Source organism: Homalodisca vitripennis, chromosome X (assembly GCF_021130785.1).
Source record: "Homalodisca vitripennis isolate AUS2020 chromosome X, UT_GWSS_2.1, whole genome shotgun sequence".
NCBI classification, from domain to species: domain Eukaryota; kingdom Metazoa; phylum Arthropoda; class Insecta; order Hemiptera; family Cicadellidae; genus Homalodisca; species Homalodisca vitripennis.
The window spans coordinates 96,451,788-96,575,595 of NC_060215.1; the positions used below are offsets into that span (position 1 = coordinate 96,451,788).

At 33.0% G+C, this 123,808-nt stretch overlaps 1 protein-coding gene across 5 annotated transcripts; it reads left to right on the forward strand.

Annotated features, from left to right (window-relative positions):
- The first annotated feature begins 2,495 nt into the window (after positions 1-2,495).
- On the forward strand, positions 2,496-100,739 carry LOC124369728 (battenin). 5 transcript variants are annotated; one of them, XM_046827792.1, is made up of 10 exons: positions 2,496-2,514; positions 19,084-19,146; positions 70,056-70,279; positions 71,614-71,747; positions 75,835-75,996; positions 76,443-76,586; positions 81,960-82,170; positions 92,145-92,294; positions 93,585-93,725; positions 94,448-100,739. In XM_046827792.1, exons 3-10 carry the CDS (start codon positions 70,076-70,078, stop codon positions 94,574-94,576), a joined length of 1,275 nt encoding a protein of 424 aa, XP_046683748.1. In that variant the 5' UTR covers positions 2,496-2,514; positions 19,084-19,146; positions 70,056-70,075; the 3' UTR covers positions 94,577-100,739. The 5 variants fall into 5 exon arrangements, with proteins under 5 accessions (XP_046683748.1, XP_046683746.1, XP_046683747.1 ...); XM_046827790.1 differs by lacking the exon at positions 2,496-2,514 and adding an exon at positions 3,692-3,839; XM_046827791.1 differs by lacking the exon at positions 2,496-2,514 and adding an exon at positions 16,577-16,689.
- Positions 100,740-123,808: the final 23,069 nt, after the last annotated feature.

A 123,808-nucleotide genomic window follows, 5' to 3' on the forward strand; every position in this document is an offset into this window, starting at 1 on the left:
TAAAACATATTTCTTGAAATTGAAATCTTAAAAATAAAACAAACGCTTTTAAGAACCTTTAACATGTTTATTTCAATAAAACTAAATAGTTAATATAGTTTTAAACTTTCAATATAAAAAATTTAATATTAAGTGGTCATTTATATTTTTATTTTAATAAAAATTAATATTTTTAGGACTTCATTTTTCTTGCAATAAATAATGAATACAAGAAATTAATTATTTTACTGATATTCCTGTATTATAAATACCTATTTATAATAGGTATTTTAAAATATTTATGATAAAAGTATATTTAACAAACAACTGTTCTATAATTTTTAAACAGATATTTTAAGAACTTGGTATTTGTATTTAATTACAAATTAAAAGTATATAGGATCTTTCATTTTTTTAACACAAACAAATAATAAGTGGACATTTTAAATTTTCATTTAGTGAAAATAATGTTTTAAAAGAAATGTTATATCCTTAATATTAAGTACAAGATATTAAGTGTCAAAAAATACTTTACAACTTTGAAAATTCATACAAATTTAGTAAAAAAGGTACAGTACTGGCGGACAAAGGAGATACACACACCATATCCTTGACGAAGGCCCAGAAGAAAAAGCCTAGCTGTGTCATTTCTGTGAACGCGGGGGCTATGCAAGTGCCGCAGCACGGCCAATCCATTAACCTTAAAAGCGGTCATTGACAAATTCCTGGGCGTTAGCCAGATATTGTGGTGGTGCGGCGTCTCGCAAGTAGGAAACATTTCATTCTCGGTCATCCTCATCGATCTGTGGTATAAACAATTGTTGCAACATATCCAGGTACACTATCCCGTTGATGGTTCTCTCTTGGAAAAAGGGGCTGTACATTTTCTTTCTGCTCTACGCACAAAACACGTTCAACTTAGGGGCTATCACGAGCATGTTGCAATGTTTCATCTGGATTTTCACTTCCCCAAATCCTACAGTTATGTGTGTTAACCTTGCCACTTGAGCGAAAAGTTTACTCGTCAGAAAAGATTATGTTCAAGAAATTTTTATCGTCCGTTATCAGTGTCTTTAAATATTTGTAAAAGCGACAACCTATATGATTTCAAATGCAAACGTTTTCTCAACACACGCCAAAGCGTCGTATGTAGGAGTTGCAGCTCCCGAAATGCACGCCGGGTAGATTCTGTAGGGCTATTGACAAAACTTTGTCTGGCTTCCTCAACAACTTCGTCAGATGTGCTTGGGCGACCTGAAGATTTCTTATGTTTTACTGAGCACCTGTTTATGCCACTGATAAATTGCAGGCCACAAGACAATCTTTAGCGTACTTCACACGAAAATTACGCTGAATTTTTGTCGCCGACTTTGATTCTTCAAATCAAAACACAGTTGGCATGCTCCGGTCTATTAAAGGCAGCTGTCTTTGCGTAACTGCCGCTAACGCTTGTTGCTATGCGATTCTGCATTAGCGAACTCCGCGAGTCAAAGTTAATGTATTCCCCCTTACAATAACAATAAAACCAGCACTTTAAAAAAAATAAACTTATCTGAACTTTCAAAGTTATAATGTCCTTTTTTGAAATACATTTTTGTACCTTTATATACTAGGAGGATTTTAAAATGTTTTAATAATAAATAAATACGTAGTTGTATTTAGAATATTTGTTTTGTTACAAAGTTTTAAACGGAATATTAATTTATTATACGAGAAAAAATTAAATACATTATAAAATATGTATAGTAATTAAATGTATTGAAGATTCATTATAAGAACTTCAAGGACATTTTGTTTAAATCAAACCAAATACGTATTGAAATGTAACCTGTTTAATGTTTAATCTTTTTAATGCAACAAATGAATATTAATTGGATATTTAATTAGTAAATTTAATATAAGTAGAAATAAATATAAAACACTTTCTTCGATAAAGATTAAATAATAAACGCAATTCATGAAGTATTTGAATAAATAAAATAATTGTGCCATTAAATACTTTTAAAATAGAATTAACATTATAACTTCTGAATTTATATTTCAATAAAATTACACATTTATTGAAATATATTTTTACGATACTAAATTATTATTGAATGGCAGTTTAAAACTATCGTTTAGTAAACATTAAGATTTAGGAAACTTTAGTTTCCTTTCATGTAGGAAGAATTACAAAAGGTTCACTAGGAATTTACTATTCATATGTATTTAATTTATCATTATAATAAACATTTACTGTAATTTCAAATTTTGGATTATTTACTTAACGACGATATAAATATTTAGTAGTATTCAAAATTAACTGTGTGACGAAATTTGATAAGCCCCAGGTCATTCAAACAAATCTGTGACAATTATAGTATGAACAAGACATCAGCGACCACTGAGATAAACTGCGTTGGAGAGATAGTTGGTCATGCATTTAAAAACTTTTGATTGTGATTTATTGCAATATGCGTCATACAAAGGGTGTACTGCGGTTCAGAACTCTTCGACTTTGACTAGAATAGTAAAATACCACTATGATACCGCAATGTGAGTGCTAAGTATAAAGGTTATTTATAAAAACTATTTTTAATTTAGTTTTAGCTGTAACAAAAGTTTTTAGAGCAAACTACAAGAAAAAATTATTGCAGATATAAAAACACTTTTTGGTGGGCTGCAGCCCCTGATAATGTACCTAATGAGCAATCTGAGCTATTTTGTAACAAAAGTTTATTTTTTAATGTATTTAGTGGAACTTATAATATTTTAGTTTTTTTTTCTCTACAGTGACAATTGTAATTGCAAGGACAACACTAATTATTATTCATCTCAAATAACAGTTATAAAGCACTTACTTCAACAGTTCGTTAACATTGAGTTCTTTTTTTAAAGTAATTTGTTTAAGGAAAATCCTTTATAAATACAGACAAATACAAAAGGAAAAGAAAGGAAAAGAGTTAAAAAAATAAATCAACGAATTGCTAACAGCTAGTAAATACGAAAATGACAACAGTACAATATGATAATATTAATAATTATGACTAAAAACTGACAAAACCAACATTTTTACTTTGTGTTTACACTTATGTTACACAAACCAATAACCTTAGTTGTGTTATTTTATATGTTCCGCTCTATATTGTTGTTCATTGGCTAAGATTATCGCTAGTCACCTTGATAGATCCATTCGTCCAATATTATTGATATTATAATTTATTACTATTCAAAACTCTAACAATTTTGAATTTCTATTTTCGGTCTTCTGGTGTTTTTAGTAACTTTGCCGATCTCTCTCCATGTAGAGCACTGCATTGGTATTGTAAACATTTGCACGGATTAAGTAGTTTATGTATTGTGCTTCTAAATCTTTTTAGTAAGTATATGGGCATTTAATTTCATAACTACAAATAGTAAGTACTCATAAATTGATCCATAGATGGGATCCAACGTATAATGTTGTTTGTACTTTTTACAAACATTTGTTATCCCGAATTTATTATTTTAATTTATAGGTATAGCTACTATATAGGTTATTAAACAATAATACAAAAAGGACTTCTCATTTCTGATAATGTTCCGGAAAGAAGTTTTTGTAGTATTATTATAGTACTCTAGAACTACTGCAGGATGAATAAAGTTTACTTTGTTTGGTTGGTATGTGTATGTATATGTATTTATTAACCATTGGCTACATCAGCTGTTTGCCCTAACACCTGTTGATTGTTATCGTCTGCTATATGCGCTTTGTTTGAAAGTCAATATTTGTTTGTGTTTAGGCTATGTGTTAGTTTTCAAATAAAAAAAAACCATGAATCATTGCTTCGATTAACTATTATTTTACTTTAGAGTTAATACACTTTTCAATTTAATCTAAGGTAAGTAATTAACCCAATAATACTCTCACAAATATATAAAATTTTTGGTTAAGTTTTAGAAAAGAATCAGTCTAATCTTTAGCAACATATATTTTGTTCATTATACAAATTGCTAGAATTGAACTTTATCTATTTTTTTGTAATAATCATATACATAAACAGGGTGATTAAGCCTGGAATTGTACTGTTTTAGCCTAATGCAAAATAGGATTGTTTGAAATTAGCTCTGCTAAACATTACTGACACAATTTAATAGTAGCCCTATTTGGATTTATATGATGCAGCTACTAACTACTAACATTGAGGTCATGGATACTGAGTAGTTCATTGTTGTAATTAATTAATTAGTTATTGTTTGTTATGGTGTTTTTATAGGCCTATGGCCAAAATAATGCATATGACAACTGTCTAGGGGGTTTGTGGTGTGAACAAACAAATATTGTTTAGTAATAATTGTAGGTAAGGTTACAGTATAATAAGCGGCCACCAACACAATCGTATGATGATTATCGATTTTAAATATCAATATTTTTTGCCAGAAAAATACACTGATGTGAATAAAAATTAATCTTGGTATTGTTATATATTTTTTAGGAAACTATAAAACTACAGTTGAATATATTGACATTGTTAGTTAGTGCTATTAGTAGGCCTATAAAAGCGACTGTGTTACAAAGGTAAAATTATTTGAAACTGGTTATTGTCTGAACACCAAATCGCTAATATCTAGAAAAACCGTAGCTTTAATTTTTCACAATATCAGACCTCATCATTCTGTGTTGTGCCAAATCTATTGGTTAGATCTATGTGATGTTTAGGTCATGTGGTAACCATTTACTATGCTTTATCGGGATCTCTTGTAGAACTCAAAACTTTTATACAGTCCATTGAAGTGCTAAACCAAAAGTAAAAAAATACCAAGTTGCAATAATTACTCTTGTTTGGATACTTGTTGGATCAGATCTGAGGCTGCCATGGATTCCTAGCTAATCAACAGAAAACTGATCTTTATACCACTTCTGCAGAAGAGGGTTCTAGATTTACATAACAGAAAGGTGATCTTTGACCTCAACAGGCCTAGGCCAGATATGAGGTTACTGTCCAGCTTGAGGATCAGACAATGTGGTTCCAGGAATCTTCCATACAGTCAATATTAATTTTGCAGAAGAGCCGAGGAAGGTTCTAAGTTTAATTGTTGGCTGTGGAACTATCGAACATTGTCATTCCTTATTCCAACAACTGGAATTATTAACGGTCTTCAAGCAATTTGTACTTGACAGTTTGTTTACATCAAGCCAATAGGGACAGGTTTTCTACAAGAGCTGCATGGGATGGTCTGGATAGTTTTATTGCCAATGTTTGGTTTTCTGGACAATGAAAAACTGCATAAACTGCCAGTGTATTAAAAACTTATTACCAAATAGTTTAGTGGTGTTTTTAGAAGTGACCATCATATTTAGAATTAAACTCTTTTACATGGATAATTGTTTTATAGAAAGAAATCCGCACATATTTGTGCAAATACAGAAAGGAAGGTCACACTACCCTTTTCAGTGTTTGGAATTCTGACTTTCAAAATTGTCAATAATTGTAAATAAACAGTTATTTTTTTAGTGTTCTATAAGTTTTATAAGTGTATTTTTAGTTTATAAATGCCTAAGACTGAATTACCTTTAAAAATCGTTATGTGTATGTTAGTTTTGTATTTATATCAACAAATGAAATGAGTTGTAATACTTGAGAAAACCACCCACACAAATGTTATTTATCAAGTTATCTCCATTACCTCTTTAAATTAGTTTAGATGTATTGAGTATCAACTAATACTTGTGGGAGAAATATTGAGTTGGATCTTCAAAATTCTTTTTAGAGTTAAACTAAAAAAAAGAATAAACCCCCATACTCTGTATTAACCTTTATTTTTTGTTATATTGAAATTAATATAACACTTCTTCTGTTGGAGTGCGTTAATTTACATTGTAACACAGTTTCCAATCCTAACGTTCTTTAGTAAAACAAAAAGCAAATTTTAGCTTTATATGATTATTAATAATAACAATTACAATGGTAATGTAAAATGCTGCAAAATGTCCAATTTAGCTGGCAGCTTTAAGAAGTGCCTCTGGTGAAAGGCTTAGTTTTGCAACAGGCTCTAAGCAGTTGTTCTGGCAGGAAAGGGAGGACAAGAGGCAGGAATAACCAAAATAGAGAGATATGAACAACTGTTTGGCAGTACATTAATTAAACACAATATATAGCAGTATAAAGAGGTGGTTAACTGGCCCTTTTGTTTGTTAACTGAATTTTATGATTGAGGCCGAACTGGATCTCCGCATAATAACTGTATAGTAATGTACATATTGTTAGTAAAATGTTCTCTTTAACTGTTTGATAGACTAAAGCTGCTAATATACATTTGTTGTTAAAAGAACAGAAGTAGGCAATAGGGTATGTAATATTCCCTAATTAAGTATTGCCTATACATATAAATGGATAGGCCTAGTCCTCCAATTGCTTCAAGGACATGTTTGCTATAATATTGTGAAATTAACCTAGGGAGAATAGTATATATATTTGACCTGTATTTTAAATAATACTTATAGGTTAGCAAGGGAGTGAGTGAGATACTGGCAAATAAACATTTGATTAAGTGGTAGAAAAGCATACCATCAGAATGTAATTTATGTAAATGTAAAGTTTTAACTATAGCTAATCATTTTTAAAGGATATTAACAGGCAAACAGTTGTTAAATGCATGAATTATATACAATAAGTGACAAATCTGTTGCCTGTGGCTTCGTCCGTTATTGCAAGTCAATAAAACAAATTCACTAGAATTGGTTCCCTGTATTCATTGAGTAAGACGGTCTTTGAATTTAAACTATTTTCAAAGTAACCTGTGGGAATATACTGAGTTAATTAATAATGATTCTATATTGGCAAACTCCCAGCAGGAGGCTAATCTGCTAGAAATACATATGATGGTACAAAGATGTTGATTTGCATCATTGTATATTGTAGTTTTACTAATTATCATAAGGTTTGAATAATCTAATAAAGTTTGTTTCTGCTTCTAAAGGCTAACTCTCAGGAAAAACTAGCTGTTCAATATCTATTTATAAAAACTATTGAAAGCAAGATGAAAAAGTTCATTATTGCATAGCGCCACCATTGTTATAAGTTAGTAGAGGTCAACCGTGCAAAAATATACACTTTCTAATATTCAATATTATTCAGGTGATATCCTAATACAGTAGAACCCCTCATATCCGGCCACCACGGGACCGAGCCCTTGGCCGGATAACGATTCAGCCGGATAAACCAACCTACAGTTCACAGCACTTGACGAAACAAAACAATTGTACTGTACTGTACTAACCGCACTGGAAATAATCAACGAACTGTTTACAGGTTAAACCTATTAGCTCAACTGAGGACAACACAGGAAAATGTAAACAAATAGATACACCAAAATAACGCAAGAGTCGTGGGAGACTAGTGCGTGCAACTGCGCGTCTGCAAGCCGTGGTAAATAAATTTCGATATTGGCTTCCGGGAAGTGGCCGGATAAACCGAGGTGCGGTAAAACCGAGGCCGGATATGAGGGGTTCTACTGTACAAACAGATTAAAATATACATCACAATCGGCATAAACAATAGGCTAACACATTAATTGTTAAGGGGTGTATCTGAAAACATGCAACAGATTTCATGGGCATGTTCTAGTGGTCAAAATAATATTTTTATGTTATATAAACAATCTTCTTTGAAATAACAAGACTCATTAAAGAAAAAATAATTTTGTAAGTAGATTTTTAGGCTTTTAAATCAAATGGTATCATAATGGAAATTTATAAGCTCTTAATAGTGCGGAATTAATCTTTTACTATAAAAAATTCTTCACGAAGATTAAACATGTTTTCATGTGAGGTATTCCTTAATCCCCTTTAATAGCTTACTAAAAATGACAAAAATTGCTTATTTTTTATTGCAATAATTTGCAAAAAATACCTTTTTCGACTGTTTTTATGTTGAATTTGATATAGGTAATTTAAATTAATAAAAATCGAGGTAGTCTACATGATATTTACTCATACTGGTTTGTGAATTCCGGCTTTAATAGCTGCGCAAAAACTTACATTTCAATCTTTGCACTGGTAATATGATTCTCGGCGCACGCTATTCGTTGAGCAAAATACACATCTCAATGTAAGCCATACAGCATGCTCACAACATCTATCAAATAGATCAAAATAAAACGGGCCATTGTTACATATTGGATTAACTTGTCTGCAGCCCTCTTTTAACTCATGGCAAATTAACTTGGCTAAAACTGTTTGGTTTTAAAGCAAACAATATTTTATACATTTTGCTTATAAATTATTTTGCATTATATCATCGGACAGTGAGTAAACACAGAAGTCATTTTATTTAATACAGCTTTTGATATACAGTATTAACCATAATAAACAGTACTGAAACTGAATCAGATGTAGTTGCCTTCTCGATCAGCTGATTCGATTGTCGATTGTTGCCACGGCTTCGTGTTTATTACTTCTTTCTTATTTGAGGTTAGTTTTTTCTAACATGTTGCTAACAACGGTAGAGAAAGTTTTTATCGTAGAGCATTATTGTCGATCATACAGAATTGGACGTGCGGGTGAGCCAAGCTTGTCATACACTGCAATACGTTTTCAGGAAAATTTTCACAAAAACCTGCCTAGTAATGCTGTGATTCTTAGTGTTGTTGAAACATTTCGAAGAACAGGTAGTGTTTTGACACAGCGAAAGGGCTTTTCAGGTCGCCTAACTACTGTGTGTACAAATGAAAACCACAAATGAAGAGTTTTGCAGCAAGTTTTACAGTTACCGAAAAGAAGCCTAATGCGAGCTTCTCTTAAACTGAATATTAGCAATAAGTCAATGCAAAGATTTTCCCTACAGGATACAAACTGGACAACCTTTGAACTGTAGAAACAAACTAGTCAGAGTTCAGTACTGTGCTTTAATGTTAACAATACGCTATGAAGAACCTGAGTTTCTAAGTGATGTATGGTTTACAGATGAATGGCATGTGCACCTTAATGGTTTCATAAACAAGCAGAGAACACGTTTCCTTGGGTTTCTATGTCCTGAAATTGTTGTAGAGAGGACATGGCATGGTAAGCGTGTAACCATTTGGTTGGTGCGCTGTGTCTGGGAGAGGTATAGTGGGACCATACTTTTTTGAAGGCAACAATGGAGAGACTCTTACTGTAAATCAGTATCGATATAAGGCCATTCTTGATCGTTTTGTGAGAGACCTCAGGAGATTTTGTCGTGCACAAAACCTGCCGTTAAATTCACAGTGGTTGGTTCCAGCAAGATGGCGCAACCAGTCACACTGCCGTTAACAACATTGCTTTCCTCCAACAAACCTTTGGTAACCATCTCATCTCCTTTGGAACAAACTTTCCTTACCCAGCTTACTCTCTCAATCTTACAACACCGGACGCCTACGTCTGGGGAATGTTAAAAGAAAAAATTTTTCGTGAGGATCCACCATCTACCATCGTTCAACTCAAAGAAAAAATAACCATGTGTATTAAGAAGAATGGAACAACCCCTATTCATAAAAATGATGAAACCTACAAGAACGGTACGAGTGTTGCCTCAAACTGAACGGGGGTCGTATTAAACATGTTAATACCCGAGTTTAAGCGATTTTGCTTCCTTTGACTTGTACTTATTGGTAAAATCTTTATGTAATGTTACTGTATTTATCATAATAAAATATTACCATTTAAGTATTGTTTATTATGGCTAATACTGTACATCAAAACCAATACACCATTTTTGTTAAAATCCAGTTTTGAAAGTGAGAGCCTTTGTGCATAACTTCTCTGGCTGAGAAGTGTCATTGTAACGCATAAACAGAAAGATAAAGTGACAGTTGCACAGTCTCGTGCTCTATGTTTATAGGTCATTATATTTAATAGTGGTAATTTGAAAGGATAACAGGATTACTGACATTATTTGCCATCATTAGGTGTTGCAATAACAATAACAGACTGTCTTGAGAATTTTTTCCTGTTTTCTTCTTTAGTTGTCAAAGCCTATAACATAAAGTTGAACATGCAAAAAGTAACAATTCTAACATATGACAATAAACATTCCAATGAAACTGTTCCTGTTCTTTTAGCATATCTCTACTGTGTATACAAACGATGAAGGATTCAGTCCAAGGTACTGACCGATTTGTAGTGTTCCATCTTCGATAAGTTTTTTAGTCTTGGATTAAATTTCAGTTGTTAGTCAATAGTCAATAATTCTTTGTTCATTTTAAGCACATGTTGTACAGTTGAATCGTGTCGATATACAATAAAATATTAAAACTAAAACTTAAACAATTACTTATGATTAAAACTCTAATATTATTGCATTTTATCTTGTTTTGTACAAAAATTTAATTAATTTTTAATTGATTTTTTTTTCAATTTAATGTAATAAAATAATGTAAGGCCAATCCTGTCAGGTATTCTTTCAGTTTTTAATTGAATATGTTCTGATTTTATCCCTCTCTCTTGATTTCATCAGGCATATTATTTACAAATGTATTTCTTACAATTGTTTTATTTTTAAAAAGTTCCATTTGGTGGGTAGGAAAACCATATTAATTTTTGTGTCTAGTGTTATCTATATAAGTAGCTTTTTATTGATTTTTTGTGCATTATGTATTAAAAACATTATCAATTAAAATGTATAAAGTCCACAAACAGTTAAAATGTTAAGTTTTCTAAAATGTTCTTTAACGGACTCTAGAATATTAAGTTTCAAAGTTATTCTAACTTCTTTTTTGGACTTTTAAATTTTTATCTAGATTTTCATTTTTTGTTGCTCCATATACACAAATCCCATAAGATATATGATTGGATGTCTACATAAAAGATTAGTTTTAGAGCTTCCACACTACACAAATGTGACATCTTTTTAATCGCCAATGAACCAGAGTTTATTTTATTTATGGCAGCATTTATATGGCCATCCCATGACAAATTGCTATCTATAAACAGTCCTTGAAATTTTATCCGGTTAACTGCACAATTAAATTTCCATTAATGTCAATGTTTGGCTGTACCGTTTGTTTACATTGTATAGTTTTGAAATGTAAAATGATTAAAATGGATTGCTCTATGAAGAATTTTAGTTTAAAATTTAAAAAATTGTTTAAATAATATTGTGAATAAGTTAATTTCATATTCTTCGTCAATTGACCTTACAAAAGCATTGACTTCATTTTGTGTTTGTTGCTTGTAAAATAGTTACCTAGCTATGAAAGTGAAAAAATATAGTGAGTCTCAATAAATGTATATGGTTTTTACATTACCAGAAATTAGAAACCTTGATTGGCTAATATTTTAAAACATTGTGCTTTATAATGTAACTCATTGCTGCTTTTACTCATATTTAATCAGTGATAAATTTGTCTATAAATCAGTAGTTTTTTAACTGTATTTTAACCCTATTTTTGTCTCACAATGTAAGGTTTTTAAGTTTGGTTTAGTTTAAGATTAAGGTTGTGAGATATTTTGAGCAAGGGTTGCTGTGAGAGGATTTAATAATAGGTTAGATTGGCAGTACAAATACCCTCAAATGAACCAACACATTTATTTGTGACAACATTTCATTAAATTGATTAAAAATTTTAATTAACAATTGATTGCGTCAATCGACATATTAAGCACAAACCTTAATACCTTAATACTTTGAAAACATGTTTGATATTAAATTATTCATTACAATTTATTTTAAATTTAATTCATTATAACATTTACTAGTAATTTTGTAGTGTTGCAATAATAATGAGTTCATGGACTAACATGAGAAACTTTCTTTAAAATAGCTAAACATTTACATAAATTTACATTTTCGAAATTGTGAACATTTAAATAGATATGGAATTGAAAATGATTAATGAACCCTAAAATATACTAAGTTCTTAAAATTACTTACATTTTATTTCACATCACACTTATTACGCCTAGAGATATATTTTTCCGCACACGAACACCAACACTCCCGAACTTCACTTTTAGAATTCCCGGCCTCGACTTCCTCCTCTCCTCCTTCTTCTTCAGTTTTTGATGTTCTTTCTCCCGCCAGCTCATTGACCACGCCTCTGCCAAATCTCTCCATCATAATTGGTGAGTAACAATTTTTTCATATCAGCATGGCTGTCCCTTACATTGTCGCACGGTTTTTACAAATAAGCATTTCCGCTGCTTAAGCAAGCATTTCCTGTTTGTTCACCATCGGCGTCTGGGCGGATGTGCGTATCCACTTACATCCGGAGGATATGTGTCTCGAATTGTAATACAAGACTTCCTTTCCAGCAACTATCTGTACATTGATTCTATGAATTTTATTTTACTAATAATTACATATGTCTTACAACAAGTGGGCACCCAAGGTTTAATGAGACCCCTATTTGTTTAAGTCTTAAAAATCCACTTTTAAACCAATCAATTTTCAAGTATGTTATTATTATTAGCCTGTATCTTATAGAAACAACTTATTTTTTTGTTTTTCTTGCTTTTTTATGTATTTATGTAGATGTATATCCCATTGTTTATATATTCTGCGAGAACACAGTTCTCTAAGAATTACAATTTTACAAGTATTTATTCATTTTTTAATGGACTAAACTAGTTGTTAGGATTTAAAGTGAGGAGGAGAAATGTGCAGACTAATAAATAAAACTGAATTTTATTGATATAAACAAATTTTAGTACAAAAGTTTAATTAGGTCACAAATAATATTTTGTTCATCCAAATTTCTTTGCTATAACAATTATCTCTTATAATATTATTCTCTCACAAAGTGATTTAGCTTGTAACCTTTGTCGCACTTGGACATAGTTTGTCTGTTGGTAGGGGGCACACTGTACACTTTTATCTGGAATGAGGTGGTGGTGGTTGTTCTTGTGATGCTTCAACATGAGCAACTTTCTTTACAGCCAGAAGTAGAGTATTATGAAGAGATGTCACAGATACCCTTTTCTGCACTTCAGGACCAATAAGCATCATTCGAATTGTCTTCAGAAAGTTACGCCTTACCGTACTGTCTCTTGAAGGGTTGCTACAATCAGTAGGAATTTAGCGCAGCAATACCTAACAGCCTGTAAAACAAGACTAGAGGCCATCTTGAGGTCCTTCTGGAAGTTGAGTTGGTGCCACATTTATGGTAATAATGTCAGTGCCAGATTTAGTGAAATTAAAAAAATGTTACTATTTCCGGCTTCATCTTGTCATCCGTTTTAGATCAATTGCTGTATCAAAATAAATTGTGGGAAGTAAAACAATGTTTCTCTGTTGCATAAGAAACCAGTGTACATTGTTTCTGATTGATCAAAATATTATAAGGCTTACAAGGTTCTAATCATGAAAATATAACATGTAAATAGTACATTTCATTACTAGCATCCTATTGTGGGCCAAAAGTGGAAAATCCTATTAATAGAACTTGCGAGACAAGCCTGTATTGAGCAAAATATTTGAAAAACTTTTTCTAACGACAATGCTTTATTTCTTAAATAAAAACAACCAGCTTTCTGAACGCCAATTTGGATTCAGGACAAATAAATCGACGATAGATGCAGTGGTGTGTCTGGTTGATATGGTTGTAGAGGGACTAGAATGTCAGGATCACACATTAAGTGTGTTCCTTGACCTTTCTAAAGCATTCGACTGCGTTGACCATGAAATACTGCTTGACACACTACATTCTCATGGCATCCGAGGTGTGCCGCTCTTATGGCTTAAATCATTTTTAAGTCAGAGAACTCAAGTGGTTCAAATCTCAAACCAATTTTCTAAACCAATTCAACTGAGTTATGGAGTCCCTCAGGGCTCTATACTCAGTCCAATCCTTTTCCTGTTATACGTCAACAACGTACATTCATAGCTGCTGCATGGTAAAATTGTGCAGTATGCTGATGACACGACTCTCTGTTTCAGAGATAACACACAAGAAGGTTTGCAGCTACAATCTTTTGTCGATATCAACAATTGTGTGCAATATTTCAATAGCCTCAACCTTCAAACGAATTCTTCGAAATCCTACATGTTGAATTTCATACTGCGTCCAATGGACTCCCAATGTGGATCAGCCGTCATGTTGGCAGATTCCATATTGGAAGAAGTCTACTCCTCAAAATTCCTTGGAATACTCCTCGACCAAGGGTTGACATGGAATATTCACATTGACCATGTGTGCGCCAAACTGTCCTCAAGAATATATGTTTTGAGGTCCTTGGCCCGGTACTGCCCCAGTCAGGTATTGATTGCGGCATATTATGGGCTAATTCACTCTCACCTTTCCTATGGTGTGGTGTTGTTGGGGGCCTGTACAGGCAATAATTTCCTGCAAAAAAAAGCTATTCGTATCATCGAAAAGTTGAATTTCAGAGAGTCGTGCAGGACAGCATTCAAAACTTTGCAACTGTTGACTTTGCCCAGTCTCTACATTTTAGAAACATCTTTGTTCTGTTTGTCTAAATGTGCCTTAACCAGGGGACGTGACATACACGGGTATGAGACTAGAGGCAGAGATAACTACCGTACTGGAAGACACAGAACGGTGGTTTATGAGCACTTGCCTTCGCAGGCAGGTGTTCATTTCATCAACAGTTTGCCAAATTCTATTAGAAACGCCCAAGGCTTCAAAAGCTCGTCTTAAGCGCTTCCTGGTGTCAAATGCATTCTACAGCGTTGATGAGTTTCTGGTGTTTAACTGGGAGACCGCCCAATTCGATGACTGACTCCAGTGCTGGAAGTGGGTTGAGATTGGCGATGGATGAATGAGACTGGAATGCATGAAAATTATGTAAGTTTGGATGTGGTGGTAATGTGGTATGCGAGTTTTAAATTTATAATTAATTCTGATGTTTGCCATACAATATGTAACTGTGACGAGCAATTAAAGATTTCATTTGATTTGACTTTTCATCACAATGCAAAAAAGCACATGAAATCTTTTAAAGATTATCTTACATTTCATAGTGTAGTAATTATTCTTCCACAAGGAAACATAACACTATTTTATTTATTGCTTATTTTGGTGTTAAAATCAGCTGTTTGAACATAGGATTATAAGAATAAATAACAAAATCACACTTTTGGCTAAACCGGTAATGCTTTCACAGATCTAAGCTGTTTGGAAAGTAGCCCATTCATTACCATAGACAGTGATAAAAACATATTTACTATTCTGTACTAACAAATTCTACTGTAAAATAAAACATCTAATTAGAGTGCGTACAGGCCATGACGACTCAACAATGCACAAACAAAAAATAATACGAGAGGGCACACAGGGATCAGATTGACCCATCAATTCAAAAGCAGCAAGTGAGTATGTGGAGGTCAGATCAACCCAAGTGTCATATTGTTCAAAGTCAGTGAACTGACTGACAGTGTGGTATGAGGGAATCACATGGCTATTCCGATAGCTACTAAGAGCTTGAGCAGATTGACAAGCCTCCTCGCTGAGTTATAACAAAATTTACTGAACTCTGGATCAATTTGACTGCGCGCCTGCGTAAGGTTAAGTGTTACTGAGTAAGATCGAGAGGTCCAGGGACATTGGCTTTCATTTTAAAAACAATCATCAACAAGTAAAATAAGGGCAAGAATTTGTGTTAAGTATGAAGTGAATGAACAGTGAAATATGTAAGTAATGGGTCATATGGGTAATGGATTACCTCTACAGACAGTAAAAAATGTTGCTGTGCTAATGCTGACTTTTACTTGATCCACAAAGAAATCTCTCAGACAATGATTTTAGGATACAGTTATTCAAGGTAGTATTCGTAGAATTTAAAAGCTAATATATGGAAATCATAAATCACGCCAGATGTATTAAATGATGATTATCCAAACGTACATTTTGTGAATTGTTTTGGCACGAGTGTCTCCTAAAACAAAAATGAAAAAGACCAATAAAATGTTTAGTAATTTATTTGATTGGTCAAATTAGGCATTTAATTCAATAGACCAATACAGTGTATTTACTGGACTAATGCTAATCCACATGTAAATAAACTTCATTCCATACATTTACTAAGCCTAACAATGACTTTATATATTTCCAAGAGTAAGTCAGATTAATTTCGTTGGTGTAGTTTATTTGTACATTATTAATCGATTATACACACATGCGCACAAGGAAAATTTCTAAATGGCAACCTAGGGTTTTTAACAAATTGTTAAGAGGGGCGACTTTCTTGAATTTGTTAATAGAATTGGCAAGTAAAGCTTGAGATTGAAAATGGTGTTACATAATATACGGGATATTTTCTAGTAGGGAATATTGTGAAGATATTTCTAATAGTTTACTTTCTGGTGTGATAAAGTATTGTAATTTAGAGTTAAAAATTAAAATGTCTCATGGTACCAGTTAGTATGAAGGACATTAAACGTTCCACAGAGTTTGAGAGATTTTATTAAAGACTGTATTTCAGTTTTTAAGTATCCAATACTTTGATATATGATAAAATTTGTTAGTTCAGTTTTTAGATACTTCCAGTGAAAATATGTTTTCTAATAGGAAAGTGAAATTCTATTTTGACTCTATAGTTAAGTTAGTAAGTGAAACTTAACTGTAGTTTCACGGTTTAGTTTCTGTTTTGTGGTTTTGTTTATCTTGTAGCCAATCAGATGGTGTAGAGAGATTAAACCTGGTATTTAGTATGCAACTGAAAACATTCTGGGTCAATATATTAGGAGCCTACAGCACAATTGATTATGTATTGATTAAGTATCAGTGAATTGGATTCAGTGAATCAAAGTGTATCCGATTAGTGTATGAGATGTGAGTTTTACTTTCATAAAATGTATACTTATATCACTGTTATTGTTAATCATTGTTTGATGTTTTGATAGTTACATTTTGTTATTACAATATATTACATTGTTATAAGATCAGCAAATAGTTAATTGCAGAACCTAAAATTGTCCTAGAAATAATGTTCTTCTATGATTTTTGGTTAAACAGAATTGAATGACATCTCTTAAAATAGTAGATAATATGTTCCCATTTTTCGTTTTATTTATTTATTTTTGTAATTTTATTTTTATTTGTGTGTGTGTGTGTGTGTGTGTGTGTGTGTGTGTGTGTGTGTGTGTGTGTGTGTGTGTGTGTGTGTGAGACATGTGATTTATGTTTTAAATCTAATGTGAATAACGTGAACAAAACAAAATCTGTATTTCTTTGTTATATTACTGTAGTAGTTCTTTAGAGCATGTATAAAATTTCTAAATAACTATTTCTGTAAAATGTTAAAATGTTTAATTTCTTATTAGAGTATAGGTACAATCTGGTGAATTGCTATAAACAGTCTCCTCTTGTAGCTTGTGTAGTCCTCGATAACTGCTTGTTTACTTAAACAATCACTTTATCACTTGTTCTGTTCTGTATTGTATCATTAAGTACAAGGTCTAAACCCTCAATCTCCACCATTCTTAATAATATTCTTAAATAAAATAGTAACTTGTTTCAAAGCTTATTTATATATATTTATAAAAGTTACTTATTAGTCACAATATATTCCTTATTAGTATTTGTATTTTAGTGCAGAACAAGTTTCGTTGAATGGCAATTTTTGAAAAATTATAGAATTCTTTATATGTATTTAAATTATTTATGTGCAAATAATAATTTGAAAAGATTATCGTTGTTGTCTTTAATCAATCAATTTCACAAGCTACCTGCCTGCCCAGAACATACTTATCACAAATAATAATAAAATAATTAATAAAAAAGCAATTTATGAAAAATATACTTTCATAATACAAGTTTAATAAATGAAGAAGAAAAAGTGTTTTGTTTAGCGAAACAATAGTAATAATCGATCGTAGAAACAAACACTTAACAGCAATGCAATGGCCCATGGGCTGTCTGCGGGGTTGGCTAACATAATGTTAAAAATTCAAGTAATGTTCATTTTTAACATTTTAACAATAAACACAAAATTATATTTCGGATTGTTAACAGTATAAAATTATCAAAAACATATTAAGATACAATGTATTCATATAAAATAAATTTAGGAGTAAATTTAAATTAATAATACAAATGCTATAATTTACAGTATATATGATTACAAAAGTGTATATATATATATATATATATATATATATATACACTTTATATACATGTTTTATACTGTCTTATGTTCTGTATATAATCTCGTATATACACTTAACATATAACAACTTCAACATGTAACAAATTTGATTTGTTAAAGAGTGGGGAGATGGCATTTAGCTGTTAGACATTGATCATTTAGAATTATACAAACATATTTTGTTAAAAATTATGTTCTTGTACCAAGTCTATTTTTTTTCAAGATGGAACCATTGAAACCAACAAACCAACTCATAATTGAGTAAACATATGTTACACGTCATAATTTTAGCCGTGCTTTCTATTACAGCCATATTGGGGTTCAAAGAAAAAAGGTGGTTTAAGCGGTAACATTATGGTGTAATGTAACAAAGGATTTTGTAGTTTGAGAATCTGCTCTGATCCTTACTTTGCAGTTGTTTTGGTTATCCATTTTCAATTGATTGACTATTGCTACAGTAAAAACGTTAACATGCAGCAGATGTAACTATACATTGCTGACAAGAACCCAATTCTTCTCTGTTTTAAAGTATCTAACAGGGGAGTTGCAAGAAACCGAGAAGTCTTGAAACGCAGAAAATCATGCTTAGATCTCCAATAACAACTTACGATTTGTAAAAGTAACTAAACATAGTTAAATGTCCAATTTTTCTTAAAGCTGTTATCATTTAAATCTTTCTTGTGTCTTTTAATTAGCTTAATTTTATTATAAAAAAACATAAGTGAATTTTCCTCCAAATTTTAGCATTTACTATCATTAAAACTTTGCTTTAAAAGAATTAAACATGTATTTGATTACCAAAGCTGAAATGTCTTTGTATTGTTATTTCTAGCTAGACCTGTTTACAAATATTATGCACATATTTTTTAAGAAATGTATTACTGCGTAAAATAAAAAAAGCAAGAGTTTCATTAATACAATAAATAATTAATAATCAAGGAGTATCCACACTTGTTACTTCACTCACTTTCTTTTGATAATCAATATACCCACTAAAAATATGTCTATTGGCAATATTAATATTGTATTTTAATAAATAACATAGAACTGGTATGTTTATAGTAGTGTATTTGTTGCAGGAGAATGAGTTGTTTTCTCCCACAATGGCTCCACAGTTGCTGCTCAATAAATCTCTTTTAAAGGTAAACCTTTAGAACTAACAATAACTCGTTGACATGTTTTGGTATTTAATTTTCTTACTTAAAACATTTAAAAAGCCTTAATATTGTACATAAAAATGATGTAAATTATTGTCTGTAATTTTTCAATTGCCTGCAGAAACATTTACACCTGTTTTGCTATGAAGAACTGTCTATAACTGTAATTAATTGCTAGATAAATATTTGTCTTTGAGGAGAATATGTCAAATGGCTTATTTCAATATCATATTGAGAATTCAACATTATGGTAGCATTAGATAGTGCATGAAAGTTCTAAATAGTCTGAATATTGGTATCAAGATACACATAGTACCATTTAGTTTATTATCATCAATAGTGGCACTTTTTGTATTGTGTATATAAAACTACTGTAGAATATACCTGTTTACATTCTTTATTCATTGTGGAAACGTTACTCTTGAACTGATGACCAGATATAGAATAAAAGTTAACTTACCCATATATTATACAACCCTGACATGTTTACCATTACATGACTGAGTTTTGTTCACATGCTGATTTCATCAGATATTCATATGTATGTGTGTTCAGTTACTCACTTTCCTAGAGTACGCTCACTAGGAGTTTCATTGTTTATTTGTGGTACATATTTCTGAATTTATATTATGATATCTTAAAGAGTATAATTGACCCATGTTTCTATGCATCTAATGATGATCACCATATGAACAAAAATTATCATGTATTGTTCACATTACCAAGAACTGAAGAACGATTGGTCGGTAAATTGTGTAAATATTAATGTTTTAGAACACACAGCGTGTTAGGGTTTAAAAACAAACGAACAGTACACATTAAATTGTATAAAACGTGTTTAGTATAAACCTGATACCTGCGCCTGCAGCTGTAGCAAAAGAAGGTAAAGAGGCTGGTCAAGCTCAAAACAAAATATTAAATAAAATATAAACATTTTAATGTGAAGTTTTCCTATGATTTCCTTGAAGATCTTATTTATAAAATCTTTACTATAACCATGAAAGTTGTTCACACGATAATAAGGTGCTTGCTGACCTCAGGACTCTGTCCCAGTGGCATTTAACATTTAAACATATTTGAGTTACTAACCCAAACATCATGAAGTTTTGCATAGCTATTAATGTTATTTCAATGCTGCTCACTATAAAACAGTTTAGTCCCATGTGGCAGATCAAGATACTACGAAACCCTCAGGATATGTATTTTTTATTGCTGCTTGTGGGGTTTCTCCACATAAAAAAACCACAACGTAGTTTTTACAGATTCATATGATCCATACATTGTAAAATAAAACCTGTTCTAGCCCTAGGATGAGAATTACAACTAAGGGTAAAGGATATCCAGATAATCTGGAAGATAATAGACTTTGGTGAAGCAAAATAGACACATACCCCTTCATCTCTTTGTGGTTTGCATCGTATTTTCTATCAGCTCTATAAATAATTGTATTATATAGAATTAAGGAGACTTGTAGATGGCCAGATTATACGTGTTGGACAGAGCAGTGGTGCTAGAGCACATTAGGGTAGATAGAAAAAAAATTGATATTTTTGGAATGCCGTAGTGTAGAAAAGTTGCCTATTGTGATAAAACTAAAAATTACATATAATAAGTAAAAATCAATTAACATCTTCCGTTTGTGCATCGTACTTAAAGTTATGAAAAAATGGAGATATTTTTGTAATTTTATTAAGTCGAGTGAAACATTTTAAATAATATCTTCTTTAACTCACCCCATCACTAATGACTTTACTACTCTTCACTTTTGCTACTGTCTGCTACAAGTTGGCACTTAGGCACTGAGTTCGACATGTTAAATTTTCAGAGAGTTGTGTCATGCTTTGTGTTATTTTTATTATTGTTTATTCTTATAACATGATGATGAATGAGTCACAAACTAAACTCACTAGGAGTATGATTGCAGACAATAGGTAGGAACCACAAATTTTCGTGATATTCCTAAACTTCCAACATATGATCTTAGATGCTGTTTTGCAGAGAGATACAATACTCGTGACAAACAACAAAAATGTTAGTTTCTCTCACGTAGCCAGTACGCTAGCCAAACAAATAAAATGTTTTTATGATAAAGCAGCCATCCTTTTGTTGTCTGACTGCAGAATTGCGAAGCTTATCAATGTGTATAATGGAGATATTTTTGTAATTTTATTAAGTCGAGTGAAACATTTTAAATAATATCTTCTTTAACTCACCCCATCACTAATGACTATGTGAAAATATGAAAGTAATATCAATGTGATGAAAATAAGCCTTTTAAAAAAATTTAGGTTATGAGACTTTAATCTTTTGACATTATAGCTTGTAATGTACAATGATGGTGAACTGTACATGCATGAAGACACTAACAATGCTTGTCAGTGTGCAATTCTGATTGAATGCTTATGTGAAAAAGCAAAGAAACTTCCTGACCTATAATTGAAGTTTATGTTCATATAGAAATTACAATTTGGGGGAAATTAGAAGTATTGATATTAGACATAACTCTTTATTAACATGATCTTAGAGAACAGCCATTCTCCTGTAGCCATTCAGTCATTACTTTCTTGAAGTGGTTTGGATGCTGTTGCTATTGTTCGGCAGCTTTTTGAAGTACAGGACTCCTTTGTCTGAGGGCTTCATTCCGTAAAGGCTTATATGGTGGTATGGCGGATTGAAGTTTATAGCATTTCTTGATTGTGGTGGTGTACGTTGTTATGGCCATGTTGTCCAGAGTTGACTGCTCGAAGGACCACATCTTGAATGTACAGGGCTACAACAGTAAGGATTTTGAGGTGTTTGAAGGGCTTTCTGCATCTTTCTTTGAGTTGCAGTCCTGCCAGACATATGATAGCTCTCTTCTGATGTTTAAGAACTCACTCAAGACTGGTGTTGGTAGTACCTACCCATACTGTGGTAACTTTGTTGGGATTCGAACAGGGCAAAATAGGCAGTCTTAGCTGTTTCTATATCACTTACATGCTTAATTGTGTGTATAACATTAATGTCTGAGCAAAGTTTTTTGAGGAGTTGGTCAACATGAGGTTTTCAGTTCAAATTTGTGTCAACTATGTTTGCAACCAAGATATTTAGTGAGAGATTTTACTTCCAAGCCAGGTAGTACAATATGCACATTTCTGTATTTGTAGTAAAATTAATTTGTACAGTTTTTTCTCTTTTAAAACTAAATCATTAGAATAGCAGTATTCTTTGGTGATGTTTAGTGTTATATTTGTGTTTCTATTGAGATAGTCTATTGATTTATTTGCTAGTGTGAGAACTGGGTCATTCGCATATATAAATGTGTGACAAGCATCTTGTAACAAGTCTGTCAGGTCGTAGGTGAGCAGCAAGAGTAGTACTTGACCCAGCACTAATTGCTGTGGCACATCTATTTGTACATCTTTGAGCTATGATTGGGCCTTTACCATGGTGTTGTTCTTTGTGTACTGGATTTATACAAGCTGCTTTCTATCACTCAAGTAGCTCTGGAACCAGTTTAATTCTGTTCCATCTATACCCATAATACTCAGCTTTTGGAGTAAGTGACTATAGTAGAGACAGTCAAAAGCTTTGCTGAAATCAAGGAACAGGCACTGTGTTCTCTTCTGACTGATCACTAATGTGTTTAGTAAGTTTTATTAAAGCCGTAGCTGTTGATCTGCCTTTTAGAAATCCATGTTATCGGATCGTTAGAAGGTCGTGATGCTGGAAATTATGCATCAGATTTTCAATCACAGTCTTTTCAATAATATTGGAGAAAGTTGAAATCAGAGATATTGGTCGGTAACAGCCAGCATCAGTTGCTGGTCTGCTTTTATATTTTGGATAGATTATTTAAATTTTAGATGATTCCTTGTTAAAGTGACTTATTTATGATATCAGTAAGAGGGCAGGTAATTAATTCTTTTTTGTAGGATTTACTAAGCTTTACTGATAGTATCGATAGATTTTTTTGGAATATCTATCGATATTAGTCTGCTTTAAATTCTGGTGAGTAGTTGGTGAAGTATGTGTTAGATTGTTTTTTAGTATTCTTTGTGCCACTGTAGCAAAGAAGTTGTTAAAGCAGTTTTTTACTTCTATTGGTTCTTGAATTGTGTTCACATGAATTTGTAGGTGTATCTGGTTATTCATGTAGTGGCTGTAGTGGCTAGCCTTTTTCTCATTATATATTACATGACAGAGGGCTTTGGACTTAGTATCTGCTCTGTCAATTTGAGCCTCTCTTTGTTCTCTTCACAGTGTTTTCAGTTTCTGGTCAGTCTTTTTTCCTGACTACTGTTTCTATCCTGACTTCTTCTCAACCTGAGCATTCTTCTCTCTCTAGTGCCTGGAGATATAGGCATTTAAGTCATGTGCATTCTCTATCCCATGATTTGGACTTTCTGGACTTTTTATTCCTTGTTGTTTTGAGAGAGCAGCTGTCATTTAAGAGTTATTGTACAATATTGTAGAAGGTGTTGTAGGCTAAGTTACTGTGTGCTGTTTGATTTACTGAGTTCAAATTTTGTTCTGCTAGGTTGGGTTTTAAATGATTTATTGATCTGTGGCTAAAGTTTCTCCTTTTTGTTTTTGCAAGAACTGCACTGTTTGTTAGAGAGTTGAAAACAGCTAGTTGCCCTGTATAATCAGAAAGGCCAGTGCGAATGACAGATGTCTGAACAAACTGAGTGTCTATGTATGTACAAATTCAGTCAGTTGGTGTTGATGTTTCAAAAGTGATTCTTGTTGGAGGTAGGGCCAGTCTAATGCACCGCCAGCGAATTTCGCTGGTGTGTAGGACTTGCACACATTAAAACCCCACCGGCTCAGGTGTCACTCCCTCTCAGGACTGATTTCTTCATTACTTCAAGAGGGTGCTTACTTAAGCAAACAGAGAGTTCAGTTGGTTGGACAACTCCGGACAGTTTTACCTTACTTCTAATTTCTTGGTTTTCAGTACCCTCTCTACATAAACAGAGATACTATTCCAAGTCTGCCTGTTAGAGAAGATTTTCAGAACAATGGTGTCTGGTGAGAGTTGCCTATGGCAATCTCGAGTCTCCTTTTTTTGTTTTCTCATCGTCTGCAGAAGAAGAACGAGTGGTTGGCATCGTCGTGCTCTGCATCCCCATAGGGACATTCCGAGCTTTCAAACTTATCCATCTTAAAAACAAGTATGCTCGAAAGTTGCAGTGACCGGTGAAGAACTGGGTGAGGTATAAATTACCTCCCCATGTTGTCGCTCCACCAATTCTCTCAGGTCTTTAATCAGACTGGCCGTCGAACGTCCTCTGCTCCGTAGCAGCCATCGTTCCTGCCAGTCCCTCATGGTGTGTTCTCGAGCCTCGTTACAAACTACCACACCATTACTTTCGTATACCCGCTTTCTTTCGAAAGCAAGCAGGTCATGTGAGGTGGCCTCCGCCACCATGAAGACGGCCAATTCAGATACATTGTGGTAAGCACTCGCTATCCTGAGTGCCCCTTTTCTATTTACTGTCACCATCTTTTACCTATAGCATATTTAACGTAGAGTGTCTGCCATATCTCGAATCTGTACAGGAGCACGGCCGATTGCGTGACCGACATGAGCAGCCGCTTACTCGCCACAGGTCTACCGATATTCTTCATAAGTTGGCTCAAAGAGGTGGTATCAACCGCTGCCTTATTTACCGCTCCATGGATACGGTCTCAGAACGTGAGCTTGGTATCAAGCGTCATGCCGAGAACCTTCACCCTGTCAATCCTCTGTTTGGTGCGAAGTACGATCTCGGTCTTCTCCGTCGCCGGAGTGAGGCCGTGCTCACTCATCAAGGCCAGCACTTGCACACACATCTTGCCAGCAAATTCACACAGCCCACCGCCAAGAGAGGTCCATAGTTTCCCCATTATTGACGGTGCCGATCAATCATGATCAAACTTTAGACAACCTCTCTAGGAAAAAAACAGATAGGAAAAAAAGGGTAAGGAGGAGAAGTGAGAGTTAAAGAACAGTTGATAGACAGAAGAGAGATTGAAAAAAAGGAAGTGAGAAGACTGTTGGAAATCTGAGAGTCGTAAATATAAGAGGTTAGCCAAAGGTGGCCAGTCAAGAACAAAGGTGTGGGGTCCCATTTAGAAAATAAACACATTAAAATCTCTTGGAAGGAGCATGTCACAAGTAAGTAGAAGTAGTGACATAATCATCTCGGGTAACCCTGTTGTCACTGTCCACGTACTCATAAAAAAATGTATGAGCCCCAGGGGGTATATCACGTACTATTTCTGTCTGGTTTTTTTTTACAGGGGGGTTTCTCCCTCATCTGCTAGTATGTTCATGGTATCATCTAGATTTGCGCCTGGTGGTTGGTAGACCCCTAGTACATGCATTACTTTTTTCTTGAGTTTTATCTGAAAGAGAGCGTTCTCAGATTAGCTCAGCTTCCTCTCCACCTTTGCTTATCCTTTTTGCATATTTTCAAGACGTTGCTTTATATATCCAGCTAAACCTCCTTTTACCTGGTTCTTCCTTGAAAACCCTCCAATAAATGAATGTCATTGAATGTTTGTGTTTTTAAGTTGCCCGGAGTTAGGCATTGGTTTTCTTGGTCTTTAACTATTACGTCATGAGATGTGCAATTGCTTAGGATGTGGGTTAGTCTATCAGTTTTGTTTGAGAGCCAGTTAATGTTTTGGTGAAAGAGTTTAATTTATTTATTATTGGTTTTACAATGCTGTAGATGCTCTTGTAGTATGATGCTTTCTTGTGGTCAATGTTTCAGACTGTTAGAGGTGCATGCTTCTGTTGTTTGTTGCCCATTTCATACCATTACGAGGTTGAGTGTGTTTTACTCGGAGATATAAACAGCCAAAGAACTCAACTCTTGACTCGGATTTAAAAATTCTTGAACTGGGAGAAACAAGTATGATAACATTAGGACATAGGTTGAGAAGTGATTGTAATATTTATATCATATGATATAGCAAAATTGTTTAATTGTATTTTATAAAAGCACATTCTATGTACATTACATACAGTGATTTGAGCTTAAAGGCAGTTGTAAGTAAAATACAGTAATTTATTGCTCTAAATTACACTCCATAAAGAACTTGTGATGTTGAAAGTTGGCTAATTATAAAAAAAAAAAAATACTAGATGAAGAACATATTTTAGGCCTTTAGAAACAAACTTTTTAAAATCTGTAGATGTAATTTTAAATTAAATAATAGAAGTAACTTTTTTATATTTTAGATGACTCTGTAAAAATAATGAATTCTGAATATAAGCTAAATCTCCGTATTTTCTATTGGTAAATAATCTAGTGGCAACCAAGCTGCTAGTTTAATTTATCTGTATATAGTGGTGATTTTGATACATTCAATTTAATTACTGAATATTACTTTAAGGTGTTTTATTAGTTCTAATATGAAAATAAAAACAAACAATCTGTCAGAATTATATGTAACATCTATCAATTTTGTGAAGTTATACAATTCAATGAGAGCTCCTTCGGTTTTTAATAGACAATTTGCAGTGCAGTACAATTAGAAGTAATGCTGTGAACAAACTGCAGGAGTATTACAATATTCTTGTTCTTTCTTTTACTATAGGTTTTTATGTAACACTGTCAGTACCATGTAACTGTAACAGTTACCATGTAACTATAATAAGGATCTTTGGTTTTATTATTCATTAACAATGTAAAGAGATCTTAATAAATAATTTTAATACTAGTGTTATCGCAAGAAACTAATCTTCTATTCTCATGCAAAGATATATCTCAATATATCCTTAGGCCTTAGTGCATTAAGCAATGGGTTATTTACCACAATCCAGGTTGGCAGTGATGTAGCTCGAACTATAGTAGAATATTATAATTGGTCAGTGAAGGACGTCTTATGTTTTGGTTGTGTGACTACTAAAATGGTGCAATCCGTTTTTGGTTGGGTTATTTTTTAATTAGATCTCAAAGTTATACCCTGAACCTTTGCGACATCTCCTGAAAACAAGAAAAAATTAAAATAATTTTGATAACTCTATGAGGAGTTATATGCATTTAAATTAATAATTTTGAGCGATCTTGTTGTTAACAGGGCAAATAAAATATGGCTCAGAATAAGGGTATACTTTTTGCAGTAAATATATGAACTATGAGCTAAGGGAATCATTTGTTTTTAAATTATAAAGGATTGAATCAAATTAAAAAACAAAATATTACTTTAAAAAATTACATGTTTTGAATGAAATATTACTCAAGGAATTAAATATTTTATAAAATAAAAAATATCCCATTCTCTCACATTATATAAATATGGAATTCAGCAAAATTTGCAAAATAAACAAAATTTAAACCTCTATTTAAATTCTTTTCTGTGTGTCTGATTTGAAATTACTGTTGTGGAGACAAATAGTTTAATTTTAACACCTACAGTTGATCATTGAATGATCTAACAAAAGTTTAGTTGTTTTTTTATTTCTTCAGGTAAGGTATCTTACCGATCTGTGATTAAAAAAGGGATTATGCCATCTTAACAGTGTCTGCTATGTTTACTGTAAAGTGACTTTAAATTTTACATCCATAAACTTACAGAAGAGGGAGTCATTACAATGACTGATGGTGATGTTTTTATAGGGCTCAATAATGGTGGTGGGGGTGCAATAAACTCAACAACCAACTCAATAAACAAGAAAGGGTTACCTCCTCTGAAATATTTTGAAACAGAGATATCTCCCTTTGTTTTAGTCCAATGGGAAAGGAGTCGGAAATGGCATCTAGGGAAAAGATGATGACTCATGTAGAAGACAGTGTTGTCATATTTAAAAATTGTTGCTAGCAGGTTTATATTATCAGGATTAAGTCAAAGTTCCATTGTTAACTATTCAAAATCCTTCTATTTTTACAGACTATTTAAATTTTGTTATAAAATAAGTAGTAAATATATAGACATTTTAAAATGAAATACAATGAATTCAGTTTTAGAGCCAACAAAATAAATTTGATTTTGTCTATTTGTGTATTACACAATGTCTGACTCCCAAAATTATTTGATAAAGTTCTGAAACAAATAATTCGTTTGAGTTGGAGTTTGACATGGTTTTGTTTTGTTCTTGGAAATATCTATGACCAAATAGTGGTAACTCATAAAATAACACTATGGAAACAAAGATATGAAAAATAACAATTATTGATCAAGTATCAAATGAAGGGCATGAATATTAAATAAAATTAGAAACAATGTAATCATAAATACATAACAAATATTTACTAATTGATTTAAGATTTTTAAGCCCTGGGTACAAATGGGTAGGCCAGTTGCTTTTGTCCTCATGCTCAATTTCTAAATGATGAGTCAGAAATAATCAGTGTTTCTTTATCAAATACAATAAAATCTAAATACAAACAATTCAAACATAGTGTTTGTTTGTATGTTTTTTTGAAATGTAAAAGATTTTTATAAAACTAAACCGATTTAAAATGTGAAAATGAAGAAGTAAAAATAAATTTAGTTTATTAAATTTTCAGAATGCACATAAAGGCAAGGATCAAAATATTTCTCTGATGCCTAAAATAGTAGGATTACAAACTATATAAGTCTTCACAAGATATTACTAGTAACTATTTGATTGGGCCTCTTACCCTCTTTGTCTAGCTGGTCTAGTGTAGATACCAAAGTAGAAAAATCGTCCAATCACTCTAATATAACACATTTATACCAAGTTCAAGCTCATTTCTTTAGTTTTTAATGGAGATATCATCTCATCAAATTATTTAAATACATTAAAAAATATAAAAAATACCATTTGATGTTTAACATCAGGCAGGTAGTAGAGCAGTGACCAGTTAAAATAAATTTTCAATTAAGTATTCATAGAAATAATTGCCTTATAGTTTGAGTTAAAATGCTCTACATTTACCCTCTAAATAAGTGCAATGTTGTTATTAAATTAAAAATAAGAAAAAAATAACTTATAATCATACTACTCCAATTTGTAATAGGCAAATTGTAATCTTTTTGTTAAGTTGTGTTTTCAGTTTATAATGGATTTCATTCCATGATTCATTCACAAGGTGGCATTTACATTTTTTTATTTTGTACCTCTCTATTTCGATATTGATCAAAAATTCTAAGTTATATAACGAACATACTCTAAAGCTTTTTCTTTTATTTCCATGAATCTGAAGAGGCAAATTAAACAAGGAATATGTCTGATTTATAAAATATGTATAAATAAGATGTTTAAAATAGTACTACTGCTCACTAATTTAATTTGATATAAAGACTGTATGTAAGCAGTACCTGATTTGGTTTTATTCGTTTTCCTGTCGTATATCACAAAATGGGTGTTGCTATTTGAAAATCTTGAGCTGACCCCTGCCCCTGCCTACATTTTGAAATAAAACATCCAACACCTAAAACACACTCGTAATAATGTAATAAAAATCTTCAAAAAGTGTGTGGTTATATTTTTATCTTTTGAAAAACACGTGAATTGCCTTATTTCAACCCCTAAAGAATTATATAAGCTTTAAACATTAAACTAATTTTATTAATAGTCTCAGTTAGGTTAATTTTAGATTTGAGTGAAATAATTGATAGTACATTGACGTGTTGATTGCCAATATTAGGGAAATATCTTGCACAGACAGAAATAACGAGTGATGATGGTCTCTGAGGCTTTTGGCCTCCATCGGTTATCGCAGTCGAGATGACACGACGGAGGTGTCCGAGCCTCATTCATAACGCAAGGACTGCAGGTGTGTAGGGGGAACGAACTCGGTGAAGGGAATAAAGGGATTGATTACAGCGGCGCCTCCTGGACTAGTATTTCCCGCCAACTCGAGTACAGATACCGAGGTCACCTGACAGATGCAGGCTTCGAGACAACCACTGCCGAGCGTGGTGAAGGCTGCTTCCACGATAACCGATAGGAGTGGCGGCTGCTAACGGCGCGTCACGCGTCACGTCGCGGTGTGGAGTGTCGTAGCGCGTGTCTCAGTGTGTGTAGTGTCAGTGTGTAGTGTCAGTGTGTACCCGTGTCAGTTTGTGAGGACAGGACCCGAGTCGTGCCGCGCCCGCAGTCCCTCCCCGTCCACAGCTGACACTGACCATGGTCGCCGAACATCCAAACCACGTCGGTTCCCGAGAAAAAGGCAAGTGACTATCAGCAAATATCACGCATGCTTGATTACGAGGCGGCCACTGCTATCCAGTGGATTTTGTTCTAGTTTTTAATTAATCTTATTAAGTTAAGTTTTGACGAGTGCGCGATAAAATAGGCTGTAGTAATTCTAGATAAAATATCTACATATTGTGTTTTAATAATCTTGACGAAATTAAAATATTACAGAAAATAAAAAGCTTTCAATGTGTATGGAATGCTTAGTTATTATCGCGTGTACGTTGTATTTTATTTAAAAATGTGAGAGCGTTTGGCGCTTAAACCATAACGTTTAAAATATGTTGTAGTAAGTTGCTGCTTTTGAAATCCAACTTTGTATTTCCAAACAACGAAATTCGAAAGGTTTTTATGTCGAATGTCACAAAAATTTGTATAACAACGAAAACATGTAAAGGAACAAAATAGTCAGGCCAGAGTGAAAACAGTTAATATCTTAGTTGTATTTGTTTGATCTTGATTTAAAAACTAAATGAATAGCCTACATCTACAAAGAGCCTATGTCAATTATCTTGGAAATAGCAAATACGGTAACAACGCATGCATAAATATTTATAATATAATCCTTAAAAGCAAGGATAAACATACATTTTTAGCAAAACAATTGTTAAACAATGCTTGTTGTGTTATTTTTGTATTTTTGTCAGCGTATTCAAAATTTGAAAATCATTAAAAACATGTATAGTTTTTACATTAGGGGTTTAGAAAGTAAAGCCCATGTGAATATTCAATTTTGACACATTTTCGCTATAAAAAATGTATACGGTTTAGTACTAAAGTAGTTTAAAACCTAAATAAGGAAAATAATTTATGTAAATCTGATAATGGCACAGTGAATGTAAGAATCACACGATAATTTTTCGACCATACGGAAATGACTTTACAATGTTAAGTAGCCTCGATTAAGTTACTTAATTTTCCTTCACATTGTAAACGCTATAGTAAACGCAGGCCCACCAGTAAAAAATGTTAGTTACGCACAACCCGCTATCTAGCAGTCTCGTGATAATATGCTTACCACCAATTACAGTGCATAATATCGACGATAGCGATTGTCGAAATGGTAGATGTACACAAAAAGTCCTTGTCCTATTATTGGCGGTACTCGTAACCCTCGTGAGCGATCGATGGAGTCGCCGAAGGGTCAGTGCGACGGTAATGCTAATGAACCGGATCCTGCCAAGAACTAGTTCTTAACCAGTAGATTCGTGGGGATAGTACCGTACTATTTGGAAGTTTCACGATTCGTTATAAACATTGTAGTCATGTGTGTTTTGTTTGGGGTTGCGGAGAATCCACCTCGAATGGAGCAATGAGTTCTGTCATTGATATTTTTAATACGAGATATAAGATTATACAAATCGTCAGGTTATCCGAGAGGGGGCAGGGTGATAGGGTACGATATAATACAAATTTAATCATAATTGGTCTATTATAAACATTTCATAATAATGAGATCATACAATCTTCTAACGCCGAAGATAAATAATTTATTTGTGTACAAGAAAAAAGTATACAATACCCAACCTTTACCTTTACCATACCCACGTTTTGGTGGGGGCGGGGGTATTTTGTTTACTTTCTGAAGCACTCTGTGCTCTTTGTAAATTTAATAATACTAAGATTTGTAAATCTCTGTTGGACCATAGAACTCATTTATTTGTTTACAGGTTTCAACTAGGTTTGACACTTCTGTACCTGTAGTAATTGACATCGATAGTGCGAGATAGATTTTAAATTCAGTATTAAACTCTGTTTTGTTACTAATACTCGTATCTGAGATACAGTCAAATGTTAAAGTGAAACATTTTCCATTTACAATATCGTTAATGGTGACATTTTAATAGTCAAAGTCAAAGTCAAAGTGTTTATTTGTCAATTAACAATTAACATTGCATGACAATGGTCAATAATTTACAATAATAATAAAAACAAAAGATAAAATAACTAAACATCTTATTTGTACATTAGATAATCTCTCTTACAGAGTAAAACTCTCCATCAATCAAAAAACACTTAAGTCTTTTTCTAAATTTGCTAACAACAGTTTCTGCTTTTATTTCCAGTGGGAGACTATTAAATAATTTGATTGCTGAAAAATATAACTGGTTTTCAAAAAATGAGGTACGGTGTTTTGGTACAGGTATACAGATGGAGTTTCTTAAGTTGTAATGAGTAGGAGAATCAGAGGTAAAAATGTGCATATTTTTCTTAAAGAAGGTTAAGGTTTCGAGTATGTATAGGCTTGGGAATGTAAGAATTTTGTTTGATCGGAAAAAAACCCCTGCATAGTAATTGTGCTAAGACGTTCTTCTTCTATATGGCAGAAAAGGTAAAAAATACTTCACCCCTTCTTGTGACACTCGATGTGCTGACAAAGAGGGAAATTGTAACGTGAAATAAGATCTAAGATATTTTGAGACAATCATCTCCGTGGTTCACAACAGTATTCCACATCTTTTGTCCCTCTAAAAGCTTTACCTTGTTTAGCAGAATACAGTGCTACGTCGTAATGCAGTGCAGCTCTGCTCTCCAATGTAACTCTTCGTTTTTTATTTGGTATTTTAGCTCCTTATCGATTGTCCACCTTTCTAGAGATTCCCCATAGATTTCCATTCACAAAAACGGAAGGTGTGGTTTGGAGGCCACTCAAGGTTAGATAATTTGTGTCAGACAAATAACACAGCCATAGTAGGAAGGGTTCATTCAAGGATTGATTTATATAGTCATTCAGTTTCTTCCATTTAACAAACAGTTCATCTATACACAAGAAGCATATTTTTTGGGGTCTAAGCCTATTATTGAACATGAATGCAGCTCGCTATGTAAAATAATACGACTTTTACTGGTTGACTGTATCTAACTTTTTTTTTAACAATAGCTCCATTCAATAACTTCTTGATAAACCAACATACTCGCATGGCAAGGTGTCTTATTTTATGAAGTTAAAATATGGTAAACATTAAGTTTTTTGATACAAGAGTACCACTTAATTAATAGCTCGTTTCGTTATTTTCCTCATTTCAAAATATTGATGAAACCTTCCTTGTGAATATTTGCAGGATTAATTGTTTTGTCGTTTGGCATCAAATCTAGGCCGAAATTATTGCATCTTTTCAGAGTGAAAGGTTTCGGTTTTAAGATGTTTCTGGTATTTTTCAGGAGTCAGCCTATCGAATGTCGGATAGAGTTTCATGTAATTACATCGCAATATTGTAAATAGTCCCTTCTCTTTTTGAGCACCTGATGCCGCTTATTTATTGCGCGGCTTTTGTAAAAATAAATTATATTCGTACGGTCTTCCAAATTTTATTTTTTGAATGTTAATTTTTTATTTTTTATTTTTATCATTCATTCCTAATCGAGGCCTTTAAAACCACACACCTAAGTTTCTTTTAACTTTAATCTTGTAGTTATGAATCGTTCTCCTGAAAAGGAAGTTCACTTGGTGCATGAATTTTAAAGTCTGAAATATGAAAGTTAAACGTTTATTCGTTGAAATTTATAGAGACATACTAGTTATAGTGCGCATATGGTACACTGTATGACTTAAAAAATAAGAGAGTTTACGGAAATATAAAAACTAGAAGATTGTTATACAAACCAAAACATCACCAGTGTCAACACAGTCATCTTATGCTTAATGTATATCATTTATTCTCACACTCTGGGGTATTGTTGCTATTTACACTATATTTTTTAAATAAGTAATAAAACCGTCGTAAAAGTTTAGTTTTTCTGTAATAAGATTATACAAAAAATGGGCACCTAATTAAAAAAGCCCGATCTGAACGACTAGCTCACTGAAAAATGTACTATTATTATTTTGGAGTTGGAAATCAAAGCCTACCTTTATTTATTTATTTATTTACCTTGCCAACAGTATCAGTTTGGTAATTTGTAACACGTATAAACTCGGGTGACCTCTCCAAAGTGGCTTGGGCCAGGACAAGGGCGACTGCCTACGGAGGAGCAGCCGGCCTTCGAGGCGTATCAAAGTCCTATCAACTGAATTTTAATGCAACTTTATTGTTCTTACCAATAGTTCAATTCCTTGACCTAATTTCGGGTAGCACAATGTCAACACTATTGTGACCTAACTCGGCGTGACATTTTCGTAGAACAAATAGTCCTGCTTTTGGGAGTTATACGTATATTTTGCAAAAAATATTTCCAATGTGTTGAATCTGCTGAATTAATAGAACCCGAATAAAATTGTTTAATTGTATGAATGTTCGTAAACTACATTTAGATTGTAAATGTCAGTAAAATACTTCAAGTAAAGAAATTAAATATGATGTTACCCATTAAAAATGTGATATATGACCTGTTTTCCAGATGTACTCAGATAATGATCGAGTATTCACTCCCTGTTTTTTTTTCTTCGATTGGATCGCGTGATCACGTATCGGATGGACTGAAACAAGTGATTGAATCGCCGTTAAACCTATTTGGTTGCGTATTGTGTATTTAGTGTAACTGATATTAACTCCTTGCGCATTGGCTAAACGGTATTAAAACCTAACCCTCGGAGTTCCCATCCTTAACCTCGTTCGCAGTTACTAAATGATATTACATCCTTATTCTTGTGGTTAGATTTTCAAGTTATCCTGTTTACTGATTGCTCCAGTTTACTGCCAAACTGTCACCTCCAGAAGTGGGTATGGGGTACCTCACAGAAAAATGAGCTCGCACTTTTTAAATATGAGGTATTTATAGTACATCTCGGTGGTTTAGGGCAAAGTTTCCCGCTCAAACCTAAAGCGTTTATTTTTTCAGAGAGAGGAGCCAAAACACCGCGCCGCACCGCGTCGTTTCTGCGCCCCTTAAATCGAGTACTATATATATATATATATATATATATATATATATATATATATATATATATATATATATATGATATGAGTGATAAATTTGTAGTGTATATAAATGGGCTAAGTGCTTGGATTATTTAGAAGTATCAGATGCACTCCATAATTTGAATTGGATTAATTTATAAACAATTTATAACAGTTCGTTAATTAAATTGATCTAAGTCGAATAAATAACAGTCGCACTCTGGAAAATCTCTCAACGTAAGATACTATTTTCACATGTAATCAAATCAGGAAATATTTATTATGTTTTCTATTTATTAGCGGAAAAACATGCTGTAGTCTTACACACTCAACATAATGTATAAAATACAAGCAGTTATATATTTTTATTCAAAAACGTAAATACAATAATCGCGACATGTAGATTATTAAAGTAAGCTCACGGGGAGAGGTGCTTATTACTGAAATAATCTTCAAGTAATTAAAGTTAATCGTATAGTCCCCGGTAGTAAAACCGTATTATGTCAATTTAATAAGCTGTAAAAAGGAGGACGTTTGACTACGAGATAGTGACATTCAACTCGTTTGCGATTAGTTAGTATTTGATGTTATAGTTGTTAGGAATTGCAGATGTAATATCGAAAAACTAGAATTGGACTGGAAAACGTTCAATTTTGGGAAACAGATCTTCGAATCGAAATTGTAAAGTACTTTTCTGAGCCTAAAATAACATTTTCCGCAAATATAATGTATTTACAAACTTTATCTTTTTAAATGCGTAAAAATGTGATACTCTTCAACACTCGCTATGTTTTCACAATCTATATTTTCTTTTTTGACAATCTAACATGCGGATCTTCGTTTATGCACGCTTATTGTTCGTAAATCTCTGTATTAAACAACGCTCTGACTGTAAAAAGTTAAATTAAATATAATTAAAGAGTTTAACATGATTACTATTCAAACAATACGATGTGCTTATTATTGTACAATGAATAATTCAAAGCAATGTACGTAATGGATAAATCTAATATTTGTATAGAGTAATCTTGATGCGTTACGCTCCTAAACCAGATTTAGTTTATTCTTTTCTTATTAATGAAACGTGTGTCACAAGGTCACAAGGTCACAAGGGACGCTTTTTAAGTCTATTCAGTGTGTAATGCATTTTTTGTCGTGATCTATGTTTCTATTTTACAACGTTCTTAATAGTTTGTTAGCAGCTCTTGTAATATTATAAATTACAACGGAATATATGCAACTGTTCATTATAGTGTGATGAAGGAAACTGCTTCCATTGAAGCGATGAAATAACTCTTATTGAATAATCGATGGTATTGGGAAATATTTTTATACTTACAAATTATACCTACACAGTGCAGTACAATTAAGTTTTTTTAATATTTGGTGGTCAAAGTTAAATTATTCTAAATTTCCGATTAGCCTCTTTATCAAACTACGAATAAAAGTATTTAGCTGCAGTTGGAACCTCTTAATATTAATAGAATTACACTTTTACAGAGGAAAACTTGTTATACCACGTTTTCCAGAATATTTTATCAACCAGTAGAATACAGTACAGTATATCCAAGGTATTATGTATCAGTTACTCATATTTACTTTTTTTGAAATTATTGAAATAAATCTAATAGTCATATGGATGAATTCATCAGGCTACTTGTATGTTTTGAAACATTTACATTTTGCTCCTAGTTCCAACATTGTGGCACTACAAAATATTTTGATAGAAATCGCATCCATTAAGCTTTCTTAAAACACAAACAAACACACACACACACACACACACACACACACACACACACACACACACACACACACACACACACACACACACACACACTACAACAACCGGGATAAGCGATTGCTCATTCAAAATCTTTGCGTTATTTAAGGTACTATTTAAACTTAGGGTTTTCGTGTCATCTTTATAAATCACGCATTAAACAGTTTAATTCTGTACTTTGGTTTTATTATCTGTTGAAATTATTGAAATTAAGCAGCTTGTTTCTGATAACATGTACGAAATTATGAAAACTTGGCCATAAACACTAAAGTTAGCTAATGTATTTTTTCCAATGTGTATTTCACGACCAAACGAGGGAGTGACTCACAAAGGAAGGAAACAAATAAAGTGTTCGTACAGTTTCAGTAGGATCTCTTATCTATAGACCTCTGACAGGTTTATAAAGGCGACCGAACACGCGCGTCTCTCACGGCACGTACCTTAAAGATTACACTCGAGAAAATGTGCAACGGCCGTTGATCGTGTGTTAGAATAAGGTCACAGCAATTACGACCTTGCCTTGGCAGGATATTTATTATACGTCATTGTGAGACTTCTGTGTCTGAGTCATCTGAAGAGTGATTTTCTTGCTGCATCCATCCGAAAGATATTGGTACAACCTCTGAGTCTGAATGAAGTTTTTTCGAGTGGGATATTATTATTGATGTAATGGAAATGTGAATAAACATATTTTATACTGTGTATAGTATATCACGCTACTTACTTTGCAAACTATTGCTTCATTACTACTATTGCTTTATTATCAAATGACTTTTAATGGGAACAATTATTTTACTATCAGGTTATTTACTTCAGATTATTTTAGCAGCGTATCTTTGTGACTATAGGCTTGCTGTTCTTTATCTACAGGACGAAGGATTTAAATACCGAAATAATTGTATCTATTTTTAGTATATAAAAATAATTCGTTTGATATTAGACTGTTGACTGATAGTTTTAACAACGTTATATTTAAGAAATATTGTTAAATTTGGGGGAAAACTGCCCAAATATAAGTGGCTTTCGTAGTTAGCATTACTGGTAGCCACGCGGAGCTTTCTAAATCGAAGCTTAGTCACATTTTAATAACTCTAAAATGGAAAAGGTTAAGATTTAACTGTTAATACTGTATTTAGTAGCTAAATGTAATGTAATCAGTTTGTATTCTTAAAGGTATACTCTACTTGTTTGCCCTTTGTTATATTAACCGGAGCAGTACGTGAATAAAACCTGCAGAGAAACAAGTGCGGGACTGAAGTGAATACTGATGCTTTTACACGGTCAATCTGACTTTCAGGTATCCTCTGCCACACTCAAAAGATTGATAGACACGTTCGATCAAACAGGTTTTTACTTCAGCATTCGTCAGTACGTTCTTTATAGTCAGTCATTCTACACAATATTTGTAAGTGTGAACTGGTATTATTGGCAGCATTAAAAAACATATATTTTCCTCCTCCGTAGACTAATGGATATAGTCTCGGCTCTCTAACCGAGAGATCACGGGTTCAAATCCCGGGGAGGGCCAATCAGGCATAGACACGATAAAGTACTTTGCAAATAAATACCAGTGTTTAATAAATCAGAGTACTTTGCAAATAAAATACCAGTGTAATAATAAATCAGTGTACATCGAAGCCAGCATAGCTTAAAGCTGAGGCTTAAAAGAGAAAAAAAAAACATATAACATCCTGATTGGTTTTTTTGTATACTTGAGCCCGATTAAAGGATTAATGTAGAATGAAGTTAATTACTATTAGATGGCTGACGTTTTATTGTATACATATATAATTTTGTTTAATATATTGTAAATCTGATTTGGAAACAAGTATGTAGATGGTTCTCCCAAAAGCAATAATCTCCTTCAAAGACAGCAAAGTCTCAAGGACACCAAGGCTTTGCAAAATACCATTCAAACCGTGGACCATCGTTCTCTGCTTCGTGGATCGTTCCTCTTGTGGTCACGAAGTGTCGTTGTTAGCTCTCGTTACTCGTCCCTTCAATATTGTGTAGAATAAATGTCAGATATACAGAAAAAAACTGAAGTGAACAAACCTATTTGTTAACATGGCATCTGCCTGTCAGTATTGTGAAGGATTGCTAGTTAAACATACGATACCAGATTGAGACTCACCTGCGGTTTCTTTCACTTGTTTGTTTACAGGTTTTACCAAAACAAACTGGTGTGTTTTATATACGGTTGTGCTAATTTTAACCTAAAATCTGGAGAAAGTAATAACTACACAATGGAGGAAATTGCAAAAGTTTTCATTTACATTTGTACCGGGTTTACTTTATATTTTTTAAGCAACAATTTAATTGTACTTTAAAAGAAACCCAAACAAATAGATTAGATAAATTGTTTGCAGTGAATGGTAATTTTATATAGGAATGATTATTTTTAATTAGGAACGATTCAATAGCTATTGCTTAAAGTTTAAAGTCATAATTAGTAATAGGAATGATGGATAGGATAACGTAGCAGCCTCATTTTTCCCTTACTAGCTGCCCAAGAAGATGCGTGTCTCCCTAGTTTTATCGAGGTACAGATATAGTTTAAAGTTCTTTCATACAAAAGTGTATTTTAAATTAATACTTATATCTACTGTAAAAGACGTTTAAAATGCTTAGTGAGTAAGATTTAAAGTATATTATCTCGTAGCTTATCAGTTTGGGACCAGGGATGATGCCTGTATCAGCAAAGAACATTCGACATAGCTGTCAAGCTCTCTTAGGAGGAGAATTCTAAGTAAGTAGGAACCGTGATAGTGAATGTAGTTTAAATATTGCAAAGTTTATGAATGGCTATCTCTCTTTCAAGAAATATGTTTGAGTTAATACGGTTTAATTTTTGGCAAGTGACATCTTGTTCATTAAAATTCTCGGTTAAAGTATTGAGTGACATAATCTGTTAAACGAATTCTCGTACCCGTTTTATACTAAGAATTATTAACTACAAAACCTGTGTGACAACATAAAAATTAAAGTACGAGAACCAACATCAATGTGATGTGTTTATGGAAGGTAAGTGTCCATAAGGGTACGCATTTAGCAACTGTAACTAAAATTAAAACAGCGAGTAGAGTTTAAGGTTATTGTTGTATAAAATACACACAAGGACATTCTCTAAAAGACAGTATTCAAGATTGGTTATGCAGGACTGTTGACATAAAAACAGGTTTAGGGGGAGGCCTGCTTGTTATTAATGCCCGAGGTATAGTTATATATCCTTGAGCTATTCTTACGTTCTGGTACTTGGAGTGGAGGGGAATGGGCCAGCCGGCTGCTTACCGCAGAAACGGTAGAAAAACCGGAAACGATGTTGCTCATGCGATATAGGGGTCAGAATTTGCGATACTGACGTAAGCACAACCTTAAAGCGGTTTTGGTTTAGTGAAAGTCATAACACTGTCGACCTGTTATTGGGCCAGACATCCTGATACCCGCATTTATTTTACAATGAACAGTTTTTATCGCGAATATGTTAAAGTTCGTCCAATTGTGAAGTCTTTAACTGTAAATATAAATTATGTTTTTGTTGCTTTCCAACTTTATTTAATGTTTGTAACTTTATTCAGTCGTGAATAATTTGGTAGGATACCATCATGTCGCATGTTGTACCGTTAGTGTTGTTATTTATGTTTTAGGCAGTGAAGCGCATGTAATTATTATTGTTGCAATACATTGTTAGCTGAGGATCATTTTTCATAGTAAATTCACTGTACGCTGTAATTGGCTGAGCATTAGCGAAGTCTATCACTCGAAGGGTTGGAAAATTTCCTTCTTATTTCTGTATGTCTTTTATCTCGAACGAACTGACCTATAGACACTTGAAATGTCGTATAAAGGCAACACAGAGTTCGATTAATGTGTATGTCGCACTCTGCGGGATGGGGCTGAGCGTCATTAAACATTTTTAAGTTAATCTTATTGGTAACCATAATCGTAACGAGAACATAGAAGAACACTTAAATTTGTAAGAACAAACCGGGTACAATCATTTGGCATTTTTCCATGTGGCAGTATCTCGTGTAGCCCAACTACCCCAATACACACATAATAACTTAGTGACTCGGTGTGTAGACTTGTATTATTTAAACACGGCTATAAAACCAACTTAATGAACATAAATGTAACTTTTATCATTGGCAGTACACCTCGAGAATTGTTTCATTTGTGGGGTTAAGATTTTATATGTAGCTATGCAAAATGAATTCTATCATGGTGTATGTCCATCCGTTGAATTTGGCTGAGCGTCAATAAAAATTATTACTTACTTGGCTGGCACAGTGTCTCTTGCCTGCCGGAGGTTTTCTAAGAATTTAATCTCCGCTTGTTGTCTGGCTGTACGCTGGATAAGTCAAGAATTAAATGAGCTAAACACTTGAGATGTTGCATGCAACTTCAGCGAAGCCTAGCGTACTCCTTACCTTGTATACTTAAAATAATATATACTTTTTAATTCATTTATCACAGTTTAAGAATTCTACTACCAACATATAGTTTTGTGGTTCTACTTGGACAGGCTAAGAGATTTCTTAATTGCTAAACGTACAACAGAGTCAGGAGCATACGACTAATTAGTTTATCCTATAATAAGTAATTAAATAGCAAGTAGACAATTTAAGAAAGGTAAAATCTGCAAACCACTTTTCGTGTCCTTATACCAGATACAATATAAAACTTCCGGAGTAACGTTGTCTAAGTAACGCGGGAACAGCTGTGTAGTTTATCGCAATCATGTTATATCAGCTGTGCGATATTTCGTTTGTTTGTTTTGCTAAACATATAAAATCAACGTATATGTGGAAACTAGGTGTACGATACATGCTCGCTGCACATAACACAGTCAGTCGGATAAAACAGTTCTGCCTCGCACCTGCTCCTCACATTTCTCCTAAATAATCTACACTCTTCATTCTCACATATTATACTCCATTTATAAAATTTTGGTAACGATGTGCCATTAGTGTAAACAAAAATAATAATTTGCAAATATTAGGTTATGCCATTTCAACCATATCGATTATGATTTTTAAACATTCCGCAGGTAAGTTTAATATTATTAACTATGATTTGTGTACAGACAAACATACACTTTCACCTACAATTGCATATGATTACAGGAAGGTAACTATCCATACCTCTATAAAGTACAGTAAAAACAGAGTAATAAATGAATAAATTACTAATAATAAATACATCTATAACTGAGTGATGTATATAATCTAACTTGGCAATAAATAACTACAATGATAGTAACGTGACAAGAAATAAATACATTCATTGATGGTATAAATTTTGTAATGGTCAATAAAATAAATAACTATATACACATCCAACAAACATAAATATCTAATAACCACTACATATCCAACACAATACATGTCAAGAAAATCCTAAAATTTAATAAATAAGTATTAAAAATATGCAAAATAGCCATTATTAACTATTAATACATCAACAGCAACAGCAATCCAAGCATTAAATATATCTCTCCATATTGGTGTCATCATATCAAACTCAAGTTAAGTATATATTCTTGTATAAGTATATATAAAAAGGCCTTCATTTTAAATTTGCACATGCGTGTGCGTTTGTTTGTGTGCGGTTGTGTGTAATTACTTAATGTAGTTAAAATCTCCTTACCATACATATATGTTAAAAATGGAAGTTATAGAAATTTCAATGAAATAGAATGTTGACGTTAGTACAATTATATATAGTAAACTTTTATTCTGGTTCATTTATGCAATATACCTACATAATAACGCATTAATCTGCGTATTTGTTAGTACTAGTTGCTAGATACAGACAATAGAGATATTTTGTGAATCTAGACAACATACACCTGTTTAAAAAGTTCTCTGGTAGGGCAATACGTTTACAAAATGTACGTGGTTAATAAGCTGTTGAGGGATGCCGAGGGCGTCTGTCTGTTCACTTCCCCAACCCTCGCCGCTCCACCCTCTTATTATGTTATTGGGGCGGGATGTGGCCTTGATGGCATTTCCTGCTTAGTCTCAACACATATGCTATGGTGCGGCATGGCGTGTTGCAGAGATACATCTGTGGTATGATGTTTTGCTGGCATTTCGTTTATCTTCATTTGACTCCAGTGCTGGGTCTCAGGTGTATGTTTACGTTTTCGAGTTACAACTTTGCTGTTTTAAAGATTGACTTTGTTATTTTCATCGCCATGCTTATGATTAGTTACATTTCTTGCATGCTTAACCTCAAGTTTTTTTGTTTTGTTTCGGAAGGTGGTTGATATAAATTTTCAAAATTGAGTTTCGATATTTGTATCTCACGAGGATGAAAAATATCTCAAATCCTATTATTATCCTTTCAAACGATAAATAATAATTCGAAACAGAGTATTTTCGGCACGAAACCGGAACCAGTAAAACAAGGAATGACTTGAAACTTTTGGAAAAAAACTAGTAAAGGTCTATTGCCTAGAGGGTTTTCTATTAAAATCCCTTCTGTAGCAGAATATCAGTAAAATAATTACTTCTACATTTTTATTTAAAAAAGGAATTGGTTACCGCATACGGAAAATGAGATAATTAACGAGATTAATCATAGATAGCTCTCATAGATAGATTAATTTGATTGGAAATGATAAAAAAATCAAAATATCCAATATTGATATTATACTATCGAATGAAAACTAATACCTTCTGGAGTTTTCACTGATCAGACTTTGCTGTTTTATCCAAAGGATTAAGCATTTTTAGTAGCCCATAAAATAATAAATGAGTATGTTTTTCTGTTAGCTGAGAAAAATATGACTGGTTTCGTTATGAGGCTGATATCTTAATGAGCAAAGTACTAAGGTGGAACTCAATGCTGTATCGATCTTTGGGAAAGATGGTACAGTCTTGCCGTCGTACAAAGAAAACTATACTTTCTAGAGCAAATCACTTCAACTTTGAGGTCTGTTAATTATACTTACACTAAAAAAGCCTTTTACTGCTGCAAAGTAGCCAAAAACTCTTCAAAGTATTAAGAACTCCTCTCATTTAGATTCAGATCCAAATTACCTCCTAACTATTCCGAACTCCCACCACGCATATTTGCCTTTTCAAACATCCACAAACCTAGTGTCCCAAGTCCCCAGTACTCGCTATTTATAGAGTTGTTTTTATTTGCTAACTTTCCGCATACTTTGCTTGAAATCTTTCACCTGAAGAGGAAGGCAGACACTATTGCTCCAAACACTGCGCTGCAGTTGATAACGACAAATATTCGGAATCCTGTTGTCCTTTAAATTACCCATAGTTAATAATGTAGGCCTACTGTATTTTAAACATTGAAATTAGTTCAAAGAAATATCTTGTTGGGTTGGCTTTAGTTACTTCCTTGTATGATTAACCGATTTTTTAAAACAGGTACAGTACTTTCCCGAGCGCGTTATAGTACAAAGCCCTGAGGCCCACGTATCTACCAATATTTATGGGATTTTAAAACAAGATGTACGTAAGCACGGTGACAAAGGCATAGCTATCGCTTAAGATTTCAGTCTTTATCGAAAAGATCCAACCTGTTAAAAGGGTTTACAATTACACTGAATTTCGTTACTGGTTCACACTTTGAAGCAGGGAGAAACTGACAAGACTCTCATACGATAGATATATCCAGACACTCTTGAACTTATATTTTCTTCATTGCTCCGTGACCGTGCAGGTAGAAGTCGATTCACAATACGGTGAACTGATAGAGCAGAAACACGTAGTTCCATTCCCAATTCTGATCCAACCAACTCCGGAAACATTCAGATTATTTACGAATGGAATTTCCTCTTAACACTATCGACTGCTACATATATTTAACCCCTATATCTGAGGCACAAAAGTATGGCTTATTCAACGTGACATTGTTTAGGCGTTGAGGGAAGATGAAAGCACTCAGAGCTTGAAATTTACTACAGCACTAACATCGTACATGGTTACTTGTTTCTGATCCTGCTACCCAAAGTCACATTGTATGTAAAAGACAAACAGATTAGTTCTCCAACTTTCGGCGAGTAATTACCAACGTTTTGCTAAGGTTAAGGTGTTCTATTGTGTGGTTGATTTCAGCATATAGCCAATCAACAAATACAGTTGAATTAATACCTTCTATAATCGCATAGGTGATGATCTCCAACTTCAGCGATTGTTATGCAGACCTTATTATTTATCAGCATAAAACTGGGCGTTGCAGTTCGAGACAAATATTATGTCGTTGTTAAACAGGAATTCCAAATTGGATCTCGAGATACTTTTGAATTAATGACAACACTTTCAGAACAAACACCACAGAATTGTGCTCTAAATGACCTTCAAAGTGGATACAGCAAGTAGGGCCAGTAAATGTAGAAATTGAAAGTTTTCTCAGCAAGAAGGGATGATGAGGCCTGTCAATGAGGACGAATACTGAGTTTATGCTACTTGAACTATGGTACAATTGTACCTGGGTTACTATTGTTACTTGTATACTGGGTTTTGAACGCTGATATATCATTTGTAAAAGCCTTGCTTCACTGGTATTCGGTCCATGAAAAGATTAAGTATTTATAGTGAGCGTGGCCGCCTCAAGATCCACCGACTAGAATTTTGACTGACGCGTTTGTTGCCGGGATCCGGATAGAGGCACTATGGCCCAACATACAACTAAAATAAAATTATAATACTAAAGAATAAACAAAGAAACTAAAGAGTCAAAAGTCCAGTCTTCTGATAAAACTATTTAGGATTTAGTTTTACAGGAACTCGTTTTTGGGTGTCATGTTTTAGGTTTGCCGAGTATGCCATACGAGTCAATAGTCCGTGCGGCCAACACCAACACGTGCACAGCCCAGCCCGAGTTGGCCGAAGGTCTAAATTGGCACTTTGTTTATATAGCAAGGTTAACTTTATACGAATTTATCGTGGGCTGTATACTACCCACGTTTAATCTAAAACTTATGTATTTTTTTAATATGGAATGAGTATATTTTTACTGTTAATCAATATGTTTATCCACACAGTTGTTTTGTTCCGTCTGCACTCAGCATAATCTCTCCAGCGTATTTAAGGAAAAGACTATTATTTAAGACGTCAAATGAGGCTTCGAGCAATTCCGGATATGCACTGATCTCAGACCGGGGCTTTAATCCGGGAACCCGCCCTATTATTGTACTGCTCTCAGGAAGCAACAGCATTCGTACAGGCGAGGCTTGAGTCCCAGACTGAGTTAACATTTCGGCCACAAATGATCTGTTTGAATTCAGGCCTAATTCTCATTCTATAGGGAATAACTTTCCGAAGAAGGCATCCTTCCGAAGATGGTGCATGCTAAACAGTTTTAGAACAGGCTAAGACAGGTACGGGTACATGAAGCATAAGTGAGGCTGTATTGAATCATACAACCAATCATATTCTTAAAGAATGCCCTTTATATAAATGTAATTCCGATTTCAGAGAATACAAATTTTTAAGCAGTGGTGTGGTAGACTAGCATTCTGATATTTCTATCGAAATACAATTTCTCGTAACCGTTTTATATGGGTCAGTGTCATACTAGGCGATACGACTAAAATGTTTTTTGGGAAATAGTAAAATATCAAAATAAAACTTTTGTTATCAATATTTCGACGCACTGTAAATTGAGAAAGAAGATACCCATGACATCGGCCGCATATGCCTAAAAACGAAGCTCGAATTTGTTTATTAAACTGATACTTTAAGCGAAGATCTCATTACATTATGACCAATTCTTGAAATGTACCCAACAGGCCTTTGTACGTGACGTTACAAGATGCGTGGTAGTCGCTGTCAGAATATTACTACTACTACATATAATATCACTGATCACCATATAGTTATACAATCTAAACAAAAAATATCTCTTGTTAAATTTCGCGTTTTAGTGGTAATACTTTTATTTTCATCCTACTAAGAAGTGAAAACAAGAAATATACTAAAGTGGCCAGTGTCACGATTTTGTTTGAAAATCAGAGATAAACATGTCGACATGAACGATTCCCTTGACGCTCGATTTCTCGCTGATGATGTACGAGACGGTTTCCCTAGCTCAAAGTTAAATTTGGAGTGCTTCCAGTGAGAAATAACTCACACACTTCCGTTCTGTCAACCAAAAGTGAATGCACTGACCTCGCTCTCATATTTTTTGTAAATGTCTGTGGACTGACTCTTCATACTCGCCAAATAAATCAGTGTTTTCCAGGCGCGGATTCACCGCACGGGGGGGGGGGGGATTGTAAAATATATTAGTAATTCAATAACCATATTGAGCAGGCTATTGTATGATCACTTCTCCAATATCGGTTACTGATACTGAATTTGGATAGTACTTTTCGATTTCAGGACGACGCGAAACGATGTGTAGGTGCGAAATAAAATGATTCGCTTTCATCTACGCGACCGTTCAACAACTCCCCACAAACATCACATGAAATTATGCTCAATTTTGTAATTAGAGGTTATAAATCTGTTATAAAACCTAATTTATCCTGTTTATTGTTTTTAATTGTGTTAATTAAATGTTTGGCTCTTTGTTTTATAATGGTTTTATGTATGCTATAATCGCAACGGAGGGGACATCGAATTAAAGGTGTATTTTTATCAAGTCGAATACAAAAGTGGATTTCGAAAAGATTTGGACAAAATAATTTTTTATAATAGGTACCTACCCCACCTGCACACTATTTTTAAGATATTCTCGTGTAGTGTATCAAATTAAATCGATTCGGATGTTAAATCTGAAGAGACGTTCAGTGGTTGGGCACGCTTACATATGCATGGCTTCAATAACAAAAAGGACAAAGATATGTCCGGCATTTATAATTTTTGAATAGTTAAATTAGTCATCGCATCCCCAAGTCTAAAACACGAAACCGAGCCACAAAACAAGAACACATAAGGGCTGCGCCTTGTATTGATGGTTTGGAAAAAACAACCAACTCTATTCTATATGATTATAATGTTGTTTTAGAAGACGCGATGAATGGTCTCTTACTACGAGGGTCAGTCAAATATAAACAAGACTTTTAACTTATACGTTTATTAAAGCTAAACAATACAATGATTACATGTTACTGCTTTTCTACATAGTCTCCCTCAACTCTCACACACTTTTCCCAGCGTGAGGATAGCTTATGGATCCCTTCTTCATAAAAGATTTGAGGTTGTGTCTTGAACCAATTGCACACAAATTCCTGTACTTCCTCATCACTTTCAAAACGGTTTCCACCAAGTGCTTCTTTGAGAGGACCAAAGAGGTGAAAGTCACATGGAGACAAATCTGGGCTGTAGGGAGGATGTTCCAATGTTTCCCAATGAATTTGGCGTAATTTCTCTTGGGTCAAGGCAGTTGTGTGAGGCCTAGCATTGTCATGAAGCAAAATGACATCTCTGATTGGCTGATTACGCCTTTTGTTCCGAAAGGCTGCTTTTGCTTGCTCAAGAAATTGACAGTAATAAGCAGCGTTCACAGTACAACGTTCGTGTAAAAAGTCAATAAGCAAAACGCCTTTGCAGTCAAAAAAAAGATGGTGGCAAGAACTTTCCCAACAGACAACCGTGTTTTGGCTTTCACAGGGCGAGTTTCGTCTTTCCTTCGCCACTCCATTGACGCCATTTTTGGATTCAGGAGTGTAGGACCCACGTTTCATCACAGGTTATTATGCGATTTAAAAAACCATTCCCCTCTCTCTCAAGCCGATTCAAAAGCCTTTGGCAAATGTCTCTCCGGGTTTGTTTTTGATCGAGAGTCAGAAGCCGAGGGACCCATCTTGCACAAATTTTCCGAAAACCCAGATGCTCTGTGACGATGGAATGCACACTACCATGACTAATTTCCACTTCACTGGCAATTTCATCTATCGTTAAGCGTCGATCATTTTCAAGAAGTTCACGAACAGCACAAATGTTCTCATTAGTCAAACTGGTCCTTGGACGCCTATTGTGATTTTCATTTTCAACTGTTTCACGTCCGTCTTTGTACTTTTTAACCCAATCGTACACTTGAGAACGTGATAAAGTCTTATCCCCAAACTGAGTTGTCAGTGTAACAAAAATTTCACTTGGTTTAACACCTTCGTTTGTCAAGAACTTAATAATAATTCGTTGCGCAACTGCAGGTACAACCTCTTGTTCAGACATGGCTACAATGACAAACAAAACAGCACTGAGAACGCATTGTTGCAGCTTTCCCCCTCCCCCAGGCTGCCCCCTACCACTACTGCAATATGGCTACCTGCTACAACCTGGACGTTGGGTATAGTAATAAAAGTCCTGTTTATATTTGACTGACCCTCGTATTATAAAATGTAACCTCTTAATTCGTCTCTCACTTAATACAATTTAGTGACATTTTTTTTCTATTTAGTGCTATTTAACACAAAACTAATTCTCAGGAAACCCCAGGAGGGTTCACTTCTGGTTGGTTTATACCTGCCAATAGAACCTTACTGGGTACAGCAAAAACCGACGTGTCACGTAAATCTGGGCAAGAATGGATGTCAGGAATGGCACATCACTAACTACAAATGTTGAGATAATGGTGTAAAAAGGTTGGCCGATAAGCCTAGCTTACTGCGGAGGATGACTGTTAGAGTAGGCGGGGCTCCATTAATGTTAAAGGTTTTTTTAAGCCCAAACAACAGGAATCATGGCTTCCCCTACCTGGTTTGAATGGAACAGCCTGGGGCAAAGCCTCCCCTCATTCCAAGGTGACAAGACTGAGATAGTGGCCGCTATTCCTCCTCATAGAATCTCTACTGGAGGGCCCTCTAGACCAAACCTTACCCATTCTGTCACTGCAAAGCAAAAGTCCTTTTAGGACTAAGTGCAATGAGGGTTTCCTCATCTTCTTGTTCCAAATGAACAGAAATAACTCAGGATGCTTTCTTCCATAAGTTCAGCAGATAGCGAACGTCACTTGTGTCGTAAAAACTACAATCGGAAGTTGAGGAATTGAATTGATTGCAGCTGATTTGATTTGAACTAATTTACGATAAAACAATCGTGTCACGTGTTCCCAATTGACAGTCGTGTGATACAAATAATTTCAAAAACCAAACAGTTTTTAATAACCAATGGTACTTACGATGGATTTTATTGAAATATTACACGTATTTTGATGTTAAAAGTAATTTTCATTTGTTTAACAGTCAAAATAATGTCAGATAACAGTCATTTCTTTTAAACAGTGTCCATACAAGTTCTTCAGTGTTTAACTATTATCATAGTCATTGTTTATTGGCTGAGTTAGCGAAGCCTATTACTCGAGAGGCTGAAATAATTTCATTTCTTTCTATCTGTATGCCTGTCCGCCCGATATCTCGAAAACGAAATGACTTTTAGAGAAATTTTTCTTGAAGCTTCATTTATATATGAGGAACACCGAATTCAATGATGACACATATCACTCCATTGGTTTTGGCTGAGCATTAACGAGTATGTTTACGTTGGTCTTGTGGGTAAGCTTGATGGCAACGAGAATTTAGAGAGTAGATAAATTTGTAAACAAACTAATTACAATCATATATACATGTTAACACGTGACATTTGTATCCATAGAAAATAATAGAGTGGAAAGCTAATGTGAAAAGTCAGTGTACAATGTTTAATTTTAGCGCACTTTTGCGTTATAATAGCCTCCCTTGCTGGCCGAAACTTTTTATTTAAACACTGATCTGAAACATAACTTAATTAACAAAAATGAAAATACAGGGTTTTCATAAATGAATGGTGCAATTTTGAATGCTTATAAACAATTTGCTATGCAAGGTAGAAAAATATGGTTGGCACCTCTGAATTCTTCAGCTCAATTAGTTTTATTGCTCTAATGTCAATATGGTGTATTTTCAACAAGATGGTGCGCCACCCCATTATAAGGACTTTGTTCGTGATGCTTTGAATGACAAGTTTGGACAAAGATGGATAGGTCGAGGTGGCCCAATAGCATGGCCTCCTAGAAGCCCGGATTTGACTCCACACGATTTTTTTTTTGTGGGGATACGTGAAAAACATTGTTTATTCTCAGAAGATCCGTGATTTAGCTCATTTAAAGGACAGGATTTATGAGGCAGTATCATCGGTTACAAGAGACATGCTGCACAGTGTATGGGCCGAGATCGACCATAGATTAGATGTCTGCAGAGCTATCGGTGGTGGACACATTGAAATGTACTAAATGTATCAGTATAAAATTGTTTTTAACGAGGATTCTAATGAAATAAATATTTTTAATGTACTTCGTATGGTTCTCTTTTTATTTTATGTTTAAATTGTACCATTCATTTATGAAAACCCTGTATATAATGTGGGAAGATATACTGAGAAAATTTTATCCGTAGACATTACAGTTTCCCTTAAATTTCATTACTACGTAGCGAAGGTGTTCTAGAATGGTGCATGTCCAACCAAGAAATTTGGTTGAGCGTAATTTTCGGATCGATTTCTGTTCTGTACGCTTGTATGTCTGTCTGTCTGCCCGCAGGACATCGGGGCGACATGAACAAAGCCTGTTAAGCGGCACGTGGTTATGCTATATATATATATATATATATGTTGAACAGAATATATCCAGACCCACTGGAACTCTGATGTTTGAAACATTTTAACTATAAAATTTTAAGTAGCAAAATCAGAAATTTGCGCATTTACTCGAAACCATCTACTAAAGTGTGAATCTTAAACCGCCATAAAAAAGTCGAACAAAATTTGGGAAGAGCCCCCGATATTACAGTCTTCATCCGCCTCTGGTGTTTTAAATTGTAGTCTGTGTTGATTGATATGTGTGTCAAATCCATTAGTGTTTGTAGTCGTCTGGCATCAGGCTACATCATCATAGTCCTGCAACTATTAAGTAGCTGATGAATGTCAAGGGGAGCCCAAATTGTAAAGACATCGCGTTGATGCCGCGACTCAAACTTGGCGGCTAGCCAAACTGCCAACGAATATAATGAGTTAGGTTATGGTAGCCTCTTGTGTTGTTTAGCTACACGTGTGTGCTCATTCGGAACACAGCACCCACGTCCGTCAATTCTGCGAAACACTATTGCCGCCGCCTCCATTCTAGCCTTATGCATTCACCTTTATTCCTCTTTGAGAGTGACTTATACCGTGTCATAGAGCCAATACTGCCGAAAAGCTCGTGTCCAGCCTATGTATTGCCAGTCTACTGAGCGTAAAGTAGCAAGCATACAATTTTTCTACTGAATTATTACACAATTTCTAACACTGACAACAGTATGATCTGTACACAAAATTATAATTAAGTTAAATCATTCATTGATTTGCAAAGATATTATTCATCTCTTTTATTTAGGGTTCAAAGCTGGCATGATATCAACAAAATTAGTTTTGTCACAAAAAAATAAATTATTTGCTTCATACAAATCTGTATGTATTTTTCTATACGTACGATTTTAAAAGAATTGAAACTAACCAATTTTTACATAATTGTTGAAAGATGGTTTCAATTGTTAATGTGAAAATTGAGATGTACTCAAAACTAAACGGGCTTGTTGTACTCAAAAGGTTGTAACTTTTCATAATACAAACTCAATAATACAATATTTTATTTGGAAATGAAATGTGTCATTTGTTGTGATAAATCATTATGCTAATTAATAATGTAAATACTTGGAATATAGTTGTAGGTTGTGAATTGTTAATCAACTATAGGTTAGACAAACTGACAGACTAATCAGCTTAGTTTATTTGAATGAAGATTATGATTAAATGTTAAGAATGTTGTAGTTAAGTTTTTTCACTTTCAATTAGACATAGTTATGCATTCATTTACGTTCTTAGCAAATCGTGAGTTTAGATCAGAAAGAAGATCGGCTCAAGACCCTGAACAAACATTTTGAGATACTCAGAGAGGTCTGAAATATTTACTTACTTGCCATCATTATATCATTGCTAAACATATGCATGAAAACTTTGTTTCCTTTTATTCACTGGCATTGTTTTTGCCTATGATCAATTAATGAATATTGTACATTGCAATTTTCCCTAAATATACATTCAAGAAGTTAAATCCAACTTGAAAACCATTTCACTATGCTTTTAGAAAGTGATTCAAATAAATTATTTCAAATGTTGTAAAATTCCTTACAAGTAAGCGTCATAGTTAAATTAGAAGAGGTTATTACACAATCTGAACAGCACAATGTTATATTATGAAGACATTTCTTCCAGATGTACTCGTATAAGTTCTTATTATCTTATGATGTGCATTTTTAATATTTGTGCTTCCGCCTGCAGTAAGGCGCCGACGTTTAATATTTTGGGATAATTTAAGTTGTTTTAAAAATAATTATAAAAGTAGTCATGCCTTGTGATCATGAAAAAAGGTATATGTTTGTTTATTTTATTTACCGTGTTCATAATATGTGTTGTATTCCAATTACTATTCATAAAATTTAGGCACGATCACCATAAATGCTTTGTAAGAAATCAGCATTTGCACCTGATCAATTGTCATATCAAATGATTCCACGATGTGTTGAACATTCTATAGTCTTTTTTCGGTGCATTACGCAGATGCAACGCTTTTTTTAGCTTTGGTTCAAATCTAATTTGGTTTACCACCAGCTAGATTCAATTATATCGCCTTATTTGCAAAATATGTTCCATTGAAACAAAACGTTCATTATTATTTCTTAAGGTTCAACAGCCATTACGGAACACATTGTAGTTAATGAACAATGCTTATTTGGTTGAACTATTGTCTCCGAGTGAAGTACTGTCCATTCTGTCTCTGATTCCGGTGTTTGCACGTGAAAAAAATCCTACTAAGGAGTTGTAGAGGTACATTATTAGGAATCTATTCTAGAATTGCTGTGTAACGTTTTATAAATAGCATGACGTCGGAAGCTAATCTCATATCGTATGAGAAAATAGCAGTTACAACAAGTACAACATTTCTATTTCCACAAATCGAAGGGTCTGGATTAAAGTAACAGGTTTATCTTCTTGATACTAACATTTGCTTCTGGTCTAAATCATGAAATACTTTGTTGCATCACTGATTTATAAATTCACAGTTAAAAATATTGCTTTCAAGTTTTTGTTTCAGTGTATTTTAAGGACATTTTAATGTAAAAATATTACTATAATACTCTGTTGAGTACGAGATGGAAAATAGTTACTAAATAATAAAATAGTCTCTTAGTTACTCCTGTAGCTGTCTGTTGATGAAGTAAATAATTATACACGTAATTTTTTTTTTAGTTAAGGATTCTTTAGGGATTTTTACTCTTTGAGTATTTTGGAACATAAGGAAAAGTAGAATTTAAATATGAAGGAGTCAAACAAATGAAGAAATTGTAATGAACAAAATAAAATAATCTATGTGATCACCACACTGTGAGAACGCCTACTTTGTAAGGGACCAGTTAAACTACGATAGTAAATTTGTTGTTACATAGACAGCGTTTTCCTCTATTAAACAGTTGATTGATTATTGGAGTTGAACTTTGACTTTTCATTATAGTTTTACTTGGAGTGCAGATCAGCTGATATATGCATGATGTTGTTTTATCTTAATCTTAATTGTACATAATACATGGAAGAATAATTGGGAGTTAAGTTCATTGATAAATGGGTCAAGGGCGTATCCAGAAAGTGATTGGGAGGGGGATACCGTGTGGTGTGAAATTATGGAACAAACTTGAATTTAACTGTGATCGGCTATGAGGCTTTTAGACTTATAATTTAAATGTAAATGGGACCAATAATTATTACAACTCTTCATTTATATGTTTGTAACTGGCTTAGTTAGTTAAAGTCATTGGAAAATGGTGAGTGATAAGTGGAACATTCTCTCACTGGTACTTTAATTATAGTAATACAAATAATTTTTTGAATACAAACGAAGCCCTAAAATAGTGATTGTAGAGTGAATTAAAGGAAGTTGGCAGCCAGGTCATGGGTGAAAAAATAAGAAATAAAACTGGACGGTGAATATAGTATTTATTTTAGTAAAATAAATTATTTGGATCATAACTATAACTATATTACTATAATTCATAACTATATTTTTGGTTGTATTAAATTATCACTGTAAAGATGTGATTCATTTTCAGTTCCAATGTACAAGAACGTGTGTTCCGTATACAGTAGTTGAGGCTGAATACGCGATCACTGAGACTCAAATGTAGGCTAAGGTGTGAGGGCAAATTTGAATTGTGAAACAACAAAATACAGATTTAAAAAAATGATAATCCTTCCTTTCCTTTAATATAGATGTCGATCTCATAACGTAAGGGAAAAGTATACTGGGCGTAACTTAGATTTTTGTGCTGTAACATTCGAACCCGGAATGTGTGACAGGAGATAATCCTCTGACGTTAGATATATATATATATATATATATATATATATATATATATATATATATATATATATATATATATTCTGAGAATTAGTACATCACAAGTATATTTAAAAATATTTGATTTCATTACGTCAGTGATATTTTCAATTTCAGGTATAAGAAAATACCCTCAATTTGATACGTCATTGGTAATAACAATAGCATAAATAAATCTCACCATTCCAACGAAACTGTAAACTTTTAAAATTACGAAACGGACTCAAGCAATCTTTCATAATAAGATTATAACTTGTCAGATATAATGTACTGTAGTATGTAGGATTAGATTCCGTTATCTGCCACACCTACAATGTTTAGGAAGTTATGGTTAGGTGAGTTTATAATATTTGTCAGTTATCTCAAGCATCTGTGATCATACTTTCTCAAATTTTGATCTGTAAGCTACTATCTCGAGGTTCACTGTAGCTTATGGTTGTTTTTCGTTCCTCGTCATTACTATCAGAACTTTCGGCAACCAGAAATACTTTCCAGTCTTGTTGAAACAATCATAAAAACGGCTTTCTTAGTTCCATTTCTATTTCAGTAGTTAATATAGAGCATTAAATGTATTAGTTTTGGGGGCAGGTAACGGAATTTAACCGCATTTAGGAATATTAAAGTATAACTTCGATACTACTAGTCGCAAACGCGTAATATTCAGTTCAAGTAATACCCACATAGATAAGAATCAGTGGCAGTATTGTTGAAACCGGTTGACAAGTGCACAATGCAAGATCAAAGTCCGCTTACTGAGTTAAGTAACAAACCGTCTCTCTACAGATGTGAATTTACGATGGCAGGTGAGTCTTTTTATCGCTCAAACAAATATAAAATAAATAACCATTGAAAATACGAAAATTAGTGACCAATGTAACAATTTCTATATTTTAAGGCTGTTTTATACTGTCTTAACGCGATGTCGATTTCATTTTGTACGAAATGTTAGCAACTTTAATGTGCTTTCATTCTAATCATTAAATATATTTGTGATTTTTTAGTAAACAATGTCCTGACCTAATTCAGATTTTATCAACGACACTTTTAAATTTGTTATAACTTTCATTTTGTAAACATAAACATAAAGAAGCAAACTGGTCGTGTTAAGAGTCATAAAAAATCATATTAGGTAACAAATAACTATATAATAGCCTGGACCGGCGAGAAGCACAACATGTAAAGAAATGGTGAAAACTACTTCGATGGACTTCTTATCATTCCTAAAAAAAAACATTTTTAAATTTCTACTTTGAAAGTGAGAAAATAGTTTTTAATTAACGTACATCGGATAGAAAAATGTAAACAAGCCCATTTAAAATTGATTATTTTTAAAAACACCATTTATGGCAGAAAGTCGAAATGGAAGAGGAAATAAAAACTACCCACCTAGAGACATAATTAGTGCCTGCATTACGTTTTGTCTTAATCTATCTTATATTTAGACTATGATAAAAATAAGTTTTTAGGGCTATTTTTGAAACCTCAGTTGTAAGTGAAACGCAAGTAATTTTGTGGGCGGGAGCGTGCTTATTTGTATATATATATATATATATATATATATATATATATATATATATATATATATGTACAGGGTGTATATTATGTCTGGGAAACACCCAAATATATCCTTTAATAATTTAAATATAAATTTGAAACCTCTTACAATCGTGATAGAGATTGGGCATCTACTTTTTGGAACAATGTTTTGTTATGTCACACCAACGGGGGACGTCCTGCCGAGGGTATCGTGAATATTCTTAATGGAAGCCTATACCTTGTGATACATAATTTTAAAGGTAATAGCTTACTGAATTGAATGCCACAAACCGCATCTCAAGGGAATTATTCTATCAGAAAATAGAGCATTTTTAGTATTGAAAATTTACTGATGTTCAACAATGTAATTTTAACATGGTTCTTGCCACAAAATGTGTTACACTAATTTTTTAGCATTTTTTTTAAATGTTCAATTAAATAAAACAAAAATTTCATTTTAAGCTGGTTCTATTAGCACAAATTTGCCAGTTTTTATTACAGTACAATTATGGAAATACTTATGTTATTGATTTCTTATTACAAATAAAAAATAATGTATGCTGTTAGAAAAGTCTTACAACAAACGTTTTACCTGCATTTGGTGTCAAAGCAATTGTTCGAACTGTGTTCCTTCTACGGTTTGACAATGAGCCAATCTTGTGTAAAATGATTCGACAGAGTTGCCTAACATTTCTTCAGTTATCTAAGCAATCTCCTCTATAATCCTGTTTTCTTAGGTCTTCCAAATTATGAGGCTTTCTTCTATAAACATTGGATTTTAAATGACCCCATAGGAAATAATCGATTGGTGACAAATCCGGAGATCTTGGAGGGCCATTCGATTTCTCCTCTTCGGCCAATCCATTTATGAGGAAACCTTAAATCCAAATACTCTCTTACCTGTCTCCCATAATGGGGTGGAGCACCATCCTGCTGAAACCATACATTATCAAAGTATTCTCCTGATGTAATTTGAATAGCTGGGATTATTTCATTTTGGAGCATATTGTAGTAAAGTTCGGCATTTAAATTTCCATTGATGAAAAGGGTCCAACGATTTTGTTACCTAAAATTCCACACCATACGTTCAGTTTTTGTGGTTGCTGTGAATGGGACTCAGTAATCCAATGTGGGTTTTCACTAGCCCAGTAACGGCAATTGTGCCTGTTAACATTGCCATTTAGGAAAAAAAGTTGCCTCATCAGAAAATAGTATGTTGGTCAGAAAATCTCTATTGTCATTCACATTTGCGCATCACAAGTTCACAAAACTCAACTCTTCTGTCGTAATCATCCTCACTTAACTGTTGGACTAAATGAACTTTTAAATGGTTTGTATTTATTAATTTTTCAAAATCTTACTCACAGACATAGGGTGCATATCATGTTGCTTTGCAAGCTTTTCTGAGCGATGTATGTGGGTCTTCAATAAATGTTTGCAAAACATCTAGTGCATGTTCTTCATCTGTTGCAGATTGTATCCTACCCGACTTTGGCCGATTACGTACACTCCCTGTCATTTCAAAACGCTCAATAGTTTTTGATATTGTTGAAACACTTAATGGGATTCCTTTCTGGGAAAGTGTCATTAAACAAATTACAAAACTTCTCGATAAGATCTTTGACGATCGCCATATCCTCGCATCATCAACAGAGTAATTCGTTCTCTTTCAGACAATTCCATTAAAATGCCAAATAAAAACTGAACTACTGTAATTAGATAACTTGTTGACAGCAATGCTTCAGAGACACTGATTAACTCGACAGGAATGATATGACCTTTGTCCATTTGTAATTCCCAAGCTTAGACCTGTCTAGTGAAAGCTCCATGCTCAACAAACTGAAAACCTGTAGGACCAGATGATTAATAACACAATAATGTTTCTCATAGGCTAGTGACCTTTGTCTCTTTAAAACCTTCCTGCTGACTGGAAAACACCAAGTACAGATTCATAAGTAATCAGAGAAAGTGATCATAAGTTTTATTCATTGTAATAAAAACTGGTAAATTTGTACTAATGAAACCAGCTTAAAAATAAATTGTTTGTTTTATTTAATTGAACATTTAATTCAGTAAGCTATTACCTTTAAAATTATGTATCACAAGGTATAGGCTTCCATTAAGAATATTCACGATACCCTCGGCAGGGACGTCCCCCGTTGGTGTGACATAACAAAACATTGTTCCAAAAAGTAGATGCCCAATCTATCACGATTGTAAGAGGTTTCAAATTTATATTTAAATTATTAAAGGATATATTTGGGTGTTTCCAGGCATAATATACACCCTGTATATATATTTTTTTTTTTAAATAAAAAGCTGTTTTATAATAAATTCCATATTACTGGTGGACACTATTAGTTTGCAAGTCGATACAACACACTTTACCTCGTTACCTTGTGGTCTTGGTATCCACTAAGTATTTGCTTCTGTGCTGACGTCCAGTTACGTATCATAATAGAGTATGATGTTGACAAGAGCATTCAGGATTCCTTCACAGAACTAGCATTCTGTAGCTTACTTAAAAAAAATAAAATAATAATATGTATACAGCTTTTTCAATTAAATTTGTACGTGAATTAAGCTTCTTCTTCGTCATATCTGACGGGATTTTAGCTAATAAAATGTATAGTTCGGCCTGAACTCGCATTGTAGTCTTGCGAAACAGCTACTCGGAGGTAACCATTTCTGAGAACTTAGGCAACACACGGTTGTGTGAAATAGCCGATTCCATTTAGGCGTGTTGGAGAGAACTTATAGTCGTAACTTCATCTTTCAATAAAGTCCTTTTTATATAAATTAAAGTCCCTGCACGTTACCATTAAAACATGTTTAGATTTGTCACTTTTGTTAGTGATTTCCAAATATAATTTTATTATATAAATCAGTTTCATCACAATCTTTGAATTGGAATAACATTATTTGACCTTAGCTACCACTGAAGCACAGAGTAATAAGGTATATACCTTATTACTTTGTGACTGAAGTTTCCCCTCGAGCTTATCGCAGGCCGTTCTCAAGTGCGAGCGTGCTATAAATAATCTGTAGAATAATCGAATAGATGATATTGAAATGGAACATCCTAACTTTTGAGTGGCAGACACAAGTACTTAACTCCATACAGTTTTAAATTGTCTATTTTTTTTTTAAATGAGCGTAATTTTATATTTTATCAACAAATATATTTTTATCACAAATGTTTCCAATATTATATTAAGATTCCAATATTATGTTGCCATTTAACTCATGCTTATGTTCAGTTATGGCTTTACTTACTTTACATAACTTAATTCTTTTCACGGATTCCTCATGGACAATAAACCACCACACAACAACCCCCCTCCCCCAACAACCCCCTTGGAATACTGTATAACCCCCTCCCTGCATGTCACAATACTGAAAGATATACTTATGGTTAAGCTATACATAGCATAAATGGTAAGTTTAAATTGAATATCTTAAACATTTCCTAACAGACAAAGCATGTATATAGCCATCAGGGTTTAAGCTGAGATGACAATTTTCTTATAGAAAATGCTACAAGCTCTTCAGACATTTTAGCAAATATAATTACCTTGTAACACATATTAATAGCAATGGTATCTTGGAGGAGATTACAATAATACTTACCGAAAAACTGTCTAAAGTTCTATAATAGCACGCACCACGCACGCACACACACACACACACACACACACACACACACACACACACAGTGTTGTTAAAATATTTGGAACTAAATAATTTGCTTTATACGTCTAGATGCAGAAATAAGCAATCTTAAGTTTAATGCAACTCCTATAATCTTAGCTGTATCAGTTAGTTTGCGGTTAACGTTTAAACTCGGTATCTATACTTGTAGATCCGAGAGTAGGCAAACGTATTCCAACCAGTCAGTGTGTCGACCGGCGGCGCCGCACGTGTCTAATATTTCATATACATGAAATTAAATGTGATGCCAAAATTTATGATCTTATAGTATCATTGGAAAACATTATTTTTAACACTATAAACTGATTTTCAAAATGTGATGTACTTTTTTCGCGGCTAGTTCCTTCTCGCTTTCTTCGCAATTTTGCGATAGCTTTTCTTAACAGCGTCGTCGCATTTTCTCGCCTCGTTTCGCAAAATGCGACAAATCCGGTCGCAGCTTAAACCCTGATAGCCGTACAAACAAAATTAATTTTCGATCTTCAAATTTAACAGCTTCACTTACGTTCAGCCAAATCACTATCATTCAAAATGTTACGTCTTAGGTGGAAAAATTGTAATGGAGTATCTATTAACTTACGGTTCGCCTTGAAATCCTCAAACAGTTGGTTTGTTAGTACTGCATTTGGTTTATAGAAATCTTTCAATATATTTTGGAGGGCCAACCTTAGTGCAGTGTCCCGGAATGTTTATTGAGTGTGCGAGTATAGGGCGCTAACATTGTAGTCCCCTAACGTTGTATTTTTCGAGCTATAATACAAATGATATACAACAGGTACGAACTTTGTCCAGCCAGAACAAAATCAGGACAGTTGTTGTTCAGCTAAACCTGGTGCTTCGTCGTGCTTCGTGTCTCGTAGCGCGTCATTGTGTCGAATTGCTCTTTTTAATGTTAGATTTAAAGTAGTTAGATTTAATGTTACTTTTTCGAATTCCCGTTCGCATGTGAAAATAAGAACTCCTTAACTATATTAAATTCCGTTAAAAATGATGTAGCCTATATTTTGGTTTTCTCCACATTATTATATCGTGTTTGTTACATGATCAATAAAAACGCCAAACAAATCAATGATCTACGATTTTATTAATACGAAGTTGCTAGTTATTGAGGTGTTGTATTCTTATTAAAATAAATAGTAGGGTTTTAAAGGGTAAAAATGTTCAACTAACTATAAACCATTGCATTTTCTTAACGGGAACTTTTACCGATTTTCATTTTTCAAAATATAAAACAAAAAAGTATTTCGAATAAAACTATAATTGCGTTTTCACAGTAACGTTATTATTGATGTTAAAATTTTTGTAAAACTGGAAGCACTTCAAGAATAACTATTAGATAAGCCATAGTTTTATTCATCAATAAAGCAACAGTTGTTGGTGACATTGTATTTGAAAATGTTAAGTTAATGAAGTTGTAACAAATCAATTGTTCACTAACGTTGTCAAACGTTTTGGGTGATGAGAATCCGGCCTTCGTCTGAATGGCAGTCAATTAATGCCATCAATTGGGCCAACATTCTGCTCCCTGGTCATAACTATTAATATTAAACATTCTTACTCTCTGGCCATGCCTCGGCCCTGTTCTATGTGTTTTGTGACTTCCATGCTGATATTGATTTCTACGCTATAGTTTTATCTCAAGAGTAACGCTTAAAATATAACCAATGTTTTCACACCTATTCTCAGAAAGCGGAATATGATTGTTTTATGTTGTTATTATAAATGTTAAAGTGATATTGCCAGAAGGCAAAATAAAACCTAAAGTAAAACATAAATGAATTCACTATACTTTAATTTTACAACACTTAATAGAACAGACCCTAATTAAAACACAGCTCAGCAGTGGCTCAGCCAAGATTTGAGTTTAGGAGAAGGGGGTTAAACTCATTAACTCGTATTTCATGCTGGTGGGGGGGGGGGGTTAGTAGATTGACATTATCTCTTTTAATGTTATGTATTAAAAATACAGGGTACTTGGTAAATATATTTTAATGTCAAATTCTCTTAAATCGCCCTTTAATATTATTTCCCAGAATACAATAAGAGTAGAACCAATTTTTAGTATTGCCTCTGGGTATTTTGTAACCAGGCTCAAATAAAAATGGCTAAAGAAAACACTGGAACATTTGTGAAGTATGTATATGAGTTATAGCCTCAGGGCGTGACATATTTTTAATTCATTTATGACTTAAGGAAATTATATTTTTTTTTGTAAAATACAATTTATAAAATTGACACGTTTTAAAATATTTTTCTGTATGAAATTAAATTTTTTAATATAGTACATTAAAACATGTCATTGTGTAAAGTGATAACTCATGTATATGCTGTAAATATTTAACATTTTTATCTTCAGCCATTTTTATTCGGGACTGATTACAAAAAGCCCTAATTTCATGCTTTATATGCGTTTAATTCACGTAGAGAAATAAAAGATTGTTCCACTTTTTGTATTCAGAGAAGCTAATTTAAGGAGTTATGAATTTAACATAAAAAGATGCATTCCAACCAAAAAAACCACCATCCAAAATGCTTTCCTTGTCAATTTACATATTAACATGTCCCTATCTACTAAATTGCAATGTTTATGTACCTAGCATGTTTAGTTTTCCTAGTCTTATGTGACTGATGTCCTCTCTGGTTGGGAATGAAATGAAACGGATTAAAATAAAAAACATTTTAATATAGATGCAAAGTTGGGACTTGAAAGTATCTCTAAACAATTCCTTCCAATTTGGTTCTAGCTAAAATAAAAATTCCTGATCTTACCATATGCTTAATACATAAACCAAAGTTGACATTGTATTAATAACAAGTTTAAGCTTGCAAATCGACAACTTTGACAGAAAATATACAATTTGATTTAACACTTATTCGTTGGGTAGTTATATCACCATAAGAGAAAGTGTTTTTTGACGTTTTATGTGTCCCCAAGTTTTTTAATTTTCCTATATTGACTATGGAATCTTGTTATTAGTCCTAGTCGTTTTATTGATTTGGTTTATTACAGTACTCTATGCATTTAAATATAATGCAACAATGATATATCCCTGTAAAACTCAGACTTAGCAAATGAATTTTATTAGTTGAGAAGCAACAAAGAGACTAATATCAATAAATAGATCCCAATCAATACTGGAAAACCTCACACTACTAAGATATAAATAAATTCCTCCTCAGTGACCTGTCTAAGGGAAATATTTTTTTATTAATTTAACCCATTTTTAACCAAATCGAGTAAGTCCACATAAAACAAGAGATAAGGAAAATAAGTGGTGTAAAGGCTTCAATGAAACCTTAACATTCCCACTTAGATTAAGAACAGATGGCGATGTCTAGCTTTCACTTTTGCCTACCTTTTAAAGCTCTTTAAAATAAGAATTTGTTTAATGGGGATTTATATTAAACATGTTTTTAATTGCCATCAAAATTAAATTCTTTGTGTTTGAAGCATAATGTATAAATACTAAAAAATATAAAATAATATATATATATCCATGGTAATATCACTGCCCAACAGATATTTATTTATTTTGGCATGGTACAAAATTAAAGAGGGAGCTGGTCTTAATTTGTACATTTTATAATATACCATTTAAAATATTTATTAGCAAACCAAAATATTTTTGAATAAACTCCTGCTTCTTATTCATAGTTCAACAAAACAATCCATTTTGAAATGTCTATTAATATTATATACAGTTTAAAAATTAAGACTTGACTAACAAATTATTTAGTAATGTACTTTTTCAAATTGACAATAATTATTTAACTTTTAATAATGCCTTGAAACCATTTTTTAGTTGTTTTATAAATATTGTGTACTAAAATAGATCAACCACAATCATCCACATAGATTAGTTAGTCACACTATTACATAAACAATATAGAACATTAAATCTGTGTTTTACTGCTTTAAAACTCTAAATTGTATTACATTTTAGATATGTAAATTTTAATAATATTTTATAGTTAAAACAAGTTTTCCATAAACATATTTAAATTTACAAGAGGCGATTAGGTTATAAGTACTGTATTTATCACTAGTGGTTAGGTTATCTTGAAAGCTGGCTTAGCCACCACACAAAGAACCATAGGTTTCTATCACAGTGTTACAATAGTTTTTATTTCACTGATGTTCATTGAGACTTTTTTCAGTAATAATGGAGCTTTTAATGTTTTCCTATATTCACACATTATGAAAAATCAAATTTTTAAATCTACTAAATATTTGTTAATTGATAATTTGAATATTTTTGATTTGGTATAGTAAAATAACATTAATCTAAAATTTTGTAAATCTCTCTTGTTCCTTTAAAAAAGTTACTTGGTTTAGTATCCTTCAATTTGAATCAGTAATTAAATTTATTTCAAATAATATGTGTCTTTATTTTATATGGAATATATGGAAGATAAAAACCTCCTTGCTTTAGTCCAGTCCTTACCAATAATCCAGGTATAAGACTTATTTATTGACTGTGTGACAGGGTCATGACCTCCTTCTAGAAAAATAAATGTCAAAGTATATAGTAAATATAAACAGGTACTAAACACAGGAGGGGACTTATCCTCCTGATTTCCCTGATCTGCATGTAGTACAAGGAAGAAAATCTACTCAGTGAGTAATGTAGAATAATGTATTTGGAACTTGGAAGAAGAACCTTTAACTCCCAAACCTGATACACACTAATTTAAATTTCTAAGCTAATATAGTTGTAATTATAATAATGGGAACTAAAAATATAGTCAGTTCTGAATTAGAAAATTACATTGTGATTATTCTGATATTTTTTACTGATATAATCTTTATTTTTATTGACGTTTTGCAAGTTTATCTGCAGAAGTTAATGGGAAACATCAGGGATTGTACTTCATCCATTGAAGGTCTTCGGAAAGATTTTACAATAATATATGCAAAAAATCTACTCTACACATTTCATAAGAGCAAATCTTATGTTGGATCCCATCTTTGTTGGATAGGTCTGGTTATTATTTTTCAGCTAGCTAGTCGAGCCATATTGGGACAAAGGAAACCTGAGAACTGGAATCGGATATAGCTATAATTTGTATTGGCCTTGTCCCAGGGCACGTAAATCTTGTTGGCAACCTGGTTTATGAAATACTAAACAATGGTACAGGAGTAAACATGATAAGGCAGGGGAAGTGCTATCAGCAGAATGGGGCATGCGTGACTGCTGGAGAAGTTTGCTTGATATAGTCACCTGCTCATTGCACCAATTGAGTTATAGCTTGCAATACGTGTGACGAAAACGGAAACGTGCCAGTCAGTTGTGAAACAGTATTTGTGGCGTTGGGTGCAAATATGGAGGTCCTCTGTTAGTGGGCTGCTGCTGAAGCAGAAGTATGGAGTTCGTGTTTGGTGATGTCGGTCGTTACGACGAGTTGTACAATGGTGAGATTAAGTTCAACTTAAACATTTCACGATTAAAATTTTTCACTTGTAATAATTTTGACTCCTCTTAAAAATAATATAAAATTATACAGAAACATCAAAAAAACATACTTGCATATCTGCTAGTTATATTTGATGATATTTTAAATGAAATATTTAGTTTTTTTTTTCAATTTGACTGTTAGTATAAATTTGCTAGAGAATTGATCCAATACATTTGGTTAGGTTGATTAATGATCTTCATTCTCAAAACCTTAGCTTAAGTCAAGCAAACCTTACAGCAATTGTGTTAAATTATATGTTTTATGATCATGTTATTTTTTTAGAATTTTATTTTATGTATTCCACTGTTATATTCAAAAAGTCGTCTAGGATGAAAAAAGGACTCATCTCTTTGAACTGATTCACCACAATAACAAGTAAAATAAAATTATTTTCACTTGTATTTAATGTGGACTTTAAATAAATTAGATTTTTTAGTTAAATAGTTAAAATCTAATTGTTTGATAGGTCTGTTTATATGGAAGTTTTCAATGTAGTTTTTTTCAGATAGAGGTATTATAGACCCACATTATCCCACTAGTTCCTATATAGGGCTTATCCATTGTAAAATAACTCAACTATATGTTCAAACAACTTTTAATCATTGACCTGAAAAACTAATAAAACAGATATATTAACTGGAAATAATTTTTTTTCTGAATGTAAACATTTAGGAAAATATTATTTTATATAATATAATATACTAAAATCATTGTAATCAAATATTAATATATTATATCATTATAATTGTTTATGCTTTCAGTACAGGTAACATGAAAGTGATAGATATATTCCTATTTAAATAAGTATCATATTAGAGTAATATATTTGTATATTTTTAGTGGTTTGGATGTTTCCAAGATTCAGAGAATCTTGGTTTATTTTCATTATAACTAAACATTTAACACTCACTTTTACGCTACTGAACCTTGTTTTCTTACTGAGGGCTTCTTTGTTTGTTCCTAAACAAATTTTGAATAGTAAAATTATTTTACTATGTAATGAATTGATCAAATACTGATTTTAAATACATCTTAAAAAATATAATTAATCTTATGCATTATTATAGATCTTATCATTTAAAGTAATGGTAAATATAAGATTATTTTGTTATAATAACATCCTTTTATTTGAAAATCAATTACTCTAAACAATTACTACAATTTAAAAATGTATGCTCTCAGAACAAGTTAAATTACTGCTATTATTAAGGCAATTTGTAGTGTGGCAAACTTAAAAGTTGGATTCTTATCTTTTATTTTTGGTTGCTACCCTGGCCTATTTGTTAAAGTATACAATATATTTAATAAATAACAAAAATGTTTAATAATGTAATAAATTAGTCCCAATTGATATTCAGCTGAATTGATGATAATTGGGTTTTGAAAGATGTGCTTGGATACAGAGCAAATAAATGTAGGTTTCAGTAAAAGATATGGGAGTAATTAATTTCTTTTATTGTTAATACTAGAAGATTTATTATATTTATTGTGATTCTATGTATTTGACTAAAATTAAGTTCTACTATGATTTGAGTAATTTGTAATTGATTCCAAGATGAATTTATTTTAATTCCATTATTGGTTTGTAATAAATTATTGTGCTACTACTTATTCTAGTATTTCATGTTATTTTATATGTAATTTATTAGACTGCACAAATATTAAATACTTAGAGCCAAAAGTTTTAAATTAAACTCATATTTTAACCTTTTAACCATGGAGAATCAAATAAAAAAATGTTTATTTTGTGGACAGCTCCAAAAGGCCACTTAATAGTAACAGGGCCCTATTTCTACATTTATTAATTTGAAAAACAGTCATATGGCATATAATTGTAATGGTATCTAAAATACATAGATATTAAAGTCACAACAGTGTTTATATTTTTTTCTCCAAAATATTGGAAACATTTGTTAAGTCTATATTTACATTTTATACTAGTGTACTGATCATGTAAAGGACGTGAAATCAATTAAAATAGCTTATTTGGTCATAAAATATTTTAAGGTCATGTTCCAAGATTAAACACAGACTCCGGAGGTCTAATTTTTAAACACTTTAATGTTTGCGAAGGGACATTAAACAAACACTTTATAGTGTTGGGAGTTTTTCTAAATAAAAGTAGAGGTGTAATGAATCTCTCTATTCATTATTTTAATTCAGAGGTATGGAGGGTTAATTAGACGGTTTTAAAGAAGAGATATAAATTGTGGTCAGATTTGTATAATCGTATTTGTTTTTTGTGAAAAGAAGAGGGAATTACTCGTAGAGTATGTGTTGTACGACTTACTGCCTCAGATATAATTTTTAAATTTATAAAAAGGGTTCTAAACATCATGTGATATATTATATAATTTTAAAATCCTACATTAATAAATAAAACGTTTGGTGTTTAGACAATATTTCTGGTAGACTGTTACGTAATCATGTGGTACGTAAATCACAATTAAACAATTATTTAAGTCACCATTTTAATATAAAAATATAGCTCTTTTAAAAGCTTTAAATACAATTTAATAAATGATGGAATTTTGAGTGTGAGAATTAAAAATGCATATTGTAGAACTACTTACATAAAAATTAGTATTCAATCTCATTATCTAAGGTCAAAATAAAGGGGTTTAATTTACAACAGTGTTCTATATTCAAGTCAAATAACAACATAGTATGTAATACAAGTACCTAGTCCAGTTTAGCTTAATTGGCAGTGATGTGCAGTGTTTTTTAAGTTATTTTAGTTTCCTATCACCTAAAACTGAATTGTTGCGAGGTAAATGAAAGATCTGGTTACTGTTAATTTAAATGTTTTTTCAATGTATGCCACAGTCATGTTTTAAAGTAACCACTTATATTAAATAAGATGACACTACCAAGACCTCATATTTATTATTCATTACTATTATACCCCTTAAGAAACTGGAAGTAACTTGTATAACATTGTTTTTAAATGTGTGTGTGTGTATCATGCATATGTGTGTGCATGCGTGTGTATGTATTTAAAAACTGATTTTCAGGTTTCACAATTTTCTAATGTTAGAAAAGTAATACTTATACTTACAAAAAAAGTACTTCCAAATTCAGATGTTTATATATATATATATATATATATATATGCAGGGAGCAGATGGTTGAACAGTCAGACATCAAGCTTTGGATCTGAGTTAGAGATAGTGCAGGTCAAATCCTTTGTGTGACTATGGCACTTTTTATCAGTATCATAAACCTTGTAGTATCACTCTTCCCCATGTTCTGTTTGATAAGATCTTTGCAAATGCCAGTGACCCATGAAAACTGGCAGAGTAAAGGTGAAAAGGGGATTGGCCTATTGAAATTCCATCCATTGAGCCAGTGCTGTGTGAATAGAACAAAATTAAAATTAAATTCTGCTTTATTGATCACATAGTACTAACACTATTTAAAGAGAAATTAACTATTGTTTTAACATTTTAATTGACAGTTTAGTTCATCAGAACGAGATTTGATTATTTTATAATTTATTCCCAGATGTTGCCAATTTCCTGTAAAAACATCTGAATTTGGAAGGACTTTTTTTGTAAGTATAAGTATTACTTTTCTAACATTAGAAAATTGTGAAACCTGAAAATCAGTTTTATAAAATCTGTGTTATGTGAATAAGATGTATGTCTTATTCTCTGTACATTTTTTCATACAGGGCCTCTTCAGATTTAACTGGTAGGGAGTGAGAAATTTCAAGTACCCTAATAAGCCTCTTTACAGTGGGCTTCAGGTGCACGTCCTGCAATAAACTGAAAGCTCTTCCTCATATGATGAACATCTGAATGTCTGATTGTATGTTGGTCTCTACTTACGTATTATCAAATATCAGAGAGAAGTCTCTAAGGGATGAACTTTACATGAACTTTAATAACTCCTTAATTTAAATTTTTAGTAATTGTTCCTCACAATAATAAGATCCTTTGATTACTTGTTCGAGCTACATTCAAAATCTGTTCCAGCTGTATAACACATTAGTGTTTGTTTATCATTGTTGGATGTAAATATGAAACTTAAACTGATTGTTTACACTTTGCAGATCTTGTTGAGTTAGAAGTAATGCCGGTGGCCAGTGATGAAGAGCCGGTGAGGGTACCAGAGGAGGCAGAGTATCTGGAGGACCAAGAAGAGCCGGAGACCAACAAATGGCGTAACTTGGTTGCATTTTGGATCTTGGGGCTCTGTAACAACTATGGCTATGTGGTGATGTTGAGCGCTGCCCATGACATTCTGGCCCAGCATGATCCCAATAAGCATTCTCAGGTACTCACACCTATGTTGGCCTCATATCACTCAATATTTATTAGAGTGCAAACATGGTTTTATTGTATTAATTCAGTTGTCCAGAGCATAATATAACACATCAATTTCTCTCTTATGTTTAGAAAAAAAACAGATGTGTTTAATAACCCCCCATTGCCTTTTCAATAAAATTCCTTATTTCCATTATTTCCATTTCTGTTTGGATTTGAAAGAAATCATATGAGATGAATGTATTATCAATTAAAAAAAACTTATTCTGGTATTTGTGTGAAGGAACTTTAGGTTTTTTTATATTTAAAATTGTTTTTGTGTAATGTTTATTTACTGATAATTGAGTTTATTTGTGATCTGTATCATTCAAAATATTATAAAACCCTACCAATTAATACATAACAATAATTTTGTTACACCATACATGATTACCATTGTAATTATTTTGTTGAAATTATTTATATATATGCATGTATGTATGTATTTATGAGTATACATCTGTTCTATGTTGATCATTATTTTGTTTATTATAGCTCTATTTTGTTTTATGCATTTTTATATGCTGATGAAAGTTTTACCAAAGTGGAGCTTTTTCATTATTTTCTCATATTTCTTACAGTGAAGATTAATAGACACATAAGAACATTTGTTCTGTTATAGTTTTATGTATAAAGAGGAACCCCATGTGTTTAATGGCATTGCAACCCAATAGTACTGTCAGTTAATACTGCTATCTTTATGCTAGGTGAGTGCAAGAATAAACAAGGCCATTTAAATTGATTGATTTATTAAATATAGATAGACAAGTGTACAATTTTATATGGGTTCTTGATTTTGCTATCTGTCCATGAACATTGCCAATGGCATTATCTATAAGATGTAATGAACATATGCCTTGTCTATATATTTTTAGATTGTGTATTTTTAGATTGTACACATTAAAGCTACAAAAACTACATCTGAATCCATTAACTGAATTCCTCTAGTTTTATGACTGACTGTCTTTTTTTTAAATTTTAATATAGATTATTAGGTAATGTTTGGCAGTTTTTTATGAGTGTATTACAATTTAAAAATACTTTGTTTACACCATATTCAATAAGATTATCATTATAAGTAACTTTCACTTTAAAGGCTTTCTTTAATTCTAACATTAGCAAAGGATAGTCTTTCATAGCCCAATTTCCAAAATTACATGAAAGAAGTTTGTATAGTGTGTCTGTAGACATCTATGAGAACTATTAAAGTGTGTAGTATAACTTCCCAGCAATCCATATGATTTCAGTACTGACAATATACCTATTGTTTAAGAGTCCATGATTGTGTGTTTTATTTATGTTCAGGATGGTTCTGTAATAAACACAGATCCTGACAAGAGGGACTGCAATTACTTGTCGACTGGAGCAATCCTTCTGGCAGATGTAATTCCATCACTACTCACCAAAATTATAGCTCCATTCTTCCCATTATGGGTTCAGTAAGTAAAAAAAAAAACTAAAGGTACTTATTACTTTTAAAATGATTGAGGATATGTAAATGAGAAAATTACATCCTTTGTATCCCTTGTTCAATTGTATATCACATTAAAAATCATCAAATTATAAATTCTGTATAAGTTTCTAGTACAAAAATTTGTCATTTTAAACAATGGCAATGCACTTGGACAACCAGGATTAATTTTATATAGTCATAACTTGCAGTCTCTTATAGCAGTGGGTCAGTGATGAAATTCCTTTTGTAGGTGGTAGAATAGGACAGTGAAATGTGTGGGGTTAGGGAAAACCATTTATGAATAATGCATTTTAAAGTTAAAAATATAAACATAAGAATTGAATTGCTAGGTAAAACCTCCCAACTTCTTTTATAGACTGACTGGTTTATTATAATATCACTATGTATGCTAAATGCTTGGTTTTAGAAAATTTAAGGATACAAGGTAAAACGGGGGCAAAGTGTAATTTTCAATCTTGAATTCTATCTCACTTGTAAATATATGATATAATTCAAATATAAAACAAGGACATTTTTCTTGCCTTCTTACTAGAAGTGAACAACACAAAAACAAAATTCATAGTGTATTGTGAGTATCTGTGTTCTGCAGTAAAATTAGCACCCTCCTTTCCAATTTTAAGATTTAAAGTCAAATACCTGACAAGTGTGAGGACAAATACCTGTAATTGAATGGAATCCCCTTGTGTTTACTACATCACATTTATCAACAAAAATTACATTTTATAAAAAACACATTATCGTCCATATGACACAAATCGTAAAAATACTCAATTGGCTGTGGAGACTCTTAACACAAATTTTCTTAAACATTCCAGTAACCAGTATTCTCTAACATCAGTATTGCAGTTCTTTTCTCTTAATCTAGTATCTAATTTGTTCACTAGGAATACTAATATAACAGCTAGCCCAATTAACTATATCATACAAATTATGCCTTCTAAAAACTATGAAAACTTTACTATCATATCATAGGCCACTTTGACAGAGAGGAAGTGATAATGGAAATAATAGTTTCCAAGAAAAATACAAATCTAGTAAATTACATTAAAGCTGTACAGAGAATTATTCCTCACACTCAATCTCTGTCTAAGAAAAGAAAAAATAGGAAGACATTTCAAAACAAAATCATGTGAAAAATAGAATGCTACATCAGATGAAAAACATATAATAGCAGCGATATTTTGATGTAATTTTGTATCTAAAGATACTAAAAGATGAATAAAAAATTCCTGACAGAAGCAAAAGTGAAGCATGTATAGAAAAGCAAAAAACATATAAATTTAAAATTAAATGCACATAGAATTTTATTTTAAAAGAAACCAATTGTGTTTGGGCAATACAAAAAATGAAATTGCCATCTATTTTGAGAAGATGCTGTAAATGCTTTTATCAATTTCTTTGCGAACATTGCTGACAAATCTATTAACAAATATGAAGGCCTTGAATAGCACCCCGATATGTATTTGATTTCATAGTTTACTCTTAATCCACACATCTTATATTTCTGGCAGGTAGATAAAACATGAAGTTCATTAAGCTGTAAAGTCAATCAACAACTCGTCCTGTAATGATATAAATCCTTGTATAATTAAATCGTTTTGTGATAATGTTGTGCATGTCCTTGGTACATTTTAAATATATTCAAACACTTTTCCTGACAAAGTAAAATTCACAAAAATTAATCCAATTATTAAAATGGGAGAAAATACTGATCCAAGCAATTTCTGACCAAAACCTCCATTGCCAGTCTTCTCAAAGTTATATGAGGAAGTTATTTTTAATAGACTTACAGTTGTAGAAAAGAGTGATATATTAAGTTTTCATCAGTTTGGGTTTCAAAGGCACGGTTCAACTATATGTGCTGTTGGAGAATTCATGGAAAAAGTGTTGGCTGAGTTTGGCAATAGAATAAATATCTCTGGTATTTTTACAGTCGTAACAAAGGCTTTAACTTCTTCTAATAAAGTTAGACTATTATGGGATGCTTGGTCCACCTCTGTACTTCATTTTCTCCTTAGACAAAAGATGCCAAGCGGTATATACACCTTTGCACAGTTTTGGCATTTAATAAATACGGAAAGGTTACAATACCTGTTATATTTGGGCATCTCCCGCGAGAATTCAGAATATTCTTGTGTTCGTCTGTGATCTCTTACCATACTTGTTTGCTAGAATTTAGCGCTGTGTTTATGTGATGCAGACAGCAATAATTTTTAGCCATTGTGTCTATAGATTTATTTGTATTGTATGGTTGTATTGAAATATTTTAGTGTGCAATGGGTATATACTGATGTTCAAATCAATTATTTGTACAGGTTTGTGATGATGACAGATTCAGAGAGTGGTAGTGGTGACAATGGTTAAGGTTGTATTGGAACTCAGCAAGGATATATTTTCAAAAATAAACTAAAAGAAACTACTAATTAGCCAGGGGCTTTTCCAGTTTTTCAATTATTTATAAAATAAATAAAATAAAACAAGAAGCCTAAATTTGAACTTTATCCTTAAAATGCCTGTGCTGATAAGGAAAGAATGGGTCAAAATCATTGCCATTTAACAATATTATTAGTAGAAATAGAAAACAATTGCTGAAAAAATTAAAACAAGTTATTTTAGTTTGTTTTATTACCCAAAAAACTTAATATCCTGACAAATTAAATGTGCCCCTACAAAAACACAAATAAAAAAATGTATAACACAGTACAATTGTGGGTATTTTTTATCAATATTTTAACTTACTACCAGCTGAACTTGGGAAAGGAAGTTTGTACATAGTCTTTAGTGAAAAGCTAAAATCATTTTTACTATCTAGAACACTACATACTGCAATGGATTTGTACGTATGATAATTGGATTTGGATTTGACCCTATTTAGAATAATTGAATCTAATTTTTAATTTTAAAAATTTTGTAAATACATTTAATATCTATAGTATTAATACTAACAGTGAATGTGTACATTTCTTAATCGAGTGTGTAGTAATTATATTAAAATGTATTCTAAAACAAAATATTTTATGGGGACAAAAAATATCTAGGTTAAAAAATTTGACAAAGCGTTATTAGGCTTTATAATCAGTTAACAACCAATAAAGGTCTACTTCAAATTAAATTTACTAAGTAATGTAATATAAATATAATTTAAATGAATCTTTTTATTCACCACAGTATTTACAAGTTTTGTAACAGCAAAATAAGAAAAATGTTAATAATAACATTGGCACACATTGTACACTGCAAATAATATTGTAAGATTTATCTTTTATACAAAACATAGAGTTTAGTTACGAGTTGCTGTGTGAATAATTCTACATGTTAGAAAAGCGTAAGCTTCCTGTGTGCATGAAGAGTAATCATTTGTCAAAATACTATTTTATGTATTATTATTATTAAAAAAATTATATATTATTTATTGAAAGCTAGAACTGCCAAGAGAAAAAAAAAACAATACACAACCTCACACACACACACACACACACACACACACACACACACACACACACACACACACACGCGCACACGCGCGCACGCACACACACACACACACACACACATTCACATCACATATATAATAAACAAAAAGCAAACCCAGACACAACCACTCATGCACAAATTTCCTTTCCACAGATAAAATCAAATATGCATTTTATACAACAAAAACAACAGATCTCATTCATATATACTTTATATATGTACATTTTTATATTACTATAAAATAAAATAATAATATATATATACCCCTGTAAAATAATAAAAAAACAAAGAGACTTTGGACTCATACAAATACATAGCGAATCCCATTATATACTACAATTCAGCTACATTTCCTAATTTATTACTAAAATATATATGTTAAAATCTTTAATGAGTTATTTATCTTTTTATTGTAAAAAATTGTTTGACTTCAGTACATCTTAGTTTAGACACATGACATGATTGATTAATATGTTGTTGCTAACTGCAATATCATATTCTGGATTATTAAATTCTAATTTGTATGTTGAATTAATAAGTATTTCGCTCATTGCTGTTAATGTAACTGGATTTGACAGTTTCCGAATGGTCCTCATCATCGTGCTTGGCTGTGCGGGGTACATCATAGTGGGAGCCTCTCAGACCCAGTGGGTGGCAATCCTTGGAGTCGTCTGTACAGCCTTCTCCTCAGGTCTCGGCGAAGCTACACTTCTGTCCTACATGGCGTTCTTTAAAAATAAGTAAGTGAAAAACCTTTATTGATGAAATCGAGTATGGAATTTTATGGAACTTATATAGAGTTTTGAACTTAGTTTAGAGTAAATTATCACAAACCAATGGCACAATAGATTTGAAATAGAATAGACAAATGTAAATAAAATCAAAGATTAACTTAAAAACAGTTTCTTTGTTTCAATTCTTGTTTTGGTTTGAGAAAGGTCTGATTTGAAAGTTGTCACCCTGATAAAGTTTTTACAGTAACACAATTAAAACTACAGCTACAAAAGGTATCCCACAGACTAAGATTATTTTTTTAAACTATATACTATAAAACTATAAATTATAAAATTGACATTCACTATAAATTATATCTGCAAATGTTTATGATTGGTTATATGCACCTGTTTAGTAGTTATATATTTTTCACTGACAATCCGTTGTGTGTGATAAAGTAATATTTGGACAGGAATGTGATCTCTACCTGGTCTTCTGGCACAGGAGGAGCTGGTTTCTTCGGGTCTCTTAGCTACGCCTCCCTGACTGCTCTTGGTCTCTCCCCCTCCATGACCCTCTATGTTCTTCTGGTGGTTCCTACTCTCATGGCCTTCTCGTAAGTACTTATCTGTGGAAGCTTACCCATTTTGTTTCAATGCTTTATATTAATGAAATGTTGGTATTTAACTATATTCTTAACAAAGGTGCTGTTTTTTATTGTTTAAAATTTAAACATGTTAGCTTTTAAAGCACACTGTTCTCGCCATATAATGTGAAAAATTTCAAATTACACTTCTTCATTACACCTTTTTCTCAATTCTCAATTAACATGATTTAAAATTAGTATATTTTAATTAAAATGTTGGGTCACTTATCTCCCAGCTGTTAATTTATCCTACTCCAGTTTTAGTTGCTGTACAATAACTTATCCAAATGAGTATTTCATTGTAGTGAGTATTGTATTGAAAGCAAACATCTGAAACTTGTTTTTTATTTGTTGCTGAAATCTAATGTGCAGATGTCAACAACCATCTTTTTATCATTAGTCACAGCCAAGACCTGTCTATAGGGCTCCAAGTCAATTGTGAGGTTTCTTTCAGCATATCACAAACTGTGCATATTCTGTGGTGAATTAATAGAGAGTGCTAGGAGATATTTCCCTCTTCCCTCTCCCATAACTTAGGAAAATAAGCGAAATACAGGGAATGGTACAAACAAATTTAGTAAGTAAGAAGTTTCTGTATTTTGATAATATTTCATACACTATTATAAATTATATACTATTTTATATATTGTTTTATACAAAACCACTGTTAGATGAATAAAATTATTAATAGTTTGCTCTAGGATTGAGAAGTACAGTTTTGAGAAAAAAATGCTTTATAACATTGAGTAATAATGAGAAGACATATAACTCACTAAAAGAGGATACCGTATGGGGGTATACATATGAGTCAAAAACCGATGAGGGATGTGGAACAGGAGTGTAGGACGATCACCGGCTACTTTTCAGTCAGATATATAAGCATTGAAACAAATGTGCATAGTTCAATCTCAAAGGAAATAAATTAAACAACACAATAATTTGTTCAACGGTCAAACAGCAATTAAAACACTGACGTCTTCCATCAAAAGCACTGATATGGTGTGAAACTGTAGGTAGACTCTCAATTATGCAGGATGAAATGATGAACTTTCCTTTGAATGAAAGGAATGAAGAAACTGGACCAACTAGCTAAGAATGGGGTCTTTATATATCTAATGGAACCTGAACAGGGGTGTTGGCTGAGCACTGTATTTTTTAAAGGGGAAATCAGTGAAAGACAAGATAACCCATCTTTGTGGTAGTATTCCAGCATCGAAACAAACCAAGAAACTAACTAGAAACTGTGAACTGAGAAGCATATTAGATTTAATAGTTAAACGCTAAGACTATTTATGGGGTTTTTACCTGGCATTGTAAACCCAAAATACACCCGAGGAACTTGATACTTACTTACTTGATACTTGATGTCTTCGTCTTTGACTGATAAAACCAGATAGACTGTGTCAATTTTGTTTAAAAACTGTTTGCAATTTGTTCAGAACAATTTTGTCAAGTATTTTAAAAACTATATACACTATTTACAAAGGTTTATGGTGGCAGGACTAGAACAGTGGGTCATCTTCAAGTTCCTTGAGTGCATAGATAGGCCTACTTGTAAGTCTGGACCATATGGCTTTCTTGAACTTAATAGTGTTCATATTTCTGATGCTTTCCGGTAGGCTGTTGTATAGTTTGACCGCTGCTATTGGAAAACTGTTCAACGATTTTGAAAGTCTACATTTTAGGGTGTTTAGGTCTTTTGCATGGCGGGTGTTGTAGCCATGGACATCTTGTCTTCTCCCAAACAGAGATTCATTCTCCTTTTCGTATATAAGCGAGTTCATTACATATTGGCCTTGAACCGTTAATACCCTGAGGCGTTTGAAAATAGGCCTACAATGCTCCAGATGGTCTGAACATGTAATGATGCGTAGCGCCTTCTTTTGGAGAACAAGTATTCTGCTGCATGCTGATGCATGGCCCCAGAGCAGAATACCATAGGCTAGGTGGCTGTGGAAAAAGTGTGTGGTTACACCGTTACCCAGGCACCGCTCTGGTACCACGTTTCTCAGTTTTTCTCAGCAAGAAGATAACCCTGGAGAGTTTTGTGCAGACTTTGTCTATGTGGCAATTCCAATTTAACTTCGGGTCCAGCCAGAGAAACCGAGTAATTTAACGGCCTCATCACAGTCCTCTATGACATCTCCATTTTTTAGAGTACAGAATATCAGTTGTGTTTTTTTCTTTCGTTTAATTTTAGTTTGTTTGTGGTGAACCACCTCTTGGCAATCTGCTAACAAGTCCTCGGCTTCCTGAAGCACGGAGTGTATCAGCTTTCCTCTGGACAGGAGCGTAGTGTCATCTGCAAACAGCACTGCCCCTGCCTCCCAGTCTTAAATCATTCACAAGAATTAAGAAGAGCAAAGGTCCCAGGATGGAACCTTGTGGCACTCCATGCATGACTTCTCTACTTCCTGAAGTAGCCCCACCAAGCGATACTCTCTGTTGTCTATTTTCGAGATAGCTGGAAATTAGTTTTGTGAACTGTTTCCTTCGATCCATAGGAATTTAGCTTGCTAAGTAGTATCTTATGCGGCACACAATCGAATGCTCGGCTCAGATCACAGAGCGCAAGAGCCATTGATTCAACCAGCCCTCAAAAGCTTCCATTATCTTGATGCTATGGATAATAAGGCAGTGGTTGTAGAACGTCCACTTCTGAAGCCATGTTGGGTGTTGCTGAGCAGATTGTTGGACTCAAAAAAAATCAACCAACTGTTTTTTCATTATTGACTCCATGACCTTAGACACCACTGGCAGAACTGAAAACTGGCCTGTAATTCACCAGTTCCTCAGGATTTCCTTTCTTGTAGATGGGGGACTGTGCGTGCAATCTTCAAAGCATCTGGGAAAGATACCTCGACTAAGACACTTGTTTATTACTACTGATAGAGGGTTTGCTACTTTCATGGATCACCGCTTTCAAAACAAAGCAAGGAACACCATAGATATCGGGCTTCTAGAGTTCTTTAGCCTATTTACTATTTTTATTAATATCCGCACCTCTAACCAATGGTCTAATATAGGCTTAGGCCTATTTGCAATATACAGAGGGTTAAAGTCCATCTCCGGAAGGTTTGTCACTATCTCTTCAACAGCCTCTATGAAGAAATTGTTTATGTTGTCAGGACTTTCTGAGCAGGAAGCATATGGCTTCTTAGGTCTGTGTGAGTTTATAATATCCCAGGCCGCTTTACACATGTTGGGAGGATGACCTGATGGTGTGGACGTTGAAGGCCTTCTTAGCTTCTGTTACTTCCAGTCTGTATTGTTTATTTGTTTTACAATATAATGCATAGTACTCATCACGGTCTTTTGGTGAGACTGCTGATTTATAATGATCATTTAGAAGAACTACTAAGTTTTTAAGTGCTGCGCAAGTCTGCTGTATACCAAGATTTATCTTTAAACTGACATTTAGTTCCGTTTTCTGGATATTTTTTTAAAGTTTTTAATGGAAAAAATATATCAAAATTGTAATTAAGGTTTGAAGAAATCTATCAAAGGAGTGCTCAGATAAATAGTGATCACCCAATTCAATTGGCCAGTTTACGTTTTTTAGAGCCCTCCTTAGTAAAGGCAGCTGCTCATCCTTGATGACGCGCTTTGTAAAACTATACTTATCATGCCATGAAACTTCTTTGTGTTTACCATTTCCCAAACTTGACTTTATTGTCATAATAACTGCACTATGGTCCCGCAATCATAGGTTCAATGACTTCCACCTTATAATCCCAAGAAATCAAAATTTGTAGCCATGGAATCTAGGCACGCTGTGCCTCTTGTGGGTAGTCTGTTTGAAATGTTATAGGCCATGACTAATAAGCATGTTTGTAAAAAATGTTCTCTTCCCGTGATTTTTCTTCCAGGTGTACATTAAAGTCACCACAGACCACAAGTTTTTTCTTATTTCGAGAAAGAAAAGTAAAACATTTGTCCAGAAGTTGGATAAACTCATCAAAATCACCATCAGGAGAGCGGTAAATCGACATGATGATCATTAAAGAGTCCAAGAGCTCAATAGCGGCAATTTCTAAAGTTAGTTCTTTACAAAATTGTTCAAAGTTAAAGTTTTTTTATATCTAAGATTATTTTTAACATAAACTGCTGTGCCTCCATTTTTATGTTCCTGTCTACAATAGGCATCCGCCAAAATTAAATCTTCAATTTGGGTGTACACATCAATTTCATCTTTAACTAGCCAATGCTCTGAAATGCACAGTATATTTGGTCTAGTTTCCAATATAAAGAAAGATAGAACCTCCATTTTTGTCCTTAAACATTGAAATTTATTGAGGCCTTACCTTGTCTGAGCTATAATTTTTCATAGGCTTTTTTTAACTTAGGCCTATGTCTAGTTGTTTGGGAGTTTAAGCTAGGAGGAATAATATCACTAGACTGAGTGTTAGACAAATGAGAAACTAAGTTACACTGAGAGAGTTTTTGTGTTTCTGAATAAAAAACGCTTCAGTGTTACATTTCTGGGCCAGCGGGTACAATCCATAACCTTGGAAGCTTGGTTTTGAGAGATGATGGTACCTATAGATTCTGTAAGATTAATAGGAGACATCTTATTATCGCTAGATGAGGAATTTGATCTAACAAGTCCTAGGCTAGCATTAGGTTAGAGTAAAAGAGTTGTCCAGTCTTGACTGCATTCAAGTGATTATGTCCCTTGAAGAGACAGTGTTGCCAGCTGTAACTGCTACAACTGGAAATTTCCCTGGTGAGACAGGATTAGGAGAGCACAAACGATTTAGGTTACATTACTTTACAATGCTTCTTCAGGAAGGTTTTTCCCAGTCAAAGTTATGGTAGCAAACTTTCACATGACATAAACTGTTAGTAGATGTAGGACAAAGTTTGTGATGACATGTTGATATGAATTATACTCGTAGTACATACAAGTACAGATACAAACACATTAACTTGAAGGCGGCTGATCTCTGTTTTTTGTGGGGTTGGTGAAGAAATTAAAATTCCATTCTGTTACTTACCTACAACTTTAAAAAACAATATTCATAGAAACTGAGATATTTGATAAGCTTGTTTGTATTAAACACACTTCATGTGATTTTTATCATTTGAGGTTGTTTGAAAACCCAAATGTCTTCTTTCTAAAAATTATATAATCTTTAATTGTAATGATTTCAGTATTTTTATTTGACATAATGATTCAAATTCTGAGAATAATGTTTAAATCAGTATGATTATATTATAGTCATTAACAAGTATTTACAACAGATATATTTATATTAACAATAAAGGATTGGATTTTTATCTAACTATCAAAAGAGGAGTAGAATGCAAATGAAGTGTATGGAAATGTATGTTGTGTCTCAGGTTCTGGGTGATCTTGGAGAGACCACAGCTTGAGGACAGTGATAGCTCGACAGTGGCAGATACCATCTCTGCTGGGAATGAAGAGAGAGTACCTCTTGCGTTCACCACAGACTCTTTCAGTGAGAAGTTGAAGGCAATCCCTCCTCTCTTCAAGTACATGATACCACTTGGCCTAGTCTATTTGTTTGAGTACTTCATAAACCAAGGTTTGGTTAGTATCATTTTTGTTTGAGTTTATATACAATTTTAACCCTTTCACTAGCTTTCGCTTGTATACAAAACAAATGGGTTAGTACACTGGAGCTATGGGTTGAAAAATTATTTGTTTAGCTCAGGGACATATCATGCTATCCCTGCATCTTTGGGCAATTTGAAACTTACAATTTCTCTAACTTTTTCAATGGCTTCGCGTCTCTGCTGCATTGAGGCCAAAATTTCTGGCACAGTTCTCCAGATTATTCTTTTTTCAGAAATTACCCAGATAAAATTTTAAATCCTCAGACACGTCTGATTTATTTGTTTAATCAATTGGTATCAGTATTTTTGGCTACATATACCATGGGGAGCATAACTGAGCATTAATGTTTTTGATCATGCTAGAAGCCCAATAAATGGTTTCATTATTATTTATTTCTGGTTCTTGATTATATTTAATTTCTTTCAGATAAGTCTATAAAATCTTTATTTTTTCTCAATAGAAGTGATAGCCTATCTTTTTGATGACCATCATGTATTAGTGTGTACTTTTATTGTACGATCCAAATACTTGGTAACGAATTCCCATCGTATGATTGAACCACCAGTGAAACAGAACTTACTGAGTACCACTTCAAAAACATGATCATCATTGGAGATACTTCTGCTGCATGCTCATGAACCAAATTCAAGCTGTGCACGGTACAAATCCAGCTAGGTCATTGGTATGCCCAATTCGAGCCTGTGCACCATTGTAAATTCCTGCCTTGTTCATACCATTGTCAAAGGCTTGGCCATGAAAGTAATTTATGTAAAATCCATGTTCTTTAACTTTGTGCTACAATTACTTCAGAAGTCTCTTCACCAGTTTTTGTGTGGCTAACAAAAAGTGAATGAAAAAAATTGTTGATTTGAGCCTCACCACGAGAAAAAATTAATGTACCTTATGACTTCATTCATTTGTTCAGAATGTGAAATATCAGGGTTACAGTCACACATAATTGATAAATATTTTTCTGATTTAAGTCCCATTAAGATATGTGAGTATATTCCATTCACAATGAGATGCATTACTTTATTTTGTATCACAGATGAAAAATAACGTGTAGAATTTTTTATTGTATGTATTAAATGTGTTGTGTAACCCTTTCAGGAGTGTGGACAACATATGATATCCCCTTTTGCATGTTTGAAATGAGTAGACAATAGACAAATTCTTTATGCATGTACATAGAGTAACAGAATTGGTGTTAGGAAACAAATATTATTAAACTGCAATACACATTGATCAACAGACAAGAGTCACAATGAAGAAACCATTAGTTATACTAAGATTCATACTGTAGTTCCACCAGTTTATATTATAACTTTTTGAAGCGAATAAAATGTCTTTTGTAGAAGCCATTCTTGGAGTTCCTTCTTGAAACATTTTTGTCCTGTGGTATCTTTCAGATGGTCTTGAAGAATGTCAGAGAATTTGGGTCCTGCATAGCTTGGCTTCCTCTTGTAGAGTGCACAGTGATGTGTTAGTAGAGCATAATTCTTGGCATTCCGGATATTGTAAGAGTGTCTTTCTTGTGATGTTTTGCAAGACAGCATAGCAAATCAAATCACCTCAGACACAATCAAGGACACCACAGTCAATAATTGTAGATCTTGAAAGGCTTTATGGCAAATAGCTATTGGATCCAGACCTGCAAATGTTCTCACTGTTTTTTTTTTTTTAATACTAGCATGTTGGAGATTTTCGGCTGAAGAGTCTCCCGAAAAAAAACACTAGTCCATACCTGAAGTATGACTTAACACATTCGAGTCTACGCTCGAGCCAGACTCGAGCGCCATTGTTTAAACCCCCGGCCGGCGCTCGAGCGTGACTCGAGCACACAGCTTTGCCGATTGATATACGGAGTTGCTCGAGTGATTTTTCGAGTGCCGTCTGCTGCATTAGAAAGCCAGCTTTAATGGTTAGTTTCAGAAAAATTTCCGCTAGGCGCTACTACGTCATACCCGCTTGAGGCTTTTGTTTATCCACTGACGTGGCCTGGCGCGTCGTCAGTCTGTCTACGACAACAAACAATTTTTTTAGCATTTGAATTTTTTTGGCAATTAAAATAATTATTTGTAAATATGTATATAGTAAATGCCTTTAAAAACATTGAAATTACTTGTTTTATTTATTCAAAAGTTAGTTTTCAAGTAAGACAAGACATGCGGGAGTTTTTATTTTTCTTAAAAAAATGTAAGTTTTGAAATTTTTTAAAAAATTAATTAGATTTTATAGGAATATAGTTTTACACATCAATTTAAAGAGGAAAGATAGAACTTTCAAGAAAATATAATATCTTATACATAATATTTAACAGTTTTCTAAAAAAAAAATCTAAAAACCAATTAATTTATGCAGACCAGGCTATAAAAACAGCAAATAGCGAGCCAGACTCCAATGTGTTAAAGAGTGAGACATAAGCAACTTTTGCTGAGTCTAGGCTGCTAATTATTTAACTCTTTTAGAACATATAGGCTACTACTGAGTTTTTTATTGAGTTCATAAATTTGTGGAGCCCAGGTAAGTTTGTGGTCAATTATAATTCCCAAATATTTAGCTTCATTTTTCAATTATGTGACTTGAAAGCCAGAAATAACTGCATTTGCTTTTTTTAAATTCAGTTGTTGGGTTTTACATTTATTTAGCACAAAATCGTTTTGATGACAGCATTGTTTAAGTTATGTTCATTGTCATCATCATACTTTATTGTCATAATGAACATTTATAAATGCAACAATAGCGGTAAAAACAGATGACATTGTCATAGCATATAGTTAAATAATAGACAAAATTTAGTCATAAATATTTGACAAAATTTTTAGTGAATATTCAACTTAGAATATATCATCATACCTTATGAACAAAAGTATATACATATTCTAAAGTACATGTTTTGACCTATAACAAAAACTATAACTATAAATAAAGCTATAATATATTTTTTCTAGTAGATAATCAGTAAGACTGCCATTGAATGTGTTGGTGGTTAGTTTACTCTTTAGGTCAGAAGGTAGTTTATTAATAATTTTCTCCCCATGTACATGTTGTTTTTTCCAATAAATTTAGTGTGTGTCTTGGGTATTGAAAATCTCTCTTCAATCTTGTGGTTATACCCATGAATGGTATTATCACTTATCAAATTTTGGTAGTTAGATTTAACCATTAACAGTGTCTTGAAAATTATTAAACTGAGAACTGTCATTATCTTGAGATCTTTAAAAATCAGTTTACAAGAAGATCTCCATCGGGAAAAGTCATAATTCACTAAAACTTCTTTTTAATTAAAAATACCTTTTTTTATTTCTGATGCAAATCTTCAAATTTCTATTATGTAATGATGATCAAGTAGAAATATGCATAGTAAACTATTAAACGAGTTTTTAGGTCTATATTGTTTCTTAACACAAGCATTTGAAAACAGTCTGAGTTTAATGTCCCTATTATTGTTTCAATGAATTTCCCCAGGTCAAATGTGAATCAATATATACCCCCAAAAATTTGGTATTTTTATTCATAATAAATGATTGATTTCCAATATCATCTCCTCACCAACGTTGGATCTAGATTGGGCAGTATAAAACTTTAACCATTTGGGTCTTTTCTTGGTTTAATTTTAAACCATTGACTGTAAACCATATTTCTAGTTCGCATAGAGTGTCCTTGACTTTAATTTTCAATTCAGTATCTTTATCGGCTTTTATTACTGATGTGGAAAGGTGCTTATTATCATCAGCATAAAGTATTAAGTTGTTAGATACATTTATAGGCAAGTCCTTTACATATAAAAGGAATAAAAGAGGCCCCAAAATTGACCCTTGTGGAACTACCATCCTGATTTCTTCCTATTCTGACTTAAATATTGTATTATTTTTCTGAATTACTGTTCATTATAATTGTTTGTTAAGGTAGGATATTAGCCATGAAATAGTTTCTACAGAAAAATTGTAATTACAAAGCTTATTAAGAAGAATTTGATCAATTAATTTAATCAAATGCATTAGATAAGTAGCAGAAGATGCCCATTGTTCTCTGTGATCTATCCAAGGCCCAGGACACCTCATTAACTAAATTTGATATTGCACTTGTACTCAATCCTTTTCAGAACCAAAACTGTACATTTGCCAAAATGTAATTTTTTCTAAAAAGAATATTATTTTATTAAAAGCTAATTTTTCAAAAACTTTAGAAAATGTTGGTAAACTGAGACCGGGTCGATAATTGTCATGATTACACAGCTCATATTTTTTTAAATAGGCTTGAGTTCTGTATACTTTAAAAGCTCTGGAAAAAAGTTGCTTTGAAATGATTGACTTCCAATGACCACCAGAGGCTCTGCTTTGCAACCTCTTTTATTAAATTAAGAGTTATTTCATCCCAACCTGTTGAATCTTTGTTACTTAGGGATTTTTATAACTTTAACAACTTTATTCAGAGTAGTGCTATCAAAATCAGAACGCATATCTTTAATTAGCAAGATTTAGCATGCTCATTGCAAGATTTAAAGCTCTCTGATCACAAGGAGACAATCAAATTTCCTTTGCGGTCTCAGTAAACTTTTTGTTAGAACACTCAGCAATGTCTGTTGCATTACCAGTAAGATACACATTACTGATTTTCGGATTCATTACAGACACTCTTAAAAATCTTTTTATAACACTTAACATAATTAATAAAATATAAATAATCTGTCATCTTAGCTATCCTACAAAGCTCTCTTTTCTTATGTCTAGATATTCTAATACCAGCTGTAACTCATGATTTACTTTTTTCCACCGCTTTGTGGTTTATTACTATAGAACGTTGAAGGAAATGATTGTTCAAATAAACATTGGAATTTCTCAAAGAAGTTTTTACAGTTTTTTCCACATCTTTGTCAAGAGATACATTCTAAATGGTTAAGCTTAGGTTTCTAGAAAAAAAAAACTCAATATATTTTGTTGAGAATAAACGCTTTTTTGTTTTGCACCATTGACAGTTCTATTCTTATTATCAGGATTACATTCAAGATTTACAAATAGTGCTCTATGATCCGATAGGCCATTTTCAAGGTTCATTTTAAGATTTGAAGGCACAGTTTTCATTTTTAGGGTAAGAATATTATAAATTCATGAACTTGTAGAGTTTGTAATCCTAGTGGAAAGAGAGAAATTCAGATTTTAACTGTGGGTTGCTACAATTATCTTAGTATTAATATTAAAATCAGCAGCCAAATAAATGTTTTTTAGCTTTTGTCGAAATTGTTAGTAAATCCTCTAGCTTATCCATAATATTTTTAAAATTTTCATGACCTGGAACTCTATAGATAGAAATAACTAGTAAATGTAAAGTAAGAATATTTATACAAGAAGCTTCAAAAATTGAATGCTCATTAAAGACACACAAATCCTCTCTCACACAGTATTTCTCTAGCTTATCTTTTGTTAAGATACAGGAGTCCCCATGAAATTCCAATATTTTCACAACTTTCTTTGTTGTTAAAGTAATTCTCACTCAGCTCACTGTTCAACACCAAAAAATCACCATTTACAATACTTCCTCCTATCTCACTTTTCAGAAGTTAAGTTGGCTTCTCGGATGAAATACCAGGTTGTGAGCCAATTTGGGTTAGTGTCAGGGTTTTTTAGTTGAAAGAGGGCGAGGAAAGGTTAGGGATATTGATCTGTGACTGTGAGGCGTTGCAGTTCTGTGATGAAGAGCTTAAGAGTTGAGTAGGTCGGGTGGTGAAAGGAAAGTTAGGCAGGGTGGTTGATATTGAGGAGGGAACAGTTAGGGAATTGTGGGGATTAATTACGTCTTTTCATTCAGTGTTTTCATTGTGTTCTGTGATGAGTTGTTTTAGTGTTCCCAGAAATACTGAATGTGAAAGACCACTCTCAATACACAATACGACTTTTGGTTGTTAGACAGAATGTAGACTGTAGCTTTTGTTGACCACTGAAACTCAGTGATGATCTTGATAAAATGTCTAGGCTTGATTAGGTCTCTCACAGTTCCAATGGGAGAACATACTAAGGTTTTCTGTCCTCTATTAGTGAAATCATTAGTGAACTGTGTAAAAGCAGTGTCATAGTTTTCTGGTGTTGGCTTGCCCAGGATACTGACTTAGTCACCAAACTGCAGATATGAGCTCCATTTGAAATTTTCTGACGAGTTAACTTTCCATCTACATAATCATCTTGCTTAGGCCTTTCAGAGTTGTGCCTGAATACTACAGCCTGTCCAGCTGACATATGTCTGGGGTCCTCATGATCAGCCGAAATGGTGTGGGCAAATCCCACTGTTGGGTCTTCCTTTATCTGTGCTATTCTGTCGTTCATGTGAGCCTCTAGTACATTAATAGCTTCTTTGTGGTCACTGATGATAAATTTCGGTACCAATGTTGTTTCATCGGTTTTTCTTTGAAGCATGTGTGCTAAAGATGCAACAATATTTAACTTTCCTTTTTTGTTGAAATGAAGACTGAGAGAAGTAAAAAAATGTCGAGGTAGTAGATGCAAATGAAGAACTTGCACATTTTGATTTTGCCAACAATCCTCTGAATTTCAAAGTTGACTCTAGTTAGCTTCAAGTCAAAGTTTGGAGTGTCTTGTCGCATGGATTTGTGGCCAATATAAGTTTGTTGTTTTTGCTATTCCTGATGAGTTTATGAATGTAATCTGTCAACAGTTTGATAGCAGTAGACTCCATATTATTTTTTCCTGCTAAAACAAAAAGGTAATCTTTTTTTGTTAGATCTTTACACAAATTTATAACCTCTTGAGTAACTTGGTAGAATTTTGCACCACTCCTTACATAAGAACAAAAATTCAAATTAGTTTTTACCCTCAATAACACTACTTAAAGTTTTGCCATGGCTCTCTGACATTACTACTAATTTATTCCTTAAATCATCTGGTTTGGATTGGTTTTGAATAATCTTGTCCTCCAAGGGTGTTTTGGAAATCTTTATCCTTTTGAAATATGCTTATTTACTCCTGTTTCCACTTTATTGATTGATTGTACCTCTTCGGAATCTATTCTTGATAAAACATCAAAGTAATTTTCATAACTAGTGCTGCTGATGCTTGAAGTAATAGGAGTAGTTTAAGACCCTTGGATGTTTCCCATGAGTTCTTTGTTGAAAAATGTTCTAGGGGTGAATAAGAAGTAAGATATTTATTTTTACTAGTTTTTATTTGATCAATCACTATCTGTAGGGCAGTGTTATCATTTATTATCAGACTGTATTTTTTTCTATCACAATTTTTTTCCAGTGATATGCTCTTCTGTAAGTGTGTTGATCTGAAATGGCAAATACAAATCTTGAGTAGTGTTTTTGATGTAGCTTTATTTTCTAATGTAGTTTGTAGGTTATGTTCAGGGGATGTTGAATCATTATTTTTTTGTGCGATGAAAGGTGTTTTGGGTGTTGATGTTTTTAGTAATCCAGCAGGAGTATTTGAAGTTGTTACTTGCCTTATAGGACCTAAGGTTTTATCAAAAGATTTGGCATTGCTTACTTTTAATTTCAATCAATGCTTTTTGGTATTTGTCTCTAATCATGTTTTAAACTTACAGATTCCAAGAGGTATTTAGATCTGTTTTTAAGGTGAAATGACAGATGTCATTTTTATTTACTGTATTTGTTTCAGTGAGGCAAAAACATCATTTCATATTTAAAAAACCCTTTTGTATGTTTCTCTATCCACCTTCACTATTCTAGTAGGCTAGAATGGGTGACCTTTTATTTTACAAAAAAACAAGATCATTTACTTTGAAGTCCATTTTTGTTTGATTGTAAAAACACAATTTAACTATCTATCTAACTGCACTTTGGTGTAATTCAGTGGTAACTACTCAGTTCATCATCAACTGAAACACCAATAAATAAGTCAAATGGAACAGCCGATCTCCAACCATAAACTTGTTTTCAGACCATTAGTCATTTTTTATATATTTATACAATCATGTAATTAAATTAATAGCATTTGGCAATAATTCCATTAGCACATAAATAAAATTCAAAAGATTAATTCAATCCTAAAAACATCAACAAAGTCAACGTTTAAGGTTCAGTAAAAAGTAACAAACTGGCGTGATTTGAACCAGGAACCTTAAGTTCAGTAAGCCAAGTTTTACTGACTGAGGTAATCTGGCATGAAAATGGGTTGATGAGGATGGTCAAATAAGATATAAACCTGTTTATCAAGTAACTGAATAGTCTACTTGTTTGTTATCATTGGCAGAAACTATCCCTATCCCTAGTATATAAATAACTTGAGTTTATTTTAACAAAATGTTCCTTTTCGCTTTTTTTTTCAATTTCACTTTAATTATTGTTTTATTGATCAAATAAAAGATTTTCACTCATTTTAACATGTAATAGCTTTAGTTTATGATAAAAGTTAAAATCTTTGTTTATAATAAATATAATGTAAAACCAACTTTCGAAGTCATTAACTTATCTTATATTCTTCATGTTCCACAAGACTAATCATTTATAAAACACTAACTAAACAATTTAATCACAAATAAAACTTCAACTTTGTCTAGTCCCATGTAACCCTATCATATCCAGAGCAAATTAATTCAGGCAATATATGTTCAGAGCAATAAATGGGGATATCAATTCCAAAATTTCTTATTTATAACATTAAAGTAGTATGGAGATTATTCATCAACTCCAAAAGATGTTTGAATTTAAGGGAAGATATTATGTTGGTTACTTCAATGACTGATGTTGGTAGAAGAGTTAAGCTGGAAACAGTAAATTTTAGTACATTTACTTGTGGTCTGTGTAGTAGCCATAAGTTTTTTCAGCAACTGAGACAAAATGTTGATTGAAGTGCTGTATACAAGGATCCTTGATCAATTTATTGTCAATAAGCGACTGGCAATTGTTGAGATCTTTTGTAATTTTGCACCTTTCATAGTTAATCATATCCCAAAGGGCTTTTAGTTTGTTTTCGTACTTTTGTATATAGTTTGATGTGACTTCTTTCCAGTTTTCCTTCAGATTTAAATCATAGTCTTTTTTCTGGCAGCTGTCTCTGCTTTATTTTTCTCTGAACCAGCTCTCATTCAAGAGCATACAAGTTGTTGGATATTAGAATTTTTGTTTCCACACAATCACAATACTAAACTTTCTTTTCTTCTTTGATCTTGCTTTCTTCAAAAGGCATGCTGAATTCAAGCATATTTAATATGCTTTTAAAGCTATCATAGGCCTCCTCAATGTGTATATTATTGTAGATATTACACCAGGTCTCGTTTGACAATACAAATTTCAGTTTTTAAGCTTTTTTTCTACATGTTGACGATGGCAGTTTTACATTCTGAGAGTTCAAGCAATGATAACCCAAGTGCTTTTGCCCTAAAAAAAAAAAAAAAAAAAAAAAATACATTCTGAGATTGTAGGTTGATTGATTTTGTAAACAATTTTATTTACACTAGCACAAAAAGCAAAGAGCTTTATAATAAAGCGCTTTCACTTGAACGATATGTACTGCTTGAAACTTAGCTCTCCTTTCCTTAATATACAGTAAGACTTTCATCAATCACCAAGTTTTGGTTAGGCTGAAAGTGTGAGAAAAATTTATGCCTGGTTGTTTAAGTTATTGTTCTCATTTTATATCGTGTTTCACCTACTAGAGGGTTCTTAGTAAGAGAATATGCCAATCCATATAAAATTAGTGGGTGTGTATGAACCCACTGAATTCTATAAAAACGCACACCGCACCATCATGGTAGTACGGATATAGTGGTTTCTTATGTTAAGAAGGGACGTAGAAATGATATTGTAACTACAATTCGTAATAGTTTCAGTCACAATTATTGATAAGAAATAAAAGTATGTATAATGTATTTCCATACGTATATTGTAAAATTTAAGAGCATGAATATTTCTATTGTCTGTAAATTAAACTTCTTCAAAGTGCAACTTTACCCCATTGCTTTTGTTTTAGTTTGAACTGATCTACTTCGATAACATATTCATCAACCACGCGGAACAGTACAGATGGTACCAAGTGGATTACCAGATTGGTGTCTTTATATCAAGGTCTTCCGTCAATCTGTTAAAGATAAATGCTACCTGGCTTCTGGCTGTTTTACAGGTATGATTATGAATACTGTCTATCAACACGTAGGAAATTGTAGCATTTGGTTAAACAATTGTGTATGGTATAAAACATGAGAAAAGATTATTTGACAGTGGAAAAGTGACTGCGGCAAAAAAAATGTGTTCAGTATTTACATTCAGTCTTATGTTTTCAAGAATAATAATACCAACCCCTTGTCATAGACGTAATTTCTCAACCACTCTGTTTATAATTATATTCATTTGCATTGAAACATTAAGTACATTTATACAAAATATTTTATATGTAAGAACAGTTTTATTCTAATCTATAGGTACCTAATTATTGACATATGCAAAAAAGTAGAACCCCGTAGATCAAATCATAAAGTTATAAACAATTAGTTTTAAAATACATAATTTTTAGTTTTTAGTGTGCTTACTTATTGATTGATTGATGAAAAAAGTTTTTCTTTTTATTTTACAAAGTGAAAATTGTGATGTGTACAAACAATACACTAAGATATCCAGAAATTAATTACGATTTTACAAAATAATTTATGCTAAATTTTTATGAAATGGCATCATATTAGACTGTATCCTAAGATCATATTGTCTGTATCATACACATTGTTAGTTACTGAAATGAAATTATAATACTGCATACTTGTACTCAAGGTTTTAGGAATTGTAAGGTGGTGGTTGGGATAATATTTTATAATTTAAATCTACATTCCTTTTAGATAATTTCCTATCTACAGAAGAATAGAAAAACCCCATTTTATCACACCATGAGGAACTGTTGGCATCTAAGGGGGGAAATTGGGTGTTTTTGTTACCAGGCCAAAATAAAAATGGCTGAAGATAAAAAAATTGATATATTTAAAGTATGTACATGAGTTACAACTTCAGATAGAGCCATGTTTTTTAATGATTGATGATTTAAGAAAATATTTTTTCTAATGAAATATTAATTAGGGAAATTGAATTTGATAAATAAAAAAAACATATTATGGAAACTTCATATCCTTTTCAACAGTTTTTCTTTTATAATATGTCACTAAATACATCTTTAATTGCTAACAAATCTGCATGGAGTAATCAAATAAAATTTTTTCTATTTTCAGAAAAGGTATTTCAAAGTGACTAAAAATTTTCTGCTAGAACATTGGTTGCATTACCAAAGTAGTAGGTAGCAACTGATAAAGATTTGAGAAACATTTCTATTTTGAAATCGTAAAACTGTCTATTATTTTTGCACTGTTATATAAAAGTGTTTAATTCTGTAATAAAGTACTCGTAGATTAAATATTTTTATTTTTTGCAGGGTATAAATGTGATTCTGTTTACATTTGAGGCACTTTATTCGTTCCTCCCCAATATCTATATTGTGCTGGCTGCAGTGTGTTGGGAGGGTCTGCTGGGTGGGGCCGCATATGTCAACACCTTCCATAAAATCAACACAGAAGTAAGCTCACCGTAGTGTATATAAAGATTGAAGACAACTAAAAATCTTCAAATCTCTTAATTTTAAATATTATAAGGAAAACTGAAGTGCTGCTATAGAAAATAAGTAATGCAGGATAAAAGAAGCCAAATAAAATAGGAAAGGAACAACATAACTGTAACTAACTGTACCTACAATTTTATCCCATCATAAATCACATAATACAAAATATATTACGTCTTATCACCACCTGTTTTATCACAGTTCCGTGTAATATTTGTTGTAATATCCTCAGTACCGTTTGTTCCTCAAAGTAAATGGAGTTTATATGACTCCACTTAAGAACTCTAGCAGTGGTATCATTTAGCAGTTGATATGTAAGCATCAGACTAACCACTATAATGATAATGGATGCAAATAGTATCTTATTAAGGGCTGACTTAGTATTTTATTTTAAAAATTCTGTTTTGTCTATCTAACTGTTTTATTACTCTTACTACTAATTACTTTGATCCTAGTAACTTTAAACTTGGTACATAGTTTCCTCTTGGTCAACTCTATTGATTTTGGGGTCAAATGGTCAAAGGGCAGCAAAGTTGTAAAATTCTGGTAATAAGATACAGTCGGTTTGGTAAAGACTTTCATTACATTCTGTCAGGTCCTTCAGTATTCTTTTGTGTCAGTTTATTAGTATCGAAATTGTACTTAAAGATAAGTACCAGAAGTAATTTTCATATTTTCAGGTGGCCCCAGAGAAGAGAGAATTTTCAATGGCCATTACATCATTGGCAGATGCCCTGGGAATAACCATCGCAGGGTTCCTATCCATGCCAGCCCATAACTACATCTGCGGCTTGCCTCGTCACTTGTAGCAAACTAAACAAAGTCTTGCCTTTACTACATGTGGCTTCATCTTATTTAATGTCTAACCTGAGTCGTTTTTTTTATTCAAAGCATACTATATTTATAATTAACAAGCTTACTTTAAATGAAATAATGTACTGGTATATCTTGGCGTGTCAAGCGGCTAATTATCTTTGATATGTTGGATGGTAACATTTTAATAAAATATGTACATTTGGTGTAACATTATAACATTTTGGTGTAAAGTTATTGCTAAGTGTTATTTGTTTAACTGTTAAAGTTGATAATAAACCAGATGTTTGTAAAGTATTCTTTTCATATATTAAACAATGAGCTGAGTTACAGCATTTATAAAACTTGTTGTATGTGGATCAATGAAACTTCCAGGTTTTCAAAGTACACCAAGGAATTAAAAGTTGCTTCAACAATAAATTTGTGTAAAAGTCTGTGATAGTAAAAAAGTGAATTCTTATAGTGTCTTTTGTGGAGAGTATCACAAAAAGAGGCTATATTCTTCGGAAATATAATATATATATATATATATAAAATATTTATAGTGGAGATATTTTTTTAATAATATGATAGTGGAGTTTACAATGAGAACTGTATTGATAACTGTATTTTTGTTCATCTTGTCTTCTAGTTACATTAAGGAAATAAACATTTAAAGCACAGCTGTGTTAGATAGCATTATGAAAGTTCACTGTCATAAGGAATCAATCAATGTTAAACCTATAAGGTTAGGCCTATAACAGATTTCAATAATGAAAAATAAATGTGTCATGAAACATTGAAATGACAATTTGAAATTAACAAACAAGCTGTTTTGTTCTCCCTCATCTTATTCCAACTCAAGGCTACTTTACTATTTATTAACTGATTGAATTGAAAGAATAAATTCACTATGAAATAATTGCTAATCTTAAAACATGATCTCAGTCACATACTATGCACTCTTAACACTGACTGCTAGACAAATTATGATAAAAGTAATGGATCCATTAAAAGGCAGGAGCTAAAAGCAATGCTCCCTTTCAGTTTTCTAAAATTGTTTATTCATTGTAATTTATCATATGTTTTGTTGTAACTAGGGCCACTATATCACCGGATTTCCCCACAGATTACCGGATTTAGACGAGATAATTATAGTTCCCGGTAATTCACAAAATATTAAAAACCTCCTCTTTATTACACCATGTAATGACTGCCAAAGCTGGTCCAACTCTCCCTTTATGCGTAGTCTATTACTATTACTTTGTGGCTTCATTTCAGCAGAAAACTTTGTTAACTTTTACTTATATTAAAATAAGCCATCAAGTCGCTGAGGATACAAAGATTTCCAGTGCCTGTCAAAATGAAATGAGTGAACCAGATCTAATCGAGGATCAAAGAACCCATACCTAGATCAGCATTTTGGTATCTGTTCTATAATTTGTATTTTAATTCATTACTGTCAAAAGATGCAGCTGCTATGTCAAGTTATTTACAACAATAAGTTAGCTTACTTTGTAAGGCAATGTTTGTAGCATATTATGGTTAATATAATTAATTGTGATAATATTGGTGACAAAAAATAGACCAAATGTAAAAAATTTGTCCTTTTAATTAATTCTTAATAACATATTTCCTAATTTGTATCTGTAGAGAGGGTGTTTTATCTAGTCTGCCCAATGGAAAAAAAGAATACACTAAGAGAAGAGTCAATTACAAGGATTTTAATGTGTAAAATATAGCTTCAATTTATATTCTTTAGAGATACACAAATATCTTTTGTCAAATAAAGATGTATTGAAAAAGATGTGGTTCACCAACAAATATCAGATAACATTCGTAGGCCTACTATATTCATAATCTCCTGGGTCCAGTACTGGATAAATACCCACAAATGTGGTGTGTCCTTTCAGATAAAAGTAATAAATGAGATTCTAGATTTAAGACATTTTTTCTATTGACTTTTTACTAAAGGTATAGAACATGTCAAATTTTAAATACAATATTCAATGATAAGACATTAGTGTTTTTAATGAAATAGTATTAATTTCAAATATATACATTATAAATATAAATATTAGTTGTACAAATTACTTAGTTTGACAATTATTGTATTAAATATAGCAATGTTTTAGAAAAGGTAAAACAACATGCTATGTGCTATGATATAAACAGAAAATGCATAGCATATCACAAATACAAACCATCAATACATTCATTAGGTACACATAGAATAAATAATTGTTAGGTAAATAAATAAACAGTGAAAATAATAATAACAGCAATTAACCCATTGTATATTAAAAAAGATAAATAGAATAGGTTAAAAATAGGTTTAAAACCGCAACAAAAACAGCTGATTATGTAATTGATCTTTGTAAAGTCTAAGGTTAAAAAATCATCAACTGTATGGATCCAAAATATACATGTTAAATTAGGTTTTTGAGGTATAGCCCCACAATGTCTGAAAACCCTTATGATGGCACTAAAAGAGTTAAATGCATAAATTTTATTTGATCACTTAAGGTTCTGTCAAAAAACTAAAGACACAACCAAGACAAGACCTTTGGCACAAATGGAAGACCTTTGAAACTATATTTATTACACTAATGGATATGCAATTGCCATAGTTGGACTTACCCTTCTTATGGACAGGGAAATCTTTAGAATATTTAAAGGCCTCAGGAAAGATATCTTTACTGATACATGACTTATACATTTGAGTGAGCACATCAGGTGAATTACTACTACTAAAATATAAAAATATTAGCTGCCAACTGGTAAGGTGATTAAAAATAACTGATAAAGAATTATTATTGAGTTTAATATTTTAATTGTACACTTGTTATTTACAAGGCAATTAAGTTAATTAGCAAATAGTCCATGTTAATAATATGGTTGTTTTAAGTCTGTACTTAATCAATATTTGTAAAAAGGGCTAATTTATTTTGTACAATAGTCTCTTCAGTTTACTATTTTAAAATTATAAAATGTATATTGTTTCATAAATTTGAGTGTTTACTTCTTTTAATAGTTTTTTGTGATTTATAATATCTAAACGTAAAAAATAGTAAATTAATTTCTTCAAAAACGTTTGGGAAAATATAGTCATAATATTAGAAAATTGTTTTATTCTGTAATTCATTTTTATATTACAATGCATTAAAAAACTTTTTGATGCTTAATTTTCAATGCATTTCCAGATGTTTGCCTTCAAAAACCCCTCTCCCATGATATCGGCTCATTGGCTAATATATTCTCTTTTTCTAACATTACCGTATGGCAACCCTAGTAGTACCAAATTGTTCAAAGAGTAAATTTGTTGTAAAATGTCTTCTAATTTCACAAATGAGTTGTCGGTTTTTATACAGTAATAAGCCATTGGTGTAAACTTAGAACAATTGCTGGAAAAGGGTTAAAACAAAAACCAGAGCTGAGCATAATAATAGTATACATTACTAGGCCTTTCTGGATGACCGATATTTATAATAAAACTACTTGCAGTTTCAAAAGTATAAAATGTGTATTAAAAATTGTTTTGAAATAATAGATAGGTGTTGCTATAACATTTACGTAATTAGCAGTAATTAAAACATTCTGGGCATAAATGATGTATTATTTGGAACATTGTATTATAACCTCTGTAATAAAGTGACAACGTAGTTGTCTTAGTACTGAAGTTTACCACATTATTTTGTTGTATAGTGCTGTTTTTTTTTATTGTGAGAGTATTGTATAAACCTTCCAGAATATGCAGTTTACAAGAAGTATTTGTTTGTAGTTTACATGCATGATTTTTTCACTTTTTTTATAAAATTGTGGGTTTTTATTTAATTCATTGTCTAAATAATATAATATTTTGTATTATAGCTTATAATATCATCGGAAATATTTGCTTTGGTAAAGGTAATTAAAAAAGTGTTGGTAAGATATAAAAAAATAAAGATAAAGGTGTTACTTACTTTTGTATGAAAAAGTTTACTCCAAACATGAGATTTAAAATTGTACCTAACTCAAGAAAATAAATCAAACATGATGCTACTAAAGAATAAGGCATTTTCCTAAACATATGCTAAATCCCTTTATTTAGCACTGTGTATTTTTGGAAAACAGAACTTGAAAGCTATGTAGTAGTTTTGGCCCGCAGGTTTTGTTACCTGATCCTTCGAAGGTTATCACCAAATCTATAGGGAATTTATAGCTTTAATTGAGGATTTTAGTATTTCTCTTAAGACAGTTTGGAGGGCCTTAGCCCACCTGGGTCTTCCCTCTAATACTGATATCAAGTCTGATTTTTAAGTACATACGAGTTAATTTTATGTTTAAAATAATTAGTATGAGTTATGGAATCTATAATTCAGGGTAATACTTATCTAAAATTCGTCATCAGTGATTGACCTATTGAAAAAACCAGAATCGTTTTCAAATGAATTTTTCCAAACGGTAACACATTCAACTATTTTCAATTTTTAATTTGGCAACAGCAACTTAAGCATGATTTTTCCATGAATTTTTTTAAACCCAAAAGTTTAGTTAATATAATAATGTGCACTGTTGATTTTCCTAGATTTAGTTCATCAGCTATCATTCGGACAGTTTTTCAACAATTGGTAAGGACAGGGGACCGCACACAATCAGTGTTGTTGTCACTGGTTGCTCCTGCTTTGCATTATCCATGGCATCTTGGTTGTCGTCTTTAAAACACTTAATCCACTTGAAAACGGATGTTTTCTTCATAGCATTATCACTGTAAACAGCTGTCAACATTTCAATAATTTCTTGATTGATAACTTTTACCGCACATCATCAAAAACTTATTATTGATTCATTGCTCCGTGATTTTGTCAATTTCCTATTTTTTTAAACAATACATGAACAAAAGAAACTAACACAACTATCACCATACGCACACAAGCACTGACGGCTCATTGGATCTTAGGCAACTAGTGCCACCAGTGGGCAGGACTATAGTCCATGTAATGGCCGCTAATTTGCAACAGTTCATATACATGAACTTGCTCATAAACAAATAAACATATACATGTTGGAAAGACCTCGTATCATACAAGACATATAATTGTAGCTTAAATTAATAGTTTTTGGATTCTATACTTACTAAATTATAAACGAGAAATTTATTGATTATGTAAATATTGTATAAAATATAAATATGTATCCTCACCATCTTCAAATGTTAATAACCGCTCTTTCCAGTCTTTGAAATGTACGTTTGTACAGTTGGAGGAATTTAGCTGTGCTCGTAGGGCCCTAATACTAACCTTTCAAAGAATACACGCTATCTGTGTGGCGGGTTGCGTTTACGTGCTAGCCGCTGAGATGAAGGTACAACAATCACTTTAACGACTTTAATCTCACGATTTCGATTTGCATATTAGTATTGACAAATACATTATTTTCACAAACACGTTAAACAACACTATAACAACTGAAAAACAAGGATAAGTCCCATTATTGCAATTATTTGGTATTCTATTATTATTTAATTCCACCAAAATCAGCACTGTCACAAAACAGACTGATTGTAGCGAGTGATTTGGTTCAATACGATTCCTGAAAGGATGGTTTTACTCATGAGTCACAGTAAATGTTTTCTGGACGCAGCGCATAATGCTACCCCGCCACCCCTCCTGCCTATCACCACACACTCAAGATCACGCGCGCAGCTAAAGTCCTCGAACTGTACTGTGTAATTTAATAATAAAGGGCCTTAATATTAGCTGACTTGTTATTGAGTCCAGTATTGGTATATTTATTGTAATAATGACTAGTTGATGAAGTTCTTGCTTCTGATCATGGTCAATGGTGCATTTCAATGTTAAAACTGTACACTTTATAAACAACCCAGAACTATTATAATAGAATAAGAACCTCGAGATATAGACACAAACTTTTATACAATTTTAGTTTTGAGAGCCTCCACACATTACAACCTCTACAGCTTGAGATTGTGAATGTATACAACTATTTCAAATTTTATCATGCAATTTGTACTCTTATTGTATGCAAGTGTTTGTTGGTGTTTTTGACTTTTAAGATGTAATTTTGTTGTTATATGTTATTTCATGTAATATATTTCATGCATAAATTCATGTGTAATTTCTGAAATGTTTACTTTCCGCTGTACAAAAATAAAAGGTTTTTATAATCTGTTGCCTTTAATTTGAAAAATTATTATTAGTATTATTTATGTTCAGGTTATTAGACATACTTTTGATGGTTCTGGAATTTTTCTAGTACCCCTACATCAAAACGCTTTATCCAACCAAAGAAATTATTTTTAAATTTATTTATCTCTATTCTTATAAATAAGAAATAATAAACATTACATTTTCAACATTTTGTTATACTTGGAACCCTATAATTTCTTATATTGTAACGTTATTTATGTCAGATTATAGGCAGTGATGGCTGATAGGTTAATAGCTTGAAGTTTTACATCTACTGATATTTTTGATTGCTCATACCCCAACAAAAAACAGGAGGTTTTAATTTTTATTGAAATATTATTTTGTTAGATCTAGCTGCTTGACACAAATCTAAAATAAAAAAAAAAAAAAATAAATAAAAAAAATAGATGCTGAGGAATATGTGTCAGGTAAAATTAGTTTAATAATATATTAACTTATTAATTGCTGACTGATGATTTCAGATTTCAATAAGGCAACAGCTGTGGGTGATTTTAAACTCTAAACTGTTTCCACCCAGTTCTTTCTCCTGGTGTTATCGAATCAGTTTAGTAGCAGAAGTTAACCGTATTTAATCTATCCAAGAGTGTAGAATAAGTATTCCTGAACTCTTTAGATATGGAAACCTTAGCAATTGCTAAAATAGTTCTGTGAATTGGTCAAATTATTTATGACAAAGAATAAATCTTATACTTTTTTTTCTAGATTTTGTAAAGGCCCCAATATTGATTTTTTTGTTATTCAACCTAGGCAGTGGAAAAGATTTTACAAAGTGAATCTGTATTATCAATGATACAACAGATCTATACTGGGTGTAAGGAAATGTGATAGATATTCTTTCAAATAAGTCATAGTTTTAGTGACCAATCACAAGAAGGAAAGCACAAATCCGGTGAATATCCACATTACCATCAATCTGAAATGTATGTGTTTAGGCCTTACACATCAAAATACCTAAGAAAAGTAACTCACTTCGCTAGAACAAGTCATTGATTACCAAATGTGTGTCCCCACTGGTTTTAATAAATGTTAAAGTTGCCAACATATGTATGTCATATACGTTATATGTATGACAGTATAATGAAAAAGTGGCAGAAGTAAGAAATTTAGAACTGCTTCTGGACACAAAAAATGTGCTTTCACTGCTAAGAAACCGAAAGGAGACGATTCATCATCTGTCATAAAAGCCCAAGTGCATGGTGTGACACTTTGGAAACTCTTGTGGCAGCTGAGCTTTTTTAGACAGTCTGTAATAGATTGGTTGCACTGTATATGGAAAATTATCTTTCTTATATTTCTGCCTTTATATCCTTTTACACAAAATTGATGTCTGCATTTTTAAACACCCACCAAATCATTGATACCTTGAGCCAGTGTTAAATTTATTTGCATGGCGATTCAATTTCTGATCGCATAATATAGTTATACTTGTAACAATAAGATATGCTTCTAGATATCGAATGAAGTGACTCACAAAACCATGATTTCTCAAAACCAGTGTTAACCCAAAAAAAACAAACTGATATGTTTATAATTGCCAAATAAAAAAATACAAAGATCAATATTATTACATTTTCAAATTAGGCAAATGTACAATGTGCCGGAGTGCTTTACTGAAGATGTGAACGTATAGCACAAGTCATGTATAGGGTGTGGCAAAATGACCTCCCTAGTTTTAAATGCTAATAAAAAACACAGTTTTCATAACAAAAAAAATTATTCATTTTAAATTATTCTATGACATGGGAAGTTTTTTCTACTTTGTTTTAAAAATGATATCAGATAAGTGATGGTTGTGGTTATCATTACACTGTAGCAAGCGAAATCTGAAGCTGTCGTGGACTCTTGAGCATGGCTTGAGGTATGCACTGAACTTCCTCGTGTATTGCTTGCTTCAGATCTCCTGGGGAGATGTTTGAACACCTTGGCCTGTAAGTAACCCCACAGAAAAAAGTCACATGGGGTAAAATGGGGTGATCGTGCTGGACACACAATGTCTCCTCCCCGAGAAATCAATCAGCTAGGAATCATTTGCCTCAAAATGCTCATTGCTATTCGGGCAGTATGGTCTGTGGCACCGCCCCGCTAGAACCACACATTCTCTAAAGCCCTCTGTTGTAGGGTAGGTTCAAAAACTTTTGCTATCATGTTGGCATACCTGTTTGAGTTCACGGTAACAACATTGCCATCCTCTTAAAAGAAAATGAAGGCCAATGATTCCACATCATGGCGCACCAAACAGTCGCACTTTCACTATGAAGAGGCTTCTAATGGATTTCCTGCGGGTAGTTTTCACTCCAATAGCGAAAATTCTGTTTATTCACACTTCCAGACAGATGGAAATGCGCTTTGTCAACACACAACTGAAAACAACAGCCCTTAGACAACAACCATCTTGTAAGGATGGACATGAAGATCCATGTGTAGGATGATGAACACTACGGTCAGACATTCGAAGAACGGCTGCAAGTTTGCTAGCTGATCGTTCAGGAGACTGCAAACCTGATTGCCTAACCGCATTAATGTTTTCAGGTGTACGGGCACTACAAAGTCTTCTACCTGGTTTTTTCACAACAGAACAAGTTCCTCTTAAGTTTTTTACCCACAGCACAATAGACTTGCGGTCCGGTACTGAATTACGAGGAGGAATTTGAAACCATGTTTGGAATTCATGTTGAGCCATGATAACCGATTCATTGTATGAATGAACACTTCGACCGCAAAAGCTCTCTGGCCACACTATGTTCAATAATTGTATATTCAATACTTAAATGAAATATACTCTCCTGAAAAATAAGGCCAAAACCTTAGTATCTGGAATAATTATATAGAGGTGGTGACCTTTAATGACACAAAACCATGGTTAATCCAAGATCATGTGGACATAATTTAGGTTAAGATTGTCTATACATTTTTATTTGAGAGTTTGGTGTCCTGTGAGGTGGTATGGAAGGAATTGGAATATAAAACCTGAGCCTTCGGGACCCAATCCATCTTGGGAGCTAAGCCAGCAGCCGCTGTGCCAGCCTGATATCTGTATATCTGAGTGAGACATTCTTAAAGTGGTAGTGAACCCTTCGTCCCTCTCTCTTTAACTTTTCCACATAGATGAAGTTGATTAACAACTTCACTCTCTATGGATCTACCAAGGGCTTTCAATTTCTTTACAAACAAACTGAGTTCTGCCAACTAAGAAGATGGTTTTTGATGTTAGGAAAGTGTCCCTAATGATCTCAACAAGAGTGATATTCTTTTCCTCCAGAGCTTTTAGATAAAACCCTTCCCATGATTCTAGGCTTGACCCCACATAGAGAGTTAATCGAGCTGTAGCCTTATCATCACAGGAAAACAAGGCAAATCCCTGTTTGAAGGTGCGGGAGGTGTAGATGGGTTTAACCCTCTCCTCTGGCAACTCGAGAACTTTACTGACAAGAGGGGCCTCTTAGTGCACCTCATCTGGTCTTCATTAAAGGCTGGAAAGTCAGTGGCCATCACCAACCCTGAAACTAGCTGCTATGTTTCTTCAGCTTGAAGCATATGGCAACCAGGTTAGTTTCACAGGGGGGTCGTTGATGACGATAGGTTGATGAATAGCATTCATTAGGCCAGGATCAGCTCCTCAGCCTAATAACAAATGATGGAGGAGGCAGAGCCACGCAGACTATTAGGATAGCTCCTCCTGCACCACTAACAGACACTTAGATATCAAACCACACCCTCTGGGTTAAAATGTAGTTGCTTGTTATGAGCAACTAGGGAACTAAACATCAGGGATCTGCCAACCCACCCAAAAGATGTGGGGGATTTGCTTGATCGGGGCAGGCTATGTTAAAATTGAATGTCACCTGGTATCAAAGTCTGCATATTTTATAGGGGATCAAGCACATCCCCACTCAGACCCAAACCAGTGCTGTTCCATCTTCGTTCAAGAAAACATGAAAATATAATCAAAGTTTAGCATAGAACTGTAGAAGTAAGTGTCTTAGGTAGCTGCTGACCCAATAGATTGATAGTATGGAGAGAATCTAAAGTTGAAAGATTTAAAATAAAAGAAGCCAGTCAGTTCAGTTCAACTTGGTTCTAGTTTGCCATTGAAGACAAGAGTAAACCACAAAGTTCCAAGTTGGATGCCCATGAAACGTACAGGTCTTACAAGGAAGAGTAGGTAGCTCTGTGTGATGCTGGGATATACTAACTTAGAGCATGTGTGGGAGTGTTAAGACCTACACTTGCCAACAATGTTTGATACAACTTTAAATTTTTTATATAATAAGTTTACAGTACATACATAGATACACAAATTAAAATATTCTTAAAACTCAGGATTTACTCACATGTAGGCCGTTTTGGTGAACAAATGTAAATATGAAATGTGTAAATATTTTAGTGGGTTTAAACAAAAATATAAATTGGATACTTGAAGGAATGGTTAGGAATTGACAGTGACGACCGTCATCTTGATGTTGTCATTAGTGAAGAACCTACCTGGTGGTATCTTGACACACAGATGGAAATACATTGTCTAGTATAAGTATTTCTGAAGAGTTTCTAGATCTGCCAGCCCTAGTACGTTCATTGTTGGAAATGAGATTTTATTAATACTAATTGAAGTGTTACATGATAACAGAGAATTACAAAAATGTTGGATGCGTAAGGATACTATCAACATTTTTTTTATATAAGCAAATTGAAATATATCAAAGAAGTATTGATAAACTCCTTTTTACCCATTCTATTACGTTTGATTTTCTAAATTACTGGAAATGATAGTCAAAGGAGGAGTGGGATAAGAAACATTTTGGTAGATGCTCATCTTATAATAAGCTGAGAATTATAATCAATAAAGAGAAATCCAGTTTTCCAAGAATTACTTTCATCATTTGGCATTAGTTGAGTAAGCTATTACCTCCGTAGAGTCGTCACTATGTCTTGCACAAGCCTGTAGAAATGTCATTGTTTCGAATGGTTTAAAGTTATTTATCATTAGATACTATATTTATGCATTTCATTTTAAAGTTTAGATTAAAACATATAAGTTCTATTTCAATCATATTTTAGCTATTCATCTCCATTAATATTAATAGACTTTTTCAATACTAAAACAACCAGTAAAATTACATAGAAACACAGTAATACAATACCACAAAACTAAGGGATCTTCAGACAAATGTCCAAGGAACTATTTTGTAGGTATATGTTAGACAAACAAAATAAAGTGCTTTTGAATAAGTTTGCTCTATTGCTTTCAGAGTTTTAGTTTATTTCCTAATTCCTGCACATTGGCTTTCAAAGTGAGTTAGTGGGGGAAAGCACAAAGAGGATATTGTGCATTTTTACGTAATTAAATAAGGAACACAAAAAAGTATAAGAAGTAAGATTGTTGATTTTTTTAGTAACACTTTTTTAGTGACAATATAATATTATAGCTGCAAATATACAGTACAGACACAAGACTTTCCCCTACTTAGTATAAATAATCCACAAAATTGAAACTTTGAGAACTTGTTTTCTAATCTTTGAAGATTGCCTGACGTTCTCAGGATTCATTGGTGGTATCGTTTGAGATTGTCAAGGCGAGGAATCATGGTGTTTGAATTGAGGTAGGATTAGATTCAGTGGATAACGTCCTCAGGTTGAATTGGTGGTACTGAATGAGGGTGATATAATCATTTAAACTGGTTGTGCTTTTGTTCAGAAAGGAATATTTTATTTTGTAATAACAATTATTTATATGACAGCCTACGATCAAATTCTTAACATAATTCAAACAAAAACAAAAAGTGTCCTTATGAACGTAGAGAAACTGATGAATATGTTTATGTTTTTGTCCAACTAAATTAAATATGGTTTCATTTATTTAGATGGCATTTCAGGTGATATTCATAAAACTATTACTGACTGAAATTTATTTGTAACCAACTTATTAAAAATGTTACTCATACACATGTCAGTAACTTGGAACTATACATTTTGGATTAATACTAGGGTAAGGCAAAAAAAATATTTTTCGATATCAGGATTCTAATAATGAAAAAGATTTGCTCTATAACAACCAGATCAAGGAAAAATGTTTTGTTGGTTTTCTTTAGGTCGCTCAGTGAAAGACTGCTAATTTCAAAACATTTTATCTACATAATTTTTTCATTTTAGTTCTAATACCACTTTATTGTTTCTAGGCAACTAGTATTTCATGTCCCTTTATATTAGAAGCTTTAGGTATCTTTAGGTTGCACATTGGCTCTAAACTTAAGAAAACCAAAAAATGGCCGGATTTAAACTTATTTATGTAAAAGTTTTTTTTCTCCAAATGTTTCAAAAATATTGATTGTTCTTTTATTTACTTCTGCATAATTGTTCTTTGTACAACTCTTCTCTTTTAATGGGAATAGTAATAACTTGATTACATTACAACCTAGAACTCACCACAAGGAGGTAGCTGCACTTCGAGTCCTACCCTGCCCTTCCCATCCACACAACCATAAAGGACAGCAATTTATAATATTCACAACAAACAATATGTTTATAATTATAAACATAAATTAAACTTAAAAAAAAAAAAACTTCAGCTAACAATATTAGGGTTTGAAATCAGACTTAGTAGTAAGTTTTGGCATTGAGGCGTGAAACAATGAAGTGGTTCTATTGTAGCCACTCCTTGCAACCTTGCCAAACACCTCTGAAGACTCAGTCACCAATTTTGTACACCTCTCAACTGTCTGAGTGTGGGAAGAGAACTTGGTGAATTCAAACTGTGGCAACTGTTTTGCTTTAAGCAATGACAGAATATTGAAATTAGTTAAATATTCTATCATTGATAGATATGAAAGTGTACAGTTAGACCACTCAATCATTTCAGTGTAATTTAAAGCACAGAAGTTCAGTTTTGGTACAAAAACTCTCATACAGCTGTCTCATCTGATGGTAGATTTCTTGCTTTCAGAACCTTTCTGAAGGTCAACTCTCTGTGAAATGAATCATCTACTGACATGGACATATTTTGTTCTGGATGGGCGAAATAGACATTTTATTGAACTACCTGATTATCTTCCAGGCGTCCTCAGATAGGTCCCTTAAAGTTTGAATAATTTTAAACAAGTGTAAAGGTCTATGCTTCACAGAGTTCTTAATTTTATAATGAAACCATACTGGTGCATTAGTGTGCAGAATATAACTCACAAGAAGGTTCAGTTTGTGAAATGAATAGAGTTAAGAGAGACATTAAAGTTGCTTATGACAATTACATTGTTAGCATGGAAAACTCAATGTGCAGGGACCCAACAAAGTTTTGGTCTTATATCAAAAGTGTGAGAAAGCATGTGCAATCCTCTGACAGTATGACTTATAATAATGTAGAGTTTACTAACTCCCAGGATGAGGCAGGGGGTTTTGCAGAGTTTTCTTTGTAAATTTTTTGGCACCTCCTATTGTTGATGAAATTGATTCACCCATGTGTTTGGAAGAAGTTCCATTATTGCCTTGCTGCAATGTGGGTACTCTTGATGTTAGCTGTTTCTTTATTTAAAAAAAGTCTTAAATCCAAGCAATCATCTCGTCCTAATCTCATTCCCAGTATATTCTTAAAGCGTGTAGTGATATTTTAGCTAAACCTCTGTTTTATTTTTAATCTTTGTCTCAAGATGGCAACCTTTCCTCAGTTTTGGAAAGTTTCTAAAATTACTCTCAATTCATAAAGGTGGAGATACTAAATTGATTAACAATATTATACCCGTTGCTGTATTGGTTTTTGAAATAATTTTACATGACAAAATCTTTGGTAAGGTAATATTTCACTTAACCAACGTGGCTTTTGTCCGGGTCGCTTAACAGTCACAAATCTGATAAATTCTACCCAATATATTTCTAAATACATGGATGAAGGTTTTCAGGTTGACACTATGTTTACAGATCTATGTAAAGTTTTTTACAGAATTGATTGTGCAGTAATACTGGCCAAGCTAAATAAAATGTCTTTCCAATCATCTATTACATTTTTTTAAGAGCTATTTTACACAAAGGAAACAATATGTGTGGTATTGCGGCTGCAAGTCTGATTTGTTTGATGTCACATCAGGTGTGCACCAAGGTTCCAATCTGGGTCCGTCTATTTTTAATATTGTAATTGATGGTGTCATGAAGGTGGTTTCACCGTTCTATATGTTGATGATTTGAAAATATATAAAGTGATAAAGAGTCATACAAGATGGTGTATCTCTTCAACAAGATCTGGTAGCCATACATGATTGGATCAATACTCATAAACTTTCCTTTAATGTATCTAAATGTCATGTTCTTACCTTTTCCAAAAACATTAATACTATTCTTTTTGATTACCAATTAAATATGATGGCTCTAAATAGGATTCAGGAAGTGAATGATTTGGGTGTAATACTGGATGCTAGATTGACTTTTGTTAAACATATCACTAAGATCATTAGTAAGACTTTCTTTAGTTTAGGTTTAATACTAAGGGAAAGTCATAAGTTTGCCTCAGTTTGCACGTTAAAAGCACTATATTTTACTTAAGTACAATCTCAGTTAGATTATGCTGCACCAGTTTGGTCTCCACACTATAATATACATATATCCAACATAAAAAAATTCAAAAAAGATTTTTACGATATTTATTTTTCATAGAGGTTTTCTGGCTTAAAACTGTGATATGAGCTACTGAAATTCTCTATTGTGTGTTCTATGTTGATTGTACAAACTTAAGCTGTGTGATCTGATCGACCACAATGATGCACCATTGCAGTTAGTAGTTCCCTATGTATGTTAGTGCAGATCCAATCAATTGATGCGATGGTGTTGGAGGTCACCCTAGTAGGTGGTAGCCCCAGCATATGGATATTGTGAGAAGCCAAGGTCTCATTTAATTTACCTGCTCTTCTGTTGGGTTTTAAAATGTCCACAATAATATCTCCCATGATTAGAAGCTCTGAGTTTTTCAGTTTTATGTTATCAATTGTTTTTGAAATAATATCAAGTGTCTCATCTAAGTTGGATGATGGTGATCTGTAGGCACCAATAATATAGATGCAGGTGGTGTTAAGAGCGACTTTCACCACAGCTATTTTGCATACGAGTTCTTTACAATATTGGGTAACATTAATATTAAAGGTATTTTTTTCTAGCTCTTCCTGTACATATATTGCAATCCCTCCCATTTTTTTGTTTATCCCTACAGAAATATGCCTGAAGAGTACATCCAGGTATTAGTGTAGTATTATTTTAATTTCATATGATTTAAGGCTATGTTCACTTAGAATTAATACATTAGGTGTCGGTTTCAGCTTTTTTTATAAAGTGTACCAATCTATTTGATCTGTTCAATAAATTTGGTATATTTTGATGAACAACTGTTAGATTATATGTTTTATGTTTTGCGGGTTTGTTTTGTGCCAAGTAAGATGCATTATTTATTATGTTTTGAGGTCTGATGCTGCTGGCTGGTTCTAAAAAAGGAGCAATGTTCATTTCTGTAGTGGAAAGATGTTTATTGTAGTAGTTGGCTTCGAATTTCTCAATATTTTTATCATAAAACTCTGCGAAGGTTTCTGAGGGCATTAGTTTTGTCGAGGTGATGAGAGGTCTTCTCGTTAAGGTAGGTGCTACAGGGGTAGGTGCATATGGAGCGGGTGTTGTGGGTTTTTCAATGGGATTCGGTCGATTGGCCTTAAAGACTGGGCTGACATTCTCACTGGTGTCAGTTTTTCTCAAATCTTTCTTGAACTTTGCCAACTGAAGGGAGACACTGATTTGGTCTTTTTGTTTACCCCATTTGTTCTTCATAACTTTAGATCTTCCAATATTTTCATATGTTCATGTGACTTGAAATATCTTGAAGTTGTTTTTCCAGTTTGGGTGCTTTGCCCATGAGTATTTGGCTTTGCCTGGTGTAATGAGCAGCGGCATTGAGGCTTAGCGTTCAAGTCTTTAATGTTAGTCTCCATGATGTTCTGTTTGGATTTAATTTGGGCTATTTCCAGCAAGATGGTTTATGGCTCATCTTGCATCGAAGATCCACAACTATCAGTTTGAGTGGTAAAATCAGTTTGAGTTCTTTAAGAACTCACAGAAAAAAAAATCACTCCTTTTTCCTGTCGTGGTCTTCAGATATATTTTGAATTTCAATTACAAATTTCTTTTCTTTTTCCATCTGAGTTTGAATATTGGCTAGTTTTTCAGCCAGAGTTTCAATTTTCTCAAGATATTTATCCTCTTCTGTAGCCATTGCTTCAATCTTGGCTAGTTTGCACTGTAAACAAGCTAACTTGATTTCTACATTAGTTATTTGGTCTCTCAAACATTTGTTTTCCTCCAGCAGTGCTGAACCTATTGTCGCAGCCATAGTGAGTTTATCATCTTCGTTTTCGATAAGACTGTTCTCCAGAGCTATGATGGAATTGTTAAGGATTTCATTTGGGCTGTGAGACTTTAATATTCTACGGCTTTCAGAAGAGCGAGTTGGGGAAAAGTAAGTTGTCACTGTATGGTATTGATTTTATTGATTTTATCATTGTTGAAGTTATTTTCAAATCCTATTTCCTGAGGTTTTATTACATTAGTTTTACAAAATTTTTTCTGCCTTCTAAAAGCAGCTTCTGCTTCTCTGAGAGCATCATTAAATTTTATATTTCTCGCATTATTGGTTTTAGGTATACAGTGTATTGGATTACTCTCAATATATGGGACCAAAGCAGCTTGTTTGACAGTGGTAGTTGTGTAGTCTCCAAAAAATGTTATGTTCAACCTTGGATTTTTTTATTTATTGTCTGATATTAAAATAGATTCTATAACTGCTGGCCTGTATGGGTAGTTTTTTTAGTTTAGCAAAAACAATGTCCCCACTACTGAAATGAATTTCATCTCCAGATGTCATTTTTTACAGTACTTGGCCCCACCAAGGGTTACTTTACTCCATTTTCGAAAAAAGATTATAAGTTTATGGATCAGAACACACTAATCAGATTTGACTGGGGATATTTTTATTTTGTTGTTGGTTACACTGCTGTATGATCTGAGAGAAAGAACATTAATTCCCGCCATTTCTTGTTTGTTTAGTTTGAGATTAAAGTTGGAAGTGTCATTTTCCTAATATTTATGTCTTTGACATCTAGACGGATTGTGAGCTTCATTGTTAAGATAAGAGACATATCTATGTAAACCTACACTAATTTTTAAGCTAAACATTGAATTTCATGAGCATTTTATCCTTTTTTCTATTAATTATGTGATGTTTAACAATTTGAGGTTAAATTTTGTGACTAATGGGGTTACTTTACTCCACAATATTGTTGGAGTAAAGTAACCCCCACATTTTTGTATGATTTTTCTCATGCTTTTAATTTATTAGTTTTTGTTTCAGCATGCCAAGGATTTATAAAAGGAAACCTCGAACCAGGAAATACCGTGATTATTCTGTGGAAAAAGTGAATGAATGCATAGAACAAATTAGAAATGGTGACATAACTCATCACCAGGCTGAAGTGATATACAAGATACCAAGAAAAACAATATTTAATCACCTTAAAGGACGGCATTGCAAACCATGTGGTAAACCAACAGTATTTAATGATCAAGAAGAATCTGCATTTGTTCGATGTATATCCCGGTGCGGAGACTTTGGTTTTCCTGTGGATTCTTTTGACTTAAGAATGATCGCCAAGTCCTATCTTGATAAATGTGGAAAAAGAGTTAAGGAGTTTAAAAATAATGTGCCTGGTTCAGAATGGGTTAAATCATTCCTTAAAAGATACCCAGCACTAACTGGATCTCGATTTGCTGCAAACATAAAAAGGAGCCGTGCTGCAATATCTAAAGAAATGTTAACAGAATATGTAGAAAACCTGAAACATGTAACAGAAGGTGTTCCACTCCAAAATATCTGGAATTACGATGAGTCAAACCTAACAGATGATCCAGGTAGAAAGAAAGTAATAATCAAGCGTGGTTCAAAGTATCCCGGGGGAAATTCTACCTCCCTTTGTAGTATACAAATCAATGAATATGTGGGATACTTGGACACAGAACGGACCTTCAGGAGCTAGATATACCTGTTTCTCAATCAGGCTGGTTTGAGGCAGTATCATTTAATGAATAGTTTGAGAGTTTACTTTTACCTCGCCTCAAAAGGTTGCCAGGCAAGAAGGTGGTCATAGGTGACAACTTGTTTTCTCACATTTCAGTAAATATGATAAATTTATGTCAAGCCCATGATATAAGCTTTGTTTGCCTTCCTTCAAATAGTACACACTTGACCCAGCCACTTGACGTGGCATTTTTTGCCCCTCTTAAAAGGCGTTGGAGAAAAATACTGACGGATTGGAAAGAGAATGGTGGATTCACATGTTCAACTCTCCAAAAGCAGGATTTTCCCCTCCTTTTTAAAAAGCTTTTGGAGTTTAATGAGCCTAATTCTAAAACTAATCTAATGTCTGGTTTCAAGTCATGTGGAATCTATCCAAATAGTGTTGATGAACTTTTAAAGAAAATTCCTCATGCACCCATGATTGAGAATGATATTGAAAGCTCCTTTTTGGAATCTTTAGAAGAGAAAAGGGCCCAGTGGACTTCGAAAAGTAATAAGGGAAGGAATAGGAAGATGGATGTAGCTCCGGGGAAGAGCATCAGTCCCGAGGACTTAGTAGGTTTAGATGAAGCGGCATCGTCAGAAAAATCAGATAAGAAACCGCAAAAGAACAAGCAGAAGACAGAAAAAAATGGAAGCTGAATGTGAATGTGACAGTGATATGGATGTTGAGATTGTCTTATGGTTTTATCATATAGAATAATCTAGGCAATCAGTGAGAGTGAGATGGTAGTATACAGCAGTGTTTACAAGTGTGTGAAGTCAGTTGTGGGACTGCAGACTCAGCAGCAGCAGACAGAGTTGACACACTAGCAACTGTCACAGGTGGTGCTGAGTTGGAGACTCTCAGCACTTGTGAGTTGGCCAATTCTTGTGACGTCACTTGTTGGTCATTTAGGCTAATTTGAATTATAAATTAGACTTGTCAGTTTTTATCAACAACTCAGATTACTAAGAACTTTTTGGATTGAGTTAATATTTTGCTTAGTGGATTCTTGAGAAGTTCTTTATAAAAATGATAAAAACGTTATTAATATGCCGCCTATGTGAAGTAGGTCAGCTTTTATTTTTCTTGAGTTTTGTTGTAAATTTATGTTTCTTGGTGGAGTTTAATTGGTGAGTAGACTCACGATTGTTCCAGTTAAGGTTTGTGCACAAGTTTAGTAATGTTTGTTGGACAATTACCACTTATAACACTACTTTCAATGGAGGTCACTATACTAAGACTGTAGCCAGTCAGCCATATTGGATTGAAATGTCGTCTTCAGTCCAGACATAATTTGTTATTGCTAACTCATTTGTTTAAATGTTTGTTAGAAATGAAGTTAAGGATCTATATTCTCCACAGCAAATTCATTTTCATGTTCCTGGAATTAAAACTAGAATCCACCATTTGTTTGCTATACCTTTTTTTTAGAACTAATATATTAGCCAGCTCTCCTATTGCTCAATGATGTGGCTTTACAATTCAATTGCTCAACATTTAGATATTTTTTACAATAGCTTAAGTGAGTTCAGAACGGTATGTTTAACTGTGCTTGATATATAAATATTTATACCCATAATTATACAAACCATATTTTGGCATAACTTATATACCGTAGTTTTTCATTTTATTTAATAAGTGATTGTATCCTTGTTTATTTTTATTATCTTTATGTATACTATTTGTATATGTTGATTTGAGTTTAATAGTTTTTGTTATGAATACCTTTTCTTGCTTAGGCCTACAAGTGTTAGTTTTTAGTACTGCTCTGTTGTAATTAGGTTTTTTTACCTGTAACAGTGCATGTAAAATAAATAAATAAATAAGTAGCTGCAGAGCATGTTTAGCGCAAGTCAACCACAGTGAATAAAAGATTCTGGATTTATTACAGAAAGTTCCGGCTCACTATTCGTTCTTTATGGCTTTAACAATATCCAATAAGTACTTCTGGTCGTTGTTGAGATCAGGTTTAGAAAAGTTGATCTTTATAAATAAAACTCTTTCAAAGTCAACAACAGGTAATTTCTCTTAGTTGGGAAGGATTTTCCAATAACTCCAGTAAATAAAGCTAGTCTCTAGTCATGCCATCTAAGTGTTGGAAAAGATGTCTAAAAAGAATTTCATTGAAAAGAAGGAAGGAAATAAGCCAATGGTCATTGAAACTTCATTTCTTTATAGTGAATAACACCATTTTTCCGGCCCACAACATTACCGACACAATGAATAGCTAATAACTGAGTCATGCCAACAAGATTTTTCTAAATATTCATAAATTTTTTACCTGTTAATCCAGTACTGTTGATCGGTGTTGCCCTAGATAAGTACCACCCAGCTTGTGAATTATGGTGGTATGCTCTCTCTGTTTAATTTTTCTGTACATTTTAAACCCAATCTTTTCTTGGTACAAAGTATTGTCTTTTCTCCCAAGGTAATAACTTATCAGAAATAACGTATGAGGACAACGATGTCACATTTATTTAAATTATGCAAATTTTAGGAAAATGTCAAATTTCCCTTTAAATTAAAGTGAATTTTGCTCATCCCATGACCTTATAAGTTTAGGATTTTGCTTTTTTCTTTAAAATGTTTGAGCCATACAATGTCATATCAATTTTGGTTAAAATCCATTGAATACCATCCAAGACTATCATGTTGAATATGGTTTATAGTCTTAGGCATTTACTTTTCTTGATGCCAAACTGTGGGTTCTGTACTTCAAAATTAAAAGGTAGTGTATTCAAAACTTAATTTTAAGCAAATAAAGTATTTTATATTTTAGTAATATTCATACAGCAGATCATATTGTTGCTGTAAAAAGAATGGTATCATTTTCGTTTAATAGGCTATGAATTTATTGTTACACATTCATAAATATTACTGTATTCTATAAAAATTTATTTGTTTAGGCGTTGCACCCCTCTCAATTTTGCATACACATTTATAATGCGCCACAGGGGCACAATTAATCCTCCATCTGTAAAGGTCCACGATATTGCTTCACTGTCTGTGACATAGTGGTCAATAGTATAGAGTAGATATGATTATTTTAAGTAAATTGACACAGGGTATAAAATTTCATATACCACTTCTTGGATGTAGTGGTATATGGTATAATACTATAATTATAACCATAAACACTAAAATACAAACTATATTTTGACAAACATCTGTTGTCTAGTTTACAATGCGTTGAAACATTGCTTAGACAATGAAATTCTGTTTTGTAAGCAACTCATTACACCGGAGCAAAATATTTCAACAATTTAAATGTGTAAGCAATGTTCGATTGTGGTGTAAACTTGCTAACATGTAAAAACTACAATTATCTAAAGTAGTTGTTTGTTTTGGAAGAGATTAAAACTGTTGTATTTCTGTCGCACCAGTGTTTCAAACTTTGAAAGTCACTTTTAATTTTCTAGAAAAGTTTCTTTACATATTTCTGAATATAGGAACACAGTGTTGTCTGTAATATTTTGTGGAATGTACAGGGCTGCTTGCTTATGCTTTTGTTGGACCCCCTCAACACTGAACTTTTAGAATACGGGCACCCTCTTAAAATAAAATAATTATTTATTACTAAACACTCATGTTAATTATTAATCATCAATAGTCAGAAAGTTTAACAAGATGCTATGGCAATTTTTCAATAATTAAGTAGAAGTTATTGTTAGTTGTTCACAGAGGTTAAAAATTAATAATACGAGTCTGTAAACCTGCAAATTATGAATAAAACAATTTGAAAATTACTAGGTGCACATCTTAAGTTATTAAAAACACTAGCTTTAACACTTTTTAAAATTCCAATAGTATTATTAATCTTTTGCTCTTGTAAATGTTCCTATAACAATTAAATAGTATATTTTATACGCTAATTTATGTTCAATTGATACAGAAATAGGATCATTTTATCCCTGTTATCTTAAAGTGAGCCTTAAACAGTTTTTCACTAAAGAATGTTTCTAAATCTCATTTCCCAAACGCAACACTCAAAAATGTACCTAAAAGCCTTAAAACAATGCAAACCTCTGCTAAAATAAATTAAAGTTTGAAATATTATGGAAACTTTTTCCTTTCACATAAGTCAATGAAACAATTAAAGCAGTATTTAAGTGATATTATTTCAAACTTTAGATTCCTGTCAAATCATGAAATTTTTCTCAAATACCAACAACACAAACTGTGAAATCTTAGGGATTACTCTAGATAACAAACTTAACTGGGCGTCACATTCGAAAGATCTAATAGTAAAATGTTTACGGCGAATTGATTTGTTGAGAGCTATCACAGGGACCAGATGAGGTGCAGATAGAACGTGTATGCTTCTCTTTTACAAAATAAGAAGCTCTTTCGAATGCTCCTATCTCCTTTGGTATTACAGCAGAAGCTACTCTGACTAAACTCTGTATTCAGAACCTTTCAGTACAGCATAGTCATGGCATCAATAAACCCCATGGTCAATCCAAACATTGCAGAACAATAATAATGTAAATACATCAGCAAGGAAACTGCAAGCACTGAAAACAATTTTTGTCTTCCCCCTGCGGCTTTAATGTTCTTCAGCAGAGCTAATAGTTATTTAAAAGGCACTAAATATTGCGTTTCCCAGTACGGGTAGGTTAGTAATTTGTTCTGACTCGTTGAACGGTTTAAAAGCAATACTAACTTATACTAAAAACAAGTAACCATCAGTAAAGTAAAAAACGTTCTACATGATCTGGTGACAATAAATATTCATGTGGTTCCAACGTGGATACCCGAGCATGCAGGAATCCCTGGCAATGAGCTGGCGAATAGAGCCACATGAAATGCGGTGGAACTATCACCCTTTATCTAACACCTAATACCAACAAATGGAAAAGTCACTGTAAAGAAGCTATTAAGAGAGGATTGGCAAAGATCCTGGTCATAAATTACCGATAACAAGTTGTGAAATATCAAATAAACTGTGATACCTTGGGAATTCTCGACTCCTCAGCCGCAAATAGGAGCTGGTGTTATGCCAGTTATGGATAGGACGTAACCTTCTTTCTCACAGCTATTTAATGAGCCATGAGGACCTCCTTCATGCGCATGATGCAAAATTGTAGTCTGTGTATAAAACACATCTTGATCAAGTGCAACTTATATAGTTATACAGAGAAGGGCTCACCAACTTCCTGTGACGCTGTCAGAATTACTGAGAAATGACAATGATAGTTTAGTGACTCTTTAAATTTCTGAGAGTACCCTGTTACTAGGCAGGATCTGAAGTGTCTGTTAAGTACCTGATAATTTAGTGTGTTTCTTCAACATCCTTGTCAACAAACACTTTTCTTTCTCTCCTCCTTATTGTATCAAACTCTGTTGGTACTTGTAAAGCAGATGTGAAGTATTTTTGGCGTTTTCTGAACAAATAGGCCATATATCTGTTTTATTTCCTCTGTAAGATCTCATATTTTCACTTTTTTTCTGTATGCTAATAAAGTTTAATGTTTTGAAATTTCAGGATTAAATTTCTTATATTATTTTCATATAACGGTATCGCTTTTGGAAAAATTAATGTATGTTACCTTGTACATACCATAAGCTTTTGTCTTCTTTGTAGAGTTACAATTTCTCTTAAACTTTATTAGGCAGGAATAGTTATAGCTACGTTTTGAGCAATTGGAGCTACTTCATCTACTTTTTAACTATATCTGTTTTATTTAAAAGTACAACCCATATTTCTGGTATGCAGCTAAAAAGTTGTTTGACACATTTGAAGAAAGCCGCAATTTATTTATATATAGGATCTGATAACTGCATGAACACTGACCAAGTTGGACCACCTTATTTTGGGTAAATTGCGATATTTGAGCATATCTTGCCTTATTATATAATGTTAAAGTTTAATTATATATGAGCTTTCCGAACTTTGACTTTCCTTTCTCCATTTTCAAAACAGGATTCCCAAAATATTTTCTGGACGTGTTGAAAATGGCATTAGGAACCCCCTTACTGGTTCTTCTAAATTGCATATTCCTTACCGTAGAGCAATTGTATTAAACAAATTTGTTTGTCAGAACTATACGGTCCAATACTCTTACTGCGGAATTCTCTTCGAGCTTACACACAATGTGCATAGAACCGCAGTGGGTTTGCTTCATCTGTTAAGACTCACTTGTTGCAGCTGTTATGATTTAAGATACTCTTTACAATTAAGATTAAAAAATCCAATCCATATGGGTTTTTATTGTATCCAGTGTTAAATTTTACGAACCAATTTTACGTAACAAAATTAAAGACTTATTTTTAACCTGCAATTTGAATATGACAAACTCAAAACACTCACTTTCTATAGGCCTATAAACAACCTAGTTTTAACTGAATGACGTAAACTAACTTAAAGTATTTAAGTTTGGTAACAATTAAGAGTTAAAAAACTAAAAATTTTGTTTTTCATGCACATTTTACATTAGAATTAAAGTTCACATAGGCTACATACTTTTATTCACCCTATTTTATGATAGATCTATGCTATAGGCCTTTTGCAGGTAGAAAAGAAGAGAGAGAGACTACTGACTTAATTAATTAAAAAATATTAAGTTATTCCATCTAATTATTATAAGCTTTTTAAGAAACAACAGAAATTCATTTGTTTGTACTTACTGGATTGTGTAACAATATAATAAAGATATACAGATGCAGTTACATTAACTAGTAATATTTAATTACACATTAAAATTGTTACATTTCAAATAATTTTAAATTGTATATATGAACATTATTACATTTCAAATAATTTTAAATTACATAAATTGCATTTCAAATAATTTTAAATGACATAAATTGCATTTCAAATAATTTTAAATTACATAAATTTACAGTAAAATACTTAATTTGAAATTGTTGCTTAGTCCAATTCAGTGTATCTTGGAAGTAGCTCATCCATCCTCTTCACTTCCCATAGGCACGAAACAACATCACGCTTATACAACCTATTAGGAGTATTAAACCGATTACAAATATATAAAGAGCTACATGTCTAACCCATTCTGACAAATCAGCTCCTGACCAGTAGTCGTAAAAGTCAATTATAATACGAAAACACATTTTCAGTTTATTTTAGTGAGCACAAATTTTAAAAACCCTACGAAGATGGTTTACAAGAGGTTACACGAGTGAGATCTGGATCTGTAACAAAGAAGCGCGTCACTTGGGAACCACAGCCTCTTATAAGTGAATCAGTATTAATGTTAGAATACGTATTATAGATACTATATAAACACTGCTTCACTCAATCCTCGATTTAAACTTTATATTTTTAAAGTAAACCTGTTTCAAACATATCATGTCATCAAAATAACAGAAGTGTTAGAATTTCTTTCTACAGAACTTTTTTCCTCCGTATGGAATACAAACCTCAAGAAATATAATTCTATTGGACGTATTTAATCTATCACAAGAATGAACTCATACGGCGCGCATGCATTATCATTCTACAAAACCCGACCAAAAGTCAACAAATTTAAATAATACAAACAAATAAAAAATATTTTTGTGTAGCCTTTCAAGTCTGCCATTGTTTACACTATTGAGTAATCATCTTCACTACCGACTAGGTAGTCTTTATTTGAGATAAATAATCGGCTAATTAGTCAACTTATACTACTCGACACTAGTGCGACTTAGAATTCTGAAAGGCATTAGTGTGTTTTCCTCATATATTTGTAGTATCATATTATTAGTCGTAACTAGTTTAATTCTGAATGTCACATTGTTGTGGTCTTTGATGTTATAGCTCAATTTATAAATGCGTTAACGCATATTTAATGTTTAATTCTTTTTGTAGTTACGATAAATTAGCCTGGCCATATCAATATTCTGTTAAACTCAAACTCAAAAATCTTTATTTTTACAGTTTTTCAACCATACAATAGTGTCAACCAAAAATAAACGAAGTAATCCAGTACAACAACAGTAATTACATATGATTATCACATTGCACATTTCTATGGGTTACAATAAGAAAAGAGCTATCTACAACTAGCTCGTTCCCATACCTATTTACATTCAATTCGTCATCAGGACAAGAAATCCCCGATGCTGTAACAACACCGCTGTAATAGAATTTTCTTACCCCGTTTCCGAAAGAATTGAAATTATTCTCTGACTTGAGCTCCCCCGGTAGTGCATTGTAAAGCCTGATCCCATTATATTTAAGGTGGTGTTCATAAAAAGCAGTTTTATGCCTAGGAACAGAGATTTTTCCCGATTCCCGGAGATCGTAGATGTGTGGAAGAGTGTCAGACTTGAACAAAGGTAAGTTTCTATGGACATACTTGACAACATGTAGAATGTAAATGGATGGAAAAGTTAATATGTTGTTGTCAGTAAAAAGAGGTTTTGCAAGAAGAACGCCATGATTTCCCAAATATTATATCTAATTGGCTTTCTTTTGAAGCTTGAATAATACTTTGGTCCTTGTGCACTCAAAGCCCCCAAATTTCAATGGCATATGATAAAGAAGGATACACAATGCCATAATAAGCAGCTAGTAAGACATCGGTACCAGCGAAAGCAGACAGGCGCCTCAACACAAAGATTCCCGAGCTAATCCTTTTACAGACCGCATCAACTTGCTGAGCAAAATTAAGACCTCTGTCAACGATGAATCCCAAGAAACTTAATGATAAGACATGGTTCGATTGTATCATCACCAATTTGAAACATTCTGTTATCATCACCGACAGAACTCGCAATCTTAAAGTCAACGACTTTAGTTTTTTCACTGTTTAAGAGTAAGCGGTTCTCCTGAAACCACTGCATTAAAGCACCTGTCTCCTCATAAATAGCAACCTCAAGTTCATTGTGATGCCGAGCTGAAATTGAAAAGGTAGTGTCGTCTGCAAAAAGGCAGACTTTTCCTCTAGTGACCTGTTTGAGTAGCTCATTCACAAAGAGAAGGAAGAGAATGGGACCAAGCACTGACCCCTGGGAACTCCCCTAGAGACCAATGCCCGTGATGACCGAACCGATGTTAGACAGCCACTGCTATCCACATAAGGTATTTGAACCAATTGACCTCTTCCACCAAGATAGCTAGAAATCCACGAATGAGCGACACCTCTTAGTCCAAGACAAGACAGCCTACGTAACAGATGTCATGATCAATCATGTCAAATGCTTTTGACAAGTCGAAAAAGATCCCAGTAACTTTTCAAGCCAGAATCCAGGGACTGAACCACAGAAGAAACCAAACAATGCATGGCATCAGATGTCGATCTATTCTTCATAAACCCAAACTGATTCAAAGAAAACACCTGGTTTGAATTCATGAATAACAGGAGTCTTGTTAGGAATATGCGCTCAAACACCTTAGACAAATGTGGAAGTGAGCGAGATGGGCCTATAGTTGTTACAGTCGTCCTTCTGTCCCCTTTTATGAACTGGTCTTATAATTGCATATTTTAGTGATGAAGGGAACTGACCCAGGTTGAATGACAGTTTATAAGATACGTAAGAGGTTTGACTATTGCATCAGCGACATGCTTCAATAGCTTTGGAGAGATTTCATCAGGTCAGCAGAACTTTTAGGCTTTAGAGATCTAATTTTCCCTCATCACCTCTTCTTCTGAGGTAGGAAAAATGAAGAGTGTTTTACTGATCATTTCCGGCTGTACAACTCCGTGCGACGACCCAATACTACTGCCTGTAGACATTGGTTGACCGATACTGGAATAAAATGAACTAAACACTTCAGCACCAGATTGGGTTCCACATCCTGGATCCTTTCTCGTCAGACAGATGGATGAAATAAGTTCGCTCACTGTTTGGATGATTTAAGGTCGTTGATGATTTCCCACGTTGTCTTTGTTTTTGTTTGGTAGACTGCTGGATCCTATTTAACACAGCATCAGACTTGTGCTTACGAATCTCCTTTTTGTACATCCTTCTCAGTTGCCGGTATTCAGATCGGAGAGGGTGAGCTGCTTCTAGATGATTCGAGTCAGAATAGAGAGAATGCAGCTGATCCTTCATAGATAACAGTTGTGGAGTAAGTTTAGGTTTCAAAGTTGAGTTTCTACCTTTCATAGACTTCCTGAGTAAAGGGAAAGAAATATCAAAATAATATTTTCAACTTATTTCATGAAGACATCAAACAATGTATCAAGACCACCCAATTCAAAAACTTCACTCCAAAGCTCCCTTTTGAGATGAAAGTGGAAACTACGAATATTTTGCGGTGTGAATTGACGTGATAACCTGTACAAAGGGCCAGAGTTCAAGTCAGCGACAGAGAGGTTAAAAGTAGCTAACTGACCATGATGATCAGATAATGCGGTTAACACAACCTCACTGTTTTACCAGCCGATCATCTATGTTAGTAAAAATGTTATCAATCACAGTCTTAGAGTTTTTTACCTCTCTAGTGTAGGATGTGATTGTATGACGCAGATCAAACGAGGCCATTGTGTGGAGAAATCTTTTACACCATGATGACGCAGATGACAAGTCTATATTAAAGTCGCCTACAACAACTAGGTGTTTTTCCTGATAAAAAACACTGTCTAAACAATCACTTATACTGCTCAGGAACTGTTCGCAATTATAGGTAGGAATCCTATAAACAGCTAAGACAAACATAGATTTGCCGCATGCCAGTCTCACCCTGGCACCAGCCATTTGGCAGAAGTCTTCAACGCAAAATCTAGACACATCAACAGCCTCCCGACTCAATGTGGCATCCAGTCAGTATGCAACTCCACCTTTTAGCCGGGCCTCACGACAGTATGATGACACAACCTTGAAAGTCAGGTAAACTAAAACAATTAAGCTGCTCGCTAGTCAAGTTATGTTCAGTCAAACATACTACGTCATGACTTTCACATTGAAGATGGATCTGAAGTAGATCGGCATTAGATTTAAGGCCACAAATGTTTTGGTGGAAAACAACAATTGGCCCTCTCCCGGCCATCCCTGGCATGACCATTCGAAGCAAGGGAAGCGC

Excerpts from the sequence above, each read along its gene's own strand:
- LOC124369728 (XM_046827789.1), top strand. The coding sequence starts at position 30,233 with ATGGTCGCCGAACATCCAAACCACGTCGGTTCCCGAGAAAAAG. Across the intron at positions 82,171-92,144 it reads ACTTCATAAACCAAGGTTTG|TTTGAACTGATCTACTTCGA; the intron begins GTTAGTATCATT and ends CTTTTGTTTTAG. Across the intron at positions 93,726-94,447 it reads TCCATAAAATCAACACAGAA|GTGGCCCCAGAGAAGAGAGA; the intron begins GTAAGCTCACCG and ends TCATATTTTCAG.